This window comes from Haliotis cracherodii, unplaced genomic scaffold, assembly GCF_022045235.1.
Source record: "Haliotis cracherodii isolate W230 unplaced genomic scaffold, xgHalCrac1.p SCAF_5, whole genome shotgun sequence".
In the NCBI taxonomy this organism is placed as follows: Eukaryota; Metazoa; Mollusca; class Gastropoda; order Lepetellida; family Haliotidae; genus Haliotis; species Haliotis cracherodii.
Window position 1 is genome coordinate 49,544,715 of NW_027266308.1, and position 144,179 is coordinate 49,688,893.

Sequence of the window (144,179 nt, forward strand, 5' to 3'; positions counted from 1 at the left end):
TCCTCCCAGTGCTGTACATAAACCTTTCTCCATCCTCCCAGTGTTGTACACTAACCTCTCTCCATCCTCCCAGTGTTGTACACTAACCTCTCTCCATCCTCCCAGTGTTGTACATAAACTTCTCCATCGTCCCAGTGTTGTACATAAACCTCTCTCCATCCTCCCAGTGTTGTACACTAACCTCTCTCCATCCTCCCAGTGTTGTACATAAACTTCTCCATCGTCCCATGGTTGTACATAAACTTCTCCATCGTCCAAGTGTTGTACATAAACCTCTCTGTATCCTCCCAGTGTTGAACATACACTTCTCTCCATCGCCCTAGTGTTGTACACAAACCTCTCTCCGTCCTCCCAGTGTTGTACATAAACTTCTCCATCGTCCCAGTGTTGTACATAAACCTCTCTATATCCTCCCAGTGTTGTACACTAACCTCTCTCCATCCTCCCAGTGTTGTACATAAACCTCTCTATATCCTCCCAGTGTTGTACACTAACCTCTCTCCATCCTCCCAGTGTTGTACACTAACCTCTCCCCATCCTCCCAGTGTTGTACATAAATTTCTCCATCGTCCCAGTGTTGTACATAAATTTCTCCATCGTCCCATGGTTGTACATAAACTTCTCCATCGTCCCAGTGTTGTACATAAAGCTCTCTCCATCCTCCCAGTGTTGTACATAAATTTCTCCATCGTCCCATGGTTGTACATAAACTTCTCCATCGTCCCAGTGTTGTACATAAACCTCTCTATACCCCCCCCCCCCCCCCCCCCCTGTTGAACATACACTTCTCTCCATCGTCCCAGTGTTGTACATAAACCTCTCTCCATCCTCCCAGTGTTGTACATAAATTTCTCCACCGTCCGAGTGTTGTACATAAACTTCTCCATCGTCCCAGTGTTGTACATAAACCTCTCCATCGTCCCAGTGTTGTACATAAACCTCTCTCCATCCTCCCAGTGTTGTACATAAACCTTTCTCCATCCTCCCAGTGTTGTACATAAATTTCTCCATCGTCCCATGGTTGTACATAAACTTCCTCATCGTCCCAGTGTTGTACATAAACCTCTCTCCACCCTCCCAGTGTTGTACATAAATTTCTCCATCGCCCCAGTGTTGTACATAAACCTCTCCATCGTCCCAGTGTTGTACATAAACCTCTCTCCACCCTCCCAGTGTTGTTCATAAATTTCTCCATCGCCCCAGTGTTGTACATAAACTTCTCTATATCCTCCCAGTGTTGTACATAAACCTCTCTCCATCGCCCCAGTGTTGTACATAAACTTCTCTATATCCTCCCAGTGTTGAAGCCAGTTGATGACAATCCAATTAGCTTAATCACCTCTCTGTGTCCATCAACTAGTCACTGTAACAACTTAGATGTCAATAAGTGTTTATATACCTATGTTGTTTAGCCCTATCCATCTATTGCTTGATAAAGGTGTTAGGATCTACACCGAAACGTCGCACTAATTGTAATAAAGAAGTTGTTTATCCATAGAACTCGTCTTACTTCTTCACAGCAAATGCAATGTATTCACCAGTTCAAACCAGAATGAACATAAATGACAATAACAATGACATTACTGTATTACCTGCAAGAGAATTCTTTGTATAAATGAATGTGCTAGGAGAGTGTATGCATAAAACGACATGACAAACAACGAGAACCAAAACAGTACAGAACGTAACAATCATTTATGAGACGTCTCTTTGATGGGGTAAAAGATCTTAGAGTTCTATTTGTTTTAAAACGCGGCAAAAATATCGCTGTCCAGAAGGTAGAATAGTCGGGGTCGGCTTAAATCGTTCTGTGACAATTTAAACACAATATACATTTCAAAATTTTACTTTAAATGTTATAAATACTCTGTTCAATTAAATAGCATGCGTTATTGTAAATCGTGAATATCATTTAAATACATCCGTACTGCTAGATGACGTAACACTAAGCTCTTAAAGATATTTATTTATTTTTAAATCAATGCATTTAATTAAGGTTCAATGAACACACACCAGACACCAAAACAAAACACATAAACAAAGGTAGATAAAAAAAACAAAAGGTATTGAACCTTGAACTAATAGCCTTAGGTATATTTTTAAAATTTGGGCCTTGGTCGTACGTAACGTAAGGAACGTCCCCACTATACAAAGGACAGGCTAGACATACGATAGAGGTGTACCGTTCACAAACATACTCGCTGTGTTGCAGGGTTTTTTTTTATTGCGATGTCTACCTGTGTCGTAATTACTGATAGATTCACTCAATAGATGATAAAGTGCGGAATGTTCTATGTGGTGAAAGTGCAGTGCTAATGCATGTTCATTCTGGTGTTGATTGGGGTGTTTCAAAAACAGGCTCATCTAAAAGGCAATGTTTTGCTTTAAAAAGCAAAACGAAGTAAATTAAACTATGTAGGCCTATCATTGGACATTTGAAAGATGCTTTATCGAAACATAACCTTCATTTCATTAAACATTGAAGGTATTCTTCGAACAATCTAAGCGTTTTTTCTTGCAATATTGTACATACAAAAATATTCCTTTCAGAAAATCGTGATTATCATTTCAACAAATACTTTCACGAAATACACGTGTATCAATCCGGCTTTACTTAGATATGTCATTTCTTTTTAAAGAAATATACATCTCAACATCCGTATCGGATACATATCGTACAGTATTTGTATTAACAAGTATTTGGGAGTTTCCTCTTATCAAATATGGGTCGATCTGGGTACAAAACAATAAGTAAATATCTGCAGTTGAATGTGACTTAATATCCCACACATGCTAGGAATGTTCACACAATGATAAACCACAAAAATATATGAACTGTACATGCATATGTAGTCATATAAGATTGCTTTATTTTGTATTCAATATTTGAAGGAACATAAAATCTGTGTAATATCTTATTTTAATCAGTGTGCAAAAAATGCCTATGCGTTGAGAAAAAACAATGCAGAATATATTTAATAGAATACAGTACACATTCAGAACTGATTTGATTACCGCATACATTAAACACAATATAAAGTGAAGAAAATTGCTAATACGGAAGAATTAAATGATACTCAAGGATAGGAGATATGGAATGTCTAACAATGCGACTTAAAAACACAGTCTACGGTTATAAATCATTAAATTAATTCACGTTGGATTATTATTTAGCGTTGGTGTGTAAACATTCGCTCGTAGCGACCCTATGACCCTGTGACCTCAAGCTCGGGAACGAGGTCGTTCAAATCTCGTTGAAGTCTCTCGGACTTGCCGCATGACGAGATGTGAAGGAAACCATTAGTAGCAACATTGTGATTATCTGTTTGCGAGTTTGTATGCCCTCAAAACAACACTTTAAGTGAGATCTCTTCATTGGATACATATATTGGGTCAATCTTGTGACATCTGTCTGTTACATGGAGTAGTCAGCGGAGCATAAATTACCATTTGGAGAAGTGAAGTGCGCTGTCAAGTGTATCCACGGATTGTCAATTTGCAATGCATCAGCAGAGGCCATGTTCAAAACTTGGAGCGAATCAGCGATTATGAATTAGAAAGTCAGGTTCATATTCACTTACGGGATCGCGGCGATATCGCCTGCGATAGAAAATACCATCATGTCTGCGAAGGTTGCCGATAGAATCGACCCTTTCACCAGTAAGGTGTCTATCAAATCTAAAAAACAGAAACGGTCTCAGGGTTCATCGCATTATCGGACTAAAAATGCCCCTGAGTTGCAGGCTTTACCTCATCTTAAAGGTAAGATTAGTGATAGTCATAAAATTTGTAATGCCGTCCAATGTACACTTTCTATACTTCTCACATGTTGATATGTCTGATTAATTTATGATATTTCAGACCGGTGCCATTGGCATCATGGCCGGTTATAGTCTGTTTCAAACACTACATTACAATAGCATAACTGTTAATAAAACAATTTTGTCGTTGTAATTTCCAATTTTATTGTGTCGTCGTATCATTTTCGTTATGTGTGAGATAAACTGTGGATAATATTCCCCCTCATAATTATCATCATTATATATTTAGTCAAATGGAACCTTTTTGAAATAGACTTTAAGAAAATGGTTCCAAAATAGCATTCTACGCCATTTTGGCTATGTTAGTATGCAACAAGTACTTTAGAAACATCTTGATGTGACTATAAGAATAATTGTGAATGCTTTGCATGGACTGTTCATAGATAAACAAGTGTAAAGTTTTGAGATAATCTTTCAAAGCATGGTAAATGTGTTTGAATTCAATCAATTCTACATGAATCCTAATTATTTATTACATATTTACATTAAAAACACTACATGCAGGTGTCAGTTTTAATCTATCTCAAATGCCATTGAAGTGTGTTTTATTCGCTTTAATCAGCTTAAGTACATGTTGGCTATGTGATTAATCGATATGTGCATTATTCACATACTGTTATGCAATGTCCACAATAAGAATTGCACTTTAGTACCTTTAGACTTTCTTAAGCAGGGATATATTACAATTATGCAGGTATTGAGATATTGTTAAGTAGCACATCTATAAAGATATTAAAGAGAATTATGATAAGATCTGAATTACATCTGTACTTACATAAAAGTTCTGTGTATTTGATAGGTGGATACAGGGAGGAAACAAACTGCAAAGGTATTTAGTCAGGGTTCGACACAGTCACTAATCTATGAATCTGCAAATCATAGGTTTGAAATAAACTGGTATAATCAAATGATTGGATACACTCAGGCCTCAGGCTATATTAGGCTGTCCTAAGGCTGAGTACCTGTCCTTGTTCACACTTGAAGGATGTACATTACTACCATGATTTTTTATATGACGATAATAGACATGGACATTATGTCACTAATCTTTGAAATCACAATTTAAAATCTCTGTTATTATACACATGTTCACATGTTAACACAGTTTTATTAATTTCCATTCTATTTTGTGACATATACATCACTCATTCGCCACCATGCCTTTTTGAATATCCGGCCTTGTAGCATAAGGAGTTTTCATCCTTGTCTTATTCTTAGTACTCAGGAAAACATCCCTTCCTTCTAAAAGTTCATTCATGACACTATTTTGAATTTTGTTTTCATATTATGAATTAATCATACATGAATTAATCAAAATAAGATTAGGTCCATGGCATGCCAAACTACCATGGGTTTCCACGTTAGAATAGGTTCCCAGCACCTACAGTATGCTTGTTGTAGAAGGTGACAAAATGGTTGGGGTTTTACTCTCTGTTACTTGGTTGATCTGCCTGGGACATTGCTCATAATAGCAATCACTGGACATTTGGACCAGTCTCTTTGATTTACAGATCGCTATCATATAGCAGTGTGTGGTCTTAAACAACAAATAACTATGTGTTCAGAAGAGGAATTTTCATACATTGTTTCTTTTGAGCTCATGAGTGAGATAAGTTCTGTTGTTAAATTATTGATGAGAGAGACGGAGCTGAAGACATCACTTGCGAAACAAAGTTAGAGTGGTGATTGTGTCCAGAATATATGTCATAATAGAATGGAGATATCGTGCTTGTAAAACCTTGGCAATAGTGACTCCAGAGGTTTCTGGTCAAATCAGAACATTGGCATTTAAACTACTTATGATGTTACATGCAAACTAATATTTACAAGTCAGTTTATATTTATGATATTAAGTTTAGAAGTTATTTTGTCTTCACATACATATTCAATGACTTTTGAGTCTTCGACTTTTCTTAATATGAACATGATGAAAAGAAATTTCCCCATCAGGTCCAAACCAGACTAGGTAGCCTAAATATGTTTTTGGAGTATACAAGACAGTTTTGGAAGTCAAGGGTTTGACCCAAGTTTTGAAAAGATAAAGAATTGGTCTTCAACCCATGCTGTCGCAAGAAGCAAGTAGTCAGACACGTTGACATGATTGATGCGTGTCATTGACTCATTGTTAATGTATCCCATTTGCATAGATCGATGCTCATGATGTGGATAGTTTAACGAATATCATGTCTGTACTGTCTTAACAGCTGATACATGTAATGCAACTACCAGCCATGTGTTCCAGCCATCATGATTACAATGGGGGTGACTGTGAAGGAGCAGTTTTATCCTTCTTTCTTTATCTTCAAATAGGAACTTATATAAGCCGTTTGGACTAAACCATTGTGAACTGAACTGGAAACATTTTGTAGGCTCAACAGCCATACTGTGTAGATGAAAACACTACTGCATAGAATCACAGAAGCTTTGATATTGGTTGGTCATATTGAATGATCATCCATAAGAACTTTCAGATTGATCCCCATCACAAGTAATTAGATTTTTTCCTTGATCATGTTGGATTGCAAATGTCTGGGACTAAACCTCTTAGTACACTCAGCTGATAGATCTACGATTGTTTAAGGTGAAATCTGGGACAGTGGTGTAGGTTAGTGGTTCAAGCGTCGACTCGTAGCCCTGAGACCTAGGTTCGAGTTCCCAAATGGGCATGATGGGTACAATGTGTGAAGCCCATTCCTAGAATACTGCCCATAGTGGCTAAAACCATACTCACTCACGCATTCACTTAAAGTTACTGTTGAAAATGATACTGGGACTGTATTTTGTATGGGCAATTCTTTTTAGCATGATACAATGTAATATCAAAGATGTCTCGGCCTGTTGCAACCGGTTACTCTTTGATTAGAATTCCTATTCCGTTTAAGAAATGTGCAAGTCGGTAATCATTGTCTTTGTTTAATATCATTAATACCGGTAATCATTTGCAGTAACATTTCTGAAACTATCAATATTTATATTGTCACAATCTGATGTATTTACAATAAGATTGTTATACAAAAGGTCCTGAATCCTCATTTTTTTACAGTAGATCAATGACGTAAATCATGTAATATGCTGGTGATATATCACCGATAACCTCATTGCTGTCACACATGCCCCATATTGAATAATAAAACAATTTTTAAACACATCATCATCGACAATGCTGATCATAATAATCAAATACTAAGCTAAATTTAAGAATAATAACCAACTACATACTTTGCAAGTCTATAATGCACATATTCATGACCAGTCTTTGTTCTGAGTAAAATAAAGTCTAATTTGTATGCCATACTCAACAGTCAACCAGTCTAATGAGTGAATTCATGAATGTGAGACAACATTCATTCATTAAATGTTGTATATCAGAGTAACCATGGTAACGCATCTTTCCTAGAATCCAAATGACAAGAATTGATTACGTTCTCACACATCTTGCATGTTCATGCAGAACAGGAAATAATGCAGTGAATGTCAGTCAGGAATTATTGCTGTTTGAATGTTGTACCTTGCACAAGATATTTTGAATATTTTGATATAATGAAATCGTTTAATCAGATATGAAAAGGTTACAGTAGGTCAAATAACCAGTTCACGATTTTTGGAACCATAACATCACTTAAGATGTCTGCAGTTCATAACTTTAGAATGTTTCATTAACGAAAACAATTCAAGGTCACATCATCCTGATATTCAGATCATTATTGCATTCTGTGCCAAAAGCTTTTGAGTCTACCTGCCCAAACTTGGTATCATCATCACAAGGCTGAAAAGGCCTTGAATTTAAGGTCCGTTGTGAAAACCCTTGATTGTTTTGTGTCAACCTTAAAAGGCCTTGAAAATCACCAAAATACCTTGAGAAGCCTTGAATTTGTACAAACTGACATGTACTTGTATATAAGAGCAGGGTCACCGCTAGGAATTTTCTGACATTGGCCTTTTATCTCAAAGTTTCAAATATTCCAGAGGTACACCCACTCTTACCTTTATAGCACAACATACAACATTAAAATGCCACATTGTCTTTGGAAGTGTGGGTTTCTTTTTCAAAATTTTGGGGGCTAAAAGCACAAGCCTTCTCCCCCCCACTCTTGAATTAAACTGCAAGCATGGTAAGATAATTAAAAAATCTTGACAGATTGTGGAAAATTTGTTATGTTCACACTGCTTTTAGGTCTTACAACTAATATAATAGACAGTATGCTTGATATAATAAAGTAATAACCCAACTTAAGCCTTGAAAAGGACAGTTGATAGCCTTGAATTTTGTTAAAGGCCTTGAATTTTAGTGTTTCATGTCCGTATGTGTTAGTAGATTTAAGTGTCATGATATGGACTTTTTATGAACAAAATTTTGCTATACTCAGGCTTCAGACTAGTTGTGTATGTTGCAGGCTGTCATTGTTCCCAAAGGTAATGCCATAGTGGGGTATGATATTTGATAATATACCACTAGGGTGGGAAAGAAGTTGAGTGCTCGCAATCATGATTCATGGCCGATGTTCCCAACAGTAACTAGAATTTGTTAATTTTTGTTGACCTCGATATCACTGGTACAGCTGGAAAGATGGCATTAGGCTGTATTTGTTTGTGGTGTCTAACACATCTTATTTATGAAATATCTATCATTTCAGATACTCCACCTGGGGAACAGCAGGAATTGTTCATCAAGAAGCTTCAGCAATGTTGTGTTGTGTTTGACTTTATGGACCCTGTGTCAGATTTGAAGAGTAAGGAAATTAAAAGGGCCTGTCTGAATGAATTAGTGGATTACATCACAGCTACACGCAATGTTCTGACAGAACCTACGTATCCGGAGATTGTTCGAATGGTAGGTATCAAATGAAAGCTTCACTTACTGAGTGGTTCTGTGTTGCTAGATACATCTCTGTATTTTATGCCATTAGATTATTATAACACATCTGCTGGTCATAGTGTAAATGTTTGTGAAAATAGAAAATTAGTCATGCCCTTCCTTGTTGCCTTCTAAACAATGATTTGAATACCAGTTGAATGGCACAGATATGAGGAATAGGAGCCAACATACAGCAGGTCAATGGTTCCATCCTCGTGCTTTATCATAGCAAAAAATGTTAACAGATTGTACTTGTTGTTACTCTGCCTGGCACTCGACATCAAGGGGATTATACAACAAGAACTGGCCATTTCGTAGTCAATATAATCTGTCTGAGTGGGATATCCATGTGTATCTGCAGCATGGTATCTTATCGGAATAACACTATAACAGTATAAAACTGTTGTAAGGCTGGACTGGTACAAGCATGTAAGACTGATGCCTATTCTCTGAAAATAGTTCTGATCACACACACACTTTAGACTAACGTCTATTCTCTGAAAATATATGATTTTGGAAGAAACAAACGACTCCATTTATATTGACAAGGAGCCCCAGTAATATGGGAAATTCAGAACCTGAACCTGAGGAAAATCTAGACTTGCTTCATTTGGGACTATAGCATTAGCATCAAACTGTTCCATACGTTAAAAGCTATGCATATTGTTATGATGTTAAACTGCCACTAAACTCACACGAAATTGAAGCAGATTGTTCCTAGTTGAATAATAGTTTCAGAAACATTTTCTGCCAATCATAGTATTAAAATTCTATTGAATTATATTATTGGATATTATATTTACTTGATTGCTGATAGGTTTGTGAGAAGATGTGGACGGCTGAGTGCTATTTCCAGGTTTGTTTTCGGGACAAATACACATGATAGTCTTGATCTCTGCATATAAAACAATATCTAGCAATTATGAAATAAGATTTAAGTAGTAAATCTTCATGTCTCTAGGCTAGCAACCAGTTATCTCCGAGGACCACTTACTGCCAAATCCCTGTTATAGTGTGCATGTGATCGCATCTTGTTTTACTTTTGTTCATTTTCATTAGAAGAGAGAAATATTTATCCAAAAATTGTGTACAAAACGGTTTCATGTGAGGAAATATTAAAAAACGCACCATATAATCACATTGCTCAAATACAACTTTTCAAAAGACACAGAGGGTGTCACGTGACTAATTCATGTGTAAACAACAATCCAACAACACGATGATGCACATTCCTAGCTTATTGTCTGTCATTTCTTTCCCAAAATATAATTCTAAAACCTATTTGAGCTATTTTTAAAAAAACGCATAACCCTGTATAAATATCGCGAAATGCAAAGTACATACTGTTGAGGATAAGCATGTGTAAATCGAATTTGGGGAATATTGTTTTTCGTCAGTTTGCAGATGACAAATTGTTAAAAGCATTTCTGATTAATTGTAATGAATATAAAATTAAGTGCGATATCAGAGAAAATAGAAAATCTAATTTGTATAACTTAAGAAGTGTGCATGATCCAGGGCACGTGCTGTTCAGACAATGGCGATAACTGGTACAGTTGGTCAATGGGAAACTTCTTTTTCCCACTGTTTTGATTCCTTATCGTCTCATTATGACAGAAATCTACTGTAACCTTTTCCTCCGACAGAAATACATGCATTTGCTCATAGTTTCCACAAATCAAAGTTATTGAAACATTCAACTTTGTACACGGAATATTTAAGAAATAACACGCAAAAATGGCAATAATTGGTCGGTGACCAGTGGTGATGTTTTTATCAAAAAGTCACATTTTCATTAACCAAGTTTGTTCTCTTCTGTTTGATCTTCTGAAGTGTTATTATGTGGTGTTTGACTGCATATTATACATTAAAAAACTATGTTTTTCTCCAAAATACTGCACATTATCTTGATTATGCTTGGGGGGTGCCCTATATTCAAGAAAATACAGTTTGTAGATGATGAGGGCATTGGTTTGCTCAATGGGCTCAACCATATGTGGGGCAACTGAAGCGTGGTACTTAACCTAGGTATTCAGTGGGCTTGAAAGTTTCAGAGAGTTTAGAGAGTGTTCTTATGTACTGTCACTATTCAGGATAGTGAAGATTTCAGGTTAGTTTCTATTGCTGCAAAGTTACTTTCAGTTCAGTCAGTCATTATGAGTCCCCTTCCATAAGTTATTTGGTTTGTTGTTTTACGCCGCACTCAGCAATATTCCAGCTATATGACGGCGATCTGTAAATAATTGAGTCTGGACCAGACAATCCAGTGATTGATATCATGAGCATCTATCCACGCAATTGGGATCGATGACATGCTTCAACCAAGTCAGCGAGCCTGACCACCTGATCCTGTTAGTCGTCTCTTACGACAAGCATAGTCGCCTATTACAGCAAGCACGGGTTGCTGAAGACCTAATCTAACCCAGATCTTCACTGGTTCCCCTTCCATAAGAAGAAAGCGCTGCTTTCGGTCAATGTGTTGCCCTGTGTTCACTTTTCCGAGACAAGTAAAACTCAGGCAGGACTCGTGGTATATCCCTGTGTACTGGTTGATTTTTACTTGTCAGCCATATAGACATTTGTCCAATTCCTTCCACAAGGTTCGTTTAAGACAGCGATGAGTAGTTGTCACACTGGATGCAACTATACACACATATACTAATCTCATTAAAATCAGATCTTGGACTCTTATGTGGTATATCGTTCTGGGTGAAGATTGAGGACACCCCCATATGAGGTCGCGTCAGGTGTACATTCTAATCAGCCAATTACCACACAGGCTTTCAAATTCTCAGTACAATGAACGAAACAGACAGACAAGCGTGTCTGATTTCTATATCTTGAAAAAGAAAATAATTGAGGACATCCGGCAGGCAAAAAATAAAATCATGCTATTGTATTATTCTGAATATGTTGTACGCCCGGTCGTTTCTGAAGGACATGGCATCTACATCCAAAAGGCAGTAAGATCAAAGGAAGATGTGTGGTCCATGTGGGTTTTCATTGGTACAAATCGATATTTCTGTACAAATCGATATTTCTGAATGAACGTGGTAAGGAAATGTTGTTGAAAAGAGCTGACATCTGATTGGCTCAAGAACCCATGCATCCATCATTTAAATTGGGAGGTCATAGTTCACTCAAGGTTCATCTGTCACGACCTTCAATGGAACTGTCCATAGATCTTGACACAGAGCAACATTAGAAATTGGCACTTGTCCTATAGTCCTTGCCAAACTGCCCATTAGTTGAGGAATCGTAAGGACTAGTAGAAATTTGCCATTTCTTAGGATTTTGCTGTGTTATCATTATGAGGACTACTAGACTAAAAATGTCAGTTTCTATTGCTGCAGAGAGGTGTTGCATTGTGTTCATAGCTTTCAGCCAAGGGAGCCGTGCCAATTTACACTTGTCAGAGGGGTACACAAAGTATCTGATCTAGACTACCGGTTGTTGGACTTTCATTTTGTGGAAGCCACAGTGGCTGAGTGGGTTAGATCGCTGACTTTGTTTGCTGGCGATTAGTTGCTTCACTGTGGTAGTTGCAGTGTGGGTTTGAATTCCAGATGGGACTAAACACCCCAAAAGTACTTTACTATGAAAGTATTATCCCAAATATAACATTTGTTACATTGGAGTAAGAGATTTGATATTTTATGAGATTAAATATACATATCCTTAGCTCTGTAGAAGTATCATTTAAAGACTTACTGGAAGGAAATTGTTGTACCGTTTATGGAACTTACTGGAAGGAAATGGTACTACCATTTATAGAACTTACTGGAAGTAAATGGTAGTACCATTTATGGAACTTACTGGAAGGAAATGGTAGTACCATTTATGGAACTTGCTGGAAGTAAATGGTTGTACCATTTATAGAACTTACTGGAAGTAAATGGTAGTACCATTTATGGAACTTGCTGAAAGTAAATGGTAGTACCATTTATGGAACTTACTGATAGGAAATGATTATACCATCTATAGGACTTACTGGAAGGAAATGGTAGTACCATTTATGGAACTTATTGGAAGGAAATGCAGGTACCATTTATGGAACCTTCTGGAAGGAAATGGTAATACCATCTATAGAACTTACTGGAAGGAAATGGTAGTACCATTTATGGAACTTACTGGAGGGAAATGGTAGTACCATTTATGGAACTTATTGGAAGGAAATGGTAGTACCATTTATGGGACTTATTGGAAGGAAATGGTAGTACCATTTATGGAATTTACTGGAAGGAAATGGTAATACCATTTATGGAACTTACTGGAAGGAAATGGTAGTACCATTTATGGAACTTATTGGAAGGAAATGGTAGTACCATTTATGGAACTTATTGGAAGGAAATGGTGGTACCATTTATGGCACTTATTGGAAGGAAATGGTAGTACCATTTATGGAACTTAGTGGAAGGAAATGGTAATACCATCTATGGAACTTATTGGAAGGAAATGGTAGTACCATTTATGGAACTTATTGGAAGGAAATGGTAATACCATTTATGGAACTTATTGGAAGGAAATGGTGGTACCATTTATGGAACTTATTGGAAGGAAATGGTGGTACCATTTATGGAACTTACTGGAGGGAAATGGTAGTACCATTTATGGAACTTATTGGAAGGAAATGGTAATACCATCTATAGAACTTACTGGAAGGAAATGGTGGTACCATTTATGGAACTTATTGGAAGGAAATGGTAATACCATTTATGGAACTTATTGGAAGGAAATGGTGGTACCATTTATGGAACTTATTGGAAGGAAATGGTGGTACCATTTATGGAACTTACTGGAGGGAAATGGTAGTACCATTTATGGAACTTATTGGAAGGAAATGGTAGTACCATTTATGGGACTTATTGCAAGGAAATGGTAGTACCATTTATGGAACTTACTGGAAGGAAATGGTAATACCATCTATAGAACTTACTGGAAGGAAATGGTAGTACCATTTATGGAACTTATTGGAAGGAAATGGTAGTACCATTTATGGAACTTACTGGAAGGAAATGGTAGTACCATCTATAGAACTTATTGGAAGGAAATGGTAGTACCATTTATGGAACTTACTGGAAGGAAATGGTAGTACCATTTATGGAACTTATTGGAAGGAAATGGTGGTACCATTTATGGAACTTATTGGAAGGAAATGGTAGTACCATTTATGGAACTTACTGGAAGGAAATGGTAGTAACATTTATGGAACTTATTGGAAGGAAATGGTAGTACCATTTATGGAACTTATTGGAAGGAAATGGTAGTACCATTTATGGAACTTATTTGAAGGAAATGGTAGTACCATTTATGGAACTTACTGGAAGGAAATGGTAGTACCATTTATGGAACTTATTGGAAGGAAATGGTAGTACCATTTATGGGACTTATTGGAAGGAAATGGTAGTACCATTTATGGCACTTATTGGAAGGAAATGGTAGTACCATTTATGGAACTTACTGGTAGGAAATGGTTATACTATTTTGTAATTTCCTTAATCAGCTTTTATGACTCATTGTTGCATGAAATAACCGTTTGAGTAGACAAAAGCTATCAAGCTCAGCTTTGGAGAGTTGGAACGCCAAACAGCTTGTATTGTAATGTGTACCTCAATACATTTACGCCAGGCCACATGTTCCTCTGCAACATCAGACATTTTCCAATAAATAAACTGAAAAACAATGCAATATCACTTACTACAGCAATAACTTCAGTAAAGGTTTTGTGTTTGTATTGTTTGTAAAGTTTTATTGGCAGATTTGGGTTGTTTCAGCACCTGCAGAGAATCAATCAGAGGAAACATAATGCTTATAATACTTGTTGCAATACATGTTTCAAATCTAAATTACAAGAAATCTATCAACACAGTGAAAAGTCAAAAATATTTCCAGTCAGTGATTCAAGGTTAACAAATGTTTTTCAGCCAAAGTGATTTCAACATGCAATCTTGTACAATGGGTGCAATATGTGCAGCCATTTCACGAGTACACTCGTTATGAAATTGCTGGAATATTGCTAATAGTGGCATCGAACCATTCACTGGACCAAACAAGGTTTTACTAGACTCTGGCTGAGACTAGTGGCTAATTTCATAGGCTACTGTTAACATGGTTAGTACGCTATATCTGTGTTCAGAATTAAGGGTGGCCCTCAGGCCCTTGACATTTTCTTCTGTAATGACTTTTATCATTAAAGTTATGACAGGAACCCCATATCTTGAACATTATTATAACCATGTTCACATAAAAGTCATGAAACCTACAGCGATGTTCTGTAATTCAGGTTCTATTCTGCTCCCTCATCCTTCTTAAGGGGGCACGGGTGGCCCAGTCGTCTAAGGCGCCGCGATTCGCTGTGCAGAGTTGCGTCCCTTGGGCACGCCAGAAACCTATGATTGTGGGTTCGAATCCTGGTTCGCCCCGATTATGTTTCTAGGTTTGTCAGCACCATACCCGTGCTCGTGGGTTTCACCGAAGTGGTAAACGTCTGAGACCTGCATCACTTCGGGCTTTCCTCCCACATTAAGCTGACACGCCGCGATATAACTGGAATACTGTTAAAAGTGGCGTTAAACCCAACTCACTCACTCACTCATCCTTCTTAATGTGTTACTTGTCACTGCTTTGTCTCCATAAGAATGTAAGAAAGAAAGTCTTCAACTCCCAAGGTTTTACTGGTCACTCTCATCATAGGTTAATAAGTATGCCTGTGATAATTGATATTTCTTGATTATGTATTCTTGACAAATACATCCATCATATATAGCTGTATTATATGATGCTTGTGGTTGATATAGCATTGCTGGACATAATTGGGTGTCTATCATTGTCTATTTTTAGCTTTGCTTTGTAAGACTTTCCTGATGTATGATGATGTGATTGTCAAGTTATGTGTTGTGTAGTTTGTAGGATACAATCAAAGATAGAAGTCACAAATGATTTTATTTCAGGCTCTGTTAACTTGAGACATGAGTGGTCTCATTTAGCAGTCATTAAGAAGATTATGTTCAGTGATAGTCCCCAATCATCTCACCAACTCCATATTTATTTGACTTTTTTCTTTAAATTAATGTTATTTGTGAAAGAGTACCATTGTTTTCTGTAGCACTGGTTTGTCTGTGTAGACCTAACTTGCGTGGCACTTATCTAAACCATACACAACAACTTCGTTGTTGGAGAACAAACATAGTTCAATTATCAGTGAAACTAATACAGGAAATATGAGGGTCCTGTAAAGTAATGAAATGGTGTTGTGCACTGTATTGTAAGACTTAATCATTAAAATAATTACAGGACCTTTATGTTTCTCGTCAAGAATTTGGTACAGTTTTTCCCTGCATCCATTCTAGACATTTGTGTGTACTGGATGCACATTTTTGCATCATGTAAAACCCTGTATACCCCTTCTATACTGCTGTGCTTTTTTAAAAAAAATATTTAAAATATTCATGAGAAAATACATAATTGTACAAAGTTTAGTTCTTAGTATGGGGCACGTTTATGTGTTACTCACAGATTGGTCTAGAAGAGAGTCGGGGGGTGGGGGCTTTTCACTTATTGGAAAAGATCGCAACTATGGTAGTTCAGTGGCATGATTAGTTGATTAAAAAAAATTCAACCAACTCTTATCACTACTGAAAGAACATGAATACAGTTTGATAATTCAAGTCAGGCTTTCCTTGCCATACAGCTTATGTTAAAAAGAAGAATGTGTAGTTTGCTCATAATAATTTAGTTGGGTGTCTACAAATACGACCATGACTCAAGAGGTTTGACTGATGATTCACATTATTTTCTTTGATCGAGAATAGTTTGTTTTCCTGTACTAAGTGTTCATGGGGAAACAGGAGCAAATGTGAGCAATTGTATGCCCTAGACTTGACAAGAAGGAAATAGGAAGACACTCATTCGACTCATGTGGTGTGGGTGGGAAGGAGAGAGAAAGAGGAAAACAAAAGGGTGGTGAAAAGAGTAGAAAATGGAAAGTTTATACCTTAAGTTAATCATCTTGATGGTTAAGATATGACATGATTATGATATTAACAAGAAAGAAGTAACATTGATTTCCTTTAGGGCTGCAACAAAGACACTATGAGGCGAATACGATTCGTACCACGAATATAAGATAATGAATACGAATATTAATTCACGAATACAATAATAAGTCAGCAGTTGATGTATTATTTGTTATAGTCAGTGAAACATTAACAAGATAAATTATTTGACATGGTTTGTTAATTTTCTATGTTATACATTTATATACTGCACTTGTCCAGGTACTTAGTCTTGGTATCAGCTCAAATGCTACAATATCCAGTGACCAAATTCCTGTCAAATTAAATATTATAAGAGTGTTGTCTTTAAAGATATCTATGCATATCATATGTTCTTATGGATGTTTTAGGTACAGGGTATGTAAATGCACATGATTGCATATTCATATATTCGAATCTCGTGGTCACGAATAACGAATTCAATTCATGAATGGATACGGTTCGATTCACCGAATACACAAGTGAATCGTAACGGCCCTAGTTCCCTTTGCTGTGAATGATAGCATAATAGGAAAGTAACATCACTTGTAATGAAGGCATCAGGGCTGTTGTTGAAATGTAAACATTAAGCGTGTATACGTATTTACATGAACCTGCAGACTAGCTTTCTTTGTTTGAGGTCAAGTTGACTTCACTCCTCCCATATTGGGCAGTGGTTGACCCACTTAGCATTCCTTGTCGTCTTTGATGAGATGTATATAGATAGCATGCAGTTACTTCTAAAGGAATTTTCAGTGTTCTCTTTTGAATGTGATTATGCAGATGAATCAAATGGCTGTGTAACCAAGGCAATATTCACCATTACACCATCAAGCAAAGATGTGTTTGTACATCGTCATATTATTTAGACATTTCAAAATGCTCTTGCTGCTTGAGAACATTGACTATACCTAGTCTGTGCCCAAACCATTTGAGTCTTCTAGCCTCAAACCAGCTGGGATGCCAATTTGTAACAGGTATGCTAGCTTGATTCAGTTTGTCTAATGTTAAACACCGCCATGAAATTGCTGGAATATGGCTATAGAATTTCAGGCTTTTTAGGGGCCATGTTGAATTTCAAAAAATAAAATAATGCTATATTTCACAGATTCTGACAAGATAATAGCATGTAACTGTGCTTCCAATTGCTGGGGGCTTACCATTGAAAATATGCATGACCCTCCAATTCTGACCTAGATGGACGCCCAAGCTCTTCAATCTATACAACATCGTGGTGTTTATGTCTGTAGAACATATATGTGAAACCAGGCACACTGCTTGGACAGGTAATGAGTAACTGGGTCCTGAAGTATTTGAATCAATCTCAAGTCCTGTCCTTGCTGTACGAAACACTCAATATCAGGATGCAGCAACTTGTAAACATGATTCATGTCGAGTCTAAAATGTCAGAGTCCTCCTATTTCTATGCACGGTTCCAACAAGTTGACATGACAAGTCTTCAAATGTTATGGTTGTACTTATGATGGCAATACTTTTTTCTGTAAATTGTTCATTTATTAGGTGTTATATTGTGAAAGGCTATAAAGCTAAGTTATTTGTTGGGGTTTCGATCAACTGATGATATTGTTATTTCTGAGTAATGCCAAATTATAGTTCATTGTGGGATGTAGTTGTTGGCACAGTGGAGTAGAATACTTTCAGGGGGAATTTACTGGTTTTCTGTTACAAAAACAAAAATCTGCTTGTGTTCAAATAAAATATTCAAAAGAAGCTTTTTGGAGTACCTTGTGAACAAATGAGAGTAAACTGATTGAAAGGCCCATTAGCCTAAGCTGGTTTTAGGAAACAAGGTTTCCCTCATCGTCTCATCAGTGGGGAAGAACTCTTATGGATTTTACAAGACACAAACATCCCATTTAGCGATTGCATTGCCTGGATAACAACAAGTCTGCGTGTCAAATGCTGATAATAATAGTAATATCATTATTCATTAATGCTCTTGCCTCAGAAATACTAGATTATCTTTCAGCAAACATTATAATGTTGCCACAGAAAAATAAGGAAAAATGTACTGATACTGATAGGAGTGAGGTGTGTCAATGTAAGTTTGTCTGCCACCAAGGTAAATGCAACACTTCTGCATATGATTAAGGGTGGATAGATATTTGTCATGATGATTTATGATAAGCTTCATAAATGCATATCTTTTGTTATCTCTTCACGGTCTAACTTCTGTGAATGACGTATGCAGGTCAGTCTGACATCTGTTTAATGAGAAGTCTGTGCAACTCCCAACGATGTATATTTACCACTCAGAAATGCAGAATTTATGAGAAAACAGTTACTTCTATTCTGAAGCAAGAGTGTGCCAGTGGCCTCCACCACTGAAAGCATGTGGTGGACCACTTTGCAGGAGTTTCATTGCAGGATGAGGCAGTGCAGCTCTCTCTAATCCTGCCTAACCTCCACTCTCTGCAGGAGAAACAACCTGCGTTTATCATTAGAGATGAAGTGAGGTCACTGCCTACCCCAATCAGCCTCTAAACCTCCCCTTCCTCCCTCCCTCCTACAACTGTTTCTTAGCCAACATTTCAGTGTGTATATATATCTTCAATAGCTAAAACAAGCACGCTACAAGATTATCCTGTACACACATTCTTTAAGAATTCACCATTCTTGCCGATCTGTGACTTTCATCTGCCCGATTATCCTTCTGCTTCCTAGCCAAGTGTTATGATAGGTGCATTCAGCGAATGTATATTCTATAGTACACTGTTGTCAGGAGTTCTCCATTACCTGAGTATTAGGTACAGTGAACACAGCCATATTACATGCTAGCTGAAGGCCGACGAGTGGAACAAGCAGTGCCGGCAGCCAGTATCTATCCTTGGTAAGCCAGGCAATCCCTTCTCCCACTATGCTGGAAGATAGCTGAAAACGGCAGGTGGTGTAAAAATAAATTTGACACTGGTGTGCCCAGATACATCTGTACACTTTTCATTACATACATTTGTAGGTGTGTGAATTTAGCGTTGTTCCGAGCTAGCCACAGTTAGGGCTGCAGCAATTAAAAGTGGAGGTTTGATGCTTAAAGGACAAGTATTTACAGTACAAAGCATGCAGTTGTGAATCTGATAGGAGTTAGAAAGTTGATGGGTAGCCAACAAGTTGCTCTAGCACGCTGATTCCGTTCAACGATTATTTCTTTTCTACAGAAACCTGGTTGAAATATGCCATTGCTTGAAATAAAGTTAACAATTTGCATAGCCCTCAAAGAAGGGGTATTTCTGAAAGAGCACTGGCAGAGATTCGGTGTACTTGTACTATACAAGTACAGATGATGTGCGGTGTTGAGCATCTTTTTTTCTACAAACAATGAATGATGATGAGCAATAAACAAACAGAATGTTGTGTTCAAATATTACATTAAAAGCTGTTACATTAAGTATTCTGATAGCAGCACCATCTGTGTACGGTTTGTATGGATTGTAGGGCAGAGAGCACCAACACTTCGTCATAGGTATTGCTATTCATTCCATTACTTTCTTTGCTATTGCAGTGAAACAAAACTTAGTTTGGTTAGTTTATTTGTGTACAAATAGTTAATAACACAGTCTGCGGCTTTAGTGAATAGTCCGAACCCTAGTCTAGTACAAATCTGTCTTGTAAGCTGAGCTGATAATAGTCCATAGAATAACACTAAAATCGACTGAAAATGAAGTTAAGAGGCAGACTCAACAGGTTTTGGTACAGACTGTAAAACCTAGCAAGTTATTTGATAAGTTCGACGGCAAATATGCAATGTAGTGTTTCAATTTTTTAAATTCATCACTACATTGCTTAATGAGTTGGGCCATTGACCTGAGAAAAACAACATACAACCCTATTTCTAAACATTTACTGTTATTCTCAAAGGTTAGACCGTGTCAGAAGTATTTTCCTACAGGTTATAAATCTAAGGAGCCAAGGACCCCCTAAATCTGCCATCTTTTATGTTGGACATATATGGCAAGGATACCTTGACTTTCATTAATTTTCAAACACAACTGATTTTTTTAGTCAAAAGTATTCAAATAAATGTCATGATAATGTCTAATATGCCTTGTGTTTAACATATCAAGAGTTTCAAAACCTGTATAATTTACAGTAGGTGTACTGTGTTGTGAGCTTGCTTTTGTCAGGCATGGCAAAGTCATACTTGACCTCATTTTTTACTTTTGTAGCCAAACATAAGCTTCAGCATGTTCAGCAATATCCAAAGGACATAAATTAATGGGTTTTTGTGTGTTTATGTTGATGATGGCTGCTTTAACAATGACCCTTTACATTATTTATGACTGTTTTAGACACAGGAACTGTGCAGTCCTCCGACTGCCTCATTGTGCCCCTTCCATCATTTGCTGCCTACAATGCCAAGCACCTCATCTGCTAATTTTAGACAAATAGATTTTGAACATTGGGTATAGCACCTTCTGATTCCTTTGCTGTGGGAAAGAGCTGTACAAACAACTTACCAGCTCTCCGATACTCTCAGCCCTTGCTGCTGAGGGCTAAATATTAGTAAGATAGCTGTCCTATTGTAGTTATCATAGCTTTAACCTTTTGGATCGATACGTCCTCCTGAGAACATCAATGGCTGACATTGCAGCCATTTAATTATACTTGCTTCATTTGAGCCAGGAGTGGAGACAGACGGATTTGTCTGTCTTGACACAGCATACTTTGTTATATCCATGTGCGTCATAATTACCTAGTTATTCTGGGCCATTGCTACACCTACATCTTCTTTTGTAGTGTATATGGGGATGTCTGTGCTTGACCAGTGCCTGATCTATTCCTATTTTGGTGTTATAAGATGGCAATGTCATCATCTTACCAATAGTGAAACATTTCTAACAGGGTCAGGGCTAGAAGTGTTTTTGTTTATTTTGCAAAGGAGCAATTATTTTGAGGGGCATGTTTCTTCAAGCAAGCATTTTCATTTTTTTAAAAACAAACATGTAAAACATGTTTAATGAAATTATGAGTGACAATTATCTGTTTCCCTAATGTTCCATATTATGTTTAAATATCCTTTGGTTATCTCATTTAATATGGTTGGTTTCTCATAGAAAGTTAGTATGAATGTCAGTGAGTGAGTGAGTGAGTGAGTATGGTTTTACGCTGCTTTTATCAATATTCCAGCAATATCACGGCGGGGGACACCAGAAATGGGCTTCACACATTATACCCATGTTAGGAATCGAACCCGGGTCTTTGGCGTGACGAGCGAACGCTTTAACCACTAGGCTACCCGACCGCCCCATTGTCAGTAAATATTCATGCCAATATGGCACCATCAACTGTCAGAATTTGAAGAACATGTTTTTACAAGTAGTAGAACAGACTTGAATAGCTGTTTTGTTGGGGTTTTTTTTGCAATTTGTTATCACCTATATTGATGTCTGAAGATGCCATTGTCCAGTATTTTGATTAAACATGTATTTCAGTTTTGATCCAAAAATGTTTATGCCATCTGGATGAAAGTTATCTTCAAGTCACATTGTTACTTGTAAGAAAATTGTACATGGTCATTTTTTTTTTTAAAATGGCTAATTTAAAACATTTGATACTAAATGATATCATTCTCGCTATGGCTTTAATATTATGTTCAGAAGTACATGTAAATAGCTTGGCATGTTTATGGCCATTTTTACTCCGTAATTAGTGTGTAGACATCAGGGGTTTTATATCCAACATATCCAAAGCTGAATAAATGAGCAAATTGTGATAGCATGAAAGGACTGAGACACACACATGTAATGATGGAGTCAGCTCCCCCATGTTAGGCATGGTGGGGAGTCCATGGGATAGTTATTATCGGCATGATAATCAGTATTTGTCCTCAAGCTCTGCTGTCAGCCAGAGTGGCTGATGATGTATTCACCACAGGGCATACCTGACATATAGAAGTGGTATAGTCGAGGAACAGGCCATGCATGTCAGGCCTGGATACAAACATGGTTAAGGATGAACATACTACATCTCTAACCAGACACTTTGCAGGATATGTATGATGTTAGCAGTCAGCAACTTTAGTTTGAAGCTTAATTTGAGTAGATTTAGCTAAAATTAACTGACAAATTATCCTGAAGGATGCATTTGATTATTTTTTGTTGTTTACCTTCTCATTCAACAATATTTTCCCTCAATAAAATTGCAGCCTGTAAATAATAGAGTCTGGACCAGACAGTCCATTGATTGATATTATGAGCTGCTGTCAGGGTGCGATGATAGACATTCAACCAAGTCACTGAGTCTGACCACCTGATCCCTTATGTCGCCCATTACAGCCAACATGTTGGGGACCTATTCTAACTCGGAACTCCCATGTTCGACCCAGTACACACAATTTTTGCACATTTGGGTCAAACTGTTATTCACAATGAAATATACAAGAATTTGGCATTTGATGTATTGAAGCTGTAGTGCTATTATCAATACTCCAAATAGGCATTGTTATTCTATAAAATGTAGGAAAAAGATGGCGGAAGCACTTCCTAAAATGTATTAGGGTTGAAAAGATACAGCAAGGTCACGATACATAGGTCATGATATGAAAAGTATCACGATATGCATATTCACGTCAAATCGCGTGGTAACTTCTTCATATAGATATTTCAGAGCAGGTTTATGAGTCTTCATCCATCTAACTGTTTGAATGGGATTTTAGAAGTTGGGGAGAAATAAGAGAACATACAACTTTACGGATAACAACTTCTGGTTTATTGCATTTAGCAATGTTTTGCATTTTGATAACAGTGTTGTATGATTTCTTATCACCATGCATCATTGTAGTCTAGCTTCCTCAGTAAAGAATACAACCCTAATAATTTATTTTAACAAGTGTATCATATACTGTATCGTGGCATGATAACTTGCGGTGAACTGGTGTATCGTTACACCTTGAGTATGTATAAGTTATTGCATATTGCTGCCACCTAATAAGTTAAGTAGCCTAGTGGATAGTGCTTCCACTTGTTCTGCTGGAGGCCTGGGTTTGATACCCTACATGGGTATGTGAGTATGTTTCCAACAGTGGTGCAATATTGGTCAGCTCAGTGTAGTGTAGGAAGATCAGAGCCCAAAAGCCCAGGCTGTGTGTGACTGCCATGCCCCCAGCAGTACACTGAGGCCTCAAGTTCAACATCATGGCATAGAATAAATCATGGACTTTGCAGAGCACACACCTGTGTGTCAGCTGCATCTTTGAGAAGGGTGGTAATAACATGTCATTGTTATACCTGACTAACACCAAGGACAGACATACAGAGTTCATGTTCTTGTCGATCAAGCTGTCAGAGAAGCCGTGATGAGGACACTTGTGTTATGGCTTCTGGTTTCTACAAGAACAGTTTTTTAGACATTAACACTATTTAGATGGTCCTGCTGGTCCATTATGCTGATGTCCTTAAACTGACATTTATGATTCATGAGGTATCCCCTGCATATGAGGGACATGATATTAATAATTTCTTCTTTACAACCTCAGGGAATGTTTTGGACAAACTCATTACTTAAGCCTTAAAAAGTTGTTTACCTAAACCTCAAGGTGTTATCTGGGGAAATAATGCATTGCAAGGTATACTACTGTCATATTCCAAGCTGTTAGACCAGACTGACTGTAGGGTTTACTCTGCTCTATCAGTATTGATTTTTATGAATAGATTTTTTATTTTTTTTTCTTCATATCAGATATTTGCCAAATGTCACTGTATGAATTGTAACCTGCATATGTACTGAAGTCATGGCATTCTCACTCCATATTATTGAAGCATGGCAGCTATTCAAATTGGCAAATTTCGCATTAGATATATTCTATACATTATGAAACCCTTTTAGTCTCACATATAGATTTCTTAACAAGTCCATGTTTTTTGTTAGATACAGACTTTATGACGAGTTTATTTCAAAGCATTTCTAACAAGCAAGGGGGAGTTAAATTCATTTTGAAACTCTCTAGTATCTTGTAGCTTCGGACTGAAATGATTGTTGTAATTTATTTGTTACTCACTTCAGCTTTGCACATAATCAAAATTAGACGTTGCTGGTGTGAAGGTTTCTGTATGAGGAGCTGATGATTTAACTATAGACTGTTCTCTCTCTGTGCAGCCTGGCAACAAAGTACATAGCTTTCTCCAAAATCACTTATAAGAAACGATAAGATTCTGATTCTAAAAACATGTTCATTATAGCATCATATACACAAAACATCAAGTTGGAAACATCTTGATCTCAAATCAGTGGCATCCATCTTGATTCAGTGTAGATTAGTGGAGCCTGAGAGACGATCAACTCATCGAGTCATGTCATATTGGTTATGTGATTTCAAGTCAGTAGATCTGCTCTGAAATTGATAACCTCCTGATCAGCTGATTCCAAAATAATCAGTCCATGCGGGATGTTATTGAACACTATTTAATACAGGTGTATTGTTATAAACAGGTGATCTCTTCACAGGTCAGTAATAAATGAACATACACAGATGAAATAAAGACTGAATTTCAATTATCAGTGTGAAGTGAAGCAGCCCTACCCAGTGTCAACAGTTACATGTATAGTATAAATCAACCAAGTTGAGATGAAACTTGATAAGTCTGAAAGGTGGCTTACTCATAGTGAGAGGGGGCTTGGGTGGCCCAGTCGTCTAAGGCGCCGCGATTCGCTGTGCAGAATGGCGTCCCTTGGGCACGCCGGATACCCATGATTGTGGGTTCAAATCTTGGTTCGCCCCGATTATGTTTCCAGGTTTGTTAGTACCATGCCCATGCTTGTGGGTTTCACTGAAGTGGTAAACGTCTAAGACCTGTATCACTTCGGGCTTTCCTCCCACATTAAGCTGACACGCCGCAATATAACTGGAATACTGTTCAAAGTGGCATTAAACCCAACTCACTCACTCACTCACTCGTAGTGAGAATTGGTGATAATGAAGACAAAAGGTAACAGTCTTATGCCTTATGCATGAAAGGAGCAATAAGTCAGCCTCTGTTTATCCATTGTAATGTGAACATATTTTCAAGTAATTTTTTATGATTTTCTGTAAATTGTTTGGATTCTGTTGTCAATTTTCTTTTCATATAGGAAACCTGTAATATATGTATAAATATCAGTCTGTGACTTAATCTGATGATAATAATAATAAAACCATCAAGCTGTACAGAAAATAGCGCATATTGCCCATTTTTTTTGCACGGACTGTATTTTTTCAATTGTACAGAGAGTTTCATAGAGAGATATGGAACATTACATGATTTCCCCTCACCATTGACAGTATATTGTTAAGTGTTTTATATTCCACCAGGATCCTACTGTTGATGATACAAGTTATGAAAAATATTAGCAGTTTCCAAATGTGTACCTTTATCAGGTTATTATATTAGGGTATTACCAGGCTGCTACTTTAGCCACTAGTCTGAAGCCTCCATCTCATAAAGTTTATTTTTGACTAGTAAGCTTAGTTCCTCACAAGCCATATGTTGAGATTTAAATCTACTGAGAAATTAGGCCAAAAGCATAAATGTCTGTGAGAAATGATAGAGAGATGTAATTATTTTGGAGAGGTTGAAAGAGTAAAAAATGATTTCCTTTTCAACACAATTGAAATATGGTATGTGGATAATTACAGTGCACTTTATTGTCGATCAGCCCAATCCAGATGATTAGTAAGTGACTAGGCGACCAGGGTAAGCTTAATTGTTTTTGGTAATTACCATATTAAACAGCCTGAATGGAGTGGACTGGTGTTTATTCCTGACAGAAGAATTTCCCAGTCACTTACAGATGTCTATAGCAACCCCACCCATTGGGCTTCCTTCCTCAGGGTAGGAGTGAGGTCACAGAGGGAGGGGGAGGATGGACAGGTGGGGAAGTTATGGACAGAGGGAATGAGGACCAGTGATTACTTACGTCATGGTCGACATATTGGCATCACTCCAGGTAGCATGCTAGCTTTCAGTCTGCCACAACACATTGATTTTCCCTCAGTTCTTACACTCGTGAACAGACAAGAAATTGCTGGCTTTAATGTAGGTCTAAGATGAGGAGCTGCCCCTTCTCAGGGCATTGACTATTGATAATGTGCATCAAGGCCATTGCCGATATCAACACATGGCGACTGCCAGAAGACAATGAATATATCCAGGGTTTGGATTTAACACTAGCCTGCTAGTCCGGGGCAAGTTCAAGTTTCTGTGGGCGAGTACAAATTTCCCAGTTTCCCAGTTTTCCAGTTTCCCAGCTTCCCAGTTTCCCCTTGGTTTTAACATAACAAGGGCATTATATCTTTCCCAGGGCTAGTAAAGCTTTTGAGTTTAGTTATAACCCTTCTAAGTGTGTTATCACCGGTACTTCAAATAATGCTGATGACTTGAGTCTATATATGATGGTGATAGTACACAGTTGCCAATATTGTAAAATAAACACATTCTTCAACATGTTCAAAATAATTGAAAGAACATTGTGATTAAGTTTTCTTTTGGAATATGTCAAGAATAGATGGATACATTGTTTCCAGTTGTCAGTATGTTTTAGGGTAATATCCATAGTCAGCATATGTTCAGAGCTCTACAGTTTTACAAAATTACAAAATGTTTATGCTCATAAAAGTTTTCCTTGTTCTAAGCTTAGACTCTATAGTATAAACTATTTATGTATATATTATCAGGAATATGGTTTCGCATCATTATAAGGAAATAAATCTTTCTTCTTTTTTTTTGAGGGGGTGGGGGTGGAGGGTGGGTCAACAAGATTGCTGATTTATGGGCTTTAGAAATGAATATTAATATAATAATAACAATGAACTGACACAGACAATGAACAGACACTGATATACTTCACTAGTGTGTAAAAATTATATTGCTAAGATAGTATTAATAGCTGCCTCATCTAAGGTGATAAGTGTGTACAGTTTTTACAGCAGTTTTATCTATATGGCTAGTTTTATGCTCATACTATTGAAGTCATATTTGAGAATTTAACCTGTTTTCAGTTTACTTTTGTAAACAGTTTACATACCATGCATATAGGTCACTTTGCAAAGTTGCAGTAACAGATATGTTAATGTCATGTCTGTTTATGTTCATTATTTTGTAACAAGGAAATAGAAAATAGAACCAGTGATACATCATGCTTTAAATAAACATGAAGCATGATTTGTGTAGGCATATATAATCATCATATTTGCTTTATCATGATTATTACAGGACCAAAAGGACATCAAATTTTAACCTATATCCTCCCCTTATGACATAAAACAAATTTCCTTGTGCCAATCTTGTATCTTTAAACTCACGTTTTTGCAAGATTAAGTTATTATCAGATTTGTGTTCAAAAGAGATTTCTGAATTAAGCATATGTTGATTTGCTTTAAGTTATTTGATTCTATCCAAATGATATTGCTCTACATGCCTTGAACAACCTTGATGTTGCAAGATGGTTCTTTAACATGACGTATCTGTATTGAAACTGTCCAATGTTTGGGTTTAAGCATGATGTTTTCATGAATACTTTTCTGCTTGTATATGCAGCACTTAAGGTATGAGGTGTGTTAGGTTAGTTTGATTCCTCTCATTGACCAGTCAGAAGTGAATACTCTCCAGTCATGGAAAATGTATGTTTTGAGCTGTCTCGTTTCAGTTCTTCTGTAATATTTGTTTTGGTTTTTTTCTTTGCAGATTGCATGTAATATTTTTCGCACTCTTCCACCTAATGACAATCCTGACTTTGACCCGGAAGAAGACGACCCAACACTGGAGGCATCATGGCCTCATTTACAGGCAAGAAAACATATCCATCCTCTCATTAAGCCACTTTACCACACAAACTACCCCACCCTCTCACCAGGCCACCATCTGCCTCAACCATCAGCTCACACACAAGCCCAAACTATTACCAAATCACAGACCACCGTCTGCCTCACCCATCACCTCACACACTACCCCCACCCTGTCATCAAGTCACCAGGCCACCATCTGCCTCAACCATCAGCCTCAACCATCAGCTCACACATAAGCCCAAACTATTGCCATGTCACAGACCTACGTCTGCCTCACCCATCACCTCACACACTACCCCACCTTGTCACCAAGTCACCAGGCCACCATCTGACTCACCCTTCGCCTCACACACAAGCCCAACCTGTCATCAAATCACCAGGCCACCATCTGACTCACCCATCTCCTCACACACTACCCCACCCTCTCACTAAGTCATCAATCACCAGGCCACCATCTGCCTCACCCTTCACCTCACACACAAGCCCACCCTGTCACCATGTCACCATCTGACTCACCCTTCACCTCACACACAAGCCCAACCTGTCACCAAGTCACCAGGCCACCATCTGCCTCACCCATCTCCTCACACACTGCTCCACCCTCTCACTAAGTCATCAAATCACCAGGCCACCATCTGCCTCACCGATCTCCTCACACACAAGCCCACCCTGTCACCAGGCCACCATTTGACTCACCCTTCACCTCACACACAAGCCCAACCTGTCATCAAATCACCAGGCCACCATCTGCCTCACCGATCTCCTCACACACAAGCCCACCCTGTCACCAAGTCACCAGGCCACCATCGGCCTCGTCTATCACCTCACACACTACCCCACCAAGTCACCAGGCCACCATCGGCCTCACCCATCTCCTCACACACTACCCTACCCTGTCACCAGGCCACCATCTGCCTCACCATCATCTCACCCATCACCTCTTCTTTCTTCTCTTTCACTCTCTCTCTCACCGCACCCCCCATCCCACCCACCCCATACATCAGGCCACCACTTGCAAGTTCATTTTCCATGCCCAGCTTCCATATTCTGCCATAATCTGTTTTTATGACCTTAAACTTTCATGCTGAATTTAATGTTAAACATGTTAAAGGACAACAGATGGATATTTCTTTTCAATTTGGACACTGATCGAGGTATGCAAGTAACTCATTCCTAAGATAAGTTTTCTTTACAGTTAAAGCCCAGTGTTTGTTAACTTAATGTATTTGATGAGGAATGGCCTTCAGCAGTATGTATAGTTGTTGTAACATCCTTCATGAAATGTGTATTTAGCATTGAGTTGCATGTTCCAGCAATATGCATCTGACTGTGTGATGCTGGATTTCCCGTCATGACATGGTGTCTTTATCTATACCTGGGGTTGCCATCACCGACAGTGTCAGCTGGGTTATGCAGAAGGGGAGGAATGTTAGTCTATGCTTAATGGGGATGTAAGGGAAAACATCATGTCTGCTCTGTTTCAACATGCTTTCTTTTCTTTTTCAGATTGTTTATGAATTTTTTCTCCGCTTTCTTGAATCTCCAGACTTCCAGCCAAGTTTGGCCAAGAAATATATAGACCAAAAGTTTGTTCTTCAGGTAAGTAAACTGTGCTTTAAACACAATGTATATTTTAGAATTTTGTATGTTAGTCTATAATTGTAATGCAAGTCATGATGTACTCACATACTTGATGATAGCTCCAGACTGTTTTGATCATGATTTGATGTTTTCTTTGTTATTTGTTCAGGCAACATGACAGAGGTCTGTAAATAATTGAGTCTGGTCAAGACAATCAAGTGATTTGATATCATGAGCATTAATATAGGCAATTAGGATACAATGACTTGCCTCAACCAAGTCAGGGAGTCTGACCACCTAATCCCGTTGTCGCCTCTCATGACAAGCATAGTCACTCATGACATGATGTAGACCACAGGGTAGTTGGGGTGGCTCAATGATTAGAGCGTTTGCTCGTCATGCTGAAGACCTAGGTTCGATTCCCCCCATGGGTACAATGTGTGAAGCCCCTTTTCCAATGTCCCCTGCTGGGATATTGTTGGAATATTGCTAAAAGCGGCTGAAACCATACTCACTCACTCACTCATGTTGAAGACTGGGTTAGATTACCCACATGGGTAATCTGGTGTCTACAAATGGCATAAAACCCAACACACTCACTGGTGTAGGTTAAAGGTGATCTTTTATTTTTGGTGACCTTTTATTAACATTCGTTTTAAATCAACTTTTTGAAAGAACAATAGGACTAGGACTGGCACATTTTGCTGTAGAATGTGGTTATCAGTCGACTGTTAATGTCAGACACTGTGTGTACTTTCTATGTAGGTTAGAGAGATAATAGCCTGGGAACTGCTGCATGCTGCAAGAAAACAATGAGTAAACATTATCTAGGTCTAGAATACCAATACAAGATTATGGATTTCCAAGGTTGGAAATTAACATGAGACAATTGGTAATTTTAAAAAAACCTTCAGAGATCCAAAGTATTATCTCCTTTCTCAATATAAAACTTTCATGTTCAGATTGTTTCGTACATTCATACCCATTATTTTATATATATTTATAATTTTTTAATGTGAAATTTACAGGACATTCAGCTTTTAGATTTGACAAGGGGCTGGTTACTTGACTGCGAAACTGACTTTCATTAGCATATGAACATCGCATTTTGATGTTCCTTCATTTTTCATGTGACTTTTCTTGAAATGACGTAAACACTGGCGGGCTACTTCCACATTCCTGGGGATTTGCAGTAGGGCTGGGACGATACACCAACTGTGCGATCCGATAGGTATCACAATAGCTTGCTACAACCGATAAATATTGTGATACTAGCATGTGCCAAATACCTGGCACACTGATGATTTACGGTTGGCAGTGAAAAGTATTGCACAGTGGATGAAAATACTTTCACGACTTATGTCGTGTAAGAGTTATTTAAGCATTCACTGACGATAAGAATCGATATGTTTTACTTAGTGTGTGACTGTGATCGATACTTGTATCAAGAAATAAAAATCACGATCCAGCAATGCATCAATGTATCGTCCCAACCACTAATTTGTAGTGGGGAAACCCCCAGGAATACCCTGTAACTGACAAATACAGTAGCATTGTTTCTGATCATTTAGACCCTTAACCTTGGACTCAGCTTTTTAAGCATGCACTGGGACATTTGACTCCATGCCCTTTTAAGAATATCCTCCCTATGACCCATCTTAGTGAACAAAACGAAGAAATGCACATCAAAACTGAGTGACAGTCTACAGTCATATATATAATTTTACCTCATATCTATTTCAATGATGGGCCAATTGATCAATGATGACAAACACTTGTAAACGCCATAGGTTTCTTAAGAAATTTAGGAACCTTCCGTCACGTTTATCATGTCAGCCATTTTGACGTCCTGTACTTGATGAAATGTATTATGATGTGCTGTCGCTGTGACTGACTTACTTAGGTAGTTCTGAACAGATCTTTCTCATCTAATGATGATCATATTTGAATGTATTGTTATAACCAAACTACAAATTATGTTACTGTATAGCAATTTGATTACACATACACTCATGTCACTTCTCGTTTTGAGGAACTATTTTATTTTGCGATACCAAAGTGAACATGAATTCACACATACAAAATGAAAATGGGTATACATCCTTCGAGTTATGAGACAGTGGAATAAAAAATTATAAGCATTGACATACACTATGTGTGAGTTCACTGCAGTTCGAAACTTCATAGAGTGAGGGGGCGGTCGCCTAGTGGTTAAAGGGTTCGCTCGCCTAGTGGTTAAAGGGTTCGCTCGTCACGAGTTCGATTCCTGACATGGGTACAATGTGTGAAGCCCATTTCTGGCATAAAACCATACCTACTCACTCACTCACTCACTCAGTCATAGAGAGAGAGCCAAACATTGAATGAATGTCGTCGCAAGCTCTGACACTCGTATACAGTTTGACCCTCACTCTCTGAATGTTCATACTGCAGTAAACTCACACAAGGTGATAGTTGGTTCTGAAATAGTGATCAATGTTGATAAACACAATTTAGTTCCGTTCTCATCAGCGTTGACTCATTAGTCCAGCCAAATGTAACTCCATAATACCAGCCTAGTTCAGCAAGGGTGGAAACTGGACTTTTATAGTCGGCTAACTCTTTTGCCTCGGTAAATGCTACAGAGCAGTTATAGGTGTCTGTCATTTCATCCATGAATCATTACCACTGTCCACATGATCAATGATTCATTGCAGACTCTAAAGTAATTATCTAAACATTCAGTACACTACGTCATTACATTACTTTACAGGAGTTTTTTATTGCCTACAAGGACCCTTAAAATTAATTACTAGGGGTCCCTGGACCCCTACTTTTGTAAGTCAAGGTAAAACCCTGTGTTTTTCATGTCACCGCTCTGTATGACCCTTGCCTCCATGTTACAACCATGATGGAAGGGAAGACAACAAAAACAATTGGCTCTCAGTCATTAATTAAATTGTAATGCAGGTGGTTTCTTTTTTTGTCCAAGAGGATTCTAGGGAACAATAGGTCGCCAGTATCCCATACCTGTAGAAACAGGTGACAAATGAGGATCAGGCTCACTTGTACAAGCTGTCTTAGCGCTAAGACAGTGTAAATGCTGTGTTTGAATATGGGAGTCACTTGAGCTGCAGCATTATGGTCCCTTTGTGCAAGTCGGCCGTGGTGGTAAATGTGTGACCTGGCTGATTCTGCGTTTACCTTGATGATGTAGATCTTTGCTCATACTATCAACCATTAGATAATGTGTCCCAAATTTGATTATTTACTGTGTGCCAGGATATAGCTTAAATATGATTACCACAGTGTACAAAATGTTCACTCGTTTTATTATTAAATGTATAGATAATATGTTATGTATTAAATGTGCGAAAACATTTTCTTGTATAAAAACGTTCAAGTATTGTAGTCTTATTTATGTCTGTTTCAGTTATTGGAACTCTTCGACAGTGAAGATCCACGGGAACGAGACTTTTTGAAAACTGTCCTTCACCGGATCTATGGAAAGTTTCTTGGACTTAGAGCTTTCATTAGGAAACAAATAAATAATTTTTTCCTCAGGTAAGATTCAACCTTTCAAGACAATATTTTCACATATAATTGTAAGATCAGATGTTCCATGAATGTTTCGTATTAGTGATTCAGGAAGTTTGTTCGTCAAATTTCCAAGGCACAAATTTTGTTGAAAAAACACACCTAAAAAGGTTTGTCTGGACTTACAGAGATCCATTGAATTATTCATGCTGCACTGTGTTCAAAGGGACAATCTGTTGCATGATAAATTTTTTTGTGTTTGATTTTTTCTATTTTATCAAAGCCTTCCATTGTGCTTAAAATACCAACGTATTTAGCTGAATATCCTGTTTCTTATCCCTCTGACAAATAAAATATTGTGTGGTTAGTTTGTCCAGGTTGCCCCTCTCACTCAGTGACTGTCCACAAGTTGTCATACTATTCTGCTTTCAGGTTTATTTATGAAACAGAGCAGTTCAATGGAGTTGGAGAACTATTAGAGATATTAGGCAGGTGAGTGGCGAACAATGTCTCCTTTTAACCACGCATTCCAAATGTATTGTATGTATCATGATAGTCATTGATTTACAATTACCAACTATGAAATTTGTTTCTGTTCATTTTGAGAACAGTTTTTAGGAGTTGGACACTTTTCCCATTAGCAGTAAATTAATTAGGTAAAGTGTGAGAATGGACATTACATGGAAATTCACAATAATTTAGGAGCTATGACTTTTTTCCCATTAGCAGTAAAGTAATTAGGTAAATGGTGGGAATGGACATTACATGGAAATTCACAAAAATTTAGGAGATATGACTTTTTTCCCATTAGCAGTAAAGTAATTAGGTAAATTGTGGGAATGGATATTACATGGAAATTCACAATAAATTATTTATTTTTATTTTAAGCCAAGGTTTTGCACCAGTGAAAGGTTGACATGTTTGTTTGTATTTGCAGCATTATCAATGGTTTTGCTTTACCACTGAAGGCAGAACACAAGCAGTTCCTCATCAAGGTTTTGATCCCTCTACACAAAGCTCGCAGTCTAAGTCTCTATCATGCACAGGTAAGCTAACAATGTTGATCAAGCTCCTTTGATAAGTATTTCAGTGAAATATGTATGGGCCTGTCTGTCTTTGTTCATTCGAAAGGTACAGCTGTGTAGAGGTGGGCGTGTACACATGATAACACAGAATTTTGATTACTGTGATCACATTACCGTTTTTGACTATGCACAATATACGAAATAGCCATTTTTTGTGAAACTTGTACTAAATAATCAGGTCTGTGTGCATTATACTCAAGTGTGCACTAAACACATGAAAATTCAGTAAATAGAATCTCACCCTCATGCCTTGCGAGATCAAATATCAAGACTCGTTGATAAAAGTAAAAATATCCTCAGCAATCCTCAGATTTTTGTAACTATCTTGAAATATTTGAATTTAGAAGACACTAGGTGATATTCTTTATGTGTTATGATATTAAGCCATTCCAGAGAGTTTAATTCCAAAGCAGGTTTACAGACTAGCCAGGTTTTAGCTATGTGTTGTATTTGGTCCACATTGATACTGTCCATGATAAACAGGGATGAGAAGATATTGCAGAATTTACAATGATTGAGATCTATAACACATCATTCACAAGATGTATTTTGTAACTTGTTAAAGGTAGATATATTTTCACGTTTCCGAATAATACCTACACCATGTGGCTGTAGCATATTCTTGCCCTCTCCTGCAATGAATGGCCATAATATTGCTGAGAGGAGAATAGTGTAAAACATTCACTGCCACTCATGGCCTTACCTTAATTGGCAAGGTGATGGTTCATCTGAAACTTGAAACAATTTTCCGGTTGTGATTAACTTTTATTTGACTCCTCGAAAGAAAACATGATCCTTCCTAATCCTGGATTGCTGCTATTCAGAAGGTCCTCTTTGCTCAGAAAGCCTTCATTTTTTTTTTTTGGTGCATTATTCAACAATGACATTTAAAGAATTTATCCCAAGGGTGCCATTTGAGGCTTTAAATGATTTTTCAGCATAACGCAACTTTATGATTTTGTGTTTTTGTCTGTAATACCTGACTGATAATATGAGTGTACTATGATTTTATTATCCAGCCTTCCAAAGTAGTTGTTTTGTAATCTGAACACTGTCTTTGACTCAGTGCACTTGATAAAGTTTTTGTTTGAATTCTTATAAATGAATTTGCCATTTCTTGGAGGATGTACTGAATCTTTGAAATGGCAGAGGTCAGTGACAATCCCCCAAGACAGGCCTTCTACATCTTACTCCCACACAAACACTGTGTTACACAATAATTGATGTTGCCGAAGGCTGCAGGACATGACTCCAGCAGGGAAATTGTACCCCACTTGCTGCCACTGTGTGTGGAGCTTGGGCTTGACAAATGTCATTGTCGGTGCAGCAGCAGCAGCAGCATTTTACTGTAGTTCTTTTCATAGTTGTGTCATTTCCTCAGTCAATCACTGTTTTGTTACTTGAAAAAATATATTTTTACAAAAGCTTTAATTTCATTGAATTGCATCATCCACATACAAATTTCCACTTTCCAGAATCATATAATTTGTTCATTACTGTGAAAGAGAAACAGGTCCAAAGACACAAACAGTTGATTGGTCTAAGATATCACCATCTGACATATTCTTCAGACAGATTTGTGCTAGATGGTGGTAGGATTCCTTGCTTGTCAGTTATACCAGTGGTAGGACATTCCCTGTCTAGGCAATTGATCTCGGGTGTCTGACCTTTACTGTACAGCGTTAGTACCCAGTGCTTTTTGTAACAGGACTATGCCTTGCATCAAGTGCCACTAAAGTCTCTTCTTAAAATAATCGGATTGTTTGAAAAAAAGGGTATTATTCACAGGGATGAGAATCTTCCACGAATTTAAGTGACCAAAAATGTATTAAATTCTGATGAACCCCCAATAAAGTCCCCCAAATTAAGGACCATGCTCAATTAAAAAGACATTTCAGCTGAAAAGGAAAATATTCATTCTCATCCCTGTATTCAGTAGTACATTAATAATAATTTACTCGTGTTGAATTTGTTGACCTATTGTGTCTAAACAATGTTTCTCCTGATGAGATTATGTACTTTCATTGTGTGGACTCTCTTCCTTGTCATCGTGCTGTATCCTAGCATCCCATATCTGTGTAATTGCCCTACATATGCAAATTGTATGATAGTTACATGAGAACTGAGGATACAAAATAAATGCTTTCGATTACCTGGTTTACTGTGCATTTGGGATGACTATCATAACATTTTGTATTTGCATCTCATGAAAATGTCAATATTTTCTACTAAACGTAATAATGAAGAAAAATATTTCCTACTGACTTAAATTTTATAGCCATATAGAACGACATGTAATATTATTTTAGGCTTTATCGTTGTGCCGTTCAGTCATGTTTTTGGTTGTACAAAATTTGAAAAACCTGCTTTAATTTTCCTGCAGCAAAAGTAAGAATAAGGCAATTAAGCAGGGTTTGTTTCTGATTTTTGACAAATATAATTTCAAATTTATCATTTTGGTACCACACTTTTGAAAATATTAAGAAATTGTCATTTTTAGAAAATAGAGTGCCCTTTTAAAAATATACATAACTCATCTGCCTAACTCCAAATTTCATTGTCTGAGAATAACTCCTATTTCCTCTTATAAACTCTACCTAGGTTGTGCATGTTAAATTCAGATGATTTTCTTCCATGTTCCTGATTCATTAATTCAGAAGTATGTCAGTCCAGACAATGTGTCTTGGGTGGAACTGTTTGGAGTAACAAGGTTTCACTGTATAGAGGAATTTATTAGAATTCAACCTTGGAAAATATGTGCCCTATACCCTGTGTTAAAGGTATCTTTTGGGTATGTCGATATTTGATATATTTTACAATACAGTAAACTACGGTTATATTGAACTCAAAGGGACCACTAATTTCAGTTCGATATAACCGTAGTTCGTTTTAAGCATATCTACATCATAATTACAACAAATGCCTGGGACTAAAAAATAAGTTTGTTATATAGGTCTGTTCGTTATAAGCGTGTTCATTATAAACGTAGGTGACCGTATGTCTATATCAGTGATTTTGCTGGAGATAAATGTTTACAACTTTACATCTTTAGGGACATTTTTGATAACTATCAGTCAGTGTCCTAGAAAGTAGACTGATTTGAAACCCTGCTATATGTCATCACATTGTTTAGATGAGGGCTGAGAAATATGAGTCATTTCTCTGCCCCACTGTGATGTTTGAATTTCTTGGAGCCCTTAGGATACCTTTGTTATTAGTCAGCCTAGCCTGGTAGGGCTTAAGTCCGAAGCTGAAATTTGGTTCATGAACTTTATTATATCAGAGTGCAATTATTTGTAAAACAAATACAGAAAGACACCCTGCAGATTTATTGAATTAACTTCACTCTGTTTTGTTTTAGCTGGCCTACTGTGTCGTGCAGTTCTTGGAAAAGGATGCTGCTCTCACTGAGGATGTAAGTATTGACACCAAATTCAATGTCTGCTGATGTATTGTTGTTGAAAAAGGGAACTTGGAATACGGTTCATGTAGATGAAGATTATGTCAGTATCAGTGTTGATTCAAGCATTGAAGTACATTTACACTGTCCCTCAAGAAGTGGTGGAGTAGCCCAGTGGTTAAAGCATGCTGACGACCTGTGTTCCATTCCTCACGTTACACTTGTACAGTGTGTGAAGAGCATTCTTGGTATCCCCGGTCTTGTCGCTAGAATATTGAAATAAGCGATGTAGAAGTATTTCATTCAGTGAGTTGTGGGGTAAATTATACCATTACACCACTGTATTAACTAGGGCTGTTACGATTCACTCGCATATTCGATGAATCTAACCGTATACCTTCATGAATTGAATTTGTTATTCCTGGTCACTAGAATCCAATATGTACGATATTTTGGTAAAGAGTGTTTTCTAACTCATCAGTTATTTATCAAAGCGGGATATGGAATACAAACAAATCAGCAGTAGTGTAACTTGTGTCAGTTTGTCAAGGCCCCTAATGGTACTGTCAACCAAAACATGAGGCTATAGTATAAGCGTTATTGTTGCAATGTATTGCTTGTTTGCTTCACAAAAAATATCACAGAAATGTTTCAACCTAAGCAATTACATGATGTACATTTATGTACATTTTTAATAAACTCAAGTTTTACTCTGACACAATGTCTTTCCCCAATGCAAAGACAATAGCAGCTGATTACCGCGAGCACGTAACACCAGAAGTAACTTGTTATTGTATTTGTGAATAGATATTTGTATTCGTTACCGTATATTCATGATACGTATCATACTTGCCTCGTAGTGTATTCGTTGCAGCCCTAGTATTAACTGAGACCAAGTTTAGATTCTTGGGCAGAATATATCCCTAGCAGCCCATGCCAGTTGAAGGAGATGGCTAAATGAGGATGGGGTAATTTCAATATGACCAGGCTCATTCAACTACATGGGTACATTGTGTGAAGCTCATTCCTGGTGTCCCTCTCCATGATATTGCTGGAATATTGCTCAAAGTGGTGTGAAAAATACTCACTCACTCACTCCTCCTTTACAAGCCGCTGTGAAATAGTTGGATTATTGGTTACTGGCACTGGCTTCCAAACATTCCCTCCCTTGCTTAGCTCTCCCATGTTCTGACATGTGACTTATCAGACTGTGAAGTAGGACAGCATGTTCAGCCCATACATGCTCGACATTATCAAGGGAAACAAGCTGGAGTTGAGAAACAGTAATTAGTATAGTTGATTTAATATTGATCAGTTAATTTCCCAATACTGGAGACTAGCTGCTTTCTAGATTATGGAATCCTGCTCACATTTCATCACAAGGGCATGGGCCTTGGATGCTCTTTTGTCCTGAATCTATGTTTATTTGTATCTTATTCTTGAATTCATTTTCGCTTCAATAAATTAAAACAGGGTTTGAAGAGACTAATGGTATGTTTCTTATTTTCAGGTTATCAAGGGTTTACTTAAGTTCTGGCCGAAGACCTGTAGTCAGAAAGAGGTATGTCTGAATACCCTGTATGTCATGTGATAAAAATGAATGCTAAGATCTCAAAGAAACCATGACTGTCAGATGTTGTAGCTGCAGTTTGATGTACAAGTCCACCATTGTCCACAGCCCAGTCAAAACATTCCTGAGGAAATGCAGCAACCCAAATCAATTCTCTGTTTTTGTTACATGATTATTAAATTACATTCATGCAATAATTATTATCAAGCAGTCAATGAGCTTGTGTTCATCAAAGTTGAAATTGATTCTTGTTCGTTAATTTGGACGTCAAAATGTCATTTTTTATCTAAACATCACTGTCTCTTAGTTTATTACCGTATTCAACGTAATAAGCGCCTACGGCGATACTTGCTAATATATTGGCTAGTGAAAAATCCAAATTAGCACCCCTTCCGATTGATCAATGTACACAAGACTTATTTATTTGTATATAAAACGCACTTGTGTGTTATATGCACCCTTATTTATGGGCAAATAAATTCCGGAAATATATATCTGTCATGTATAATACGCACAGACTTTTCTTTTGTATCATTTCAGGCTCTTAGCATAAACTACGAAATTTACGATCTTTCAACTTTTTCACCAAAATTTTATTCTAATAAGAGCCCCCTATTTCGCCCTGGGCGCTTATTACGTCGAATACAGTATATCAAGGGTTTTTTCATGACATTTTTATGGTACAATATATAATGTTAAGAAGACTGAACCTGCATTTCTATTGTCCGTCTTGTATCTTGTAGTTGAGTGAATCATAATTCAATGTTTATTACTTGCTTGTTGATATAAAGAATCCAAGTATCAAATATTTGGCACCAGTTTATTATCCTGTTCAACATATGGTTATGGCTTAGAATCTGTATCAAGCTGTGACGTGGCTTTTAGCATAAGCTTGTTGGCAAATCTTGTACCAGAGCCTAGGGACACAATTAGTTGGACAACATCACCTGTAGTCACTGTCTAATTAATCAGTTGGCCAAACTAGAGCCAAGCTGAAGGCGAGTGGCATAACACCTACGAAATATTTGGAAGAAGCTTATGTCTTCAACAGGATCGGGTGGTCAGGCTTGTTGACTTGGTTGATACATGTCATTGTATCCCAATTTTGTGGATTGATGCTCATGATGTCAATCACTGGACTGTCTTGTCCAGACTCGATTATTTACAGACCGCTGTGATATAGCTGGAATATTGCTGAGTGCTGCGTTAAACGACAAACAAACAAAAACAAACAAACAAACAATGTGAAAGAAATGGCACTCTAGACTCAATGCTCAGGTGATATTTATCTGCCGCTGTCCTTGTTTCTAAGGTTTGGAGAAGTCACAGCACTGAAATATCTTTCTGGATTAGGCCCTCATCTCTTGTGTACACAATTTGTTTTGGCAGTTGATTATTTACGCCATATAAATGAAATACTGCTGAGTGCAGCATTAAATAACCTACAACATGAAACCCTGTAGTTTCAAGCTATGGCTTGTATTACAATTTCCTGTTGGAGATCTACAGCCTCACTTTAAAGTCTAATATAGATGTATTGTTATTATGGGTGATGTACAAAGAAACTTAGGAGAACTACGCATTCATGTGTATGCTACAAGGAGGTTGCCCACAGAAATTAACTATCTGTAATACAACAGATGAGTTGCTGATCCTAATCCTGTCGTATATTGCACCAATTAAAAGTGATGTTCCAAAGTCACATTGGCAAAATTTCATTTTCTGTACATTTGCCCCTGTATCCTCTTCTGAAAATGGGGCCAGGTAGCCTAGTGGTTCAAGCATTCGCTCGTCACGCCGAAGACCCATGTACGATTCCCGACATGGGTACGATGTGTGTCCCTCGCCATGATATTGCTGGAATATTGCCAAAAGCGGCATAAAACCACACTCGCTCACTCACTCACTCACTCACTCTTCTAAAAATGTGTTTGGCCTTATTACAGGTGATGTTCCTGGGGGAAATTGAGGAGATCCTTGACGTGATAGAACCTGCTCAGTTCCAGAAGGTGATGGAGGCTATGTTCAGACAGATATCCAAGTGTGTGTCCAGCCCACACTTCCAGGTTAGTATTCCCCTAGCAATTCTTTTAAAGTTTCCCCTCGAACTCGAAGGAAGATGTTCCCAAGGCATCTGCTTGTCATGAGCTACCGATACCTGGGATCAGGGGCCAAGGCATCTGCTTGTCATGAGCTATCGGTACCTGGGATCAGGGGCCAAGGCATCTGCTTGTCATGAGCTACCGGTACCTGGGATCAGGGGCCAAGGCATCTGCTTATCATGAGCTACCGGTACCTGGGATCAGGGGCCAAGGCATCTGCTTGTCATGAGCTACCGATACCTGGGATCAGGGGCCAAGGCATCTGCTTGTCATGAGCTATCGGTACCTGGGATCAGGGGCCAAGGCATCTGCTTGTCATGAGCTACCGGTACCTGGGATCAGGGGCCAAGGCATCTGCTTATCATGAGCTACCGGTACCTGGGATCAGGGGCCAAGGCATCTGCTTATCATGAGCTACCGGTACCTGGGATCAGGGGCCAAGGTATCTGCTTGTCATGAGCTACCGGTACCTGGGATCAGGGGCCAAGGCATCTGCTTGTCGTGAGCTACCGGTACCTGGGATCAGAGGCCAAGGCATCTGCTTGTCATGAGCTACCGGTACCTGGGATCAGGGGCCAAAACATCTGCTTATCATGAGCTACCAGTACCTGGGATCAGGGGCCAAGGTGTCTGCTTGTCATGAGCTACCGGTACCTGGGATCAGGGGCCAAGGTATCTGCTTGTCATGAGCTACCGGTACCTGGGATCAGGGGCCAAGGCATCTGCTTGTCATGAGCTACCGGTACCTGGGATCAGGGGCCAAGGCATCTGCTTGTCATGAGCTACCAGTACCTGGGATCAGGGGCCAAGGCATCTGCTTGTCATGAGCTACCTGTACCTGGGATCAGGGGCCAAGGCATCTGCTTGTCATGAGCTACCAGTACCTAGGATCAGGGGCCAAGGCATCTGCTTGTCATGAGCTACTGGTACCTGGGATCAGGGGCCAAGGCATCTGCTTGTCATGAGCTACCAGTACCTGGGATCAGGGGCAAAGGCATCTGCTTGTCATGAGCTACCGGTACCTGGGATCAGGGGCCAAGGCATCTGCTTGTCATGAGCTACCGGTACCTGGGATCAGGGGCCAAGGCATCTGCTTGTCATGAGCTACCGGTACCTGGGATCAGGGGCCAAGGCATCTGCTTATCATGAGCTACCGGTACCTGGGATCAGGGGCCAAGGCATGTGCTTGTCATGAGCTACCAGTACCTGGGATCAGGGGCCAAGGCATCTGCTTGTCATGAGCTATCGGTACCTGGGATCAGGGGCCAAGGCATCTGCTTGTCATGAGCTACCGGTACCTGGGATCAGGGGCCAAGGCATCTGCTTGTCATGAGCTACCAGTACCTGGGATCAGGGGCCAAGGCATCTGCTTATCATGAGCTACCGGTACCTGGGATCAGGGGCCAAGGCTGCTGTTACTTGTGAATAGTTTTATGATTGATAAGCACATGTGAAATCCAAACACAGGATTATGCACAACTACCTAGAGACTAGTGGTAATCTGAAAAGTGGGCACCGCTCACAAGGACACTCATGATAAGGACAATCTCAAGTTTTAAACAGGTAGTTTTCATTTGCAGACACGATATGTGCGCAATATAGTAAAACTTTGACCTGTGACACTCATTCATATTAGGTCAGTTTGAGACTACTAGACCAAACATGGCTCTTCGTCTTAGCATAATTTACTGTAGAATTGAGTGTTCTTAAATGGATTATTGTTAGCTGAGATAAAAGACTCGGACTTCGGCTAGTGGCTACAGATGCAGACTGTCATATTCATTTGGTCACAACATCAGCGTCATTTTCTTTTCTGTGTTAAATAATTTGTCACCAAATCTAGTTACCGTATTCTCTGGAAAAGAGCCAAGGATGCTTAGAAAGTTGTCAGAGATGGATGGGTAGAGAACAGACTCGGTCCAAATGTCCAGGAAAGTTAAACTTTTTTAATAATAGTTACTAGGCAATTTATGTCGTTTCTACACTGCTGTGATTTCTATGAAAAGATCTGTAACATGCACAAGAAAATATGGATTGCCATGTGCATTTTCGAGCTTAATAACAGGCTATAAAGATACAAACAGAAGTAGAGTACACTGTACAACCTGACTCCTGGCTACATCTTGCTTGTCACTGACCCTCTTGTACTGTCAAACAGTGCCACCCTATAGCTGATCATCATACACATTGCTGTTCAACTTTACGAGAGGGTCATTGGAGCAAAAGTCCCTAAGATTCCCTAAAAACAGGTGACAATGTTTGTCGTAAAAGGCGACTAACTGGATCGGGGTTTCAGGCTCACTGACTTGGTTGATGCATGTCATCGATTCCAATTGGGTGGATCGATGCTCATGATATTAATCACTGGATTGTCTGGTCCTGACTCAATTATTTACAGACCGCCTTCATATAGCTGGAATATTGCTGAGTGCGGCGTTAAACAACAAACCAACCAACCAACCCTAAGAACAGACAAGCTAACCACTTCATATGTATCAACTGCATGTGATGTCTCATGTGTCAAAGTCAGCCTAACACAAACATCAAGGTTTAAATGGTGGAAATGTTTGGAACAATATTTCAGTGCAGATAGTAGAGTTTGTTCTTATTTGCAAAGTAGTTTTCGGTCTGAGGTTTCAGTGATTTAAGTGTCCATTGATCCCTGGGTTGAGACAAAGGAGACATGGTTTGATGTAAACTAACTGTTGTTCATCAACACATCTTATCTCTGAGGCAGCATGTGGCAGAAGCATTTAAAAGATAAACATTATGTGTTCTCTAATTTTCAGGTGTTGTTCATTTATTGAGTATTTGATGCTCAGAAATTTGTACGCCAATGTTTCAAATGTTACAATATCTATCCATTGAATATTCAATAACATCTGCAAATCTGAAGACATATAATTTTATCAATGTAGAACATCAGACATTTTCCCTAGCACTATTTCTCCATATGTATTCTCACAGTTGTGAGACCGCCTTCAAGGTCTAGTGGTAGAGCGTCTGCCCGGAGAGCGGAAAGTCCGGGGTTTGATCCCTGGCAGCGTCATACCAAAAGACGTTAAAAGATGGTACTTGTTGTTACCCTGTCTGGCGGTCGGCATTAAGGGGATAAAACAAGGACTGGTCGGCTCGGAGTCAGTATACTGTGTCTGAGTGGGGTATTCATGTTAAACTGCGGCTTGGTATCTCAGTGGGCTAGCACTATAAATCGGCATAAGTCCGGACTAGTACAAGCGCGCACGCACACACACACACACACACACACACACACACACACACACACACACACACACACACACACACACACACACACACACACACACACACACACACACATGCACGTCGCTATATAACTGCAATAATCTTGGACACAACGTTAAACCCAATATCACCTCACCTCACAGTTGTGAGACAGATGTCACTCTGGAATACAATGACATCCTGATTCAAGATTCAATGGATGAATGTAGCAGGATGTGAAGGAAAACAACATATCAAAGTTGTTTTGATCAATATTGTTTAGACTTAATATATAATTAATGCAGTATACATTTGGTCCAGCTGAATGGCACATTTTCGTGAAATTTATGATTGAGAAAACAAAGGATTTTTTTTTAGAGCAATAAGTCTGCCGTACATACCTGCTGGTTTGTCTCATTACATTAGATGTTTACTTGAAGTCAAATAACAGGCACCAGTTGCTTGTTTTGGTTCATGTCTTGTTATTGTAGAATTATTTCTATGGTCCAGTAAATTTGGTGTTGCAGTTGTAACAGTTGTGATCATCCATCTGACTTCTGATGTTTTGTAATAACGTGTAGTTTTGTAGGAAGGAATCTTTGTTTCTCTTCATCCTCTACTCAATAGTTGTATTTTATTTTTTATAAATCCAAAATTACTTTACAAAGAAGCAATCTATTCCCGTCATGTTTTAAGGTTTTCATATCTCTTATTCCAAATCCAAGGATGAAAACATTCCCTATGTAATTAGTGTTAAAAGCAGGTATCCTGTATGAGGAAGTGGGACGACAGGTCACAGTGCCCAGTCAGGCTGGTGTAGTTAAGGAAGAGCCTCTGTGAGACACAACAGACATGTTACAAACACCAGGCCAAAACACAGGACTGCAGCAGCCACAGATAAAGCCTACTTATTTACCACAGATAAACACAGCACAATAAGCACCACTTTACAGGAATGTTTGATTGACAAGCCAAGGCAGGAATGACTCAACTTGAGAAATGGAAAAATAAATTGAACAGGAAACAGTCAGCACCACTAAGATTTGCTCAGGCAAACAGCATTTTTCCTGCTGATAGTGGGATAGTTATTGGTGTATGATTACTTTGTTCTTTTAAAGAAAGCTGCGTATGTCTTTCATTTTCTGGGGCACATGAACTGGTGAATGATGTTCAAGATCATATATATTATATCTCCATATTTAATTTGTTTTATTATTCGATGTCTGGAAACTTGAACCTATCTAGTAAAATTATTTATTTTCATTCTGTAACTTTAGCCTTTAGTCGGAAGCCCAAGTCTAGTAAATTCTGTCTACTAAGTTCAGCTAATAATGTCCATATGATAACACTAAACTCTATTGAAATTGATGTTTAGAGCAATGTAAGGGCCAGTAGACACAAGAATTTGGGCACAGACTAACATTCCATCAGTGTTACGACAGGGCAGCTTAATAATTTTGTTGTTTTATTTGCTCTCCTACCATATTTCTTTGAACCATGAGGTGCTAAGATCTCATTTGTTTCATGTGTTCATTTCGGCTAAAACCTGTCTACCACCCCAAGCTTTCATTTTCAGTCCATTTTAGTGTTATTATATGGACTTTGATATAAGCTAAGTTCGCAAGGCTGAACAAAATGTTGCTAGACTCAGACTAACAACTAACAACTCAAATCCCTGACTGAAAACTTACCGGTAATAAGTGTGATAGGATAAGGTCAGCATTCAAGGTCATAAAAAAAACGTTTTGATATGATTTGAGTGAAATAATCTTGCATATGTGAAAGGTCAGATAAGGCCATAAAATCAAGATGATTCTGTATATGATTACTCTCAAGTATTTAATATACGAAGATAACATTTTGTATGTATCATCTTTATGATTTATTAAAGGTGTTTTGAAGGCCATTCAAAAAGTAGTATGCTTTGAAAGTTGAGGATATGACCGATATGACTGGCTTTTTTTTAATACTATTATGTCTTTACTCTTGTTAAAGGGAAAAGTTGGTCACTTTCAATGTTATAATTAGGCCTGTCACAATAAATAGGTTATAGTTTAATGAGAATCCCTAACTATTGAAGAAATGTGCTAACCAGTTTTCATTATCTTTGTTTGATATCAATGATCAATTGAAGTTATGTTTCTGAAACTAGCCATATTTATATTGTCACAATCTGATGTATTCTCAATAAATAGTTATTGATAAAATCTTCAGTTTTCAACAGAATATCATTATTGGAAAATCACATAATCTGCTGGTGATATACCTCGATAATTTCATTGCTATCAAACATGTCCTGTATTGAATATAAAACAACAAAAATGATCCCTTAACTTATTTCATTATTGACAGTCCTAGTCCCAATAATCAAATACTATGCAGAATAAAAATATAATCGCCCACTACATACTTTAAACATGCATGTACGTGTGGCCAGAAATTTTTTCAGTAAAATTAAGTCTAATTTGCATACAGTTGACTATCAAATGAGTTGGCAGCATTCATTGCTCTTTGGAGCAGTTGGTTAGCCTAGTGGTTATAGCGTTTACTTGTCACGCTGAAAGCCTGGGTTTGATTACCCACATGGGGACAATATGTGAAGTCCATTTCTGGTGTCCCCGCTGCGATATTGCTAAAGGAGGTGTAAACCATAATCAATCATTGCGCAGTAGATGTTTTGAATAATTTGATATGATGAAAACAGTCAGTGGGATACGAAACTTGAGAAATGTATTCATATTGTGAAATCTCTACTTATTATTACGTATATATTGCATGTCTAATTTCTTTAGATATATTGTACATCTTGACAGGTTAATTATTATTTCATTTTTGAACTCTTCATACATTTTGTATTTATTTTTTTAAACTTTATTCTTATTTTGATTTTATTAGATCTATGAATAAGTGTTAGTAATAACTATCCTACATTTGAAATTGTGGTGATTGTGATAAATATGTTGAGTTTTCCGTAGTTTAAGACAAGAAGAGTAACTATATTAGAACAAACTGCCAAAACGAATTGACCATATGAAATGGCGTATTGAGAAAGGTTTCTGATCGATTACTTTTTTAGGACATAGACAGATTGTCATTCAGAATGTCCCAATGACATTTTCCTTTTTGGTAATTATTTGGAATATTGCTGAGTGCAGCGTTAAACAACAAACAAACAAATCTTTAAGAATGGCCTATAAAATTTGATAAAATCATGAAAATGTCCCAATGGCATTTGTCTGTCGCAAAATCACTGTTGAGTTACACAAGTTCCTCGTGCCTGGAGACCACACTCTTCATGATCAAACACAGCACAAGCATTATGCCATTGGAAACAGGAAATATTAGGATATACATGATAGTATGATTGAAAGTGTCATGACACAATCGAAATCTTCCTTATTTCCAGATCAGATGATGTGTGACAAGCTCATACTATGAATTTCCCTGTATCATGATAAAAAATGTCAGGCATGGATTGTCTCTGTGGTGTAGTAGGTAGAGTGTTTGCCCAGCAAGTGGAAGGTCAGTGGTACCAATAGACATGGCCTGGCTCTCGGCATTAAGAGCATAAGACAAGGACTGATCAGCTTGTACCATAATATGTCTGAGTGGTGTATCCATGTTAAACTGTGGCATGGTATCTCAGCAGGCTAGTACTATAAAACTGGCATAAGTTCAAACAGCTGCACATACACCTGCATGCATGTCGCTTTATAACTGAAATAACTCAACGTTAAATCCCATTTCACCTTGTCTCCTACATTTCTATCTTTAACTTCAAGGACCAGCTGCACAGAAGCCTAGTGCATCAAGGTGGTGGCTAAAGATGCAGACAGGTTATTGCACAGTTGTGCTCATACATGTATAAGCTCCTACATTATTGATGCCACTGAGTTTTCACACACTTGCCACACCCATGTCATCACTTGCGATCTTGTGTCATCCAGAAGTCAACATGACCCGTTGTGTGACCTGACCCACTTACCCTCATGGCTTTCTGCGATCGTGAACATGTACATTGTGCTATACACATTAAACAGCTTAATGGTTAAAGTCATCCATCAATACCTCGATCTCACTTTCTTAGAAATGCTGTCAGATGAAATGTGGTTAAGTCACATGTTCTTGATATTGATTTGGATAACATGAATTAATGCTGATGTATCTTTTCTTAGAAGCTAAGAACATCCTAATGCTCTTTGAGCTTTAAAGGCAAGTAAATAATTTATCATGTTGATAATGCAGCACATTAACAATGTCTGTTTCACATGCTGGGATGGGTAAATCGGTAGTTGGTGGTACTAGTTGATACATTGTTCACACTGCTGTCAGGGTGTCATCCTTTACAACTTATTTAATTCCAGTCCTGTAAACAAGACTACATCCATATTCATGTTCATATCTGCTTAGAATAGGTTTCTTTGGTAAAATGTGTCTTATTCGTATCAGTGTTATGATGATGAGCAAGAATTTGACAGCCGCCACACTTTGAAAGCGGGCAGTGTTTGGACATGTCAGAGATGTCCTTGCAAGGGTCAAGGTCATCCCCAATGTCATTGTCTGAGGAACGGTTAGCTTAAATGCGATACCACATGAAGCATTTACTGTAGGTCAATGAGACTTTGTACTTGTCATTCTTGAGGACATGCTGAATATGAAATGTTGTGACCCTCATTTAAGTTCAAGGTCTCAGTCATTCATAAAGTATGTTTCCCATTTTCACGAAAATGTCTTTTCCTGTGGATATTATGCATGTCTTAAGCATGTCATGTTTATGTGATTGAATAGTTATGTGTAGCAACTGATGACATTCTTGTAACGGTACCTCACAGTGACCTTCTTCCAATGAATATATGCCATATTTTAGCTGTAGTATTGATTAACACTGAGGTACATCATATTACCAGGAATGCAAGTATTTCAGCCCTGCAATTATTTAGCTCATAGCTTAACAACAAGTTTTGGGGACTGGGTTTTGTTAGAATATTTTTCCTCTGGAGCCTATGGGCTTGAATTAAGAAATCAAATATCTGCAAGAACTATTACCCAGTTAGACATAAATAAACATATGATAGGCTCAAAAGCAGTAACAGTAAATATTTAGAGAATGACCAACAAGCTTCAAGGAATTACAGATTGTCTGTCCTGAGTGAGTGAATGGTGTTATCCAAGCCTTTAGGACAGATAATCCATTAATTCTGAGTTTCAAATAGGTTATTCTGTATATTACTCATTGACACTTTAAGAGAGAAAATGAAGAAAAAAACACATGAAATGTGAACCCTACATGAAAATTCCCTGAAGGCACCGTTTGCTCAGATGATGTGATGTAATCGATTTGTGACATATAAACATCATACCATGTTTGTCTCAACATTGTGATGTCATATGGCTTCAATTGACCAAGACCCGTGAAGATTTGGGGAATAGGTCTTCAGCAACCCATGCTTGCCATAAAAAGCGACTATGCTCATCATAGGAGGCGACTAACGGGATGGGGTAGTCAGGATCGCTGACTTAGTTGATGCAAGTCAGCGTATCCCAATTGCTAGGATTGATGCTCATGATGTCAATCCCTGGATTGTCTGGTACAGACTCAATTATTTACAGACCAACGTCGTATAGCTGGAATATTGCTGAGTGCAGCGTTAAAAAACAAAACTAACAGAAACAATCATTTTTACCAATCAGAATTGAGATTTGCTGATGTTCACATGTGCAGATGTCGGAAAGTTATTGCACACACACCTCCTACCCTTATTCGTAGTATGTTGATATAAGTCCTTGGTATTCTCTTTATGCCCAAAGTTTTGTGTTTCTAACGGAACATTAGAAATGTGATACGAGTAGTATTTAATGCAGGGGGAAAGAAAATTGATTTCATGTGCCTGGTTAAATAAAACTTTATTCTCTATGGTGTTACATTTCAGGTTGCAGAAAGAGCTTTATACTACTGGAACAACGAGTACATCATGAGTCTGATCGAGGAGAACTCAAATGCGGTGTTGCCAATCATGTTCCCAGCTCTCTATAAGATTTCTAAAGAGCACTGGAACCAGACCATTGTGGCTCTCGTCTACAATGTCCTGAAGACCTTCATGGAGATGAACAGCAAACTGTTCGATGAGCTCACAGCTAACTACAAAGCTGAGAGACAAAAGTAAGTATTTCTACATGTAATATCCGTCCATCATCGGTCATGAATCATAAACATATTCTCCTCGGAAACCAATGAACTAATGAAACTGCAATTATGCTTCCTTATTAACACCAATGATGACACTCCAATTTGGTCAAGAGGTTTTCAATATGGTCGCCATGGCAGCCATATTGAAAAACCTGTGTAAGGCCATTCCTTAGTAAGTTTTGTACAAAATGAAATTTTGTACATGTAGTTAGTAGTGGGGCTCAACATATATGTTCTGGGTTTGTTTTTAGTTGATATTTTAATTTTTTACCTTTGCACTTCGACCATACTGAAAGCTGATACTTCTAAGGCCATTAATCGGCCATTTTCTTTCAAAATGTAATGAAATTTTGTATATATCTAGTTCGTTGGGCTTAAAACACCTGTTCAATTTTGCTTATTTTAAACTTCCCTGTCATGATTCAGGATCAGAATAGGTCCTCTTGCTCATGCATTCAGTCACGGGTTTGCCAGGCCCAGACTTGGTTATTTATAGACCGCTTTGATATGGCTTGAAAAAATATTCTGTGGTGCTTGATTGCCATGGAAAAGAAATGTTATTATATCTTTCAGTATGCTTTAATGACATGACCTATCCTACCTTGATATTCAAGGACCTGATACCCCTTCTGATACTTGGAAGATGTATTGCCTTTGTTTTTGCATGTTCCATTGTTAGAATATAATTGTGAATTGTGTTCCAGGGAGAAGAAGAGGGAGAAGGATCGTGAGGAACTGTGGCGTCGACTTGACAAGTTGGAGGTGAACAACCGTAACAAGATGATCAAGAACTCCTAACATCCATGCTGTGACCTCGCACCTCGACTCCAAACCCTCAATGCCCGCCTGTGCTCGCTTGCTTGATCGCTCGCTCATCTGCTCCCTGCTACCATGTCTGGCTTGATGACAGTTGTTGATATGTAGTTATACTGTGTGCCAAAGCAAAGTGCTGGAGTTTTGGCAGACAGTCATGGAGCACCATCTCCTTCAGGAGCCAGTCTAGATTCAATGTTAGAAATGTTGCATTAGGTGCTAGCACCCAATCAACATTCAACATTTCCGAAATCAATACATTAATTTATGGCTACAGCCTGCAATAACCTTTATTTGTGTTTCTATCACACATTCAGAATCTTTGTTGTGGAGGTCTCGGAACACTCTGTCAAATTGCTAGTGATACTAGTGAACTCACAAGGTATGATGGGGATTTACAGAGGGACTGTCCCAGGCTTATTTTTGTTGTAATTCCCAATTCTCGGGTGAAGATTGCAACATTAATAATATCCAAGGGACATACTGTAAATGTAGGTTGTCTTATATTTTAGCCATAGTTCATTTTCAAGAATGTGAAATGTTTGAGATGCAGCCACACACAGTTGGATCTCTGAAGCCAACCTACTCTTCTCAAGTCTTCACACAAATCATCTTTGACATCACGAACAATGGATGATGTCATTGCCAGTCTTCTGCCACAATGCACTGATAGGATATGTCACTTTGCTAGACCGCCTCACTAACAAAAAGCGTAGATTAGCCAATTGGTATGAAAGGAAGTGATACCAAAAATAATTCCTCAATGGGTTACGCTGGCTATTGATTGGTTGGAAGTTGTCTCCACAAGTTGATGAGAATATCTATGTATATGGTCACAGAAACTTTGTTAATGAGATTCACAGGAAGATTGTTGATATTTATGAGTATTGTAAACTACACTGATCACTAACTTGAGAAGTCTGTTCGCTTCAGACTGTTATGACCTGTAGTCATACCCAAGGATCAATTGTAACGTCGTTATTTATTTCAAATTTTTAGTCAAGTGTTTGTAGTGAGTGTCTCACTACAGTAGATGGCTTGCTTGCATGTGGAACACCGTCATCAGAAAGTCATACAGTGTCATATGCATTATACTTTGTCATCCTACATAAGTGGTGCTGTTTAAGTCAACACTGTATATACTTATATATACAATAGCTGGAGCATAATATATGGCTTTGGAAAGGTTCAGGGAATTATTGTATGGAATTGGTCTTGTATGTCATGTCAAAGATTGAGTAGACGCTAGTCTTGTCGAAACGTTGATTTAAATTTCAAAATTGTTTTCTTGCTTTTGATATTTGATGGATGTAAGTAAGTTGCTTTAAGGAAAGGTTGAATCATATAAACAATTATTCATTTTGGTTTTCATGCTATTTTCCTAATCAATGATATGACACCAATTATCAAGGCTATATGTACACCTTATCTGAAACAAAAACTTTTATCAATTTCAAAACAGTTATCTCATGCTCCATGGAGACAGCTTGGCAGTGTGTTTAGAAAATTGACTTAATAAGGAGATTTGTCACATCGACATCAGCCAGTGCGTGTTTCATTAGAGCAGATGGCAGCTGAATTCAGACTTATTTTACTCAACTGATATTCATTTAAACTGTACTGAGTAATACTGCTGTAAAAATATGTTTATAGTAGCTAGGGAAATAGTACCAACTTTCCATTTAGCCTTATTGTATTCTAGTTCAGTGTAAAAACTAATGTTGTATAAGTAAGTACACAAAATTTTTATGACATTTTTCATGAAGAAGTACACAAGAAAGCATTCACTGGCCAGTAAAAGAGTGAAATATAATTTTATTGTTAAACATTTGGAGATTTGGCTTTTGTTTGTTGGTTTGTTCGATGTGAAAAGGATATATTTTGTTTGATGGTTGACAGATAAGGATTTATTTATTGCATAAGAGGAAACTATGGATATATTGGTTTGTTGACAAGGTTTTAGGTGTCCATCTACTGCCACTGTAGTGTGATAGATGAGGATTACAAACTAACAGAAGTCTCATGTGCTAGTTATTGTGGGCACTGTATGTAACTGACATTGCAAGCAAACAAGTCACTATGTCCGTCCGCATCTTAGTTGTCCATCTCATTTCTACTGTCGAGCGTTGTGTTTTCATTTGTTCAGTTTCATCGTGCCATTATGACTGTTTGACCGACCATGTCTTGTGTCTGAAGCAAAAATCTGGAACTGCTTCATTTTGGCATATCTGACAAGAAGAATACCGGTATACCGCTAGGATTGTACATCAATGTCTTGCAGTACTGGAACAAATTATGTTTTAATAGATTGAATAATGAAAAGTAGCCTGATGATTTTAGGAACTGAAATGTTAGTGTGGCTCTGTAAGCTAAGGATTTGCTTTCCTTTGGAGTGTTTCTTTTAGTAATGGATAATTATGAGCAAAAGCGCATGTGAAACAGTTGATATATAAAAATGTTCCTTTGTGTTATCATTTTGTTGTTAAGTTGCAAATGTTTGCATTCTCATTGATATTGTGATCTTCATAGCCCTTCATCATGTGTTACACTTTTCATATGTTTAACATGGTGGATCTTTCAATATCTTCTGACGTGAGTCATGAGCTGTGAACAGTTGCAAGGAAGTCGGTATGGGACTGAGGAAAATCACACCGAGATTCACAGAAAGTAGCAGTATCATGGCAATGTTATGTTGGACAACGTAATTATGTTGTGGCCACTGCCTAGTGACAACACAACTTGAGAGTGAGGATGTTTGTTAGAGGCATAGAACCTTACTCTAGTCACTAGCTTCACATTACAGAGTTCTGAGTGTCACAGAGGGACGCTTATCTTGGACGGAACCTGCGTGTTCTCCTGAGATTTGTTCTTAATCGAGATTTGTTATGACTTGTGATACTGTAGTGTATTCAGTTGGTGTTCCTATGCTTGTCCTGTATATACATTTCTTCACCCACTCTTCATGTAATGTATGACTTAATAGTGTATTTGTGTCACAAACCTACAGGAATATAGATTCAAATTACTTAGATTTGTGCACATGGAGATAATATTTTGATCTTTCAGAATGTTTTCATAGAAGTTGAACTCTTTCAGACATTGTTAATTTGATTTCTAGCTAGGATATTTTTTGTTATGACATCTGTAAGTATCAGAACTGATGATAGTTACTTCATATATGGACTAAACTCCCATGTGATCTAACAGAAATTTCTACATCTAACTGCAACTATGCCATTGTCAGTGTGTGAGTGGGAACGAAGGGGAGGCTTATACTTTGCCAGTCAGATGACACGTTCTGCAATTGCAATGTAACTTGAAACATCTAACAATCAAAGTATTTTTGTGCCATGATAGCTATTCAAGGATGTTTGACTGCCTCTTCATCTCTAACAATGATTTCAAATGGTAAGCTTTGAGTGTTGCATTGCTGCAGTGATTGGACTGGTCAGTGAGTCTGTAATTCCCATGTATGCTTCCGACATAGATCTGTAGCAGTCTGTTGTGTGTTACGTGAATATTATCCTCTGCTGGTGTGCTAATGCCGGACCAGTGCTTCATAGGGCAAACATTTCTCAAAGTGACAAAGGGAGGCGACTCAGGTTTCACCACAAAGGGAGATCACTCTGGTTTTGGTACCTTCCCAAGAATTGTATGTCTTATTGATCACAGTTCTGGCCTACACTGACAGTGAGAAGTTTGTGTCGAGTGTTCTTCACAGGGTTGTGTGACCTGATATTGAGGCTCTTGCTGCCATCATTGTTGTGGCAGGCTGGAGGACGTGGCCCTCATCTTATTAGCTAGACAACTGCAGAGGTATACTATTTAAGACTGAACAAATTGCTGATGAGAATTATGTGTGCATTAATTATTTATAGTGTTTATGAAATGTAAGGTTCATTGGAATACAGTGAATCTGTGTATATCAGTTTGTAAAATTTGTCATTTTCCTGTTGTGTGTTATAACATATCCATAATTGCCAACTACTGATGCTTGTTTCCAGTTTGTCTTGGAGAAAACTCATCAGTGAATTTGGTGTAATTATTACTGAAGGTTACATCCTTTTGAATGCCGTGGCGCGAGAGTCGACTAATTCCTCTTCCCCTGTTAACTACCACACTACCTGCTTGTGTACCAGTTACCAATAGAGCCTGGCGTGTCAACCTAAACTGTTACGTTAACAGATTCCTATTTTAGCAGTTGGTATTGCCACAAATAATTTTGTGTACATACAAGATTAAACATTGTGTGTTTGATTTGTAGCCTAACGCAGCCAGAACTTTCTGATTCAGTAGTGTCGGACCACACACAGCAGTTCCGTATTCAGCTCTATGTTGTGTCCTCAATTTTGCTTTTGTACATATGCTTACTTGATTGTATATTATGTTGCTATATTAACTATACTTGGCTTGTAGGCAATCTGTAGCCAAGTTTGTGCATAGTTGTTACCCTCCAATTTGTCTTTGTAAACTATGTCTGAAAATATTTTGTAAAATTAAAATATTCTCATCAAAATTCATTTTGTTTTATTTCATCTGGTGACCAACTTTCGCACGTCAGCAGAAAGATTGAATGAAGAGATCAGATTAATGATACATGCAGGTGTCAAAAGAAATTCCTAGCTCATGGATATGTTGTTGGGGCAACTACTGGGGACATGTCTCAAACAATTACATGTCTTTATAAAGGGGTGCTTTGATTTTCATTGATTTTAATTTGCTTGCTTCTTAACTGAGCACGGATAATGCTGACCTGGCATGCTACTGACATGTCTCTAGAAGTGGATAGAAGAAAATCCAGGATTTCAGAAATAAAGGAAATTCATCATGAACTTTTAAGTGTCCCGATTTGTTTTTGTACTTGATTGGAAGTTAATCAAGATCGTACCCACCAATTCACTGGTCTTGCTAGTCACCAAGAATAGATCTGAACAGAATGAGATTGACCGTGTCAGGTCAGTACTGAATAGGACCCAGGTACCCACAGGACTACCCAGACCCTTGGTTAGTCATGTGATATATTGTTAAATGACAAAAATTATCAAGAACTCCATGGTTCTACTACAAGTCACTAATGTTCACATTTCTTTCTGACTATGCACACATTCCCTTGGACTTGTTTGAATAAAGATTAAACTTCAGTGTATGCATGACCGGATCGTTTAATTAAGACCTGCACATCTAAATACATTTTTCCAGGAGTATGGTCAAACTATTCCCAATCGGACATTTTGTACCTACATTGTATCACTTAATTGAGACCTGCAGGGGATAGTGTCGGGTAATAGGGGTGTGGGCACCCGCGTAGTAAATTTGGACTATCCCAGCCCCAAATTGTACACGTCTAAGACATTTGTTATGGCCTTATGATGCAATGATTGTACGAACTGTACATGCACATGAAGTGGGAGTCCCTTATGCATTGCATCAGTACACATTGTAGGGGACTGAACTCCCATTGAAGTCATTAGGTGAAAGTTTCAAGCTACTTGTTCCTGAAGGTTCAAGTAGGATCTGGAATTGTCTCTTGGTGCCTTGAAATAAATAATTTGCATCATCTGATAGGGCAAAGTTGTATCAACAAAACAAAGTCTCGGCTGGTTCCGCGATTCTGCGATTTTTTGTAATTTGGGGCATACACATTGCGACTGAGTATTGTTTTGATAATGCTTTGCAAGGTATTGTTGAAGCAGGGCCTAGATGTTTATGAGCTGACTTCAGATGAATGTAGGATTTGAACCCACAACCCAATGGATTCTTACACATAGAAGACATCCAACTCAACAGCAAACTGTCTCACCTTGGTCCACTGAACCACCCTTGTCTCTTATTTATATAAACAGACAATACAAAACAAACATTATCAATAGTTTGACATATTTATTTCAGCATTTGATATTTTTTAATATTTTCCATAACTAAATCAATAGCTAGTATCTGCTGTACATAGATTAGCAATAACAAGTGTCCGTCGGGAACACAACAAAGCTGAACAAGCCACAAGACATAAAATCAGTCACTGTTGAAACTGTCTGTAACAGTTCAAGAGGTTTACACAAATTCCCTTAATTCAACACTGATGCAGACCAGAAATGTCACACAAATATACAACCTTTTGTCAAAATCGTGAAATATCTAAAATGTCGTCACTTAACTCAAAACATTCCTGGTTAAAATCTTAAACATGCATTGAATGGCGAGATCCCATACTTGTGAAGAGTCTGTGGAGACAAAAAGAGGTCTCAGACAGTGCTATATATGTGGAGAAAACTGAAAAAAGATTCCAAAGAAATTATGCAGGAGTTGAAAATAAATTCAGACGAAGGTCCAAATATCATGACACTGTCATTACAGCTTAATATTTAAAGCAAGAAGGGTAAAAGTCCTGCCAAGCTGACACTTGGGGGACGTGGAGAATGATACATTTCCAAAACAGATCCCACAATACTGTAATGGCACTTTTGTTCCAGAATACTTGCTTTGAATTTGGTATCACAATTCTAAACTTCTCTTCAAGTCACTAAAACCCATCACAGTAAAGCACTTTCAGTTGTGTGTAGGTGGTTTGATGAAACGATTCTACTCAAACTGAAGTACTGACAAATGATTAAGCCATAAATATCTAAGCTCCCACAAAAAAAGCAACACCAACATCTTGTGACCAGACACTTCAACTCTTCATTTACTTCCCGTTCCAAACGTTTCCCCAAGGTTCTGTATTTATAAAAAATACTTCTTTCTTTTGTTAGAATTGAAGTAAAACATATGGTAAAATATTTCCACATGTAATCAAAACCACATTTTCATCACCCATCAATGATGAAAATAAAGCTGAATTTGCATTCAAGACAGATCAAGTATTTCTTTTCTTGAGATCCATAATAATATGTTCTACAGTCTAAACGAGACATGAAATACTTAAAGCTGCAGCTTAAGCAGTACCACATACAGTATATTAAAGAGTGAGTGAGTTGGGTTTACCGCAACTTTAAGCAATATTCCAGTTTTACATGACGTGTCAGCTTAATGTGGGAGGAAAGCCTAAAGCAATACAGTTCTCGGACGTTTTCAGTGAAATCCATATGCAGGGGTATGGTGCTGACAAACCTAGAAAAGAGTCTGGGCGAGGGATGGTAAGGAAATAATGTAGGCTTAAAATGATGGCTTTGTTTATGGGTTAAATGAACAAATGTCACAAGGCAATACTTGTGGCAACGGTACTGGTATTTACACAATGAACTAATACATGAAGTATGAAACAGTCACACAGTTTCTCCGTGAGTATAAATGCCACTTAACTGTTAAAACTAGTAGGATCCTTGGAATAGATGTTTATTGCAAAGCTTGATACATGCAGGGCATACCTGATTCTTAAACATTTACAATCTTTTAATTTGATTTGTTTGAAACATAAATGGTTTCTTAGCTTAACTGGTACAATAATATGATGAGGTTGTCTACATCACCTACCATCCTTGTATGCATGTAATTGTTTAAAGTCTATAATCATATATGGACCAGGTGAAAGCCAGATAGCTCTGACGAATGAAAACAAGTAAATGCAGTCTGAACAAGAGCTCCATCAGATCTGTGGAACACAGTTTATCTTGTTTCCATGGAAACACAATAAAGGAAGTGAAAGGTTCTAACATCCTTTGTTTAAGTGGAAAAAATTTGATTTAGGCTCCAGAAACAAGGCATATGTTGAGAGAACAATTTAAATCTGTTTTAAAGGACAAGCAAATTTTTTTTAAAAAAAGGCAAAATTGTAATTGATATGTGCGAATGGAGACACCTTGCACAGTCTTCAAGATGGATTCCATAAAAAAGGAACCCCCGCTAGCAGTTAAGTTTGATTTTGTTTCCATGGCTACACCTAAGACAATAAAAAACATCTCCTGACAAAAGGCATCTTCTTTCAAATAAAAACATATTGTAACCTCTCCAACCAAATACTGTGGACAGTCAAAGACAGTTAGATGAACAGACAAACTGTTGTCATGGGGATATTACCATTATATCTAACATATCTTATAGTTTTTTCTATACAAGTTGTGGAGCATTCAAAGACCTCTTCTCTTTTGTTACAAACTATATTTTCTGAGTTCCGACGATGTTCAGTATCCCTAACAAAAAATATGAAACATTCTCGACACAAGTGTACTCAGTGTTTCCCTGCTCTGACAGTCACAACACAACAAATGGAAGTCCAACATCTTTGGATCTTACCTACGTTTGGCAATTACAGAAATACTTATTAGCATCATTTCTGATACTTATTTCAACACCCTTAGAAAATAATATAACTCTGCGTTATGGCCGGTGTGTGTGGTCACACTGATATGTGCAAACAACAAGGAAATGTATCATTACTGGACATGATTGATTGATAACCTTCATAGCAAGTAAATCTTGGCCCAAACAAAAAGAGAGCAGCATTAGAGTGAATGAGTGTGGTTTTACGCCGCTTTTAGCAATATTCCAGCAATATCACGGCGGGGGACACCAGAAATGGGCATCACACATTGTACCCATGTCGGGACTCGAACACGGATCTTCGGCGTGACGAGCGAACGCTTTAACCACTAGGCTACCCGACCGCCCCGTGCAGCATTAGAAGATTAATTGACTTTGCTTAAGATGTGAGGAACGGCTGCCAGACATGAAATACTGTATTAAACCCAATAAGCACCTTAGTTACAGTGAGAGAATAGCTTTTACACCTTATAAATGCAGTACTGCTGTGACTGGGTGAGCGAATGTTGTACCACACTGTATAGCATCAACATTACTGCCATATCATAGTAGTGCCAATAATCAGGTCTGGTACATACCAACTAGTGGTTGACAGTGTAAATAGTTGTTGGCGTTTGTTGTTTAACGCTGCACTCTGCAATATTCCAGCTATATGACAGCAGTCTGTAAATATTCAAGTCTGGACCAGACAATCCAGTGATTGACATCATGAGCATCATCCACACAATTGGGATACGATGACATGTATCAACCAAGTCAGCGAGCCTGACCACCCGCTCACGTAAGTTGCCTCTTACAACAAGCATAGCCACTTTATACAGCAAGTATGTCTGGCTGAAGAACTATACTACCCCGGATCTTCACGGGTCGATAGCGTGAACAGCAATCATGTGTTCAGGGTATGATGACACAATTAGCCAGGTCCCACCCTGGAACCACCTAGCCTCTACCCAGTATCTGTACCTACGACTAACATGGGCTACCAGGGAACTATTTTGACCCAGACTCGTCACACAATATTAAAATGTGGAAGAGCATCTTGCTTGATATGTTTTTCTGTGAGACTCATAGATGTCCATCATGAAAGCATGACAATTACTAGGTGGCAACTACAGGCACTGTCGACTAGAAGCAAACATAGCTTCATGCTGAGCACCTTTGATCATGCTTCTGGTATAACAGTGACTGAGTGAGTTTAACACCGCTTTGATAAGTATTTCAGTTATATCAAGGCATGTCAGCTTGATGTAGGAGGAAAGGCTGGCTTAGAAATTTATGGTGCCAGCAAACCTATAACCATAATCAGGAGAAACCTAGGGTTCAAACCCACATCATAGGTTCCTGGCACGGCAAAGGGACCCAACTCTGCACAGCAAACTGTGGTGCTTTAGATGACTGAACCACCCATGCCCTGCACAATATAAGATATTTCATAGGTTGATATAAAAATGTTGTTTGGAAAACAATGCCTTTGAAGGTACATGTATCTGCATCCATAGTATACCATTAAATATTTAGAGATGTGATGAGATAAGAATCCATCAGTCTGGCATGCTCTCAACCAGTGCCATGTCACAGCTGAAGTACTTCTGTTTTGTACTTCTTTTCAGGAAGAGGGGGTTGGCTAGGAAACTTTGGTTTAACAAGTCTTATAGCATACAACAGTTGTGTGCCCTTGTGAGAGGTCAGTCATCAGATATATCACAACTAACATTAAAATGCATTATGATTATGCCTTGACAAACAGCTCCTTAGTAAGAACTGCCACAAGTCAATTGAAACTAAATTGCCATTCCCATAAATGTCAAAATTATTGAAATAATTAACTTATTTGTTTTAAGTCAAAAAAGACTTGCCACTTATCTTGCAATTCTTCAAGAGAATGTATCACATTTATAGTGTGTAAAATTATCCAGATACACTGTCCATCGTGATCCAACACAGACCTTACACCAAGTAAGAAATATTTTGCCATTATTATTAATTCACAAATATTACTTCTGAACAATATATGCATCAACTTTTCCATGTGTTCAAACACATTTATTGTCTAGCATTTCCTGACAATTATCTTGTTGACAACTGAATGTTAACAGCCAATCAGCAATAAGTATAGATTTTCTTCCACAAGAAAAAACATGTTGATGCAAATGTACACCACAGGACAATTACAGAACTTACATAGAAGCCAATTATAACTTGTTCCCCAAGCTGCTAATTTAAGGCTATTGATATGAGCTCTAATTAATTATTAATTAGCCATTGTACAATGAGTGAACAATGTCACACCAGAATCTAGATGTGTCAGTTTTGAAGCCACTGATTTTGCCTAAAAACAGACAAATATAACCAACCTGATTATTATTATTATCGAGAATGGGTAATTCATGAGAAACTGATATTATCAGTCCATGAGAGTTTGTATTTATATTCAAGACGAATGTCGGTTTGTCTCCTAAAGATTCTTGGTGCATCTAAGTCAAACCTGAATGACTTTCAGTGGATTCTTGTTATTAGGATGTGTACTGATTCACATCAACATCTGTCAGTGTGGGCACCAGGGGGCGCTATGGACCTGTCGGTGTGGGCACCAGGGGGCGCTATGGACCTGTCAGTGTGGGCACCAGGGGGCGCTATGGACCTGTCAGTGTGGGCACCAGGGGGCACTATGGACCTGTCAGTGTGGGCACCAGGGGGCGCTATGGACCTCTCAGAGTGGGCACCAGGGGGCGCTATGGACCTCTCAGTGTGGGCACCAGGGGGCGCTATGGACCTCTCAGTGTGGGTACCAGGGGGAGCTATGGACCTGTCAGTGTGGGCACCAGGGGGCGCTATGGACCTGTCGGTGTGGATACCAGGAGGTACCATGGACCTGTCGGTGTGGGCACCAGGGGGCGCTATGGACCTCTCGGTGTGGGTACCAGGGGCTACCATGGATCACTATTGGTACCAGGCAGTACCATGAATCTGTCGGTGTGGATACCAGGAGGTACCCTCGACCTCTATCAGTGAGGGTACGATGAAAGGCCTCTCCAAGCACTGGTACCAGGCAATGCTATGGCCCTCTGTTAGTGTGGATTACAGCAGGTGAATTATGCTGGCCACAACAGGTATCTACTCCTATAAAAGGTGAGTGTCTATCACAGACAGAGATATGTATTCTGGCTCTCTCGGTGTCATACAGCGTAACATGACCTTTACGAATACTGCATATACTGACTTAGATGTAGCGAAATACTGATTAAATGTGGCTGGAAAGTCTACCCAAGACATATGGTCCAATACACATGATATTGTACAACTCAATATACAATCCAAACTAAATATACACATCGTGGACAAAGAAACATGGCTATCTTCATTCAAGCAGGAACAACAGTCAGTATGGCAGGTACAATATTACACATCGTTACACATATGTATACACTTCTCATTTATCTCGGGTATGGGAACAAAGAGGTAAATATGATAAATGCAAAGACGACTTGCCCAAATGATTACATTACAGAAATGATGATTCACTCATGACCTCACTAAACATGGCCATCAGACCTGATAATACACTTCATCCACACACAGGATGGATGCAACAAATCTGCCGCAAAAACATTTATAAAATACATAAATCTGCGAACCGCCAACAGGTGAGACTAAAAAGGTAAGTCAATCGAGGAATAAATGCGTTTTATGTTTACTATGGTGGCAAATTGCAATGCTTTTCTGGACACCTGTATCTGAGTGACCGGAAAAGGTCGTCTTGTGTTACACCAGTTAAGACTATAAGGCTATAAAACATGATGTAAGGTTGTGTAGAATATTATCAGGTCTATGTTCATACACAACCTGGGATGTAGACACCATGTTGCATTAATACACTACGTCAAGGCTAGTCTCAGTGACTGCTTTGTCATCTAGGGGAGACAACTCTATTATGCTTCAACAAATATTTTTCTGAACGAAAATATAACATACAATATTCACATAAATATTCATCAGATACCTACAATGTTACAAATTTAGCTAATGCTATCATTAAATCATTGCACAGAGAATGAAAATCAGAGTGATAGTAGAGTGTTTTTGTCATAGTCCTTATTTGAACTTTAAAGGTGGCCTTAGATAAAATATAGCAGGACTAACCCTAGGGCCCTGTCACAAAGCAATCTTAGCGCTAAGGTGATCATAGCTCACCCATACTTAAACCTAGGCTAAGATCATTGTGGCGCTAAGATGACTTTGTGGAATGGGGCCCTGGGACACACGTTAAACGCATCCAAGCCTCAGTTTGTAACCCGGATTAACTCCACATGACATCCACATCCCAGCATCTTCTAACGCAACATGACAATGCTAAAAGTGACGTACACTGAAACCCAAATATTACACACATTATCAAATGCTTCTGAAATCAACAGCCATTCATCACACACATCACTCTAGTTCCTGCCATCCTAAAGACATTGTGTAAGCCCACCCACTTTGATTTCATCCCCAGAACATATCACATAGGAGTAGACTAAGAAATCGAATTATCACAATCATATTTCAAGGCATTTATAATTATTCATACAATAAAATGGAGATCAAACTCTAGAAAATGCAGTGGTAAAAGACAACTATCACACATACAAGCACAATTATGCAACTGATGACAATTAGGGTTATGATCTTGGGGCAAAATCACAACTACTAACTGCTTATGAATTGATTGTTTGACATTGAACTGGGAGTATGCTTACAAAATGCAAGAACAATATTAACAAGATAAAGGGACAATTACAAAGAAATGTCTTGTTTTTTAGTCTTTAGTCAGTCAGTTGTGTTAACAAACCTAGCATGGCTAAATTTCGGGGCATAACTAAAATCCTAAAAGGTTACGAGTCAGGAACATTCAAATTACAATTGGTTACAGGACTGTGTCTTCATTACATTTTCACAACATCAAATAATAATTCAGTTGAAACACAGTAATAATTATATATGAAATATTTTCAAATTATTATTTCGCTATGGTCAACAAATCGGGTTGAAACAATATTTGTTGACCGTGATTTGTATACCTGAAACTCTGGGTTTTGATGTGTACGAGATGAATGCATTCTCTTTCCAGTGATAAAGACTGGCAGGTCCTAATTCCATCCGTCAGATTCCAGTGCTAGTGATATTGATCAAGTAATCAGATAATCAATTGATCTGGACAATCAAAACAATTATCGGTTGAAAATATATTTTATATTTTGTCATCTATATTGTATTCTTAATGATGTTCAAAAGGCTGTAATATTTTTTAATGCTTCTAATCAGGTAGTAAGTATAGCTTAGTATCTGTTGATGCAATTGTACTCTCAGTAAGCTGAGCTTTGTCTCTTGACGTCTGCCTGAAGTGAGCTAATTAACTCCATTGTCACTTCCATATTTATTTAATGCAGGGAAAAAAGTTTGCAATCAATGAATTATTCATAAGAAAGCTCATAATATTTATGTCAATATTCATATTGGATACCATCACAAATTGTCATTATTTCACATAATTCTCACCGGAAACATGGCAAGAAGAGACAGTGTTTGTTCAAAACTTGTGTCAATTAACGATGGTGAAATCTGCAGTGCTCTACTTGCTACTAGCTCTGAACCGCCTACGCCAGCATGTGGGGAAATCGGAATATATACATCTGTACACATGGAGCCTTCCCAGGGGGCCATGGCATGAGCAAACAGGAAGTTATCAGGACAAAACATGGCGTGTTGAATGCAATGTATACAAGGTCATCTTGGACCAGGGGACACAACCAGAGGAAAATTTGCCATTTGGATAATGGACAAGTTGATGAAACTGATGCTCAATGATGATTCATGTGTGTATTTGGTACAATGCTATGATCAAACCCAAAATATTTGGTAGACTGCTACATTTTGATTTTTAAATACTTAGGGAGTACACATAATGAAGGATGCACTAACTTTTCAAAAGAAAATTAAATTCCTAATTTATGACATTACGAAACATAAGCACAAACATCATCAATTATTATTATCATCATCTGATTATAGTTTCTGTTAGTAACACAACCATCATTAACAATTGTTGTGCACTTTCTAATTAACAAGTTTCTAATTAAGTGAAAGTTTTCAAAGTCTTTACATAATCTGTGGATGTGAGTTTTCCAATACTGTACACAAAATGTTAATTTTATCTCAGTCTTGTCATTATCTGAGGCCAACACATCAGTCATGACGATACAAATTGAGTTGAGTTCGTACATGACGACATACATCATGTCATGTAAACACAGATGAAACATGAGACATGAAATTAATCACTGTGACAATAACGTTAAAGCAAAACTGAAGGTTGTGATTTAACCAAGAGTGAAATTTCTCAATAAAATATATCCCACATTACTTATAAAACAACACTAATCCTATAAAAGTAATACTATCACAGATGGATACAATTTCTAGATTGTCCTCCCTATTGCATCAGAGGAGACTCCAGTACCCCTTGTGTACATGTAATAATTCATATCTTTCTGAAACAAACCTTTAACTTTGGTTTTTATCAAGGGAATTGAGGACTGACACATACATTCCTGATGGAGTAAGCACCTCTATATTCTATCTAACAATATTGCACATGCATTGAATTTCGTGATACACCAACGGCCTTCATACAAATTCAAACTAAATGAAGCAAGGCTACCCTTTGTGAGTATGTGAGGTTGACGCCGCTTTGAATAGTGTTTCAGTTATATAACAATGTACATTTGTACGCTGAATCAATATCTGCTTCCAATTGTTCCAGCAGAGTATACACATAAACAGAAGCTATCATCCAATTAAGTTATTCTGCACATAAGGAACAGACTTCAGGTGCTTACTTCATCAAGCATGTATCAAAACAATTCACGTACATCAATTTGTAATGTGTGAATGTGAACACAAAATAATGTAAATAAAAATTAAATTTGAAAAAAAAAAAAATATTAATACTGACACTCCTCTGATCAAGCATAATATGTTATCCTTCACAAGAAACACTGAAGATACAGTGGGGTAATACCACTTCACGCTAATGAATCTCTCTATTAGTTTACTTAACTAAAGGACAGGCGTAACAAATGAACAGAAAATGTTTATAAAATATTGAAATGTAGTAACAAAACAGGAAACCGAGAACTCAGGCTCTGGCCAACATACTATAGCTTTGGCACAACATATTGCTGACTATGAGGCAGACTTTCGCTTCACATGTATCACATCATGAACCAATATGGCTAGATATAACAACAGAAAACAATTCATATCAACATGGAACGTAATAAATCCATTTATACATAACAGAACAGACAGTGATATTTTTTCAACCAATGAGACGATAGTTCATGAGAATGCAAACAAGAATAACAAGACTATCAAATGAGACTATGTTGAATTGGAAAGCTAATCGACCAATGAGAGCACATTGCATAAGAGCTAACAGACCAATGAGAACACAGTGTACTAGAGCTGACCAATGAGAGCGCAGTGCATGAGACCTACAGACGAAACAAACTACAGTGCAAGAGAGCATGTATACAGACCAATGCATTGATTCAAAAACATTTTCTCAAAAGTCATTGACTCATCATGCTTTTGGCATCTTTTACTTTAAATTCCAAATATAAAATGTGGAAGTCACGACATATTCATTGATGTACAGTAAGAACAGTAGGTGATAGCACCCAAAAAGATTAGTTTGGTATTTCTCAATCTCATTGAAATCAGATCTAATGTCTCGCTATTGCTAAACAAAGATCTGAGGACATCCCATTACAGGTCACATCAGAAGGACCTTTCATCTGACCAATCAAAGTGTCGCTTAACAGATCATGAAAGTGACAGTCAGAATGTGTTTTCTAACCATGCAACTTCGAAAACGTTAACACAGGGTATTCCAATGAAAGGCCCATATGTCTGATTCCGTCAAAATTATTGTCCATCTCTCGCTTCCATGGGAGAAACATTTGAACGGAGGAGGCATTGCACAGTACGTGGGAAGCACTGCCATCCAATTGCAACCATATATTAGACATTCCGGAATGTTCGTTTGTTCAGTTTTCAAAATATTAATAAACTGTGTCAACATATTTTTCAAGCATAGTCTCAAATGGAAGTCACCAGTTTGAAACGAGTGCTGTAAATCTCGAGAAAGCTGCTTTCTAATTGGCTGATGTCAACTTCTCGTTAGTCATTTCGTCATCAGTCAAAGTTTGCGAAAGGTCGTTCTGACGTGACCCGTAATGGGATGTCCTCAGATCTTTGTTTATCGGCAGCGAGATCTGATTTTAATGAGATTGGGTCTTTCTTTGTAGTTAAGTGATTAAGATGTTATAATATTTAGTGGCAGGTCAAAAACTGTTCAGAATGGATTGGTAAATTGGTCATTGGTCAATGTCTAAAAGCAAGTCAGAGCTGTGTTTTTATGAGTCAGTGACTTAATAGATACATATTTCTTAACCACTGCATATTTACCACCCTACATGACTACATGAGAGCTAACAGACCAATGACAGCCCAGCGTGTACGCCAGGCATGTTGCTATGAGACATATAGCCTAGACAAGGACATGATGCAAGCTGTGGAGGAGCAGGCATGATGGTGGCAGCAGCAGTGACAGAAGACACAAGCGACAGCAGTTCGTATCAGATCTTGCAATTATTATTCGCAAGAGATCACAATTGATGTTTTCAACTCTAGATGGAAAAATAACACTCCATTTGTCTTGAAGCTACAGAATTAGTTTATCATTCACATCTGTGCCCTCTAATTCTGATTTCAATAATGAACACCAAAGTTGCAGCCATATTGATATTCAATATCAGATGATACTGACACATCAATCTAAATTAGCCAAATTTGATTGAGAAGGAACCACGATTCTGATATTAAATATACTGTCTTTACCAATATGGAATAATTGAATTCGATCCAAACATTTCATATATGTCATCATATTGCAAAATTCTTGTTTTTCTCAAACACATTACTCTTTCAAGCAAAATAGTGTCATCAAAACAAAACAGCAGACGTGAAATTATTGGACCCTGTCAGGAGCTGAGTTCAACCCTGTCAGGAGCTTCAAGTTGTTAATGTGGTTCAGTTGTAGAATCTTCTCATACTGACATTACTTCTGTGAAGCATCTTCATGACATTAATGTCACATCGCTCCTCGTGTTATTTCAAAGATACATCGATACTCATACTACGATGTCACTCCAGCGTTACGTCTCCGCCAACATTACTTCAAAGTTACATCTCTGCCAAGGTTATTTCAGCGTCGCATCTCCGACGATGTTACTCCAAAGATTGGTTAACCTGCTGTTACCCAGATGCTGTGACTGTGCCCTCCTCCTCATCATCGACATCACTCCTGAAAAGATAGATATCATATCTTTAAACTAAAGCTGTTTGAAATGCAAACAAGAATCCTGAAATGGCAACACAAACATGGTAACTGCAAATGAACCGAAGAGAAGCCATGAATCCCCAGATTGAAACTGTAGATCTGTAAAAAATGCTATTCCTGATTTGAGCTACAGACAGAATGCAAAAACCTACATCACTGAACACACTGACTTCATCCTGAACCCTTTGATCACCTTGCCTAAAACCCAAGGCATCGAAACTACAGCTCTGACACTAGCCTGTCTCACAGGCCCTGGGCCATATCATTTTCCCACCTACCCCTAACTAAAGTTCTATAGCCCTAAACGAAGCAAGTCTAGATTTTCCCAGGTTCAGGAATCTCCCATCTCACTGGGGCTTCTCATTTTCTCATTCATTCATTCATTCATTCATTCATTCATTCATTCATTCATTCATTCATTCATTCATTCATTCATCTTTTCTTTTTGTTATTTATTTATTTATTTATTTATTTATTTATTTATTTATTTATTTTCGGAGACTAAGCATAAGTCTACTCTGAAACGTTCTTGTGACTGAGTGAATATTATATTTTGGTCAATGAACCACTCCATCAGATCAACCAGGAAGCTTGTGTATAATAATGTGATTGTCATCTTGTAGCACTGTGCAGAAATACTGGCTGTCGTAACTTCCCCAGGATAATGAGCAAGGGTTCGAGGAATGAAATGTATGCAATGATACATGGTTATAATCATTCTGTTACCCAGTACATTGAATCTCCATTCTACTATGACAAATACCACGGATCCTCCTACTTTGTTTTAGGTCTCACCTTAACAAGACCACCATCACCATTCCACGTTCACTGTTCCTTCAAGTTTTGGAAACACGTGGGGACAAAACCAACATTTGACTCGCCTTGCTACTCATCCCTCAAAATCAACTGGGAACATCTGGTACACTTCATTCAGAACATACAATTTCAATGGGTTTTCCTATTTCAGTCTCATGAGCAATAGAAACTCTGTGCTAGGCTAGTGATATGAGACATTGAGGTGAGGATGTCACTTCCAAACAAAGCTATGGTGACAAATGGTTTCCGGATATTCATTACAATAGAATGGAGACATAATACACTGGGTAATCAAGGTTTAGGTAATAATGCTGAAAATAAAACTGATAAAGGTTAATCTTGATACCTGTCACCGAGAGTCGGATCAACATTTACAAGGAAGAGGTGTATGGAGAAGCAATAATCTGTGTCATGACTTGCAGTTTTGGAGGAGACAACCCTATATACATGTATTTACAAACTACTGCTACCCTGGTTTAAAGCAACAGAAAACTCAGTTCTTACAGTCAAACTTAAAACCTGCCATGTGTTGATTAGCGTGGGGATTATGTTGACAACAGATTAAGAGTTACTCCCTTTGGTTTCAGTAGCAACGGAGGACAACATTCGACTTCGACATTAATTTACTTTATTCATTTCTATAACATTGATTAAATACAACCATCAAGACTTAGAGTTAGTTGACAACTATCACAATACAATCGCAGTAGTGAAAATACCCCAAAGTTACCCTTAGCTATAACGTAGTGACGAGCTATGCTTAACTACAGGAGCTATGACAGATGGCAGTGTAATATTACATTGTGAAACAATAGCCAGATCCTGATGCCGCTTTGAACAAGAACAGTACATCGGTTGTATACAGAGGGTGATTTGCAGGAATCCTACATTCAGTACTTCTCGCGTTCATTACATCAAGTGACCGAGGTTTTACACTGCCCTCAGCAATAATTCAGCAGCAATCAGCAACAAGAAATGGGCTTCGCATAATTACATTGTACAATGTGGTGAATTGGACCCCAGTCTTCAGCATTATGTGTCAATGCTGTAATGACAAAGCTATATACCCCACCACCCTTGTCGCATTACATAAACATCAGCATCCATAGATATTCGCATACTACAGTGTAAGTCAAACAGCAAGAATTGGTTTTGTTAATGTTGTCTTAAGGATGAGTTGCTACCATTGATGGTTCCTTATCAAGTAATGGCTACAATTTTATTTGGTAGGAAAATCTGGTGTTTTTTCACACAAAACAAACAGTTCAGTTTCTTAAACAGTTCTTGAACTCATATTGAGAATATTGGAAACAGTACCAATATCATTCTCAGGAATCATCCCCGTAGGATGCCAGAATATTTTTTAAAAATCTTATTATTTTTTACATCATGCACTGATCTGCAACTGAATCGTGTCAATCAAATATAAAAATAATGCCCGATCTACGAATGCAGGCAATATCGGTAAAAAGTAAGAAGCACTACAGGACAATAGCATTAATAGTTGCACTAAGATACATATTTGACCTTTAAATAGTAATAGTAGCCCAATAAAATTATCAATAGCAGGCAAGCAGATCAATAATCTATTATAATATTCTTTTCCAATATATCTTGCATTAATTCATCCCAGGGGGAAACAAGGCTAAAAATAATAATTATCCAAATCATTATCATCAGACCTCGTTCAAAATAGAGACAGTTCAGGACACGGTGCTAAGAAACAGCAGTCAACAAAAAACATCTCTTGAAACTTGAAACTAAAAAACAAACTAAAAAATAACCATGCATGTATTCAGTAACTACTAACATCTCAAATGACAAACAAAATGTGGTGTCAGCAAACTGAGTAAAACATGCGTTTACCTAATTCTGAGCGTCGGAAGCTAGCAGTGGGAAAACCACAAAGTCTATAAAGAAGATGGAGATGATCACAAAACACAACAGGAAAGAAGGAAGGCAGCGAATGGCCATGCTCAGGGTGACGCGGGCTCACGGGGGCTGGTGTTAGCCGAGGCCACCTTGTATCGCCGCCGCCTGCAAAACAAAAGGCAGTGCAAAAACTTCCCCAAACTGAAAAGGGATGTCACAACCACATATAATAGAGGTTACTATTGTTTAAACAGGTGAGTAAAAGAATGTTATATTTTTAATGTTTTTTTCAGACAGGTATGAAATATAAACAGTCTTTAAGTCTACATGTCTTTCAAACAAAATAAAGATAAATATAAGCTTGAAATTCAAATGCTTGTTGTGATATTATTAAGAAAAATAAACTGTTTAATAAAAAACTTTATCAATTGTTCAAATATACAGAAGAGAAATTGAAAATTTATTACAATTGAAATATATGTAATGCTTTTTTGTTGTAAACATTGGTAAAAGCCAACTAAAACATTAAACTTGCTATATGTTCACTATCTGTGTTACTGGGGAATGTGGTCTGGTCATCTATATCAACACAAGACAAGGCAGTTGTCAACACAAAAAGCTGGTTGTGCAACAGACAGCTAAACAATATTACCATCAAAACATAAAATGCACTAGAACTACTTGCAGTTCTTTAAAAAATGAACAAAAATTGCAGCAAACTTCAATGGAGAAAGTGTAGGGGTCAGGTAGATTTTTGTGTTTATATCTAGTTCTACATGACATAAGACAGCTTACTCTACTTGCTACCCTAACATTTTATACAACAGTAAAAAAAACAATGTCATGAAAAAGGTCGAACTGTTACAACACAAAGAGCACGAGGATCCTCATAATTACATTCCCCCATCACTACACTAGAAGAGATGCACAAGTTACTCCTACATCTGTTACCATAGTTACGGCTGAGTTCCAAAAACGCTACTGTCATGTGACGGAGTGATGTGTCGGGGTGTCAGGTGGGACAATATCAACACTTACCTTGCGGTGACTACAGCATTCTTGGGGGCCATCCCTGGAGGCGGTTTTGGGACTCGGTTGTCAGCATCAAGCTGTAGGGGCGTGACGCTGCGGAGGGCATCTGTGGCATCCTGGGATAAATAGTCTAGGCGTGGTGCTGAAGCTGATCGTCTTTTGGCGGGAGAGTGCCTCGCGGATAAGCCAGACTGTTTACCTTGTCTATCCTCAGCGGAACCGGTGCTTGGCATTTTATTTTCATTGCATAGAGCGTCAGAAGCACGGGGAGATCTATTAGCGTGGCTTGAGAAAGCACTATTGATATTTGAATTTAGGTGCGGATGCAAAATGTCCACAGCCTCCGTACTTATCTCTCGGTTTACAACTTCCTTCACATCCTCCAGCTGATACTTATCTGTTAACCTATCTCGGGAGCCGTGAACATTGTCTCTCATCTTCAGGACATCATCCAAGTCTCTAGAATTACTGTCTGCATGAGTCGAGTATTTAAATTTTTCTTCCATATTCTTGTCCTTCTTGGAACTCTGATATGGAGGTGGCTTACCTGTTGCAACAAGCTTTGAATGCACTTTACCCGATTTCTTGTCATCGCTGGACAATTCTCGACCTTTGAACAAAAGCTTCGATGGACTACCAGGGCTTTGTTTGAGTGGGGATCCAATCCGATTGCCTATATCTTTGGCCAGTTTTTCTGGCATTTTCCTTGGACTAGAGAAGTTACTCTGCTTATTGCTGTTTATATCGTCTTTATTCTCAAAACTGCTGATTCTCTGCAGACTTCCCGAACCGAACACACCTTGAGATTTTGGCATTGCTTTCCCTTCATGATCCTCTGCTTGAACACCTTGCTGTTTCAGTTGAGCAAAAAAATCCTCATCTTCATCCTCATCAAACACCAGCGAACCACGGCACGCATCTTTCGACTCCTTATCATCCAGGAATACCAATGAATTCCTGGCAACACTGTCATAGTTCATGTCATCCCCATCTGCTAGAGTGTTAGTCTGGCCTCTCTTAGACCGACCCTTCGGCCACCGGAGTTTCACCTCTCCTCCTCGGGCAGCACTCTCCTCCTCCGACTGGTCATCGTCACTCTCCTCGCCACTCGAGCCAAACGCTGACATACCAATCCACTGACTGGCAACTGTAAACGGAGCAGCTCGAGTAGCCATTTCGTCTGCATTGTCATCTGCAGCAGTGTGAGTTTTATCATCCGTCTGCAAGGCAAACGTGAGAGGTGCCCGACTGACTGGGAAGGTCACATCTGGGAGGTTGTCGTTGATATTGCACCCATTGTCATCCAATTGGTCATCGTCAACATCTATAGTCACATTTCTAACTAATTTTTTTTCTACCACTTTGTCTCCTACAATATCATCTACCTGTCTAGCGTTATTATCAGATATATGAACCTGCTCCACCTGATTAGCCAGAACAAGATTTTGTGTAGCACCAACGCCATGAGTTTGATTATGCTGTGGTAAGTGTATCAACACTGCTGTGTCCTTCTGCTTTAAGGATTCCTTCTCCTCGTTCCCATCTTCCCTGTTCCGGTCAGTACTGATTGTTCCCAACTTTTTCAGATACGAAGATCTCTCCACCTGTTCCGAAATCTTCCTCATCCCTTGTTCCCCACCCACCATCTCCGATATCCTGAACGTTGGAATAGGAGCAATGTCATCAGCTGCTTCCTTCTCTTCAATCAACACACCGTTATTACTCTTACTATCCTTGCTGCCATTTTCCTTTTGTTGACCTTCACCTTCAAGTTCCTCCTTTCCTTTCTGCTCAGCCTCGTATTTTCCGTCCTGTTTTTCAACGTCAGCTTTCTGTGACAAGATGATCTCCACTTTCTCTTCCCACAGCTTGTTGTCCATCTCTCGCGGGTACTTATTGTCCCCGATAATCAGGTCACCCGGCTGTTTCTTTAGGTTTTCCTCATCTTCCTGGTTGTAGCTCAGGTTCTCGTCAATCAGTTCAGTGGCGCCATGTCCAGGTGTGTTAGGACCAACTTGTAAGTTACTGTCAAAAGATCATTGAATTGAATTAGCCTGTTCATGTGAGATCTCGGATTTTAAAGACCCCTATGTGCCCGAGAACTGACTCAGCAAGAGAAAGGGTATAACACAACAGACAGCTTAAGTGTTATCAAATCTGGAGCAGGAAAATCAGCAATATTAGAACTAACCAGAAGCCTGTAAGTAACTGAACCTTACCCCAAAAATAAATCAATGGATGATATTGAACAAAGCCTCACATTGTTAGGTTACTATGTCACAAGCCTGTTCACAAATTAATCTTAGCTCCAACACAATTGTGGGCAGTGGTGGGGTGGTTGGTTAATGCATTCGCCCGTCATCCCACATGGGTACAACGTGTGAAGCCCATTTCTGGTAATACCCGGCATGACATTTCTGGAATATTGCTAAAAGCGGAGTAAAATGATAATCACTCACTCACTCACTCACTCACTCACTCTCCCACAACTGTAACTCTCATACTTTAACATTAACTTATACTAAGATCGCCTTGTATGTTGTCCTGGTCATACAACCACCTTTCCTCACCATAATCAGTTTGTATGGCAAGCATAGGGTACATTACGGCCCTGTTTTGCCATGGCTGTGACATAAGCTCACATTGTGCACATAGCTGCATCACAGTCAATCTAGATTCATACACATGTGAGACGTGTATATCAACTCAGCACTAAGAAACACAAAATCAGATTAGATATGCAGCTGCTTTCCCTTAAATGGACGAATGTAACTCTGAATTCCATGATCATTATTCATAAGATTTGTCATTGTAAATACTGTAAAATTAATGTTTAACTCTATGATGTTATGTACATACCCCTGTCCCCCAGCAGTCTGTTTGATGGCCACAGGCTGTGAGGTCGTGGTCGCGACAGACATGTCAACAAAGGGCTTCTCCCAGTCATAATGATCCACTTCCTTGATGGACTTGCGCCGTATACACTGTTCAAACAGGTTGTGCAGGAGAGCATAGTCAGGCTTGTCGTAGTAGTCCAGGGACTGAATGTGTTCCAGGAAGGTGCGGAACTCCGAAGGCATGTTTTTCAGCAGCAGTGTGTGATCATATTTCTCTTTCATTGTGCCCACTTGTTCCTTGTCCTTAATCTTTCTCCATGGCAACTGACCCACCACGAACTCAACCAGCATGTAGAACAGAGACCACAGGTCATCATGACGACCCATCTCCTAAAATAATGAAGTAAGCATTTTGTGAGGCTTCAGTTCAATTTTGGCAGATTATCTCCCTTGGAAAGAACTGGGTGTGGCGGGTTTCCTTATAATCAATATTAGACTGATTACAGGTTATAAGAGTTATGTCCCTTTAGACAATTACCTCACCATGGTACTGGAATTACTGGTAGTTATCTTTGTGAATAATATGCCGAATACAAGACAATATGTAATTTCCGTCTACACTGATCACATTATCTCCATGTTATAGTCTCAAAGCAGTTCGGGACTACCGGAATATATGAGGCAAGGGGATTGCAGCATATCTGACTGTCTCCCTACACTCAGCCCTACCTTATTCTGGTGAGCATTGACAGAGGCATATCCGACCATCCCCCTACACTCAGCCCTACCTTATTCTGGTGAGCATTGACAGAGGCATATCCGACCATCCCCCTACACTCAGCCCTACCTTATTCTGGTGAGCATTGACAGAGGCATATCTGACTGTCTCCGTACACTCAGCCCTACCTTATTCTGGTGAGCATTGACAGAGGCATATCTGACTGTCTCCCTACACTCAGCCCTACCTTATTCTGGTGAGCATTGACAGAGGCATATCCGACTGTCTCCCTACACTCAGCCCTACCTTATTCTGGTGAGCATTGACAGAGGCATATCCGACCATCCCCCTACACTCAGCCCTACCTTATTCTGGTGAGCATTGACAGAGGCATATCTGACTGTCTCCGTACACTCAGCCCTACCTTATTCTGGTGAGCATTGACAGAGGCATATCTGACTGTCTCCGTACACTCAGCCCTACCTTATTCTGGTGAGCATTGACAGAGGCATATCCGACTGTCCCCCTACACTCAGCCCTACCTTATTCTGGTGAGCATTGACAGAGGCATATCTGACTGTGCCCCTACACTCAGCCCTACCTTATTCTGGTGAGCATTGACAGAGGCATATTAGACCATCCCCCTACACTCAGCCCTACCTTATTCTGGTGAGCATTGACAGAGGCATATCTGACTGTCTCCGTACACTCAGCCCTACCTTATTCTTGTGAGCATTGACAGAGGCATATCTGACTGTCTCCCTACACTCAGCCCTACCTTATTCTGGTGAGCATTGACAGAGGCATATCTGACTGTCTCCGTACACTCAGCCCTACCTTATTCTGGTGAGCATTGACAGAGGCATATCTGACTGTCTCCGTACACTCAGCCCTACCTTATTCTTGTGAGCATTGACAGAGGCATATCTGACTGTCCCCCTACACTCAGCCCTACCTTATTCTGGTGAGCATTGACAGAGGCATATCTGACTGTCTCCGTACACTCAGCCCTACCTTATTCTGGTGAGCATTGACAGAGGCATATCTGACTGTCTCCGTACACTCAGCCCTACCTTATTCTTGTGAGCATTGACAGAGGCATATCTGACTGTCCCCCTACACTCAGCCCTACCTTATTCTGGTGAGCATTGACAGAGGCATATCTGACTGTCTCCGTACACTCAGCCCTACCTTATTCTTGTGAGCATTGACAGAGGCATATCTGACTGTCCCCCTACACTCAGCCCTACCTTATTCTGGTGAGCATTGACAGAGGCATATCTGACTGTCTCCGTACACTCAGCCCTACCTTATTCTTGTGAGCATTGACAGAGGCATATCTGACTGTCCCCCTACACTCAGCCCTACCTTATTCTTGTGAGCATTGACAGAGGCATATCTGACTGTCTCCGTACACTCAGCCCTACCTTATTCTGGTGAGCATTGACAGAGGCATATCTGACTGTCTCCGTACACTCAGCCCTACCTTATTCTGGTGAGCATTGACAGAGGCATATCTGACTGTCTCCCTACACTCAGCCCTTCCTTATTCTTGTGAGCATTGACAGAGGCATATCCGACCGTCCCCTTACACTCAGCCCTACCTTATTCTGGTGAGCATTGACAGAGGCATATCTGACTCTCCCCCTACACTCAGCCCTACCTTATTCTTGTGAGCATTGACAGAGGCATATCTGACTGTCTCCCTACACTCAGCCCTACCTTATTCTTGTGAGCATTGACAGAGGCATATCCGACTGTCTCCGTACACTCAGCCCTACCTTATTCTTGTGAGCATTGACAGAGGCATATCTGACTGTCTCCCTACACTCAGCCCTACCTTATTCTTGTGAGCATTGACAGAGGCATATCTGACTGTCTCCCTACACTCAGCCCTACCTTATTCTGGTGAGCATTGACAGAGGCATATCTGACTGTCTCCGTACACTCAGCCCTACCTTATTCTTGTGAGCATTGACAGAGGCATATCTGACTGTCTCCGTACACTCAGCCCTACCTTATTCTTGTGAGCATTGACAGAGGCATATCTGACTGTGCCCCGGAAGCCGGCTGCAGCTCGTGGTGGTCGAACCTCCCCTGTGGCAGTCGTGTACTGGCGGGCTAGACCAAAGTCCAGCATATAAACCTTGCGGCAGTGGTTTGCAGATTTACCCATGGAGAAGTTGGACTGAAATGGAAGAAGAAATGTGTGTTGACATTATGGATGTTAGTACTGCTGTCCTCTTTCAGGGCACCACCCACACACACCCACACAGACACCCACACAGACCCACACCCACACCCACACACACACACACACATGCCAACACCCACACCCACACACCCAGACACGCCTACCCACACACACACCCACCCACCCCCACACACACACCCACACATGCCCACACCCACACCCACACACCCAGACATGCCTACCCACACCCACACCCACCCACACACACACACACCCACACCCACACACACACACACGCCCACGCCCACGCCCACGCCCACACATCCACATCCACACACACATCCAGGGTGTGCAAACAGGGATTCGAACCCACAATCATAGGTTTCTGGCGACCCCAAGGAACGCAACACTGCACAGCAATTCGCGACGCCTTAGACGACTGGGCCACCCTAACTAAATTTCAAACACTGCTAATGACAGCAAGGGCAAAACAGTGTCCAATATTAAAAAGCATGAAAATCAAAAGGTCCCTCGATTTTAAAATAAATACATATGTTCACAAGAAGTGAACGGGATTGGTTACAACATTTTCCACCTTAGATTGCTCTCTCCAGTAGTTGACCAGCAACATCCAACAATGTCAGGTACAATGGCATGTTACTGACTATACATCACCATGCCTGACCACCCAAACCATATTAATTTCTTCTTTCCACAAGCTAAAGTTAGCTGGGACGTTTGACATGGGTGCCCTTGGGGACAAAGATTTTCGCGGGATTCCCTTCTATAACAGAAAACCTGAAGACTGCTTTCATCATTTTGTTTGAGAGAATTCGTCATTTTTAGGGCATACTTGTACTTGCAGAATACAGCTCAATAAATGAACAATTAGAAGTCATGAACAACTATTAAACCAAGAAAAAAATCAAGTCTTTGAATGGCATTTAGAAGTGATACACATAAGGAAGAGAATTTATGGTGACGAAGGAGTAAGCATATACTCCTAAACGTTGTTTTCCTCATAATAAAGAAGTTGACATCCATAAATTCTCTTCCTTAAGAAAAAAATCACTAATCTAACTAATCAGCCATGAACTCACTAAAGATAACCAATCCATACAAAAGAGCAACAGAGTGTTCATCAAGAAGACCCAAGGTGTGTTTGACTCACTACAATGAACAGCAATTAAATATTAATTTTCATTACTGGACAACAGTCCCTTATCGAGCCTTTAACAGTTCTCCATCAGCAATCATGCATGCCACTACCCACAAGCAATGAAGCTTCACTCACTGGTTTAATATCCCTGTGGAGGAAGCCCACTTCATGGATGGACTCAATGGCCTTTAGAATCTGCGCCCCTAGTCTCAGTGTGGTGCTCAGAGAAAAACATCCACGTGGCTGACTGCGTCTCAGCTCGGCCAGGTTCTTGCCTTGTAGGGACATCACCACGTAGTTGTACCTCTCATTTCGACCACAGCCGATGAAGCGACAGACATGATCACGACCTGACAAGACAACAATGGGGTCAGTCAGGAGGAGATTAATGTTATGGAGAAATGTTCATGCACAGTTCAATCTTTGAGGTTAATCAACTGAGTTTGATTGTCCCTTCTCACATCATGACAATACGCTTGTTGACGTCAACACCCTTTCAAACAATCTGCTGCCATAAGTGAGTTGGGACTAATGTCACCTTGATCAATATTTCAGTTAAAACACAGCTTAAATAACAGGACATAGACAATTATCACTTTGGTAAAATCATCACACACAGGTAGGATGACAGACCATGGATCATAATCAGTGCGAATGTGGGATTTGAACCAGGATCAGCGTATCCTTTCATGGCTAAGGGATGCAACTCTGCACAACAAATATTGAAGCCTTAGACCACAGGGTATTAGAATATCATAAGCAATTACATGAATCACATGGCAGCAGCATTAGAAATTGGCACTCATCCTGTAGTCCTTGCCAAACTGCCCAATACCGTATTTTCTTGAGTATAGTGCGCACCCATGTATAATACGCACCGCCCTCTAGCGGGTTCAATATTTTGGAAAAAAAGAAATTTGAATATTATGCGCAGAAAAAAAATACACCGTAACCTTTCAGCGAAGTCTGGCAAACCAACGGGTGATGAGAAATTTCGTCAGTACAAATTCGAAATTTGAGATAAAAAAATCACCAGACATGTTTATTTACCGTTTAAATAGTATTTATTGTTCTGCTAGGCATTGTTTTATATCCAGGGATTAAGATTACCTTGTGTATTTTCTCGTAAACTAAGCCGGAAACAGCAATCAGCTGTACACACGTTTTCTTGGAATCTAACGGTGATTCGGTCAAGACACACCCAATCATATAACTTTATAGGATTTTTAATGCAAGGATTGGCAAAAATTGTATCTGAAACTATTTTTTTTATCAGGAATAATATATTCCATTATTTTCTTAATTATATGCAGCCTTGACTAAACATATTAAAAATAATAATAACCCTAAGCAAAGCAGCTGATCGCTATTCCCGGGTATTATTTTTTACATGGACCCAGTCTGACCAGTCACCGTCAAGGCTCACGCACACGGGATTGCGTGATCGCGAGAATTTCATGTTGACATAGAATCATCAAACAAAAACAAATATGACTTTTAACGAGTCAAAGTATGTCATTTATGATATATGAATCCATTCTCTGTCAACTAAAGTTCGTTTCAAGGCGTCAATAGCGGTATTCTGACCATGGTTGCTGTTAATAACGGTGAGTTGTGCGATCGTCTGATCACTTCACACACGATTTCGCCGAAATTAATAAAAACAATATTAAAAGGAATTTTGAATAAAATTAATGAAATAAGTTACAAACATAAGTCCAGATATACAAAGAACACTTTTTAGAGCCAGACAGTGTAATAACATGACTAATTTCAGTATGGATTTGTTGACATGGTATTTCCAGTGTTACATGCTCACAGTAATGTCTTTCCATGGGGGAAATAAAAACATCCAAACTCATAATTCGTGTATAATGCACACCCCCTTCTACACAGCTGTGTTTTTTGGAAAAAAAGTGCGCACTATACTCAAGAAAATACGGTAGTTAAGGTATCCTAAGGAATAGTCAAAACTCGTAATTTTTAAGGGTTTTGCTCTATGTTATGATTATAAGGACTAGTGGACTAAAACTGTTAGTTTCTACTGCTGTGGCAGCATGTGGATTTGTACCTTGCAGCTTCTTGAGCACAGCCACCTCCATCTTGAGCACCTGCTTGGGCTGCTTGGCTGACTCCAGCTTCAGAGCCACTGCTTCTTTCGTTACCATGTCTGACGCCTCGTAAATCTCCCCAAACCCGCCGCCACCAATCTTCTTTGTCTAAAGTGTAGATAATACATGCAACAGACTTCAACATGGAAGATGTCAAAATAAACTAGCCTTTAATATTAAAAAATATAACCTGAGTGGATATGAATTCATCACTATAACCATAGTAACAGAAAATAATCTTTTAAGGATACAAGCCTTAAGACATGATCAATTTCAACAAGATAAACAATGCTAATTTTTACCTTTAGACAAGACTCATTTTCTTTGTCCATAAACCTGATAAGGTGATGTGTGATACACCACATTCAACATGTATGTGCCCCTCCCTAGTCTAGGCATATGGCATACCAACCAATTGATCTTGGCATCCAACATGTCCAAATTAAGAACTCTTGAGTTCTATCAGTGTACACAGCTGGTTTCAAGTATACTATACTGGGATTCCAGCTCATCAGCTTATGGCTAAATATTTTATTGATTTGTGACTCTTTGCAAAAAAGAAAGGAATTTCAATGTTGAAATATTGGCATCAGTGTACCACATAAACATTGCATGGCATTCAGCGTACAGCACTGCTGCATCCAGAATGCCACTTAGAGAGCTGGGTATCAAGCATACCAAGTAGGGGTTGGCACCCTCATGTATATGATAAAGTGAATGCTTGTTACAACCTATCTTACAAGCTTTTCACACTCTTATCAAATCCAAGTCAACAAAAATACTGCCTTTTGTTAAATGAAATGCCTGATAGGTTAGATATTAATGCTGTTTGTTGTGTTTGTTATAGAGTATAATCATGAATATATGAGAAGTTGACCAAATAAAGATCTGAAATTAATTAAAATTCTTTCATTAGTACCAGGATTTATCATCAATCATCAGTACATCACAAAACACAACTTACATTGCTCACCCCAAAAATGGGTGTGTCCAGTTTCCTCACCCTAAGCCCACCCCTTAAGTATTCTCTCTTTTATCTTGAGTTGCAACATAGATTTTATCTCCATCCGGTTATTGAGTGAGTGAGTTTGGTTTTACGCCCCTTTTAGCAATATTTCAGCAAGATCACAGCAGGGGACACCGGAAATGGTCTTCACACATTGTACCCATGTGGGGAATCGAACCAGTGTCTTCAGCATGGCAAACAAACACTTTAACCACTAGGCTACTCTACCACCCCTCATCTTGGTATTGTCCACATTTTATGCCACTTGCATAAAGATTTTGTGGTTCACTACAGATATACCTGTCATATAAAGAAAAAGAAATAGCGCAACGGCACTGTAGCTCACCTGACTATGTAGTCAACATATTTCTTTATCATGTTTATGTCAACCACAAATCCCAGAAGAAAAAAACAATGCTGGCATAGCAGTATTGTAAATCAAAGTTGAACATCTTAAACAAATCCCGGTGTCATCACTGGTGGGAACAAGTGTGATAAGTTTCAGCTTCATTGGTCCAGATATATCTCCGATGATGTTTACAGCACCAAGAAATGCATTCTGAGAGAATTTAGAAGCACTTTCAAGCTCAAATTCAAATGAAGATCAAAATAATAAGATATCACCAAAAAACAGAACATATTTGTTGAGCCCAAATACTGATGACACATATACCATCTTTTACATTTTTCAAACAAAATGGCTGACCTCTTGCCACAAGCTTTCAATATGGTTGAAGAGCAAAGGTCAAATCAAGGTCAAATTTAAATACCCCTAAGAACGGAATATATATGTTGATCCCCACTATTCACTACATATATAAATACCAAAATTCTTAGAATTTACACTTAGAACAAAGTGTGATGGCCATAAATAGGTTATATAAATTTGGCTGGGGTGTCATCACTGGTGGTAACAAGTATGTGAAGTCTCAGCTTCGTGGATTCAATGTTTTCTAAGGAGAATATGTTTACCCAAAAAGCCTGATACATGTCGGAAGCTGGATGCCGGACGCCAGACGCCGGACACCAGACAAACAGGACATGACATAAGCTCACTTGTTCAGTCAGGTGAGCTAAAAAGTAAACCCCCGACCTCCATTCCCTGTTTTTTTTTATAGGTTGAAATAGGTAACACATATATTTTGGGGTACCTTGTCTCTGAATGTACCTAATGTTGATCACTGGAGAACAAACAAACAAGCAACAACTGCCAGTATGTAAAGTAATAAATACGACTTTGACGCCATGTACCAAGCAAGTCAAGTCACGAGGAGCAAGATAACAAATGAAAAAGTCCTGATCACTCATGGGTACAGACTTTATTGATTTCTAGTCCCTGTTTAAATGACCGTAATGATTACTTACGACTTTCCATCGGTCCTTGACGACCTGGTTAGGCTGTAGCAAGTCTTCAGTGGTCATGCTGTGGACAGTCCGCTGCCTCCCCACGCTGGGCTATCCACCGCACTGATGCCACTTAACCCATTGTGTTCCACCATCTCAGTGTGCTGCAACATGACATACAGATGCTAGTGATGGAGAATGGCCTGAATTTTGTATCGCAATTTATTGCAATAACGATTCATAATGGTGATACGTACCACAACATATTGCATGTGTTCTTTCATCTGAAACTGGTTACGAACCTGAACATAAAAACTTGCCCTCACATTTTGGACAACTTCCCATTTTGTTGGACGTTGGATGCGTAACAGACATTATATCACAAATATTTCAGCTTTTTCGATTACAGGAAACAGTTCTTAATTTCATAATTTCAATTGAACTTGTCAATTGTTGTCTCTTATGTAAACTTTTCCAACAAGAAGAAGACATGCATGATTTTGAAAACGTAATATACCGGTATTTTCCAAATGTATTGAGATAAGTATTCATTAGTACTTTATATCTTGGGTTACCAGTAATACCACGGACCTACAACCATGACAACCATGATAACCGATAAATTCAGAGATTTAGAGAAGAGCCTGTGAGTAAGTGGGCTGGGTTGAACGGAACAGACCCATGAGCACAGGTATGGTGTTGACAGACCTAGAAACATAATCAAGGCAAACCTTGATTCGAACCAATGCTCATAGTTTCCTGAAGCGCCTAAGGGATGTAACTCTGTACAGAGAATGGTGCTGCCTTTGCTGACTGGGCCACTATGAGCTTAGGCAAGGGACTTTGAACATTATTTCATGAAAAACTGGTAATGTGTAGTTGCGAGCAGGTTATTCTTTATACAGGGATGTGGAAAATCAGTGCCTGACATGCCCGACTCATCACCTGACATCTTAGGACAAACAAAAAATCAGCTTCATTTCTCCATGGACAACCTTAAGATTTAGCAGATCAATTTTGATAACATATTCATAACAAGTACTATATATAGCTTTGAACAATTGTAAACATCGCAAGTATGACCAATCCCACTGACAGCAGTGTATTGTCTACTGGTACTTCCTTGTTCTCATTTACATTTAGGACACACTCTCTGATTAGTTGAACAGAGTACAAGGAAGCCAATTTGTGCAACATACTGTAAGAAGTCATGTCTGTTCTTCATTTGATTACAGTCAAACAATGGATAAATTCATTATTTGTGGTGGGAAAAGCCACACTGATCACCGATCAGTTACTGCTATTTCTTTCATGTTATTTCTGACATATTCCAAAGTTAATTTTTGTGAAACTATGGGCAAAGGAGCTTATTTCTGTCTGTGGAATAAGACTCATTTGATTTCTGCTATAACACTACGATAGGGAATAAAAACAGTGGAAATAGAACTTTTCCATCAATTTACTGTACCAGTTATCGCCATCGTCTTAACAGCACGTGCCAGGTCATAACGTGCACCGCTTCAGTTATACAAATTTTTAAGCATCTGAAGAGTCTGTTTGGTTCATCATTTTTGGATAAATATTTCTTTCTTCTAACATGTGTCTAATGAAAACGGGCAAAAGTAAAATGAGATGCAACCACATGCGTACTGTAACGGGGAGTTGAAGATAATTGATCCTCCACGATAACTGGTCGCTAGCCAGTACAGATACGAAAACTGATTCATCAATGTTCCTACCAGAAATATGAATAATATGAACAAGTGGACATTGTCTCTGGACAAGAGAATTGTTACTGTTCAGTTGTTCAGGGACAAGTTCACACATCTGATATTGCCACACCCCTGAGGGGGCACGGGTGGCCCAGCCGTCTAAGGCGCGGCTTTGCTGTGCAGAGTTGCGTCCCATGGGCACGCCAGAAACCATACCTGTGCTCGTGGGTTTCACCGAAGTGGTAAACGTCTGAGACCTGCATCACTTCAGGATTTCCTCCCACATTAAGCTGACAGGCCGCGATATAACTGGAATACTGTTAAAAGCGGCGCTAAACACAACTCACTCACTCACTCCACATCCCTGCTCAATCAAAGGGGACATATTCAAGACTGTTTTAGTTTGCTGTGTTTGGTTTGAGAAACTAACCACGGTAAACAGAAAAATCATCCACATACATATATTTTCAAAAAGGAACATTCTAACCAGTTCAAACTCCCATTTCACAAGGTGTTTATGCACAACAATAGATTTATAATAATCTTAATCTTAAGTCTAGGGTATTCAGGTATGGCTTAGTAATACATGTAGCATCAGCATTCTGGAGGTTGGTACACAAGGCTGGTTGGTTTGTTGTTTCAACGCCGCACTCAGCAATATTCCAGCTATATGTAAATAATCAAGTCTGGACCAGACAATCCAGTGATTGATATCATGAGCATCGATCCATGCAATTGGGATCGATGACATGCATCAACCAAATCAACGAGCCTGACCACCCGATCCTGTTAGTCGCCTCTTATGACAAGCATAATTGCCTTTCACAGCAAGCATGGGTTGCTGAAGACCAATTGTACCTTGATCTTCATGGGGACGGTATACAAGGAATGACATGGATATCAGCTTGTTTATTCAAACTTTCATTCAAGAGTAAACAAGACAAACATGCTGTTGTCCATAGCTTGTTATTTATGGACATAAAAAGACATACAAAAACAACAAATCTACCTGAATAATTACATTAAAAAAATGAAACCGGACATAATTTCAGCTGCTTGTAACCATGGTAACATGGACATGTTCTTGATGTTGTAAATCCCTTGATTCCATAATCAAGGAAGTAAACAATTTGAAACCAGGACCTCCATATCTCTAGAATTTGAAACATATCATTTACTGTTCACAATTGTCAAGCAGGTCTGCCGTCAACGTGGGTGAATTTTGCATCACGTCACAATATGCCCGTGCCCTCCAACACTTGCAGCAACTAATCAAGCTGTAAGAGGCTTCTTCCTTCCAACAAATCAATATGTCATGACCACAATCTTACCAGGATGACTGTAAGCATGGTAAGCGTGGTTAGCTCTGCCTATCACAATCATTCCAATACCCTCACGCTGTTTGACAAAGCACCTTATAATCAAGCAATGATCAAGCTCTGACATCACACACATTATTTGCCTTCCTTCGAAGCACCAGACACATGGAGAGGCTTAACCATTCGAATAATTGGAATATGTGAGAAACATTAATTACAGACAGTCTGCAACTTCAGCCACAAGTCTGAAGCCAGAGTCTGGTAAAGCTTCTTCCTTTCTGGTTGGAACAGCTAATCTTTCTCCATACATCAACACTAAAATCTACAGAAATGATTTGAAAAGACTAATTCAGACTGGGCATGCCTGTAGGCATAAACAAGCCTTGTAGCCTGATAAAAGCTTTTGGCACAGACTACAGACATCTGCAACTACAGCCATGTAAAGCATTAATTAAATATACAATACTAATCATATTTGCTTTTCCCACAAGGGAAATTTTCAGTTAAAACATCATGAACATATAACCATGATAACAACCATTTTCTTCGAAAGAATTATCCATTATCAGCGTTCAAAATGAAGCATGACGTCAAGGGGTCGTTATCACATTTATGTTAAAAATTAAAGATTTGAAGCTCCATTGATTTAAATACTATCAACTCAGCTACAGAAATTGGAACTAGTTGTATACTCCTTGCCAAGCTGCCCAATAGGTTATTATAATGACTAATAGAAATTTGCCTATGTTATAGGTTTTACAGCATGTCATTACATTGACTAGTGGACTAAAATGTAGTTTCTATCGCTGCTGTACTAGCAGCTAACTTCAAGGACCAAACAAACCAGTTAATTGTAAACACTGGTGTCTCTTGGATAGCAAGTCTTCAGTGGCCATGCTCAATTCCATAAAAAATAACACCGGTAATAGTGAGTGAGTATGGTTTTACGCCGCTTTTAGCAATATTCCAGCAATATCACAGCCGGGGGACACCAGAAATGGGCTTCACACATTGTACCCATGTCGGGATTCGAACCAGGTCTTCGGTGTGGCGAGCGAACGCTTTAACCACTAGGCTACCCGACCACCCAACACCGGTAATAACAAGACAACACTGGAAGCACATGATCAGCATGTGAAACAAGAGAGGAACAGACAAACTGGTCACAAAAATAAGTTGCCCAACACTGATACACTTCCTGATACACACTGACCTTTAAATGGAACAATTGTCATTATTTCAACTGCACAAATATACACTAAAAGGAAACTGTAACCAATGGTTACGGTCTGTTACAATGGCTAGTTTCAGTTGCCAGTGCCTCTTATCATGCCTGTTATGGAACTTATGAGACATCGGTGAAGAAAGACCTCTTTGTGAATAGAAGTCTAACATTTCAGCTATTTTCGGTGCGTAAATGTCAAATAAATATCGCCCCGATCGCGCAAGTTGTCTGAGACTGGCTTAAAGCTTGGAAAGTTTAGCGATACTTAGATGTTGCTGTTGATGAAGCCACAGAGGATATTTGTTCAAATAAACATTTCCCAACCCTGAAGTCTTCTAAGGATGAAACAAGACTGAAGTAGAGCTACAGCATGCTGCAGATGCACAGCCGTACTGCAAATTTAGATGTGAAATGATCACCTAACTGAGAACTTGAGCAAGTTTGTATAGTTGTAATACTTTACATCAAGATGGGGTAGACACCTTGAGAATCAAACTAGTCCACAATTCATTTCAGAGTAGACACACTAATGGATAATTATGTTTTGAACATTATGTATTAATAAGAGGGCACTACTTGATCTTACATGTCTCAGTGTCAAGCAGGGGTTTACCTTAGTCTCTCTTAGGAACTCTTGGTAATACATTGTGGGGCCTCAAGAATTAAAATGAGGGTTCCATTGTGACCATTGTACCAACAGAAATTACTATACAAAACATGTGATGCCCTATGTTTACCATTGTTTACTACAGCATGTACAGATGGGATTTCCTTGTTTGAATCAAAACTTTGTGATTGAATGAAAGAAACAGTTTTTTACATTGATTGTGGGAACATTGATGATATTTCTAAAAGATAAATCTTACCTTCATTCTTCAATTTAATTTTTAGGTACAATCCTTCCAACTTCCCTACTATTTAGCATCCAATAGGACTTGCAAAGGGTATTAATTGCATCCATATTGGTTTACTAGTTTCTATTAGCAAAACCCTTACATGCGATGGTCCTCATAAGAGGTAACTGAAAATGAACCAGTTGGAACTGTGTGACAAGGTTGTGTCATCATACCATTGTAGCATACTTGTTACTCATGCTATCAACCACTGGTTTATAATATGATAATATTAACTCTGGTATACCAATCATGTCAAAAGGGTGTGGAGAAATTGGGTTTAACGGTTTCAAAACCATTGCAATTATATACGGCCATACTGTGATGTGTCTTCAGATAGTTCAGATTTATACTGCTTTAATAGTGCTAGCCTAATGAGATACTATGCCGCAGTTTAACATGAATACCCCACTCAAACACAGTAGACAGACTCCGAGCCCACCAGTCCTTGTTTTATGGTGACAAGTACCATCTTTGAATGTCTTTTGGTATGACGCAGCCAAGGGGATCAAACCGATGACCTTCTTGAAACTACATCACAGTCTTCAAGCCAATAGAATCAAGTGTGTGCCTGAACAATCACTCATTAATACAGTAAACTGTGTTAATAACGAACATACTTATAACAAACTGATGGTATAACAAACTGTTTATTTTATCCCAGCCATTTACTGTAATTATCCTTATAACAAACTATGGTTATATTATAACGAACTAAAATTAGTGGTCCCTTTGAGTTCATTACAAACATAGTTTAATGTATAATAAACACTTCTTATGTCCCGTATCATGTAGTGTCATGGGTTTTTGCATGAACATGGAATAACTTTTTACAAACACACAGTATGTCAATACAGGTAGTTAATATAACTGAAAAGTGGCTACAAGAATCAATGAAGTCTTTAAAACATGTTGAACCAAGGAATTCTATCAGCAGTAAATCAGGTCTATTCAGGAACGGTTTCATTGCCAATTTCCCTCTATATTCAATAGTCATCAGTAAAAGAGCTTGTCATCATGACAGGCAATGTCCTTTCATAATAAATTAATCCTCCATTCACTATTAACAAAGAACCTAATTGACAGTGTTAACACGGTCTTCCCAGGGCCTCCATCCTGCTCCACACGGTCCACTGACCAAGTCTTGTGACAGCGTTACATCAATGGATGAAGTATTACATCCAACAGTATCTTAATTAAGGCATATGGATAAATATAACTTGTGTCATCACATGCAACTACACTGCAAGGGTCCCAATCACAATGCTAGATGACGCCACTGTTGACAATTAAATGTTGAACATTTTTATGGCAAATGTATGTTTAAATTACCAGTGGAATATCCACACTTTTACTCAGGCTTATAGATCATTACTATGATTAGCCTGAAGCTAGTTGAATACAGTGCCAATCCCAGTGGTACCATTCCCTGGGAAATCCAACAGATAAACAAATTAACAAAACATGGATATGTAGTAATGTCCTTTTAACAATATCATTGTACAAAATAAGTGGGTCCTTGGTTCTTTAGGGGTTGTTCATATAGTATTTGAATCAAGGGACACTCTAAATTCCTATTGTAACATTCGGGTTAAAATAAGGACCCATTGACTTATATGCTTCGTATAGTTCATATAGGTCTTACACCAAAGAGAAATGTGCGAGTCGTACGTACAAATGTCTAGAACTGACACAGAAAAACAAGATATTGCATCAGGAAAGACACACAGTAATATTCTTGGCAAGATATATTTATCATGTGTTTATATTTATGTATGAATTTGAATTTCAAACAAAGAACAAACGCTGAATACTTTATTCACCCATGGGCATTTCGAGTGGGAGTATAGCTCTCCAGCATTGGCAGCAATCTATGCTAGTCGCAAGAGGCGACTAAATGGACCGGGTTGTCAGAGGAATAAGACTTGGTGACTTCTGATCTCAATTCAAATGACTTAGGAAACCAAAATAAACTCGAAGAAACTCAACAGCCATGAGTGTTCAAGCAAACGGTTACCTTGCTTGTTCCTGGTTCCTAAAACAATGATAAATGTTAAAGCCATGAAATATTCATCCACAGATGCTAGAGTGACACCACATATGCATGTCTGTGGCTGTGACACCATTTGAAGAGCGATTACACAGAAATTACCACACTCAGATAAGGGTTTCTCTCCAAGGATATTTTTGCAGAAAGTTTACCTTATGTTAATACAGAATGATGTGAAGTAATCAATATCTTGTTGGCCCAGACAATCAGTCGTGTCTACAAAATATTAAGAGTTTGCTATTTTGACATAACAGTAACTAGATTAGAATAATTTGATCAGTGTTGGAGATTACCATCTCTGAAAGAAAGTGTGTCACTAGTCATGCTGGTCACTTCTCATACAAATGGCAGTGTCTGCCACATATTTAAACATGTTGAAGGATGAAGGTCAAGGTGACCATGGGACAATGCTGAATAAGCAAAAATAGTCATAATTTGTCACAGGTAGTTTTTACTCAGGGCTTATCTAAATGTATGTTGCCACGGTCTGTGCCTAACAATTGGATACTACCAGGGTGAATTTGACTCTCAGCATGATTTTCAGCAGATTTTTGTGTTATTATGGGGACAATTATTACCTGAGCTTACTCGACCCAAAATGTTGCTAATACTAGACATGGGCTTCAGACTGGTTGCCAATGTCGCAGACAGTTGCCACAGACATGACAGACTCTGCATAAATCTATCAGAAATTTGACATAATTATCATGATTATAATTACTCAACACTATGAAACTTGTGATTTTGATTCCTAATTTTGATACCTTCTATTACTGTAATGTTTAACATGTTCAACTTGTAATTAATTAAGGAGGAGAATTGATGATGATGATGATGATGATGATGATGATGATGATGGTGGTGATGATGATGATGATCCATAAATTATTTTCCTTATGTGTATCACTTCTAAATGCCTTTACAAAGACTTTACATGGTATATTGGTTATGATGTAAACATGGCATACTGCCCCAAGACTCCCTCGGGCATCAACTAACAATTAATGGTTAAACAAGTACAACAACACGATGTAAAACAGTGCATAATGAGATGTGCCGCAGCTAACAGATCAATATCAAAAGCATCAAATTGGAAATGATCAAACGATATCATCCTGGGTGCCATTTCAGTGAGAACTACAGCATGTACAGTGGAATATAAAATAAAATCTGTAACTATTATGGAACGTTTTGTTAAAAATTATTAAATTTAGCCATCACAATGCGAAAACATAAAATATTATGTTGATTTGAAATCAGGAAAGTCAACTGGTAGTCAATATTTGATTACATTTGAGCTTGTCATTAATATTAACCTGTGTGTGATCTTAGATCGCCTGAGATCTTGCGCTACAATATGAATCAAGATATGGACTGACGATATGACCGGTATCACGATACACCACAACAAATGATAGGAGGGTAACAACATATTCGCCCATTGATCGACGATGTATTGCAATTGTTTACCCTAAGATTGCACTATTTCAATAGGAGTGAGTGAGTGAGTTTGATTTTACGTCGCTTTTAGCAATATTCCAGCAAATATCACGGCGGGGAACACCAGAAATGGGCTTTACACATTGTAGCCATGTCGGGAATCGAACCCGGGTCTTCGGCGTGACGAGCGAACGCTTTAACCACTAGGCTACCCCACCACCCCTATTTCGATGATTTAAAGTAATTTAAAACAATAATGGTATTGTCAATAGTATGCATAACAATCGATAGTCTCAATAGTCTCAATTAATTTTATATAAAACATATATTATGCGCCAGAAAATTCAGTTTTTTTTATCAAATTTTAAACGTGCTGTGTCCTGATTAACAAGGATTACAACAACTTCTGATGAGAGTTACTCCCCTTTGGTTTGAGCAGCGATAAGGAGGAAAATGGACGACTTTGGACATTGCCAGCAATACTTTATTTAATTTATTACATTGATTAATATAATTATCAAGCCTTAGAGTTGGTTTAATACTATGGCAATGGTTTGGCATACTATTGCAATACAATCGCAAAGGGAAAATAGCCCCAACAGTCACCCCTAACAAACAGTAAGAATTAATGTGTGTCGTGTTCCCACTGTAAGACGTAACAGCTTCACCCAATCTGCATACCGTATTCGACGTAGTAAGCGCCCCGCTCTAATAAGCGCCCACGACGATATTGGCTAGTGAACAATCTCAATCAGCACCCCTTCTGATTGATTAATGTACACAAGACTTATTTATTCGTGTATAATATGCACTCATGTGTTATTTCACCCTTAATTATGGGCAATTAAATTCTTGAAAAATATATCTGTCGTATGTAAACATTTCAGGCTGTTAGCATAAACCACAAAATTTACAATCTTTCAACTGAAAGTAATATTCTAATAAGCGCCCCCCTAATTTTGAGAGTGCCCTGAGCGCTTATTACGTTGAATACGGTACATGTTTTCAAACCCATATTAACCTTAACATTCTTAATTGACACTGAAGCCCATCAGTGATTTACTATCAATAAATAACTGATCAACTAAAAACTAATGAACATCAAAATGAAAGTTTACTGTTCAAACCTAAAAAGTCTTTTCCATGTTCAACTGGCAAACACTCTGAATAATCGCTGAACAGCAAAACTTAATTAAGTTTGAACATTTTCGTTCTGCATTTTAAATCTGTTATTATTCACACGTTTTATACCAATATAACATGTAAAGAAATGTATCGTACCTATCGCAACATAGGGGTTGTAAATTGATGTATTGTATCATGGGCCTCGCATACACCAACACTACAGTGACAAATAAACTAAATTGATTGCAATTACGTTAACTGTAAACAATCTCACCCTGTGTTCACCATGCTCACTGTCTGTCACTGATTCTGTTTGATAGTCGTCTCAACCTGAGTTCGCTACACATTCAGATGACTAGTTAAATCAGTTGCTCACTCGGCCTGATTACTAGTGGTGTATAAAAATCAAATTTTGAGTGCTATAATCTAATAAAAACATGCTAGGATTGCAAAATAGTCTGGGCAGAGTCTATCTTTTATACAGTGACTTTTACAATGGCTTACTGCTGTTGTAGCATAACAACTGCTTTGTGTGAATGAATCCAGATCAGTAACAGTGTACTTGCCCAAAGACAAGTGAACATTATTTCGATTTCCACACTCCTGAAATTGGAAGACATTTATGTAATGACAATGAACATGACTGCAGGCAATTTGTAAAACAGACAAATGTTACTCAACTCCTTGTAGCAGGCTAATGTGATAGCCACTATGATTACACAAAACAGATACAAGATCGCTTCTTGTAGCAGGTTTACACAAAACTGTAAATGAAGATCTCTAGTAGAAGCATTTTAAGACAGCAATCAATACACAAAATCCACAACTATCCACATGATTATGTACAGGAAAGGAAATGTATTTTCCTTCAAGTGTGCCACAGGGTACTCATTAATGTGTGCATCTATGATCTTGGTAATATGTCATTTCTTCATTGGCTAGATAATAACAAAAAGGTTTGTACCCTTCTTTTTCACAGAGGATGATAATGTACCCTTTTCAGTTTACTTGTCCCAGACTAGCAAACTTATGTTACTATCGAGCCCTTCTAAAGAAGTGTCAAGTGGCACAGTCCTTACACCTACACCTGCAAGCATGCCACACTGATTGATGCACACATGCATGGTGTCTGGTCCACTTCGTAATTAACAATCATTGTGACTACCTGTTCATGGTAAAATAATTGCTCCACAGATCATGTAGATAAGTTATGGTTAATTCAAAGGGAAATATTCCATTAGTACAGTACATCACAAATAATATATATTGACCAAATATATGCTTGTTGTAAGCTAAGAGGGGTTTTAAGATGAGGTTTTGATTGGTTCCAGGAGACGTATGCTTCATGATGTATTGTTGACATATCATACACTGAATTAAAATAAATACAGTGTCCATCATAAAGCTGACTAATCAACTTGATATTTCAAAAACATGACCATGGCATAATCTACAAAATACACCAAAAGTGTGAAGTGAGAATCTACCATCTTGAGCATAGTATGTCTTGAAAATAATCGTTTGGAATAAATATGTTTGCTAAGTCTCAGCTTTTTATCTTGTCAAATGTTGCTGTAGCCATGGCTGGGTTACTGAACAGCCATCAAATAATTATTATACCAAAACTAATCCATTTCAAACATTGTACAGCATTTTAATAGTAATACACCGCCATCGTAATGACAGCCTGTTCTGAGAAAAGAACCAAGTCGGTACATTTTTAAGACACAAAGGTTGTACATTTAGTACTAGTTAGATCACTGATGGTCTAGGGATTTTTAGATTCACTAACCCCAAGGGCTGAATACCAAAAGCGTCAAACCCTTCAGTCAATGTCAGTATCATGAGTGTTAGGTAGACAATCGTTCAGTATGAATTAAAGAAGCACTGGGTGACTTGTGTATACCTGTAACTTGGTGACAGTAAGGTCTTTAGATTGGTTCTAGGTCTTTGACTGATTGTCATCCAAAATGTCCATAAGATATTTGTCCATGATGGTTATGGTATAGTAGAATGTCCTATTAATAAAATCATGAAAATGTCCTCTAGCTGAGTGGGTCAGTTGGACTTTACACCATTTTTAGCAATATTCCGGCCATATCAAGACAGGCAACATCAAAAATACAAATTGAGCCATGGCCTTAGCTGTGACGAGCAGACTCCTTAACCACAAGGCTACCAACTACCCCAGCATGTAGCATACTGTATCCACCATCTGATCAACTATCTATCAATGGTTAGCTTCATTTGGCTGCAAAATGTGGTTACCACTAGAGCAAGCAGTTGTCCATTATATAAACTACTATTCTACCACCATATGTATATGGTCTCAGATACCCTTGTACTGATTAGTATTGATATTACTACATGCACTTGTGGCGCAACATGTTTGAATGCTTGAATATATATTGTAAAATGGGCCTGTGGCCTGATTTACTGAAATAAACCACTACTGCTACTAGAACAAGACATCCTTACAGTTTGACCATCTCAGGCCCACATGTCACTTGCAATATGTTCAATGACCAAGCCACAACACCACTGTGCCAAATGTCATTGACAATCAGTCAACTTGTACCAAAATCAAATGAGATAAAACCAAATAAGCTGATTCATACAAAACCTTGGTGTGCCAATTAAGAAATCACTACCAACAAAAACATTTATAAATAAACACAATATACAAAACATAAGTTCAACGTTCATGGGCGTGAGAAATAGTTAGAAAGACAAGTTTGGGCACAATGCACATTTTATGAGCTGGTTTGTGATGATTTTATACTTATAGCTACCCTACCTACTTATCTGAGAGAAATATAAATGACCAGAATAACCATGACATGTTCATGAATGATGAAAAATGTGTCATGTATGTAAAGAACTAGACTGACAATAGTTACAATAGTAAACTATAAGTAAAAGCTAGAGACAGAGAATTAGACCTCACCTCTCGATGATCATGTGTAACCACAATGACAAAAAACCTACAGGAAATCTAAACATAAGTATCTTACCACAACAGCAATGCACAGAATGGGTTACTAATCTGTTAATCATTACGTGAATCACCCCCTCATCAACAGACATTCATGATTGTTTTATTGATGCAACAGTTGTCTAATTGTCATCGCAACCTTCTGAGAGTCTGCTCGCTAAATATTTCCTAATATTTAAGTATACTTATGGGAGTCACTTCAAGGAGTTACCGTCGATACACCTGTTTGGGGTGACCGTCTAGGGTGTGTTTTTAACTGTCTGCTGATCGAATATCAAGCATTTGCCAAGACAATCAAATGTCAAATCCATTATAAATCATTCACATTGCATGTCTGATCAGATGAATTTCATGTAGTATGCTTGAGAAATGTCACACAGTAGATTCAACTTACCCAAACAAATATCAGGAGAGTAAATTGGCTTAGTATCCATAATTAACACAGTTTAGATTATAAATTCACGTCATTTTGCTAAGGTATGTGTCGCATCGCCATAGTACACTTCCGGTCCTCAGATCGAGGCTATAAATTAAGAAGGTTAAGGTCATCAGCATGTCATTAAACGAATATATTGTGTAATTAAACAATATTTTACATATAACTAAACTGGTGTATGTCATATACAGTAAACAAAATGATACATGTCAACCGAATTTAATAATCATTAAACACGACATGGTCGAAAAGGTTTTTAGAAATACTATTTTCCTAACGGAATATAACATGATCATTATTTAGTCAGTAATCTGCTGAAGGAACATGACAAGCAACCCTTCGAATTATTGTATAAGCAAACATGTCAGCATCAAGAGTGTAAGGTAGACAATCGTTCAGTATGAATTAAAGAAGCATTGGGTGACATGTGTACAAATGACCCGTTCCGCTATTTATGAATTGTTTATACTCCAAATTAAAACTACGGCACACATTTCTAAAAATGTGACACTACGGTGAGAAACTGCTAAGTGAGTTGACACAAGCAGACATCTATGGATGGACTATGTGGTGTACAATAAGTGTACTATAGGTGTACTATAAATAGACTGTGTAATTGTCGTCACGTGTGAAACAGAGACAGTAATTAGGGTAACCATTAAATGCTTGGTAATCTTACAATTTAACCTAGCAAACAATCAAATTTGCAAGGAATGCAAGCCCCGCTTTTGAACACATGTACTGTATCATCATGTCTGATGATAACCATAGAGCTGTCGGTATCTACATCAATGTGAGCTCAAAAAAGAAACAAGGTTGCCTAACACTTCGTCTCTGAAATGAAAGTATTTTACTATTTCTTTGTGGGTTGATATTTGTCGTTAATATATTATACAAACATGGAAAGAATCACAGAGATTATCTTCATCTTCAGAGAAATACAGACTCGAGATTTTGGATATTTTCATTTCAGTGTCTGTATGAGATACAAACGACAGATGCCTTACTACAACAGTGTCTTAGTACAATGCTGCTCAGTTATGTAGCAAGACCTCTTCCTCAGTACACGCCCGACGCTGTTCTGCCTCCATCCCTGGGGGTGCTATATCCGTGTCACAAGACTAACATCTAGTCTCTGAAAGGGACATGTTTTACATTAAAATCAGGTGTTAAATTATTGTTATACAATATAATAAAAAGGAGCCCAGAGACTTCCTCCATTTTCAGACTAACATCTAGTCTCTGAAATTCACATATTTTACCCAAAAAATATTTGTTAAATTATAGTTATAAAATATAATGACAAAGAGCCCAGAGACTTTCTTCATTCTCAGAGACTAAACAAATCTGCAGAGTTATAATTTCTTGGAATTTCACAACACATGTACAGATTCCTATCACCCATCACTGACATGCTGCCGAAAGTGGGTGTGACAGGAATGTTTACTGCTCCTACCACCTCCCCTTCCCCCCCCCCCCTCCCTACCCCCTCCTACCCCCACCAACACCACCCCTCTCACTGCCAGTGGTAGGCAGTTTAGAGGGCTGGAAGTACCAGCTGTTGGAGGCAGCATTTAGAGTGATTCTAGTCTGCCATACAGACCCTGAAACAAATATATCCATTACAGCCCATGCAAGTCTATAACATTTGGCAAGTCTAGATTACTGCAGTTTTAGGAAGAAAGTATCTTGGCTCCTTTTAATTACATTTATCAACTGTAATTTAGCAACTGTTATTTTGCTCTAAAACGTGTTTATGTCAGAAACTAGATGTTTCCTATGGCTAGAGATTTAATAGGTTACTTAATCAAATTCGCCAAAATTTAAAGGTTCTGTTTGCATTATAACTGGCATTATGTAGCATCAAACAGGAGAAAAGACTTTTTGGAATTACTGAGACAGAGCCATGACTTCTGTCATACACACCCTGATACAAATATATCCTGTAAACTTTGGTGAAACCCATGAGAACGGGTGTGGTGCTGACAAACCTACAAACATAATCGGGGCGAGCCGGGATTCGTACCCACAATCGTAGTTCTCTAGCGTGCCTCTCTGCAAATCGAATTGCAGCACCTTAGAACGATTAGGCCTACTCCAAAATTAATATAACCTCTTATTATTGTTATTTTATTAGTTAAATACATATTACACGAGAAACATTAGCTTGTTGGTCGCATCTATTAATCTTGGTTTGCGATAAACATTAATATCGAGTATGTGATCAGAGGAAAACGCGATTATGATTTACTTATTGAAACATCATGGTGTGATTTATGCTATAACACATACCCCCTAAAACGGATATATTTCGTATATAGCTCTTGAATAGACTGCAGTTATAACCCCTAAATATATGCTCTTATATACTGAAAAAGAACATTGCATTCCAAACCAGACGTAAAATAATGAATCCACAACATTTTCAATCGGTATCAATTAGTACTATCATTCTATATAATATTTAATGTAGTATACATTTATTATGATTTGATTATTTGTGAAATATAAACTTTGTGTAAAATGACATTATAACAACAATTTAGTCTGATTTAGTACAAGGCGTCGATCATGAATCTACATTCGTAATGCATTGTTAGGAAAATATCGTTTGAAGGTTAACATTCGTCCTTCACCTATGACAATCTAATATGGCGGACACCTGTTGTCAGTTTTGTGTTTGTAATTCGAATCTTTTCACATTATGGGGGATCGCGACTTTGAACTCGCGCGCAAGTTGCAAGAACAATTCGATAGAGAAGCGGCTAATAATATTGTCTCGCCGCCATCTTCATCAAGGGCACCGGTTCCCTCTAAATCACCATTATCAATTGTTGACCAAACTTGGGAGTTGACAGATCCTAACCCGGACATCAGAGCTTTATTCCTGCAGTACAACGATCGCTTTTTCTGGGGGAGATTAGCTGGAATTGAGGTCAAATGGAGCCCAAGAATGACTTTGTATGTCAGAATTGTGAACATCAGCTTTCATATGCACACAATAACTATCATGATAGTGAATTTGTAAATAAATATCTGGTTAACTGGAAGCTTTTACAAAGATCACATGCCGATATCCGTACATGGTCTCTTCTTTTAAATACCATTCACATTAGGAACTGATCTGTACATTAGCATGATAATAATATTATACACACAGTCATGACAAAATCTCATTGTCCCGCAACTAAAGAAAATGGCACCCAATTACAACTAGTCTTCATGGTGCCTATATTCAGTGCAAGTCTAAATACATATTCATTGAAACTTTATATTGCCAGGTCTGGATTTTATGACATACAAACATTTCAAGGCACATTAATACCACCATAATGAAGAGACCATAATACCTCCATTGCCTTGTGATTACAAGATGTACAGTGATTTTAGCTACCCATGAAGATACGCTATAATTTTGACAAAAACATTCAACTCCATTTCAATATGAAAAGGAGCCCCAGTGAGATGGAAAATCTAGACTTGCTTCATTTAGGGCTATATCATTGCAGTAAGGTCAAGGGCAGAAGGGAAAAAAATTTGGTTCAGGGACTGTTGAGTTGGACTAGGATAAGGAAGAATGTAATAGTGTACTGCGACATATAAAATAATGACTGCGACAGAAATTGTCACTCGGCCTATCGTCCTTGCCAAACTACCCAATATTTCAGGTATCATCAGGAGTAGTAGAAATGTGCCATTTTTAAGGACAAGAGGATTAAAAGTTTTTGTTGTTTTTTTATAACTGAATTAAACAATTGATCAATGGTCCTATCCTGGCTATTTTTCAGGTGTGCTGGATTGTGTGTGTATGAAAGACGTGGAGGACTGTGCTCTGTTCGGTTGAGTTTGCCGCTTTTGAAACTGAGACCGAGGAAAGACCTGGTTGAAACATTACTGGTATGCAGTGATAGTACGCGTCTATTTTTCAGATACACTCTTATCAAATTTAACATTTCATGAAAGATCATTTTACTTTGGTATAAGTATTAGAGATTGAGCAGATGCCTTTTGGCAGTGCTACATCAGTTAGGACTATACATTCATGATAATGTGTCACTGTTGTTATTTCAGCATGAAATGATTCACGCATACCTGTTCGTCACCAACAATGATAAGGTAAGACTTTAATTGTATCTTATATAGAGAATCTCCCCCTCGTGTCTTTTGATATTAAATATATCAACAAGAGTTGATAAAAGTGGTAAAATTCCGAGGTTTGTCGAGGATTTTTGCCACTTTTATCAACGATTGTTGATATATTTGATATCAAAAGACACGAGGGTGTGATTTTATTTATCATTCTTCCAACTTTTTCAATTTGTAGACAGTAATTAGCAGTGTCTTCAGTGTAAAAAGTACTGCTGACAGCTTCAGTAGCAGAGCCATTAGTGATGTCATTTGATTGTGACGTCATGGTAATCAGTGACATCACAATGGTCTGCAAAGCATTGTGATGTAATTTCATTGCAGTGATATCTACACTGTAGATATCGCTTGATCTCATCCAAGCAATATCTCCTGTGCGAGCCAGTTTTGGATGATAAATAGAGAATCTCACCCAAGTGTCTTCTGATATCAAATATATCAACACGAGTTGATAAAAGTGGAAAAATTCCGAGGCTTGCCGAGGATTTTTCCCACTTTTATCTACGAGTGTTGATATATTTGATATAAAAAAACACGAGGGTGAGATTTTATTTATCATCCAACATCATTCTTCCAACTTTTTCAATTTGTAGACAGTAATTAGCAGTGTTTTCAGTGTAAAAAGTACTGCTAACAGCTTCAGTAGCAGAGCCATTAGTGATGTCATTTGATTGTGACATCATGGTAACCAGTGACATCACAATGGTCTGCAAAGCATTGTGATGTAAATTCATTGCAGCGATATCTACAGTGTAGATATCGCTTGATCTAATCCAAGCGATATCTCCTGTGGGAGCCAGTTTTGGATGATAAAAAACCTTAAATCTTGCAAGGTAAAAATGGAATTAAGAGACTGGGAAAAGTAAGCAGTTATAGCAGTAATACTGCTGCTACAGTGGCACGGATGCTCTCTCAAATAGCAATTCACTTAATATCTGATTTGTATCCATGGTTTTAGTATTTCAAGTTTCATGAACGACTTGTACATTGATAAAATGCTTTGAAAAGGCCTTTAATTTGGGCAACTAATATTCTCTAATATTGCCTGGAAACATGTATAAACAATATGTCATGTGACTAACCACGGTCCGGGCTATCCTGTGGGTACTCGGGTCCTACTCAGGACCCACCGACCCGAGTACCTGTGTTACCCAACCCAGCCCTACTACTGACATATGTACTGACTTTGTCACCACATGTTCACAAGTTACAAAGAATTGTTTCAGGTGAAATGTATTAATGTGACAATATCGGATCTATCTTGTGACTGCCAGCGGACTCGTGTCACATTCGGTTGTGACAAGCCACTGTGCATGCTGTATGACAAACAGTACAACAAACAGACTTCCGTCTTTTATGGGGGTTAATGGCCTGTCTGACCAATGAGCTAGATTTTCTGTTATCAATTTGTTTTCCATGACTGATTATTGTCTCTGATATGTTTGATCAGGATCATGATGGCCATGGCCCTGAGTTCCAGAAACACATGAACAGAATCAACAAGGAAACGGGGACAAATATCTCAGTAAGTGGGTGTCATAGCAGTATCTCGTGTTGAAAGTTGGTTTCACTTAAGTTTGAGTGAGTGAGTGAGTATGGTTTTACGCCGATTTTAGCAATATTCCAGCAATATCACGGCGGGGGACACCAGAAATCAGCTTCACACATTGTACTCACGGCGGGAATCGAACGCTTTAACCACTAGGCTACCCGACCGCGTCACTTAAGCATTTCTTGTAAATGGTGATACAAATCACTTAAGGTGGCTCTTCAATATTTATAGTACTGAGGTGGTTAAGTCAATACCTGCCTGAGCCTAAAACAGGCCATAGATGACTTGTGTTGAATTACGACTAATAAGAGTTAGTAACATCTGTCCATTACTTCCAAAAGTACTGGGAACAGGTCAAGTATTGTTGTTTTTTTCAGTTTGGGCATATTTGGTGGACCACAGTTTTAATCCGGCCTGTGTGTCATAACCATTATATTATATTTGCATTAAATGTAATCATTCACTAACTCTAGCTACAGTGGTTCTTCAACAAAATCATTTTGTTGACAGATTTATCACACCTTCCATGATGAAGTAGCAGAGTATCGGCAGCACTGGTGGCGATGTGACGGGCCCTGTCAGAAGAGACGTCCATATTTTGGCTTTGTGAAGCGTGCCATGAACCGAGCGCCCTCATCCAGGGACCCCTGGTGGGGGGACCATCAGAGGACGTGTGGGGGGACGTACACCAAGGTGAAGGAACCAGAGGGTTATGGGCAGAAGAAGGGCAAGAAAGATAAAGAAAGCAAGAAAGAAGAGGTCATTCCTGGTGAGCTGGGTAGAATGAACGTAGAATGTAATTATAGTAATTGGGATTTGTAGCTTAAAGAATTATGTATACCATTGTATTAACAGCATTAGAAATTGGCACTAGTCCTGTAGTCCTTGCCAAACTGCCCATTAGCTAAGGTATCATAAGAACTAGTAGAAATTTGCCATGTTGCTATATGTTATCATTATAAGGACTAGTAGACTAAAACTGTTAGTTTCTACCACTGGTATTAAAGTTTTTGTATGATGATCTCTTTATCTTTTCTTCTCTGAGTTGTTATTGAACTGCCCTTAATGGATATTTAAAGGATTTGGTTTAATTTCTCACCCTGCAATCACATCAAATGCAAAACAACATAGGAGTGATCCTTCACCTTCAGAATCTAATATTCAAATATTTGGTTGTCTAAATGCAAAGTTTCTAGTGAAGCTATATATTAAAAGAAGAATTATATATACTACTCGTTGAGCACTACCCAATTCTTTCATATTATAGTAATATTGAGTGAGTGAGTGAGTGAAGTTTTACGCCGCTTTTAGCAATATTCCAGCAATATCACGGCGAGGGACACCACAAATGGGCTTCACACATTGTACCCATGTCAGAATCAATCCGGGTCTTTGGCGTGACGAGCGAACGCTTTAACCACTAGGCTACCCGACCGCCCCAATATATAGTAATATTGAAAGAATTGGGTGTTCCTAGCTTCTATTGAGTAGTATAGGAATGTGTTGTTACTCTGCTACTTCAGAAAACTCATGTGCTGCCACTGAAGAGTTTGAAACGGATGTTTTTTGTTCTCCAGATAAGAAAACGGTCAAGAGTCCTGATATCAGAAGTTTCTGGGGTCAAGGTCAGGTGACAGGGTCAAGGGTCACATCTGTGAAAAAGCCTCCCTCAAGTACAGTGACATCTTCCAGTCAGTTCTCTTCCAATGATGATTCTCAACTTCCTCGTCTTCCACCCAATTTTGGAAGTATGAAGTCATCTACAGAAACAAATCCAAACCAAAGCAAAAGTTCACATGTCTTCACAGATATAAATGGTGCTGGATCACTTAATAACAGATCAAGCTCTGTTGTCATGCCAACCAGGGAACCAAAGCCTTCATTCAACAGAGACAAAGAATTGTTTGAAAAGCATGAAAGAGATGTGTCACAAAGGGTGAAACAAACCCCTGTTCTTGGTAATTCCAGAATTCCAAGTCGAACAACAGGGGTTTTGGTAAAAACTATTTGGGACCAAACCACAAGCCCCAACCCAAGTAAGAAGCCTGGCCCAATTTCTGATGGGGGACCTCAGATATGTGATATTAATTCTGTCGGCACTAATGATAGTGGGCCAAGCAATGTTAAATTCTCAGGTCAAGGCCATGTCCTTGGCGCTGAACGAGGTCAAGGAACTAGTTTTCTTGCACAACTTCGACGAGAGATGAACAACAGGAGAACCAACAATTCACCACAAACTGGCTCTAATACAAATAGAAAGAAATCTGTCAGTCCAGGGGAAAAGTATGTCAGTAAAATTAAATCGCCAAGTTTTCACAATACAATTAGTCCAGTCAAGTCCATCAAAGAGTGGTTTGGAACTGAAACTAAAATGACCTCCCCCAACTCTCCCAAACAAGGCAGCTCAACAAGTAAGGTGAATGAGTACAGTTCTTCATCAAAATCTCCACGGGGCAAAGAAACATCATCTTTTCTTCCACATCATCAAAAGTCACCAGACAGTCACAAAAAACCCAAATCAGTGTGTGTTTCAGATGACAGCGACATTTCAAGTCCAATAAAATCACTATTCAAAAAGGTTAATCCAGCTTCTAATTTCACATCTCCACCCTATAGAAGAATATCCTTGTACAATAACACTTCCCCAACCAAAAGTAGTCCCAATCCAAATGACCTTGACTGTGATGTGGGGAATAGTCAATCTGCTCTGAATGAACACATATCTACGTCAAAGAAAGCTGGTACTGGCTCCAAGCGAAAAAATTCCTCCAGTTCCAATGATGTGCCTAGTAAAAGTCAAAAAGGAAATGTGAACAGAATGAGTTCATGGACAAGGAGGCCACAATACTCTTCCTCTGATGATAGTGACATTGAAGAAATACTACCGCCAACCAAGAAATATAAGGTTGGGAGCCATGACAGTAGAGATTCTTACCAGGTGAAGAATACTGATAGGGTCAATAAAGTCAAGCACAAAGGTGGCTCTGCAAGTGCTGGAAAGTCTGTGGGAAAGAAAAAATCAGGAAATGTTAAAGAACAAGGTGGTTTCAGTAGTCGAGGAGATGGGGAAGGCAGCCATACTTCAAGTGGTGCAGGTCATGGTCAAAGGGGAGATAACTCTAGTAGCACCAGTCCACAAGATCCACTTCAGAATTGTCCCGTGTGCCAAACTCGGGTGTTCGCCTCACAGATGAATGCCCATCTAGATCAGTGCCTTACGTTTGCCTGACTTTTCAGAAATATATATATATTTTTTTTCATATTTCAGGAGAATCATTTTCTATTTCACTTTTTCTATTTTCTATTTTGCTGGTATAAATACAGTAAGCACATTCTTATTAGGGCTGGGACGAGTCCCAGTTTACTACCCAAGTACCCACACCCCTATTACACGAACCCACCCAGGTACCCACTGTGGGCCTCAAGAGATGTCTCAAAATGTCCGATTGGGAATTTTTTACCATAGCCTGGCAAAATGTATTTAGATACATGTATTGAACAATCTGGTCATGCATGCACTGAAGTTGTCTTAAGGTATATCTTTATTCAACCATATGAAAAGTCAGAAGGAATGGGTGCACAGTCAGAAAGAAATGTGAACATTTGTGACTTGTAGTGTGACCATAGCGTTCGAGATATTTTTTTTGGTCATTAAACAAGATATCGCGTGACTAACCACAGGTCCGGGTAGTCCTGTGGGTACCCGGGTCCTACTCAGTACCCACCCGACCCGTCCCAGCCCTAAATCTTATAGAGTATAACATGGATATAACTAACTACAAGGGACCAGAGAAATCAGTTCGTTATATCCGTTGTTCGTTATAGACGTTTTCGCCCGGAAACGTCCGCCATCTTGGATTAAACAAAACACAATACACGTAATTGCAGCATTGACTTGTATTAGCAGTGATCACTTCATAGCATTCAATTGATAACATTTCATAACATTCATTTAAGTATAACAAGGTTGATCCGTCACTGCCGATTGTATTGATTCGCCGCTGATTGCGTACAGCCAATTGTCATTGACACTTGACACTGAGTGAGATTTCTCAGTTCGCTATACACGTCACTAATAAGTGATAGATGGGCTTGTCGGTGATCAGATATCAGTTCGCTGTATCCGTTAGTTCGCTGTAGAGAGTTTGTTATATGAGTAAATTTTATATGATATCATGTAGGAGATAAATCGGGATTTTTTAACAGTTCGTTGTATCCGTTTGTTCGCTCTATCCGTGTTCGTTATATCCATGTTCTACTGTACTACTAATTTTAAATCTGAGAAGACATCTGCAAATGCTTCTTTGCCATTCCAGTCAAAACTCAGAGACATCTGTTGTCTAGTTAACATGTTTTTTGGGGTACCATCTGGCTTTTGACTGTGAGATGATGGTCACATTGATATATTTATGCCATGTGAGTTGGGAGGTGATCTGTTGTCTGAAGTGGTTGTACACAGTTGTATTTACTCAGGGATTCTGTGTTAGTGTTCTTAGTGTGGATCTTATGAAAAAATGTGTTTCAAAACTTTTTTACTTTCTGTGAGGAAAGGGAACCTGTGCAATGGATATGCAAGATTTAGTTCATGTTTATCTCACCTGACATTTTCAATGTGTGTTCATATCAGCCAAGTATTTCTGTAAATTCATCTACTGGGGGGCACGGGTGGCCCAGTCATCTAAGGCGCCGCGATTCGCTGTGCAGAGTTGCACGCCAGAAACCTATGATTGTGGGTTGGAATCCCGGTTCGCCCCAATTATGTTTCTAGGTTTGTCAGCACCATACCCGTGCTCGTGGGTTTCACCGAAGTTGTAAACCTCTTAGACCTGCATCACTTGGGGCTTTCCTCCCACATTAAGCTGACACGCCATGATATAACTGGAATACTGTTAAAAGCGGCGTTAAACTCACTCACTCACTGTAAATTCATGTACAAATATATGTTGCAGAATTACACTTTCAGATTATATTTGGTAATTCAAATAGCAACTGACCGACAATACTTTTAAAAAATCAATTTGAAATATAAATGAAAAGCGTTTTATTTTCAACTACCAGCCCTATAACAAAGTAATAAAAAAACAACCTAGTGTGAACATCACTAAAACCTTCTCTAGAAAAAGTAATGAATGTTTTTGGTACATATGTTATTTGGATCTACCAGTTACTCTCCATGACAGATCAACAATCAAAAGGGTATTTGCTTTTATTTTTGTTCATTAGTAGAGATGTTTCATTTGGATTATTTGCCTCTATTGGTTACCTGATTGTATTGTTTGCAATGAGGCCTAACATCCTGTCAGTACATTGTGGTATCTAATGGTATATTTGGGATAACACTTTCTTAGTAAAGTACAGATTCTAGTACTTTTTTGGGTTGAGTCCCGTCCGGGACATTGTGGTGTCGGGCATTGTTTATTACATCATAGACATTGTAAGAACAATACATAATGGATTTATTGTATAATGGATAGTTTTATGCATTGTTATAATATGCAAATGAGGTCACTTAGCAGGAACTACTTTATATGCATCGGTGTGATGAAACTAAAGCAAAAATGGCTGCAAAACATTTGGCACTTCAATAAATTGGGCTGTTAACTCAGGCATTGTATTCCTACGCAGGTTTAAATTTACTTAAGTGAATGAAAATATGTCTGAAAAACTTTGACTATTTTTAGGATGACATTAAATGATATATAGATTATTACCCTTTGAGTGTTTCAATATCATAAGTACAATGTCATTAAAATAAAATCAGATATAAGTTCTCGCTGTCACTAAACAAAGATCTGAGGACATCCCATTACGGGTCATGTCAGAGCAACCTTTCACGAACTTTGATCGACCACCGAAACGACAAACAAGAAGGCCACATCAGCCAATAAGAAAGAAGCTTTCTCTATAATATCTATATCTCCATGTGCAGCATCTTCAACTTGATTCTTGAACATGTACTTTCGGTAATAATCATATAACCTTCTGTGCACATTAATTCCAATGTAGCTAGTTTTCGTGGTTATTCTCTATATTATGTTAATGTTGAAGTGCAATATATTTGAACAAAGCTTCTGGATTGTAGGCCTAACTTATCAAGACTTCACTATAATGTTTACTTTGTCTCTGTCCTCAGGAAAACAGTGTCGAGACTTTCAGTGAATTTAGGGGGGCTCAGTCGTAGAACATGCAGCAATTTGCAAAAACGTATGTTTGTGGGTTGAAATCCAAGGTCGTCCAAATTATGTTTGTAGGTTTGTCAGCACCATACCCGTCCTCATGGGTTTCACCAATGTGGTAAACGTCTGAGACCTGCATCACTTCGGTCTTTCCTCCCACATTAAGCTGACACGCCGTGATATAACTGGAATACTGTTAAAAGCGGCGTTAAACCCAACTCACTCACTCATGGGTTTCACCAATGTGGTAAATATCTGAAACCTGCATTGGGTAACATGTTTAATGTGCCTTTCTTCAGGCATTCCTCACACCTTGAGCTGATATGTGATATATCAGAAATACTGACAAAGTGGCATCAAACCTTTGGTTCCGGAGGAAACAGTGGACATATTGGGACACTACAATAAAGCTCCAATCTTCCCTAGGCAAGGGAGTTAACTGACTGTAAAAGTCCAGTTTCCACCCAAGTCAAAGTAGACTGGAATTATGGAGTTATATTTTGACGGGATTAACGAATCTATGCATTGTCCAATCAAAATCGCGTAATGAAATTGATGCCTTGCAGATTTCGGTCGATTACAGGATGTGCAAAACATGTTTTCATCAAGGTGCTCATGTGATTTCATGCACCTCCAAAGTAAGACCCGTTTTATCACAATATACATTTTGATTATCAACATTATCGTCTTGACTGGGCGCCGCCATTTTGTTTGAAGCAAATGCAAGTGATATGAGAGATGGAACCTGATTGGTCAATAGGAGGGACATAGAAGGGACATAACTCTTGATAGACACTAGTGGGGCTACAATCAAGCTCAGAAATTCCTGCATAGTTTAGCAAGGGTGGACACTGGACTTTTATTGTCGGTCAACTCCCTTGCCTCGGTAAGATATATGTACAGTTCCAGGACATGACGTGTTACCATATTGTATAGTATGTATCAGTATATGTTTATCATTGACTGTGTTCAAATATGTATGATGGGAGAGTGCAACCACATGTTAAATACATGAAAATTAAATGGCTGTGTCTAAATGATGTTTTCTATCTTGATCATTTGATGATTTCTTTTCCAGTTTGCTGGCCCAGGTATTCAGTGCCAAGATGCAAAAGGGCTTTATATTATATTATGACAATCTCATTAAAATCATATCTTAGTTCTCGCTACTGCCAAACAAAGATCTGAGGACATCCCATTAGGGGTCACGTCAGACTGACCTTTCATCCGACCAATCAGAGCGTCGCTTACCAGATCATGAAAGTGACATTCGGAATGTGAATTCTGATAATGCAACTTCGAAAACGTTAACACTGGATATTCCGAACGATAGTTAAGGGGTTTAATGACTATATCCATACAATGTAGACCATCTATTAGCCATTCCAGAATGTTCTTTTGTTCAGGTTTCAAATTTGTAATCGAGAATTTGTCAAAATATGTTTCGAAGCGTAGTCGCCAATTTGAAATTAGTGCCATAAAGCATGAGAAAGCTGCCTTCTGATTGGCTAATGTCGACTTCTTATCAGTCCTTCTATCAGTCGGTCAAAGTTCGCGCAAGGTCGGTCTGACGTGACACGTAATGGAATGTCCTCAGATCTTTGTTTAGCGGTAGAGAGAACTAAGATCTGATTTTAAGAATGTCATTAGAAAACTTAAATACTGTTCAGAGGTATGTCATTAGAAAAATTGAATACTGTTCATAGAGGTATGTCATTATATAACTGAAATACTGTTCAGAGGTATGTAATATAACAGAAATACTGTTCAGAGGTATGTCATTATATAACTGAAATACTGTTCAAAGAGGTTTGACATTATATATCTGAAATACTGTTCCGAGAGGTATGACATTATATGACTGAACTACTTTTCTGAGAGGTATGACATTATGTTCCGGGTAACTGGAATACTGTTCAGAATGGTGTTAAAGTTGTCACAGCGACTGATTTACGACAACCATTGTCTGAATGAACATTTAATTCCAAAGACTAATTACCCTGGAGCCATGACATCTATATGCCTTGAAACACTCAATTGCTGTTATCTATAGGATGATAATCCCAATTGTTAATCCCCATTTTATTGTACATCGACTGTCTGCCATCCTGAACAAGATGTGCAAGTATGTCACTGATGATTTATTGTTTACGACTTCCTTAATGTCAGGTGACCTTGGTCCAGAGATGAAAATCAGTGAGAGAGAGAGGGGGGGGGGGAGAAAGAGAGAGATGAAGGGTCTTACTCTTAGCCTAGCTAGGGTTAGGCAGGGTGCTCGGGGGCAGCAAGACAACAACCACTACCACTAGGCACAAAGTGTCTTTTGTATGTTTATATCTACCTGTATAAAGTAAAATTGTATACACCACAAGTCATCGTCTCCAAGTTGTCACTTCCTACTGAGAACAATATGCAGACCCCTTGTATATACGAGTATGCACATTATTCATTAGCAACGTCACGTGTTATATCAATCAACGTCACAATAGCGTGTTGTTAACACACTCCTCCTGGATTACACTAATTGCTGGTTGTTGCACCCAACTTGAAGGTGGTAAGCGCGTCCACCACTCATTGTCTCCCCAGTTATTTCCTAGATACAAAGGGTCAGGTTATGATATTGTGTCAGCAGCCTTATGTCACCACCAGGACCAGGTGTGGATTAATTTTGTGTATACGAGTACAGCAAGGAGCTGGCACAAGATAAGGTGATGTATTTAAGGCCAGGTGGTGTCAAGCTGTGAACAATTACCCACATTTGTAAACAAACAAAGTCAGTTTATTCATCAGCCCCAACTAGTCTGTTGAAACCTCTTGGCCAGAGCTGGACCTAATGGAGTCAGGTCCAATCTCATTAAAATCAGATCTTAGTTCTCGCTTCCACTAAACAAAGATCTGAGGACATCTCATTACAAGTCATGTCAGCACGACCTTTCATCCAACCAATCAGAGCGTCGCTTACCAGAAAGTGACAGTCGGAATGTGTTTTCTAATCATGCAACCTCGAAATATTTAACACGGGGTATTCCGAATGACAGTTACGGGTTTTATGGTTATATCCATACAATCTAGGCCATCTATAAGTCATTCCAGAATGTTGTTTTGGTCATTTTTAAATTTTTTAATCGAGAATATGTCAAAATATGTTTCTAAGCGTAGTCGCCAGTTTGAAACTAGTGCTGTAAAGCTCGAGATAGCTGCCTTCTGATTGGCTAATGTTGATTTCATGTCAGTCATTTCATTGGTCAGTCAATTTTCGCGAGAGGTCGTTCTGACGTGACCCGTAATGGGATGTCCTCAGATCTTTGTTTAGCGGTAGCGAAAACTAAGGTCTGATTTTAATGAGATTGAGTCAGGTCTAAAACAAAACGAGGCTCCTTTGAGTGTGGTCTACAAAAAATTGGTGGAATCTGAAGTGGAGTGGCAGGATTTAAAACAAAACAGTTGGAAAGAGTTCCTGTTTCCTATTAAATATACACTTTATATGTTTCCATCAGGAAAACAATGTACAAGCATTTTGTGCAGGTCCTTGTTTCACTCAGTCATGGCTAATTATGACCATCGTGTTACATAACCAGTTACAACCTTCATGTATGAAGCATGAAAGTTTTCCCACTAAATTTGTTCTGATAAAAAACAGTTTAGGGCAGTATGCAATATTTTCAGCCCACTTCTTGACGTAAATATAGTACTGTGCGCTACTGTTGGGACTTAACTTGAAACATGACTTTATTTACCATGTGGTTTTAGCTGCTGAAAATGATAGTATTTTGGAAGAAAATGTCCATCAGTTATAACCAACAAAAAGTTTGTTTTTATGTTTTCTTTGTTTAACGCCGCACTCAGTAATATTCCAGCTATATGACGGCAGTCTGTAAATAATCGAGTCTGGACCAGACAATCCAGTGATTGACATTATGAGCATCGATCTACGCAACTGGGATACGATGACATGCATCAATCAAGTCAGCGTGTCTGACCACCCGATCCTGTCAGTCGCTGCATGTTGGGTTCCAAATTCAATTTAGCATAGTCTACAGGTAACCTAGCTCTACATTGAAAACCCAGTATGTTTATCTTCTAATTAATATCATATGTATGAATGATGGAATACAGAATACCAATACTGACTTTAAAACTGGACTTATAAAGTCAGTTAACACCTTTGCCGCACAACATCAATCACTGGATTGTCTGGTCAAGATTTGATTATTTACATCCAGTCGTCATAGAGCTTGTGTATATATTGCTGAGTATGCATTGAACAACAAACAAACATCTATTTACAACGTGTTCCAATTTATAATGGGGCGGCCGGGTAGCCTCGTGGTTAAAGCGTTCGCTCGTCACGCTGAAGACCCGGGTTTGATTCCCGACATGGGTACAATGTGTGAAGCCCATTTCCGGTGTCCCCCGCCGGGATATTGCTCGAATATTGCTAAAAGTGGCGTAAAACCTCACTCACTCACACCAGTTTATAATACCTGATCAGCAAAAGGCACCATCTCGCCACTTAGTTGGTTTGTGTGCAGTCGGTGAGGAAAACTATGCCAGCTTGATGACAGTAATCTCCACAAAGTTCTAAGATTTATACAGTCTTCAAAAAGAAGAAGGCATCAATTTATGATCTGTGTGTGAAGAAAATATTGGCTTCAAGTCTCGTATACAGTAGTACTGGTCCTAGAGTAGCCTATTAAGAGTTAACATCTCATCACTTGTACACTGTAGTACTGGTCCTAGAGTAGCCTATTAAGGGTTAACATCTCATCACTTGTACACTGTAGTACTGGTCCTAGAGGAGCTTATAAAGGGTTAAAGTCTCATCAGTTGTACACTGTAGTACTGGTCCTAGAGTGGCATATAAAGGGTTAAAGTGTCAATGGTTGTACACTGTAGTACTGGTCCTAGAGTAGCCTAATAAGGGTTAAAGTCTCATTGGTTGTACACTGTAGTACTGATCCTAGAGTGGCCTGTAAATGATAAAAGTTTCATCAGTTGAGCACTGTAGCACTGGACCGCCTCTATGGTCTTGTGGTAGAGCGTCCGCCCGGAAAGCGGAAGGTCTGGAGTTCAGTCCCTGGCCATGCCATACCAAAAGACGTTAAAAGATGGTACTTGTTGTTACCCTGTCTGGCGCTCGGCATTGACGGTCTAAAACAAGGACTGGTCGGCTCGGAGTCAGTATACTGTGTCTGAGAGGGGTATTCATGTTTAACTGCGGCATGGTATCTCAGTGCGCTGGCACTATAAATCGGCATCAGTCCGGACTAGTACAAGCAGCCACACACGCACATGCATGCACGTCACGATATAGGTGTAAAAATCTTGGCCGCGATGTTAAATCCAATTTCACCTTTCACCTCACTGTAGTACTGGTCCTAGAGTAGCCTATTAAGGGTTAAAGTCTCATCAGTTGTACACTGTAGTACTGGTCCTAGTGTAGCCTATTAAGAGTTAACGTCTCATCACTTGTACACTGTAGTACTGGTCCTAGAGTGGCATATAAAGGGTTAAAGTGTCAATGGTTGTACACTGTAGACCTGTCTGGTGCTCGGCATTAAGGGGCTAAAACAAGGACTAGTCAGTATACTGTGTCTGAGAGGGGTATTCTGTTAAACTGACGCATGGTATCTCAGTGCGCTGGCACTATAAATCAGCATCAGTCCGGACTAGTACAAGCAGCCACACACACAAATGCATGCACGTCACGATATAGGTGCAAAAAATCTTGGACGCGACATTAAATCGAATTTGACCTTTCACCTCACTGTAGTACTGGTCATAGAGTAGCCTATTATAGGTCTCATCAGTTGTACACTGTAGTACTGGTCCTAGAATGGTACATTAAGGGTTAAAGTCTCATCAGTTGTGCGCAGCAGTACTGGTCCTAGAGTGGCACATTAAGGGTTAAAGTCTCATCAGTTGTGCGCAGCAGTACTGGTCCTAGAGTGGCACATTAAGGGTTAAAGTCTCATCAGTTGTGCGCAGCAGTACTGGTCCTAGAGTGGCACATTAAGGGTTAAAGTCTCATCAGCTGGTCACTCTAGTACTGGTCCTAGAGTATCCTATTAAGGGTTAAAGTCTCATCAGCTGGTCACTCTAGTACTGGTCCTAGAATAGCCTATTAAGGTTAAAGTCTCATCAGCTGGTCACTCTAGTACTGGTTGGTTGGTTGGTTTGTTGTTTAACGCTGCACTCAGCAATATTTCAGCTGTATGACGGCGGTCTGGACCAGACAATCCAATGATTAATATCATGAGCATCGATCCACGCAATTGGGATCGATGACATGCATCAACCAAGTCATCGAGCCTGACCATCCGATCCCATGAGTCGCCTTTTACGACAAGCATAGTCGCCTTTTACGGCAAGCATGGGTTGCTGAAGACCTATTCTACCCCGGAATCTTCACGGGTCCACTCTAGTACTGGTCCTAGAGTAGCCTATTCAGGGTTGAAGTCTCATCAGTAGTACACTGTAGAACTGGTCCTGGAGGAAACATATATATACCGTATCTAAAAAATATTATTTCTTCTACTAATCCTGCTTCTAAATCCAATTTTACATATTTATCTATGTATACAGTTGTTGATCTAATTAAATCATAATGTCCTATATTTATTTTATTTGCAGATTGAAATAAACTTAGTAAGCAACTGCTATATAATATCATAACTCTTCACATGTGACTAGCCACACTCAGTACTGTACACAATAAATCATCTGTTAGTTTTTTTAACCACAAAGCATAATCTGGAACAACAAATTCAATTGACTTGCATACATCAACGTGGTCAGCTTGTTGTCTCGCACTTTGAGATATAATGATTCATTGTTTAATGGAATCCATGACATTTCAGTTTTGTCTGGGTAATATTATTGTGTGATGAAAAACTTCTAAAATTAATTATCATTAAACGGGAAGCGATATTTGCCAGTGGGCAAGTATTGAAACTTAATTCTGATTGTCTGACACTGTCAGCTTGCCAGTTAGACTGTTTGGTTTATAGACATTGGGTTTTCATGCATTGAACAAAGCTGATATCTGTCATATTTTGTTGTCAAAGGATATGTCTGTTACAGATATTAATATTGCAACAGTGTAGTGCAATTAAATTATTGACTTTGACAGACCGAAGGATCCACGTCACACGTCACACAATGGGGGAATTATGGTGCATGTTTTTCGCGGTAACGTTAGATTGCGTCAAATGCGCCGGTTTTTGGCATCAGGGCAAACCCTGTAGAGTAGCCTATAAAGAGTTTAAAGTTTCGTTGGTTGTAAGCAGTTGTTCAACAAACCATGTTTCTAAGGTATAATAAAGTTTTATTACACACACAGGCACATTTCACATACATCATGAAATGAAACCTCTTGAGTGTGAACATAAAGATCTTTAAAGACAATTACAAGAGGCACAATAAAATTAGGTAACACCTCATGAGCAGTATTTCTCTGGCAGCTTGACATTGCAATGCACATGATCGAACGTCACAAGAACAATCAGTGTTGTAATGAAGAAGGTCTCAGGTTAATCAGCCCGTCAGTCTCATACATGTGTATGTTGCGTCTACCAGATTGACCAGGGTACAGCTGCTCAGCATCCCCAACATCAGTAATCCAGTATATTTTTGTTGACAATGTCATTAACTTGACTGGATACATTTTCTGGTTTGACAGCATATCAATATTCACTCGTGAGTACTCGAGGAGATGGCCAGGGCCTTCTGTCACAAATGTCAAGTTACATGTGGATTGTTTTTAAATAATATCTTGTGTATATCTGGTAACCAAAGGTATACAAGCATGTGTACAGACTACTGAAATCTTCTTTAGAACACAATATCTGCGGAGTTGACATCGAGTTATTGTGTTGCATGCGATAGAATTATTGAGTCCATCAGAAGAAACATAAAAATCTGAGCCTTGTAAAATTTCTTCAACCAGCGAGTGGCACTGTAGAATTTTCAATGCAGCGACAAAGATATCTTTCATTTTCACAGATTTTCGACTTTTTGGGCAAACGCCGATATTTGTTTGGCTACTTCCTTGGTCAGTTCTTCTTTGGAAGCCTTTGGGTGGTCTTTCACATATTTTGAGATCGTCAAAATTGTTTGATTGCGCAAGGCATCAATTTCCTTTTCCCCACTGAGCCGACTCCACAGCTCGTAGCCTATCCGTGCAGTGGTAATATCTTTCAACGTGCTTGCGTCGCCGTCGTTGATCCACATCAGTGTTCCAATTTGCTGCAACAACTCAGCGTTGTTCAACGACCAAGACTGGGGATCCATTTTTGTCTCTTATTCGGGCTCAGATTTTCCGATTAATATTTCGACAAGTTTATATGTTGACATCGAATACTTCCGAATGACCTTGTACTACTATCGTGGCGACTAGTTGGATACTTGTGTAACTATCGAAATCTTCATACGACACAACGATTGAAATAATACACAGTTTTGGGCTCCAATCGCATTTCAACTGTTTGTGCTCGTGCCAAGAGATTAGAAAACAATATCGTTAGAGATCTTTGAAATAAGTCACGTTTGATCAGAGACCATATAATAGATGGTCTCTGGTTTGATGTATCTTATCTTCCGTGTAGTATTATTAATGAAATTTGTCATGTATATGATCAGAGACCATATACCGATATGGTCTCTGATATGATGTAAACATATTTATTTCCATAAAGTGGAGTGGGGGGGGGGGGGGGGGGTTCTCATAATCACAATATGAAAGTAAACATTCTAGTTGAAGTAGAAATGAAAAGACAATAGAACCCCCTCTATAAAGCGCTTGCACATCAGACCGATACCCGGGTTCACTGCCCCCATGATGCCCGATGTCCCGCTGTCATATGGCTACAAATATCCACCCACTTCACCAGCTGTGGTGGAGGTCAGATACTGAACATCCGCATCTCATCACACTTGGGCTTCACAAAACACATACATCTCTGACAGGAAAAGTGGAACACGCTAAAGAATACAACACGATATATATATATGTTACTGTGACACAATATTTGACGAATACCTTTGCAAACCAACACCTTCTAATCTTGTCGTCTGTACGGCATTTTTATATACACTCCATTTCAAATCTCGATAATTTTACTGGCATAGAGCTACAGCGATCCGATAAAAAAATATTCGGTCAGTTATCGTCGATTTTCCATGTAATATCATTCTGTAATAAATTAACTATGGCATGGTAGCCAACAATCCAAATCATACGTTTCCTTACTAATTTCCGGCAAGCGTGATTTCCCCACCCTAGCCTTACCTCAATATACCACATATGGTGCCGCGGGCTGTTTCGGCCCCGAGTGTTTATTTCAGCCAGGAACATATGAGATGTATACGCTGTTTATGAGCTTTAAACTGTAGATACAGCCCAGTCCAGCATGCTGAAGAGACGATCTTGGAACCTACCAAGGTAAGGACCGAATTTTTATACATAAATAACACCATGTTCTTTCATATGCTGTTCATCATTTCTCCAAAGAGCAAACCCAATAATTTGCGTTTTATCAATACTAAGCAAACAAAACGATTATTTGGTGACCTATAACCTAAATATTTGGCATATGCACATTTACACACAACGACAGACAGTATGTGTCAACTGACGCTATGTGCTTTGGGAAATAGTTGGTTGGAAAGTAGATTTTACATTGAAAACAATTTCCAGCGCCCTCTTGCGAGGTTAAGTCAGGGTTACTTCCGGTGTAATATTTTCTATGGAAGTGTTGTCATTAGAATTCTGCGACTTTTAATCCTTATTTCTCCACATGTGATGGGATTTTGATGAAATTTCCTTTCTTAGTAGAAGACTGGTAAAAGGGACATGCCAGATACTAAAGAGAGGTAAATACGATTTCCACTTGAAATATACAATCTTCTCCACACGTTCAATCTCCACCTTTGTCAAATTTAGACCCCTGCCTTTGTTTTCATAGATTGTAAGAAGAAACAGGTGGAATGTGGGGGCTATTCCATTTAAGAGCTCAGAATCAATAGTTTCTGTATGGATTCAAACGACTAGTTTTGTGATAAGATTACACTCTCGTTTGTGTTGCATCTCTGCACATTTAGCTGTATTTCCAAAGACATGATTATCAGCTCAGCTATGAAAGAACTCACGAATAATCAGTTGACTAATTTTTTAAATATTTCCAACGTTAGCCACTTGCATGATGAATAAAACCTGAGGGGATATAATTTGGGGAGTAGTTCAAAGTATTGCTGCATACTGATTGTGATAGTATATTTTGGTGATCCAAAAGTCTTTATTATGAATACATTGTTTTCAACATTTCCATTCACAACACAAATAGGGAGCTCTTGTTTGTTTGTTTTTTAAATTGCCCTGACCTTTGGCCCTTTGGCCCCTATGTCAAACCTAAATGTGAAAACAACATAATCAATTACCCAGTTCATATTATAAGAAAACACAATTTTATGGATAACAGTGTGGTTTATTGCATATAGCAACTTTCAATGTAGATTCTTAAGCCATATAGGTATCTACATCGAAACGTCGCTATGTGCATTTAACCGGAAGTTGTTATCCATTAAGTTGTACATTTTCTGGCTTACTCACCATCTTCTAGAATGCCAATTAAACAGTTTAATACCCAGTTTGTCAGAACTTATTCACTGAGAGTGATAATGATGTTCATATTTTGTTCGTCTGGTTACAAGTAATACACACATTATCATTTATTAACATGACTGGCCACAGACCAAGATGCTGGAAATTTAATTTAAAAGTACTGTATATATACTAAATATGACTGATGTAAAGAGAAACTGGCCCATTTGATTGTAAGCCACTTACATCTCATAAATCGCTCAATTACCAGTCATATGTATTCATGAGCAGGTGGTTAACTGTCTTCAAGCGTGTAACATGTGTATAGCACTTTATTGATATTATTTGGTAAGAAATATCAAAATCACTGCAGTCAGTGTCACTATCTGATCATCTTATTATTGATTGAGGAAGTAAAGACACATCAAGTTAATGTCCTGCCAGCAGATAATTTCATGCAACACTTAACTTGATTTAAGCCTATTACTGTCCCAGCATACGTGAGACAATAAATCAGTCTAAATCAAGCCTATGTATATGTATTGCCTTGTACAGGGATGGGCTAAATGCAAATTAGCCTCAGATAGTGTAGCTTATGAGACACCTGAACATAAAAACCAGTATATCAGTGTTTACTATTTTTAGACCATTGATGTACTTCTCGCCATGCTTTTATCCTAACATAAATATTGACAGGATTAGCCTGAGTGGGCTTTAAATTTTGTGACCTTTGTACAGACATGAGTGTTTCATTGTTTGTTTTTGAAATGTACATACTAGTTACAGTCATAGTATGTGAATTTCATTCATTATTATCAGGATTATCTTGTTGTATTTTGAAATGTGAACTTAGCTTTTGAGATAATGCTGTTAGCTGATAGGTCATTCAGGATTGACGTCATGCCCCATTTTGACAGGTTTGATTTTTATAACAAATACTTATGTGAAAAGAACAGTGAATGTAATTCTAGCATCTGTGGGTAGATGTATTTACAAAAGAGTCGCCTTCAATGCTATATCTTAATCCATAATGGAGTCTATTGATCCATGACATAGCAAAGTTTTTGAAGCAATAGTTTATGCATTATTTCATGTAATGATGCACGGGTACATTCCTGACAGTCATAATATAGCATAGGGATATTAAAACTTGGTCTACCAGGCTACTTAAAGCATCAATGGGCACTTACCTGAACATGGTTCAGCTGCATCATATTTGAGAACTTTGAGCGTTGTCTTGGTAATTGCATGTCACATTTCCTCAGAGTGAAGTATGTCAGGTCCTGCATCAGGGTAACGCCTGATTGTATGGCACTGAAAAGTCAACACACTTCAAAAAGGAGTTGAAGGCAATTAGTGAATGACACGTGTCCAGTAAAAGTGTCAAGTAAGTTGTAAAATCAGAAGGGGTCATGGGTGTACATGTCACAGTGGGTTTAAAGTTTACAGATTGGTTTGGGTTAATGTATGGTATAATAAGTAAAACATTAAAGAAACACATTAAATGGCCTGACCGGGCCCGTGTGCGAAATACGCATCAGTCGGAAAGCGCACGTTAAATCTCCAAAGTAAGTAAGTAAGTAAGTAAGTAAGAAATTAAGTAGTTCTTCTTGATTTTCACTTGGAATTAACAGACGAATGAGATTCTTCAGTTTGTGCATGTGATTTACGCATTAATGTCAACTCGGATAACTTTTTCCATAAAGTTGCTGAACAGAAAATCATTTTGATGTCAACAGCTATTAATCAAAGCTAAACTAACTGAGAAGACATTGTGCTTTTGGTGTTTGCTTCCCAAATCTATGTTGAAGCAGCTCCAGTGGATAAAATGGTTCACTGAAACTGTTGTTTATGTATTATTTACTGCAGGGAGGGCATGTTTTACCTTATAATCCATAAATGGACCATACACTGTTTGAGTCAGACCACATACAATATGAGGATAATTTGACATGAAGTCAAGATGCATGAAACATGTTGAGTGTGTGGAGGAGGTCAAGTTATACAATTGTGTTCCCCTGCATTATGTGTGTTATTAAGGTGTGGTTGTGAGGTCACATGACATTGCAGTGGGACACAGCTGTGTCAGAGGGCGAGCGTGATATGGTAGTTATCTGAGGTCAACAGGTTCACGTGTCGGATATGCTGGCTGATTAGTGCCAACACAGTGGCAGTCACGTTCATGTTAGGTCTAGTGTGGAATTATGGAAAAAAGATGGAGTTGAGTTAAAAAAAACAATCAATGGGCTATTTAATTATCAATCATGAATGAGAGGAAAGAAATCTTACATTTTTTTAGTATTCTTTCACAACATTCTTCATATAAGAATATAATTGAAATATAAATTGAAATGGAAATGTATTTAATACTCTTTTATTATCACCTGCAACACATGTACTGAAAGATGCATTGAAACTGTAACTGTTGTTTTTTGACATATAATTTATAATTTCATTTTCACTCAAATTCACTCAAATGAACAGGTATGATTGGAAAATAATTAATGACAGGTTTCATTGTTGATTCCTTGGTAATCATGGTACAGTATTTTCTTGAGGATAGTGCACACCCAAGTATAACGCGCTGCTATCGGAGTCAGAATTTTTGGAAAAAAAAGATTCGAACATTATGCCCAGAAAAAATTTATATCGTACCCCTTCAGAGAATTCCAGTAAATGAATGGGTGATAAGAAACTTGGTCAGTACAAATATAAAATTTGAGATACAAAATCACCAGACATGTTCATCTACCGTTTAAATTGTATTTTTTTTTCTGCTAGGCATTGTTTTAAATCCAGGGATGGTAATGATGGTTGGAAAATGAAACAAGTCAATCATTGATGAAATTCATGATTGGGAACAGCCCTAGTTATAACAGAACAAAAGGACGAACATAGCAAAGTCCAGTCTTTCATTCCCCAGGAGTGTGGGGTTATGGACCGTTCATAATACAAAGTTTGTTCAAGTGTTGAAGTGGGAATGAGGCAGGTATTTTTGTACTCAAACAGGGTCAACATAACAGCTTGTCCTTTGGCCTGTAGCCAACAGAAATAGTAAAAGGTCCACTATTATGTGAGCCAAGTGACCCGGTGGGCTAGTTGATGTCTTATACTCACAGATATACTTGGTATATGGGCTGACTATTTATGCTGCAGTCCAGAGATTTTTCGAATTTTTCTTTAGATGACCCTGCTAAACAGTTGATTTTTTTTTCTTCTGAAATTATTTTTTGATCAAATAGGTTAAAACATGTGAGGAAGTTGTAAGCATGCCGTTATCTTTATTTCACTTCTGGACTCAGCATGCTGAGCAATATTCCAGCTACATGACGGTCTGTAAATAATTGTGTCCGGACATGAGCATCTATCTGCGCACTTTGGATATGCTGACATGCATCAACCAAGTCAGATGGCCTGACCACAAGATCGTGTTAGTCAGCTCTTACAACAAGCATGGGTTGGTGAAGACCCAATTCTAACCTGGATATTGTATGATGAATGTCAATGCCTGTCACAAACTGCAGCACTGTCATGGCCGTATCAGATGTTACTTCAAGCACATATGTACATGCTTTTTGGGACTGGAATATTTTCTTCTTGTTTGTCAGAAGCAAAAATTAAGGGCACGAGTTCTCAAAATAATTGAGGAATTGTTAACTTTTGAGTTTGGACACACTTGTCACGAAAGTATTGTAAGACATTTATAGATGCTCTAATGATGTTAATATCCTAGACATGTTGATCAGATGCATATACTGGACTTGCATGGCTGTGTCATGGTGGTCTCATTTAAACTAGTCACATAATCAATTACTCTGAAATCACTGGATTAGCTCAGTTCCAACTTTGTGTTGACATTTCTTGTCAGGAACAGGATTAATGTATTCAATATTGTACTTGTTGCCAAATTAACAAAACCATGTAATCTAGCCATGCTAAAAATAGTCTCTGAAAGAAATCTTGATGTGTTATTGTCTCAGTACTGTAATAAATAGAAAGTCAATCACTGTTATGAAAAGATATGATTACAATAATTATTTGCAGTGAGTGAAATTAATGATGAATGTCAAAGGGTCTTATCATGTTTACAAATGTTTACAATAGTACAATAGTGATGGGCAGCTGGTCCAAGGTATCTCACTGTCAGGAGGGGAACTGCTGGTCCAAGGCATCGTAATGTCGGGAGGGGAGCTGCTGGTCCAAGGCATCGTAATGTCGGGAGGGGAGCTGCTGGTCCAAGGCATCGTATGTGTCGGGAGGGGAGCTGCTGGTCCAAGGCATCGTAATGTCGGGAGGGGAGCTGCTGGTCCAAGGCATCGTAATGTCGGGAGGGGAGCTGCTGGTCCAAGGCATCGTATGTGTGGAGAGGGGAGCTGCTGGTCCAAGGCATCGTATGTGTGGAGAGGGGAGCTGCTGGTCCAAGGCATCGTAATGTCGGGAGGGGAGCTGCTGGTCCAAGGCATCGTATGTGTGGAGAGGGGAGCTGCTGGTCCAAGGCATCGTATGTGTGGAGAGGGGAGCTGCTGGTCCAAGGCATCGTAATGTCGGGAGGGGAGCTGCTGGTCCAAGGCATCGTATGTGTGGAGAGGGGAGCTGCTGGTCCAAGGCATCGTATGTGTGGAGAGGGGAGCTGCTGGTCCAAGGCATTGTATGTGTGGAGAGGGGAGCTGCTGGTCCAAGGCATCGTATGTGTGGAGAGGGGAGCTGCTGGTCCAAGGCATCGTATGTGTGGAGAGGGGAGCTGGGGAGCTGCTGGTCCAAGGCATCGTATGTGTGGAGAGGGGGAGCTGCTGGTCCAAGGCATCGTATGTGTGGGGAGGGGAGCTGCTGGTCCAAGGTATCGTAATGTCGGGAGGGGAGCTGCTGGTCCAAGGCATCGTAATGTCGGGAGGGGAGCTGCTGGTCCAAGGCATCGTATGTGTGGAGAGGGGAGCTGCTGGTCCAAGGCATCGTATGTGTGGAGAGGGGGAGCTGCTGGTCCAAGGCATCGTAATGTCGGGAGGGGAGCTGCTGGTCCAAGGCATCGTAATGTCGGGAGGGGAGCTGCTGGTCCAAGGCATCGTAATGTCGGGAGGGGAGCTGCTGGTCCAAGGCATCGTAATGTCGGGAGGGGAGCTGCTGATCCAAGGCATCGTATGTGTGGAGAGGGGAGGTGCTGGTCCAAGGCATCGTATGTGTGGGGAGGGGAGCTGCTGGCCAAAGGCATCGTAATGTCGGGAGGGGAGCTGCTGGTCCTGGGTTAGAATCCAAGTTAGGATTCTTGGTCTGTCCACCATACCTGCCACTGTTGAACATAGCATTTGGCTCACCTCACTCTCAGACTCACAATCATTAAGCTGCTGTAGATGAGATTGGCTACTCTCATATTTTGTTGTAATGTGGCTACCTTTGCTACTACTGCTACATTATGGTTGGAACGTTTCATAATAACAAGGTCATTAGGTGCTGACATCCCGGGATGTTTAGCCTTAGAAAATGGGGGGAACTAATTCTTGCCATGAAGAACATAACAAGTTCAATTTTAGGAGTTTTTGGTTTAAAACATTTGTTGTCAGAAACAAGTACCTAGTCTTTCATACTGACCCTGAGGCAAATTTATTCAATACATCCCATGCAAGTCGATAATATTTGGCAAGTCTAAATTACTGCAGCATCTGAAAATGAAGAGAGTCTCGGGGCTCCTTTTTATTTTATTTCATAACTAAAATTAACAGCTGTTTCTATCTGTCAAATATGTTCATTTCAGAGACTAGATGTTAGTCTAACAAGTATGAGTACTGACAATGAACAGACTTGATAATTCAAAACTGATATTCTTCATCAGTCATGCCAGTGACGGCTATATAGTGGAGATATCTTTAAGTTTGCAATTCAGATTTTCATTACACATCTTATTGTCATGTTTATTTGAACATGTTGACTTGTCTGAATTACTTAACCATTTTCTAACCTTCAGCTGAACAAAATATAAATTTCTTCATTAATAATTCATGGTAATCAATGGTAATATGTTTCCAATAATCAATCAATCCTTATAAATCATCCCATGTCTATAAGTGTTGAAAAAGGCTTCTGTTTTGGGTAAGTAGTCCTTCATTCGCTGAGACGACACATGTCAGAATGAGTTGACAGCAAATAGCATGTAAAGATGCCAGTCGTAATCCAACTTGTTAAATCCATGGCCTTACTTTACATGCATAGCTGACCTGTTGTTGAGGGAAGCTTGTAGGATGTGATTGCGGAGACCTGGGCCATGTCTACAGTTGGCCCACACTGCTGTGAGGTCAATAGGTGAGTTACACCATGGTCAGAGAGAGGAAGCAGTGTATGTGTGAAAGCCTTGCTTCACTCGAATGTTGCTGAGGATAAGAATATACTGTAGCAGGAAATCTTCATTTTTGTGGATAATGAGGTAAAAGTTCAACACTTGTTCATTGTCAGTTGAAGTGCATTTATGTTAGACATAACAACTTGTTAGTTTTGAAAAGATTTATTTCACTTTGTATTGCAAAACATTTGTGAATTTTGCAAAGTGAAGGTTCTATTTTCGTTTATTTGTTAAATATTTTATTCAAACAGACATGACAATCATATCAATAATTGTTTTAAGATAGTCTTTCACAGTCTGTGACTTTAGTCTGAAGTCTGCACTAGGATTTATAGTCTGTGACTTTAGTCTCAAGTCTGCACTAGGATTTATAGTCTGTGACTTGTGTCTGAAGTCTGCACTAGGATTTATAGTCTGTGACTTTAGTCTCAAGTCTGCACTAAGATTCATTGTCTGTGACTTGAGTCTCAAGTCTGCACTAGGATTCATTGTCTGTGACTTTAGTCTCAAGTCTGCACTATGATTTATAGTCTGTGACTTAAGTCTCAAGTCTGCACTAGGATTCATTGTCTGTGACTTTAGTCTCAAGTCTGCACTAGGATTTATAGTCCGTGACTTTAGTCTCAAGTCTGCACTAGGATTTATAGTCTGTGACTTAAGTCTCAAGTCTGCACTAGGATTCATTGTCTGTGACTTGAGTCTCAAGTCTGCACTAGGATTCATTTTCTGTGACTTGTGTATGACGTCTGCACTATGATTTATAGTCTGTGACTTGTGTCTGAAGTTTGCACTATGATTTATAGTGTGTGACTTCAGTCTCAAGTTTGCACTAAGATTCATGGTCTGTGACTTCAGTTTCAAGTTTGCACTAGGATTCATTGTCTGTGACTTGAGTCTCAAGTCTGCACTAGGATTCATTTTCTGTGACTTTAGTCTCAAGTCTGCACTATGATTTATAGTCTGTGACGCAAGTCTCAAGTCTGCACTAGGATTCATTGTCTGTGACTTTAGTCTCAAGTCTGCACTATGATTTATAGTCCGTGACTTTAGTCTCAAGTCTGCACTAGGATTTATAGTCTGTGACTTTAGTCTCAAGTCTGCACTAGGATTCATTGTCTGTGACTTGAGTCTCAAGTCTGCACTAGGATTCATTTTCTGTGACTTGAGTCTCAAGTCTGCACTAGGATTTATAGTCTGTGACTTTAGTCTGAAGTCTGCACTAGGATCCATTTTCTGTGACTTGAGTCTCAAGTCTGCACTAGGATTCATTTTCTGTGACTTGAGTCTGAAGTCTGCACTAGGATTTATAGTCTGTGACTTTAGTCTCAAGTCTGCACTACGATTCATGGTCTGTGACTTTAGTCTCAAGTCTGCACTATGATTTATAGTCTGTGACTTCAGTCTCAAGTCTGCACTAGGATTTATAGTCTGTGACTTTAGTCTCAAGTCTGCACTATGATTTATAGTCTGTGACTTTAGTCTCAAGTCTGCACTACTTGATCCGTACAGTCTGTGACTTTAGCCACTTGTCCGAGCCCAGGTTTAGTAACATTTATATCGGTCTTGTAAGCTCAGCTAATAAAAGTCTGCCTTTGGCTCACTGGCAATGTCATAATGTAAAGTTGCAGAACTTTGGTGTGAAAAGTATCAGATATATTCAAATGTAGATAAGTATGGCCAAAACCATTAATGATGGCTGATTTTTCAAATTCAATAGAAAATGTATCCATGAGCAAGTCTGTGACCATGATGACCCTGTTTTTATCTCCCAGAAATATCAGCTTTGGGTCAAAGACTTGCTAGTGTTCAAAATTTTTAAAAAAATGCTGACATTTTAACCTTACCTAAACATTTAGTGTTAGACAAGTGCTGAAACATTGCAAGTGATGAATTGAACCAAGTCTATTTCTCCATCATATGAACACAAGTGATGAGCTGAACCAAGTCTATTTCTCAATCATATGAACACAAGTGATGAACTGAACCAAGTCTATTTCTCCATCATATGAACACAAGTGATGAGCTGAACCAAGTCTATTTCTCCATCATATGAACACAAGTAATGAGCTGAACCAAGTCTATTTCTCCATCATATGAACACAAGTGATGAGCTGAACCAAGTCTATTTCTCCATCATATGAACACAAGTGATGAACTGAACCAAGTCTATTTCTCCATCATATGAACACAAGTGATGAGCTGAACCAAGTCTATTTCTCCATCATATGAACACAAGTGATGCATCAACCAAGTCTATTTCTCCATCATATGAACACAAGTGATGCATCAACCAAGTCTATTTCTCCATCATATGAACACAAGTGATGAACTGAACCAAGTCTATTTCTCAATCATATGAACACAAGTGATGAGCTGAACCAAGTCTATTTCTCCATCATATGAACACAAGTGATGAACTGAACCAAGTATATTTCTCCATCATATGAACACAAGTGATGAACTGAACCAAGTCTATTTCTCCATCATATGAACACAAGTAATGAACTGAACCAAGTCTATTTCTCCATCATATGAACACAAGTAATGAACTGAACCAAGTCTATTTTTCCATCATATGAACACAAGTAATGAACTGAACCAAGTCTATTTCTCCATCATATGAACACAAGTGATGAACTGAACCAAGTCTATTTCTCCATCATATGAACACAAGTGATGAACTGAACCAAGTCTATTTCTCCATCATATGAACACAAGTAATGAACTGAACCAAGTCTATTTCTCCATCATATGAACACAAGTAATGAACTGAACCAAGTCAATTTCATTGTCATATTAGGACCAGTGATAACTTCCATGCTGGTTTCTAAAGGGTTTGCACATTTATTAAATTATGCTGGTCCTGTGGGCCCAAAAGTGCTTTATTTATCATACTTTTGTAGCTGTACATGTCCTTGTAGAATAAGGGTCATAGAAAAATATTTTTTTCATTTGTGTACTGCTACGAATCCCTGAGGGCTGAATACAGCATGTATAACATTGGGTTTTTTATCTTCGCATCAAATAAGTAAAACAGATTTAAGCATTGATAAAATCTAGATCACATATAGCCACCTGAACTTATATATATATTGATAAGTATGGAACATTTACACATCGTATCAAGCAATGAGCATCACTACTTATTTTGTCTCCATGACCAACAATAAGATCAAGATGATAATCTGGTGTGCTTTTTTTAAATCTATTAGAGAAATATCCCACTATGAGGGTTTGATATCACAACTGGTCCTTAAGTCTGAGATCCAAAGAATAGTTGTAAGGACAAGTAGCATCTCACCCAAAATGTAGTCCTAAAAGACAACATGAACCGCGGACTGTTCCAGATGGATTTAGCTCATGGTGTCCCCTCTTCACACAAAACTAATTCCAATTCTGTTGATTCCATTGATTTCCAATTCAGGTGATAAAAGTTATCAGTTTGTTACACCATTTTCCCATTATAGCAAATATTCATAGTTTAACTCCTTTCTTTAAATAGCCAATTTTCTTCTTGAATCATACTTCTGGCATATTGCCATGACCATGGGAACTGGTCATTTCAAATATTTCATTTATTCATTTTGGGTTCATTACCATAGGGCAAGAGCTTGTTTTACTGGTTTAAAGATGTCATTGATTCTAAAGAAATCTGAAATGCTCTATGTTTTTTATTTAACTGAATGCACACTTACATATTCACCACACAGACATTGTACAATCAAATAAATTGCAAGACCTTTTAGTTGTAATGAGTTAAAACACTCAGTTAAGCTTTGCAAACTCTGCACAGATGGCCACATATTGATATAACTTCCATAAAGCAAATGCATTGTTCAGATGAGTTTTTTCCCACCTCTGTAGGGGATTCATAAAAAGATTAATCCATGATCAAATTCAGTCTAGATAATAAAAATAGACAAGTCTAGCTAACTAAATCAGCATTAGAACAAAACAAATTATTTTAAACAGAAATATATTGTGTATAAAATATTTCACAGTCCCAAAAGTTAAAAAAGTTATGCAAGGATCTGTTAACAAAAAATTTAAAAAATATGGCCAAGAGAGGTTTTCCTTCTGAATTACCTAGCCAGCATGGTAATCCATGTATGTCTGGCCTTGTGTTGGAATGCAGGGGTTTGTTGTTGGTTTATCTGTGGAGTATATCCCCAGACTTGGCTAACTAACACCGGTAACAAAGGCCAATCTGGTGCTGGTGGCTCATGCTTCATTATAAGAAGTTCATTCACATTGACTGCCCTTACTCCTGACATTTACCCTTAGAAGGGAAACTCGAATATTTCATTTGACGTCTCTGCTGACATTTTTGTATATATTCATGGGAAAGTGGAATGGTAGTTTTAGGAAATTATTTGCCTTTGCTCTGTCGGAGAAGCCTAAATAGAAACCTCAGATGGGCTTTGGATATGACTACGTATGCAAATGAGTGTTTAAGCTGGCAATCAGCAGTGACGAGGGAAACACGTTTTGAATATTGAAGCCAGAACATCATCTTCTTCAGGTTATATATGGATAGAAATCTGACTATCATCAGTCTGGGGAGGATTGGAATTCATAGTTTCGGATGTCTAGTATTATCTAGGTCTATCAACACCTTACTTTCTGCTGAAGTCAGCAATATTACAAGCTATCACAGCAGTCTTGACCAGACAAATAAGTGGTTGATAGCTTGAACATGGAGAAGGAAATTATCAAGCCAGGGTGACCCCCTGTTAATGAAGCATTCCAAGGGTCAGTATTTATAACACTCTGATGGAATTGAATTTGAGAATTTCAGACCTGTTTTTATACATTTTATCTCCTTATGGTAGCTCTCCTGATGTGTTCTTTAACAGAAGAGACGTAAGCCAACAATGACAGGCACTGTAAGCTGTATTTCCACTCTGACGGGAAAGGTCAAAGTTTATGTAAAGCCATTATTTTTCATTTTGTTGTATCACAGATGTGCTGATCCTATTTTCATGGAAAATGGAGGTGATAAAAAATATGAAAACTTATAAAACATTTTTACGCCGACATGTCACACCCAGAAATATTTTGTGACTACTAAGGGTTTCATAACAATCATCAGCAATAAAAATACCATACTCAGTTCATTTTTCCAAATCGATCAGTGCTTTTCTTGTCCTTGACACACAGACTTTGCCGGAATCTCTTCTGAGAAAAGCCAACATTCTTCACATAACATCAAAAGTACCTGGTTGAGGCTGCTGTAATTAATCCCATCCCCCCTCTGAAAAAATCTGTGATCCGATAGCTATTCTGTAGATAACAAAGTGTTCTGAAACCACCATTCTGGTAGTGTGTTAAGTTTGTCTTTTCCACCTAAAATATTGCAGATCGGGGGCTACTGGCCAGGGCAGATATTGTGAACATGACTGCTACATCTACATGGAGCTAGACCCGTGAAGATTCAGACTAGAATAAGTCTTCAGCAACATCCATGCTTGCTTTGAATGGCGACTATGCTTGTCGTAAGAGGTGACTAACGGGATCAGGTGGTCAGGCTCGCTGACTTGGTTGATGCATGTCATTGAATGCCAATTCTGTAGATCGATGCTCATAATGTCAGTCACTGGGTTGTCTGGTCCAAACTCAATTATTTACAGACCGCCGTCATATAGCTGGAATATTGCTGAGTGTGGCGTTAAACAACAAACAACGAAACAACAACAGCATGGAGCTGTGTCTGTGACTATGCTGAAAATAGACAATGGCCATGATATAATTTTACAAGGTTAAGCTGGTGATTTGAGTGCGTCTTTATGAGCAATTATAGGCCGTGAGGTTTTTGTCCATGGTTGTGGTTGCTGATGTGGTATTGGACTTTAGGCCCAAAAGGTCAGGTCAGTAGGTCTATAAAAATAATAAAATCCAATATCAGTAAATTTCAAATATGTATTTTTTATTTCATCTAGCGATTTGCGGTTATTTGTTGTCTTTTGTAGTCTTTTAGATAAATTTCCAACAGGTTTTAATTAAGTACTTTATATCGTGTATTTATTTGATAGCGACAATAAATGAGTTGGGTTTTTTGACATTTTACTTATTTGTTGTTGCAAAATATAAGTATAACACTCCTTTTTTCATATTTCAATATTTGCAGTTGGTGGATTTCTAAACCAAGTTTTAAGAAAGTCTGACACGAAAGGTTTGTTTAAAAAAACTATGCAAACTATGTATTGCAAAATCTATTGTAGAACTTCTGCATCTTGTGTATTCCTTATTTTTAATACATATCACAACTTTATCAATGAGCTGAGATTCTGTGATTACTATCGATGTCATGGTTGACATTCATTAAATATCTTGACTTCAGCCTGCATCATATTTTTATTTCTAAACAATCAACTTTGATTAACTAAGTAAAGTATATTTATAACTTAAAAACTATGTATAAAAAAACGTGAAAAAAATGCAAGATGATTCTATGAAGGCCATTTTAAAACAAAGAAACAAACCAGTTTTTTTCAGCTTATTATGATCATGATGATCATTGAGAAACTGATTATGTTCAATTTGTATCAGCACTGTTACAAACATTCTTACTATGTGCAGAGGACATAGCAAAGCTGTGTCTGGGACTATGCTGAAAATAGACAAAGGTACGAGAAACATACTCTCTTTGATGATAACCATGATTTCTTGTCCACCTAAACTGTTGCTGACCATGGACTTCTGGCCAGGCAGATATTGTGAACATGACCCAGACATGGCAGCTACCTTTGCATGGAGCTCAACCAACACCATGACATAATCAGTCACAAGGTTAGGCTGGTTGTGATGACCATATCCATGGCTTATCAAGGTTATACTACAGATAATATGGCTGTATATGTACAATGGCCATGATATAATTCTACAAGGTTAAGCTGGTGATTTGTGTGCGTCTTTATGAGCAATGTAGGCTGTGAGGTTTTTGTCCATGGTTGTGGTTGTTGATGTGGTATTGGACTTTTGGCCCAAAATATCAGGTCGTTAGGTCTATAAAAATCTAAAGTCTAATTTCAGTAAATTTCAAATATGTATTTTTTATTTCATCTCACGATTTGCGTAATTTGTTGTCTTTTGTAGTTTTTTAGATAAATTTCCAACAGGTTTTAATTTAAGTTCTTTATATTGTGTATTTATTTGATAGCGACAATAAATGAGTTTGTTTTTTAACATTTTACTTATTTGTTGTTGGCGAAATATAAGTATATCACTCCTTTTTTCCAATTTCAATACATTGCAGTTGGTGGATTTCTAAACCAAGTTTTAAGAAAGTCTGACATGAAAGGTTTGTTTAAAAAAAACTATGCAAACTATGTATTGCGGCAAAATCAAATGTAGAACTTCCGCATCTTGTGTATTCCTTATTATTAATACATATCACAACTTTATCAATGAGCTGAGATTCTGTGATTACTATCGATGTCATGATTGACAATCAGTAAATATCTTGACTTCAGCTTGCATCATATTTTTATTTTTAAACAATCAACTTTGATTAACAAAGTAAAGTATATTTATCATGTTTATAACTTAAAAACTATGTTTAAAAAAACGTGAAAAAAATGCAAGATGATTCTATGAAGGCCATTTTAAAACAAAGAAACAAACCAGTATTTTTCAGCTTATGATCATGATGATCATTGAGAAACTAATGATGTTCAATTTGTATCAGCACTGGTTACAAACATTCTTACTTTGTTCAGAGGACATAGCAATCATCAACAATGTTTGGTGTGTCACAATAAGGGTAATATTAACACCCTTGTATGACAATACATATCGTATCACCCTCAATATGGTTACAGGGCTTGATTTAAGGAACTTGATTTATCTTGCAGCATGTGTACATCAAAACCATTTTGCACCAAACAAAACCAGGTTGCACCCTGGTCCCATAAAAGTTTGAAAGTTGAAACAGGCCAGTCTGCTGCTAGTCACAAATCATTGACGCACTGCTGTAAAATGTAATAGGAACATGTGCACATATTCTTGAAGTACCCACAGTTTGATGATGTAACGCCTGTTAAGAAAGCTTGACAAATTACACGTAATACAGGGATTGGTGATGTGGTATGGTGAATAAATATTAGCCGTATTGAGTGTGTTCAAAGATCATTTTATATGGACAAATAAGGGTTAGTCAGACAAATTTGAAATTTTTGACATGCACTTGGTGCACGTAGACATAAATATTAGGATGCATTTTTCAATAATATAGCTAAATCAAGCCCTGGGTTACAAGCCTATCAACAAATGATCAGTGTACATGGTTGGACAAGAGCTTGTCCACTAGACTGTCTCTAACACTGGTCAGGACCACGCCAGGAAAGCCTATGTTGACACTTCGTGTTACCGCCGGAAACAACAGTGTGCCATGTTGTTTACCCAGTGCTTTTTTTATTGTTCTAGTTTTCTTGGGTCAACAGTTGTGACAATGTAGATCTAGATTGTAAACAGCGCATGTGTGCTTGTTGGAAGGGACAATACCACTTTGGGTGTCAAGGTTTCTGTAAGAGGATTCATCACGTGGATTTTTTTTCACCTGTGACACAGGATCGGAGCTTGCCTCCCCGTTTGACTTGATTGATCTCCAGCAGGTTGTTGTTTGTTTTCATATCAAACATCGCACCAGGGCTGGAGATCACACGAGGTAGCCAGACCCAGAAGCCCCAGACATCCATTTAGAACTGACTTTCAAATCAGGACTATCAACCCATGAGTATCAGTTGAGGAATTTGGTATTTTATTATTTAATATTATGAAATGTCTGTTGCCCTAAGAAATTGTGGCAGTTCTTATAAATGGCCTCTAAAATCAAGAAGTATAGACTTATATTTTTGTTTTTTTAACAATGCTGTAATGTAAAATATATCATGAAAGTGATAGTACAGGCAAACACTGTTGTGTTGAAGGGACCTGCATAAATAATTTGAGTTTTCCGAGGTTCTACACAACCAAAAAGTATGAATAAAGAAGGAATATGGAGGGATCAAGCTGTTACTTCTAGACAACTGTAAGTTTGACACATCAAAGTTGGACACAACAGTGTTTGACTGTATAATGAAGAAATATCACTAACGTTTTGCTCCAAACTTAGCTTTGTGATCTGAGTAGCCGAGGGGTACAGTTTGGTGGGAGACATGGATGAAGGTACAGAAATGTGTACCAATGTATGAATGAATTCTAAATAGAAATTAGTAGCTGTTTTATTGTAAATATCATATATTAGGAATAAATATTGCATTATGCAAGCATTTGGCGAGCGTAATACATATATTATATTCCAAATAGAAATATGTGATATATACAATACAAAAACACAGGGGTAATAATTTTGTTATCATATAATGTCATTCTTAAACTAATCAAATTTGAAGCTATTGTGCTATTCACTGTAGAAACCATGTAGGAATATATAAAGCCTGGTTGAACTACCCTATTTATGATATAGTGCCAAATGATTTGCAGCTAATTTTGTTTACGTGAGCACTCACACATCATGATGCCATTATCTGATCATTTACAGAATGTTGTGCAATAGTTTTTGAGCAAGTAAATACTACATCTATGTACAGAGGTTACTAAGAGTAGTTCCTGTTGGGAGATCTCATTTGCATATTTAGCCATTGAATGATAAATAATATCCATAAGTTCATTAATAATGTGTATGATTGGCTAATATTTTTGCAATTTATATTATTTTAAGATTTATGCCAGAATAGGGCTGGAAAATGCAGACAATCCCATGACTCTTTAAGAATTTTTTCAACAAAATTTGAAGCTTGCTGCACTGAAGATGGCGAATTTATTTACCCAGCCTCCTATATTTGTAAAAACATTACATGATCGAGACTTTCAAAAAAGAAGCTGATGTCAGCTTTATTTTTTCATTTTAATGTCTCCTCCCACTTTTGACTTCAACAAATAGAATCAGTGATTCAGCAAATAAAAAAATAATGGCCGAAGGTTATTTTTCTATTACATTGAGTGTATACCATGGTATACCAACATAATAGGATTACTTGCTTCAGAGCATGGAGAAGAATGTATGTGGAAGAAATGCTCTGTAGAGAGTATGAGAGTCAGTCCAGGCCCTCGATGGGCTTGATTGTGTGTCCGTTGAACGAGAAAAGATAATCTTGTTAACAAATATGTATAAAATAAAACATTTTGTCTACAGAAATGTAAATGAAATAGGTTTATTGATGGTTGCTGCAAACTTCATGTTTACAATTATACAAGGATTTCTGTCCGCAAATGATTCCTGACATTTAGGAACCAGTATAATTGCTAACGTTGAAAACATGAGCAGTAATGACCACCATGTTTGGCCCATGCTTGAGAGAACACACATGATGTTCCTGTGACAACTTATTTAAAGTTTCATCATTTGTGTTGAAAATAGACACTGAGCCAACACAGTAGAATACTGAATTTAATAATACAATTCAGCATCCACTTCATCTTGTACAGGGTGATGAACATCAATATTCGCATTCCTTAACATCTCCACAATAAGGATACAATATGGCCTCGTCGCTTTGTTTACACCTGGAGAATGATCACTTGTAGGTCACATCTGGTTTCTGGTATTGCCATGCGGCACGTCGCAACGCCGTCGCCCAACTGACATCAACAATTGAATTGTGTTGTACAACATATTCAGAGCATGGGAAGAATTGCTCCATCATGCATTATGTAAATATTGCCCTGGACAGCTATTGTTGTTGAGGGAGGTGTAGGAAGCATGGCTAGGTTCAGGTGGGTGGTCAGAGTGTTTTGGTGTATGTTAGCATTTTGCTGTCTTTCAAGATTCAAATTTAACCTCTTTTTATGTTTTGAATTTTGTAAGTGCTCAAATATTTGTTAGAAGTTCATCTTTGGCTAATATTAGTAATTTTGGGGCCTTTTTATGATGTGGCTGATATTTGATCAGTGTAAACTGACAGTGCTAGTATGTGATCAGTGGTGATGGGGTTTCTGTCAGTCATTTGTCCATGTGCCTGTATGCATGGTGAGGACTGAACTCAGAACACTACCAAGCCAGTATCATGTTCACACAGTTTGTTCTGCTGTGTACATGTCTTTTGGGGTGGTATGGTAGCCCAGCGGTTCAAAGGTTTGCTAGTCAAGGGTTTGATTCCCCACATGGTTTCTCACTCACTCACTCACTCACTCACTCACTCACTCACTCACTGACACACTCACTCACCCAAACTCACTCACCCAAACTCACTCACTCACTCACCCAAACTCACTCACTCACTCACTCACTCACTCACCCAAACTCACTCACTCATGCTGTATTATGTATTACTGTTGATGGTAAGTAAGTGCCTTGTCTTTAAATAAAGTATGACAGACAGCTTTGTTGTCTTTGTATTCTGAGCCGGTAGTGGTTAAAGCGTTCGCTTGTCATGCCGAAGACCCGGGTTCGACTCCCAACATGGGTACAATGTGTGATGCCCATTTCTTGTGTCCCCCAATGTGATATTGCTGGAATATTGCTAAAAGCGGCGTAAAACCATAATTACTCTTTGAATTCTAATCATGTAATTCTTGTATTATTGAAATTTGTATAACAACAAGTCTTTAGTGAGTGTCTTGTCTTGAAACAAAGTATGACATACAGCTATGCCTTTGAATTCTAATCATGTAATTCTTGTATTATTGTAATTTGTATAACAACAAGTCTTTAGTGAGTGTCTTGTCATGAAACAAAGTATGACAGACAGCTACGGCTGCCCAGACTCCTCTGTTGGGTGACAACTGTTTAGGTGGTATGATAATCTCAGTAGCTTCCGCAGCCTTCCAACAAACTCCCCTCTGCTGTAAACCAACAAGCTCATTGTGTTGAATCTTTAAAGAATGTTTACAAAATTCTTAAAGAAAATGAACTAGACATGGAATGATGCAATCGTTATTTGTGGACAATCTAAGTGAAAAACTTATCATATTCAAAAGCAAATCTTTTGGGGAAATCAAGATATGATCAATTAATCAGGTTTATCAGATTATTATATTACTTAATATGTGAACATTCCAAGAAAGACTATTCAAATGAATATGTATTGATATAAATTGAAATATTCTGAGCTTTTTTAGGTATTATGACATTTGCAGTTAATAATCTCCTATTTACTGCACTGCACAATTAATCAAAGTAAACATGGTAACAGTGTTAGTTTTGCTTTCATAGATAACTTCCAACAGTATTAACCCTGCAATTGCTCTGTAGACAAACACTGTCACCATAATCTCAGTATGAGTATCAGAAAGCCAAAGGAAATGTTTCTTGAGTTTTCCAGCAACACTCTCCAGTTCATAACTCTTTGACCCAGATACCCACCATACAATATGTTGACATGGTAGACTATGCTGTAAAAATCTTATTATTGTCCCAATATTTCAACTTTGTGTGGTAGTAACCTCAAACATGTAGTGATAAGAATTTAGTATGTATTAGGCAGGGTTCAAATTTCAAAGGTCAGATTATAGAGGGTATTTTTTCTGATATTTTATGTTTGACCAAACAAAACCAGACTAGTGTGTACTATGTGTTTATTAAGGGGTCATGCGTCACCCTGTCGTCTAGTAGTGTCTGTGCTCAGTGTCATTCTGTAGGCTTGCTATGGTCCTATTTAAATGGGTTCGAATCCCAGATTTACCCTGATAATGATCATTGGTTTTTCAGCACCACAACCATACTCATTGATTTCACCAAAGTAAGGGGTAGTAGGGAAGCCTTGTGGTTAAAGCGATTGCTAGTCAAGCCAAAGGCCTTGGTTCGAATCTTCACATCAGTACAATGTTTGAAGCCCATTTCTGGTACTCCTGTGATATTGAGGGAATATTGCTAAAATTGGTGTAAAACCATACTAACTCACTCACTCACTCACTCACTCCAAAGCGATAAACATACCTGACCTGTATCAACTGAAACACACCTCACTCCCTTCAGACTAGACTATAGTATGGAACCAATTAGTAACTGTCAGCCTTCAAATAAAATCCAGTGATGGTAGTCATCATTGTCAGTAGCATTTGAAGGCTATACTTCTGAACCAGTTCTCAATGCTTCAACTTGCTATAAATCAGAACTAAATAAGACTGACAGAAAATGTACATATAGTAAACATGTGTCATTCAAGCAGGACTTGCTACAAATTATGAAGTTTACACCAGTCCTCTAGACTAGTCTTCAAAAACCTGGAAGTCCATAAGTGATCAACCGTGACTGTATGTGCTGGCTACTACCAGTATCGAAGACGAGTGAGTCATTTGCAGCTGGTGCCTGGCTGAAAGTAATTAGATGTATTCTGTAAACCATTGACCCAGTATTTTATTATTTTTATAATATGGTGCAACTAGGCTCCTGAAAAAGGACTGATCCCCAACTCCCATATCTGGTCCCTTGGCACTGAGAGATTTCTAATACCTGACCCATCTTCTCCCTGTAAGTCTTCAAGTCAATACGAAATCTCATCAGCAGAACTGTAATTGAATTGGGGTCACTTGAATTTGTGTCTCTACGAGTCTTGTGTCGAAAAGTGAAACTGAAGAAAATTACTCATCGTAGTATTGACCACCTCTGTGGTCTAGTGGATAGAGTAGTGGATAGAGCGTCTGCCCAGACAGCGTAAGGTTATTATTTCAAGAAATGAAGACATGGTAATAAATATGACAGTAGCTTCATTGCAAAAACCTGCTGGGAATCAGGTAAGAATATAGGTCCCCAGCAACCTATGCTTGTTGTAAAAGGCGACTAGTGGACAGGGTGTTCAGGCTCGATGGCTTGGTTAATTGTATGTCATCTATTCAAATTGTGTGTATCATGATATCAGACACTGGACTGCCTGGTCCAGATGCAATTTCACAGGCCGCCATCATATATGTGGAATATAGCTGAGTACAACAATAAACGTGCAGTCAATTGAATTATGTTTTATATAGAATCGGCATAAAAGATCCCCCGAACTGTACATGTTCGAATACATGTGAAAATGCATATCAGTATCTCATGGAATGTATATTGTTGAGTCATCAGCGTGAAATTATGTTTAACAGCTTTAAAAATTTGAAGAACTTGTCCCCCAATCCCCTTCACTTCTTGTGAATAAATATGTTTAAATAATTAAATAAAAAAACAGCCATAAACAAAATACATACCCAGCGTTAGAAATACTAGTCCTATAGTCCTTGCCAAACTGTCCAATAGTTAAGATATCAGGACTAGTAGAAATTTGCCCTTTTTAAGGGTTTTGGTTTATGTTATCATTGTAAGACTAATGGACAACAACAAATCATTTCAATATGTTGTATGTGATGTGTTTCAGGCCAAGTGAAGATATTTCCTCCAAGTCACCTACACACAGCATTCAGGAGGTGTCTTCTAAGCCTCCCCCGGGCCCCTCGTCCGTCTCCACCAAGAAGGGCCCTCAGCCAGCTCAGGGTGGGGACTCCATCAAATATGGAGAGCTCATTGTCCTGGGGTAAGGACACCTGGGTTAACTCACGTTCTGGGCAGACTGTAGCCATGTTTCATAATCATTTATACACATGAAGATACGGGTTAGAATTGGTCTTCATAAACCCATGCTTGTCTTAAGAGATGACTAACAGGATCAGTGACTTGGCGAGCATGTCATTGTATCCCTGTTGGGTAGATCGATGCTCATGATGTCAATCACTGGATTGTCTGGTCCAGACTCGATTATTTACTGAGTGCAGCGTTAAACAACAAACAAATCATAATCATTTAATACAACCTTTACGTCGGGACCATACCTGTGCTCATCAGGGGTAGACATTTGTCATATCAAACTAGTCCATACCACATTACAGACAAGTGGTTTTGTACAAAAGTTGACTTTTAAGAGACCTGTGAAGATCTGGGGTAGAATAGGTCTTCAGCAACCTATGCTTGCCGTAAAAGGCGACTATGCTTGTCATAAGAGACAAATAATGGAATCGGGTGGCCAGGCTTACTGACTTGGTTGATGCATGTCATCGTATCCCAATTGCGTGGATCAATGCTCATGATGTCAATTACTGGATTGTCTGGTCCAGACTCACTTATTTACAGACTGCCGTCATATAGCTAGAATATTGCTGAGTGCGGCTTTAAACAACAAACCAACAAAGAGACAACAAGAAGTTTTTTCAGATTAGCCTCAGACAAAAGGACAAGTGGTCCTGTCTTAAATGGTGAAAAGTCCACCACCCGTACTACTGAAGGCTTTCCTTTCTCTGCTTCGTTCATGCAACCAGAAGAGTTTAACGTGTTGGGTGTTTGCAGGTACAATGGGCACCTGCCTAGTGGTGACAAGGGGCGCAGAAGAAGCAAGTATATCCTGTGGAAGAGATCCCGAGCAAATGGCGTCAAGCCCTTCCGTAAACATCTTGTCACTAGTCCCCAGTCCTCCAAGGTAAGGGTAGCAGCATCTAGTGACTGCTTCACTGAAGTTGCCTTCTATCAGGATGACTTCATTTTGTCATTTTGTGTGGTTCTGTATGGATTGATCATATGAGGCACAACATGGCTTTCACAAGGGTTTTAGTGTCAGCATGACATCAGTTCCAATGAATCACTGTCACTCATTCTTTCATACTTAATTTGATGCTGTGCTCAGAGAAGAACCAACCTGCCGTAAATCCTGGAATAAACGCCAGACATTTATACATTTTCATAGGTCCCATGGACAGGTAATATGGTGATGTTTACATATAATGTAAGCATTTATTACAAGGCAGAGGCTCGTTGGAGCTGGCATTTATTCAAGGCAGGCGTTTATTCAAACATTTATGGTAGATTTCTGTGTCAATCATTGTGTCCATCTTTAGAAACTTACCATTGTATGACATAGTACTCAAGAATGAAATGCACGGTTGTAAGCTCTCACAAACTAGTCCACTGTATTACTCCATGTATCCGTCGTAACAAACAAACAAACTTACATTTAGCTGTTCCTAGCTTTCTGTGTTAAACTATTCATAATCAGTTAACGGGATTGGGTGGTCAGGCTCAGACTTGGTGATGCATGTCATCGTATCCCAAGTGTGTGAATCGCTGCCCATGATGTCAATCACTGGATTGTCTGGTCCAGACTCGATTATTATTCAATCTGCCGTCATATAGCTGGAATATTGCTGAGTGCGTCGTTAAACAACACACAACAACAACGATCATAATCAGCACGGCTTGCCAATGCCAGGAGTAACAGCAGAGTTGTCTCCCTTGGATTCTCACAGTTTACTCAAGAAAGTATAAAAAATGGACACTTAACATTTTACTTAAATTAAGTTGTTTATGACATCTTTTATTCTACTCAGTCCTGTTGACAAACGAAACTGTAGTATTCAATGCTCACTTGGGGTGAGTTTTGGAATTTACGAATTGTGATCATTTGTGTGTGTGCAAGGTGACATTGCATTGTTGTTCTGAAAAAGTAATATTTTCTAACCTACAGTGGGTGGTTTGTTTGCAGGCAGTACAGGATAGTGCCCAGCACTCGGTCTCGTACACTCTCTCTAGGAACAAGGCTGTCATAGTGGAGTACAAGCAGGATGAGGATACCGACATGTTTCAGGTAACTTCTTGTTGTCATAGTAACACCTATACCTAGACAACTATTTACAGGTCACCATCATAAAGCTTGAATATTGCTAAGTGTGTCATAAAACAATAAACAAATAAATTCTGTTTCCTCTTTGATAATATCTTTATTGTTATGTACGGATCAAGTTATCAGGTATTTGCTCTCTTTTAATATAGATTGGCCGATCTTCCGAGAATCCAATTGACTTTGTTGTCATGGATACCATTCCTGGGAATCAGCGAGGAACCACAGAAAACATAACTCAGAGCACAATATCCCGGTTTGCATGTAGGATACTTGTGGACAGAAACCCACCATACACAGCCAGGATATATGCTGCTGGATTTGATTCAGGCAGAAATATTTTTCTGGGTGTAAGTTTTTCATGATTTTTAGTGAAGCAGATGAATAGTAGCGTGATTCAAGTGATGATGCAAGCATTCAACTTTAAGATCAATGTTTATGTTTTGTGTAGATATTTTTAGACACACTTGGGCCTAAAGATACACATAATGTATTCAAATCATTAATTAGATTTACCTGGATCTATCTTTTTTCGAGCCTAGTACTAATTTGGTGGGGGGAGAGGGGGTCCAAGAACATGACCATGGGGGCCCGTACTGTGGCACTTGATGTCCAAGAATTTTACTGATGTCATTTATCATGTTCAATCACTGTACATGCTCATAGATTACTGCCTTTAGCCTATTCATAGGTGAGGAATTCAACCATACGTTTCGGCTTTCTGAATTCAGCCATACGTTTCTGCTTACCACAGGACCTGCAATGCAAGTTAT

The 144,179-nt window shown here is 38.5% G+C and overlaps 4 protein-coding genes across 7 annotated transcripts in view; 3 read left to right on the forward strand and 1 right to left on the reverse strand.

The window, feature by feature from the left end:
- The first annotated feature begins 3,269 nt into the window (after positions 1–3,269).
- On the forward strand, positions 3,270–56,787 carry LOC139444211 (serine/threonine-protein phosphatase 2A 56 kDa regulatory subunit epsilon isoform-like). The gene is made up of 12 exons (XM_071225122.1): positions 3,270–3,762; positions 8,456–8,652; positions 28,385–28,486; positions 29,992–30,084; positions 33,479–33,609; positions 34,015–34,074; positions 34,520–34,628; positions 38,029–38,082; positions 39,578–39,628; positions 41,584–41,703; positions 50,913–51,142; positions 51,874–56,787. The coding sequence occupies exons 1-12, from the start codon at positions 3,621–3,623 to the stop codon at positions 51,965–51,967; spliced, it is 1,383 nt and encodes a 460-aa protein (XP_071081223.1). The 5' UTR covers positions 3,270–3,620; the 3' UTR covers positions 51,968–56,787.
- A 1,074-nt stretch (positions 56,788–57,861) lies between these two features.
- LOC139444000 (uncharacterized) lies at positions 57,862–98,037 on the reverse strand. Of its 3 annotated transcripts, XR_011651740.1 has the most exons (9): positions 97,926–98,037; positions 84,794–84,936; positions 82,383–82,530; positions 80,447–80,661; positions 78,976–79,146; positions 76,263–76,630; positions 73,410–75,428; positions 72,366–72,536; positions 57,862–69,647 (listed from the first exon to the last, which is right to left on the reverse strand). XR_011651740.1 is itself a non-coding variant. In XM_071224902.1 (8 exons), the coding sequence occupies exons 2-8, from the start codon at positions 84,848–84,850 to the stop codon at positions 69,599–69,601; spliced, it is 3,027 nt and encodes a 1,008-aa protein (XP_071081003.1). In that variant the 5' UTR covers positions 84,851–84,936; positions 97,926–98,037; the 3' UTR covers positions 57,862–69,598. The 3 variants fall into 3 exon arrangements, 1 of the variants encoding a protein (XP_071081003.1); XM_071224902.1 differs by lacking the exon at positions 72,366–72,536; XR_011651741.1 differs by lacking the exons at positions 78,976–79,146; positions 80,447–80,661; positions 82,383–82,530; positions 84,794–84,936; positions 97,926–98,037 and adding an exon at positions 77,678–77,709.
- Positions 98,038–100,626: 2,589 nt separating this feature from the next.
- On the forward strand, positions 100,627–108,348 carry LOC139443074 (DNA-dependent metalloprotease SPRTN-like). 2 transcript variants are annotated; one of them, XM_071224003.1, is made up of 6 exons: positions 100,627–100,928; positions 101,756–101,864; positions 102,039–102,083; positions 103,564–103,638; positions 104,176–104,434; positions 105,243–108,348. In XM_071224003.1, the coding sequence occupies exons 1-6, from the start codon at positions 100,672–100,674 to the stop codon at positions 106,892–106,894; spliced, it is 2,397 nt and encodes a 798-aa protein (XP_071080104.1). In that variant the 5' UTR covers positions 100,627–100,671; the 3' UTR covers positions 106,895–108,348. The 2 variants fall into 2 exon arrangements, with proteins under 2 accessions (XP_071080104.1, XP_071080105.1); XM_071224004.1 differs by lacking the exon at positions 100,627–100,928 and having other exon boundaries at positions 101,798–101,877.
- An 11,235-nt stretch (positions 108,349–119,583) lies between these two features.
- Positions 119,584–144,179, forward strand: part of LOC139443075 (protein pellino-like) — a 41,758-nt gene continuing 17,162 nt past the window's right edge. Inside the window, exons 1-5 of the mRNA XM_071224005.1 lie at positions 119,584–119,714; positions 141,121–141,276; positions 142,083–142,212; positions 143,272–143,373; positions 143,559–143,756. Of these exons, the coding sequence (XP_071080106.1) occupies positions 119,695–119,714; positions 141,121–141,276; positions 142,083–142,212; positions 143,272–143,373; positions 143,559–143,756 (606 nt within the window). The 5' untranslated portion in view covers positions 119,584–119,694. The remainder of the gene's footprint in view (positions 119,715–141,120; positions 141,277–142,082; positions 142,213–143,271; positions 143,374–143,558; positions 143,757–144,179) is intronic.

Coding starts and splice junctions, on each gene's coding strand:
- LOC139444211 (XM_071225122.1), top strand. CDS start 3,621: ATGTCTGCGAAGGTTGCCGATAGAATCGACCCTTTCACCAGTAAGGTG. Junction 34,075..34,519: donor CTATTAGAGATATTAGGCAG/GTGAGTGGCGAA, acceptor TTGTATTTGCAG/CATTATCAATGGTTTTGCTT. Junction 38,083..39,577: donor ATGCTGCTCTCACTGAGGAT/GTAAGTATTGAC, acceptor TCTTATTTTCAG/GTTATCAAGGGTTTACTTAA.
- LOC139444000 (XM_071224902.1), bottom strand. CDS start 84,850: ATGACCACTGAAGACTTGCTACAGCCTAACCAGGTCGTCAAGGACCGA. Junction 76,631..78,975: donor TCAATGCTCACAAGAATAAG/GTAGGGCTGAGT, acceptor TCATTATTTTAG/GAGATGGGTCGTCATGATGA. Junction 75,429..76,262: donor CAGACTGCTGGGGGACAGGG/GTATGTACATAA, acceptor ATCTTTTGACAG/TAACTTACAAGTTGGTCCTA.
- LOC139443074 (XM_071224003.1), top strand. CDS start 100,672: ATGGGGGATCGCGACTTTGAACTCGCGCGCAAGTTGCAAGAACAATTC. Junction 100,929..101,755: donor TGGAGCCCAAGAATGACTTT/GTATGTCAGAAT, acceptor GCTATTTTTCAG/GTGTGCTGGATTGTGTGTGT. Junction 101,865..102,038: donor ACCTGGTTGAAACATTACTG/GTATGCAGTGAT, acceptor TTGTTATTTCAG/CATGAAATGATTCACGCATA.